At 46.5% G+C, this 144,179-nt stretch overlaps 1 protein-coding gene across 2 annotated transcripts; it reads right to left on the bottom strand.

Moving 5' to 3' along the window:
• Positions 1-42,844: 42,844 nt before the first annotated feature.
• On the bottom strand, positions 42,845-143,752 carry SKI (SKI proto-oncogene). Of its 2 annotated transcripts, XM_059487406.1 has the most exons (8): positions 143,078-143,752; positions 142,047-142,968; positions 54,211-54,336; positions 53,635-53,750; positions 51,912-52,189; positions 51,233-51,534; positions 49,264-49,494; positions 42,845-47,621 (listed from the first exon to the last, which is right to left on the bottom strand). In XM_059487406.1, exons 2-8 carry the CDS (start codon positions 142,956-142,958, stop codon positions 47,433-47,435), a joined length of 2,154 nt encoding a protein of 717 aa, XP_059343389.1. In that variant the 5' UTR covers positions 142,959-142,968; positions 143,078-143,752; the 3' UTR covers positions 42,845-47,432. The 2 variants fall into 2 exon arrangements, with proteins under 2 accessions (XP_059343389.1, XP_059343388.1); XM_059487405.1 differs by having other exon boundaries at positions 142,047-143,752.
• Between the last annotated feature and the right edge of the window lie 427 nt (positions 143,753-144,179).

Here is a 144,179-nt window from a genome sequence, read left to right as displayed (position 1 = left end):
CATTTTTAACACTTACACCAGACAAACTGTTGGATTTCAAATTGGCAAACAGTCTGTTATGACAGTCCTGTGATGGAGCAATTCATAGAAAGAAAACTATCAGGAAAACTCCACCCTAAGCAAGTGGGGCTTCTAATCAAGAGATGGTGCCACTCAAATCTAGATCAGAAAGGAGTCACAGAAATAAAAGCTTCGTTCCACAGTGCAATTTGTGTGGGTAGGAGCAGTGCCAGGGTGGAATCCCAAAGGCGGGGAGGTGATTTAAACCAGAACTGAGCCCTGCTCCCAGTGCCAGCCCTTGCCCAGGTTTGTGGGCTCCTGGCTGATGTGGTTTGGCACTTTGCAACCTCCAGTGCTCTTGAAAAATAGAGAGAATTCAATCATTTCAATCCATTTTTCGATCCATCCTGCATTCTGCAACCCAAAGAACCTCTTTGGGTAGCCTTGAATAGTTGTTTAATTTCAATATCCCCTCACTGGAGAGCCCGTGGCTGCATTCCTGAATCTGTGAGTGATGCATTCTGCAGGGCAAGAATCAGGGCAAGAATCCTGACACCCATTTCTTTCAAGCTTTCCCTTTGCTTAAAATACCTCCAGGTATTTCAGGATTTGGGCTTTTTTTTTTAAAGTTCAGTATTGCCAATCTTATACTAATAAAGGCATAAGCCTGTACTTCAGAATCCTGAGTGGCATAATTATGACTGTAAAAATAGAACACTTTTTCATAAAGGCTGAGGTATTCAGATGACATTCAAGCAGCTGCATCTTCAAGAGAAATAGCACATATTAGGGTGTTGCTAATAAAATTGTGAGTGCTGGCAACACAGTGCTTCATGTAATCACAGTCCTCGGGATTTGTATTCCCTAAAGGAATTCCTTTGGACTGACACATCCCCCTGCATCCAGTGCATCTAAAACAGCCCAGTTTGGCACCTGGAGGCCACCCAGTGATGGTGACACCAGGCTCCAGTTGGGATCTGGCTTTTCCTTTTGTCAGAATTTTGATGTTGCCTTGAGGAAAATCAACTTTTAACCTCCAGAGCACTGGGAGGAACATCCTGGTTCTGGGCCAGGGTTATGGACATGCTGGACTCTATCTCCCATGGGGACAGAAAGGAACCTGACCAATTTCCCCAGAATTAAACAGATTCTGGTGGTGTTCTTCACAGCCCCAGCTTTAAAATAGGAGAGAAAGAACTGCCTTGTATCACAGAAATGTTCAGAAAATTAAAGACTTTGAAGCAGTTTGAGATCTAATCAGAAGTGCTACAAAGTGTCGTTAATTATGGTTAATTTGTTCTCTGGCTGTACGCAATTTTTAGCATGAGGTTCTCTGATACAATGATAATGAGGACTAAACAGGGATCTTAATGTGATTTCTGTGATTGTCGGCCTGAACTTCACTTGCCATCTATTTCCAGCAAAGTGTGCATAAAATTAACCATCACAGCAGAGAATATTCAACGAGACATATTGGAACAAAAGCTTGAACTGATGCTGATAATTGTGGTATTTTCTTAATGAGTGACAGGTGCTCTGGTTGACGTGACGTTCCCACAAATCTCTTTTTCATTCAATAGGTTGATTCACAAAACCGTGCCCTGTTTGTGTAACCAAACAAGTGGGTTAAGAAAAAAGAACCTGGGCTCTACTTTTCTCCTTAAACTTTTTTTTTCCCTCCTGTTGTTGCTGAACAGCAGCAAGACTGCCTGAACTTTAAATCACTTAAATGGCTGTGTTACACCTACAGCTGAATGAATAATTCAGCTCCCAGTCACTGTCTGAATTTGATAGGAAGGAAAGGGGAGGGTCCCCACGGGACTGGATGTGTGAGCAAGGGGGAAGGGGAAGGCTAATTAATTACACATTTGCAGTGGGGAATACTTTAAAAGAATCCACTTAAGTACTGTTTTTTTGTTACATATTGCTGATCACAGCTGAGAGCATAACACCAAGGCAACCATGTTCCTGAAAATTTAACTCTTTGGGGCCTGTCCATGACAGACCAAAATGAAGGGGGAAAGAGCCCAGTCGCAAACCCAGCGTTGTGTTTCATTAGATAAATGCTTCAACTAAGGAATGATTCACCACCTGCTGATGTCACACTCATTTCTGGTGCAATTGCAATGTGAATTTCTTTTTTTCTCCATGTTATTTTCAGAGATTTTTCTCTCTGAAAGCAGTGCTGAGCTGGCTGCCTCTCCCGGGGCGTTGAGGCAACGTGGTAGTATTACCATTGACACCAAGGATGCAAATTATTTTTCTCTTGGCACAAGGAAGATTTTTGCTGCCAAGAGAACGATCTCTAGATTAAGCTTTTTTTAAATACTGTAAACTATTTTGGTAGTAGCAAATTGCTGTGACTTGGTGTACATGATCTCTGAGTATTTTTAAGGCCCCTGTGGCAGAGCTGCAGAGCCTTGCCCTGGACTTGTACGGTCATTTTGGGAAGGAACCCAGGCCCCTTTTATAGCCAGACCATTCCCATTCTCTGCACAACAAACACCAACTGCAGTTGGAATTGATTTATTTCAAATAGCTCTGGAATTATCTCTCTCCAACAAAAAACTGCCAATTCCGAGGCGATGTTTAATGACTGCTTTTGTTTCATATTCCCACATGGGGTTTTATTCTTTGTCGTTTTCTTCTCTAAAAACTGAGCAGACTTTGATCCTCCATCGCTCTGCATCATTAGTGAAGGAACCAGCTTCCTAAAAATCTGCTTTATTCCATTGCAGAGTTGGTCATGGCACTGGATGTGTTTGGGAAGATGATTATTGAATACTGGTGCATTTTGAGACACTCCAATATCCACCTGGGAGGAACAGCTGGAAATTTACTGCCACAGGTCTGCTCCCCTTCCAGCATCCACTGCAGTATCTCCCCTCCACAAGCTGCAGGCTGCTCTCCCTGATCTGTATCAGCTCATTGAGGAATCATTTCCTAAGTTTTGAAATCCTAGAATTTACTACAACTGTCTGTTCCCTACACCTATGGAGATGTGGCAGTTCCCAAATCATTTCCCCTTCTGTCTCCCAGGGTGGACTCAGCAATTTGTAAAATGTTTCAGAGCCCTTTGAGTGAAAAGTTGAAATGTTTTGGTTTAGATCTTCCAGTTCATGTGTAATATTTATTGCAGACATCAGGAAGAAGGAGCAGTGTGGGCCTGGGCCTCAGCAGAGGCTTTAGGAGATGCTGTAACATAAAAGTTTATAAGAATGCACAGAGTAATTTAGTTCTGGATTAAAATATAGCTGGCAGGAGAGATGGGCAATTACCTACTCTTTAATACAGACAGGGAATGCATTCTCCCTCCCAGCTATTATTGTCCATACCTATTATTTCAGAACCACTGGACACGGATGTGCCTCGCTGAGGCACAGCTTCCACAATGAGGTCACCTGCAGCTTGGAAGTACAGCTGTTCCCCTTGCCTTCATTTTTAATTCATGGGCTTGTTGTGGGTGTTAGTTTTTTTTATCTGCTGTTTATTCTGCAAGCCCCTTTTGGGCACATTGATGCCTCCAGCAAGCTTTGTGTGCCAGGGAATTATGGGTCCAGAGATTCTGCAAATCTGCATCCCAGCCAAAGCTTTTGAAAGCTGCTTCTTTTGAATGCCATGCATTCAGCTCACATTCCTTCTTTCCTTTCTGTCTCTCTCTCTCTTTTCCTCTTTTTCCCCTCTCTTCCCTCTCTTTCCCTCCTCTTTCTCTCCCCCTCTCTCTCTTACTCTTCATTTCCCCCTTTTCCCTTTCCTGCACCCTTTTCCCTTTTTCCTTGTCTTTCCTTCTCTTTTCCTCCTGTCCCCTCTCCCTTTCCTTTTCTTTTTCCTCTTTCTCACCCAATGATCCCCCCAGTAAAGATGGGAAACTGCCCTGCACAGTGAGCAACTTGGCTGGGAGGAGGGAGAGGGAGCTTTCCACTCCCTAAAAGCTGAGCCAGAAACCTCTGCACAGGGTGATCAGGACTATTCCCTGCAGCCTGGCTGTGGCCTGATGTCTGCAGGATTCCATGGGCTCTAAATGCCCACTGGAGAAGGTGTTGTGCCATTTCAGCTCCTCCATCCCAGCCCTCTGATGTCTGGCTCGTTGCTCCATCCACAGGGATAACATCCTTCCCTTCCACTCCTTTTTTTCCCCTCACTCCCTATTTTATTTTTAAATATTAAAGCTCTCTGGGTTTCCCCAGTAAATCAGTGTGTGTGTGAAGTGCTGGTTACTTGTAGCTGGAGGCTGTTTTCCCCCTCTGATGGACTGTGAGCATTTTGTCTAAAACCGTCTCTTCTCTCCATCCCTCCTCCCGTCCCTCCTCCCCCGCCAGCCTCAGCGAGCTCAGCTGCACATAATGACATCCAATCTGTTCAGGAAAAGAAAAAAACAGGAGGGGGAGAATATTTCCCTTTGATTTATACAGAAGCTGAGTTGGCAGAGAGCTCAGCTCAGGGGTGGGTGGAAGGGGAACCAAAAAGCAAATTTGTGATGCATGGGCACACTCTCCCCTGGGGTGGTGCCAGCCAGCACAGCAGCCAAAGCCGCCGCAGAAGCTTTGCAGGTTCCGTGTGTGCGCCCAAGGCATCCTCCTTCCCAGCGTATCACCCTCGCCATGCAAACACACCCCCTCAGTCTGGGGTTAATTTAATTTTAAAATGACATTAGAGATAACACAGGCCGGCTCATTAGCACCAGACAAAACACACAGAGCTCTGTGCAAAGCCGGGCTCGGGCTCAGGGAGAGGTCAGCAGCCCCGGGCTTTGCTCATTCCAGCACTCAGCCCTTGAGCCAGGGCAGCTCTCAGGTGAGAAGGACAGGGGGGAAAGGATCATGGAAAAAAGGGAAGGGAATCTTGTGCTGCAGTTCAGGTGCTGGAGTGGGACTGTCTGCAGAAAATCCTACTATCAGGTCAAGGAATTCGTATGGATTTGTGTCACATCACAGAGGATCTTCCCAAGCACTTCATGCCGCATCTTTCATTCACTTAAGGCAACATAAGAGAAGGAATCCAAAGAGGCCCTGGTGCTCCATCTGAATGCTTTGTGAGGGGTTATGAGTGGAAGGGACAGCACGAGGTCCATGCAGGAGGTGTGGGCTGGTTCCACCAAGTCCTGAGCAAGTACAAGAACCTCCCGTGTCCATAACCTGCTCAGCATTCAGTCAGTTCCCCAATGCCTCAGCTCCCGTTTCTGCTGGCACCTGTCCTGGGGACACTCTGTCATCTGCAGTGTCCTGGGGGACCCAAGCCAGTCCCTGCCAGATGGCCTGTGGCCAGAACTGCTGGAAATCCCAATCACTGAGGCAAAGCCCTTCTATTTCACCCCTCACCACAGCCATCCAGTCTCAACACCCATTTGGGTGCTAATTAAAAACCAGGCCCCAAACTCTCCCTTCTACTCTTCTCCAGTTCTTCCCATTTCAGTCTTCAGCTCTCCCCTTCAGTTGCAGGGTGAGAAATTAGTTTCCTACATAGGTCTATGTGTGTGTGCATCTATAAATAAACAGACCAATATTCTGGTAACTGAATTGTACCCTCCCCTTCCCTGCCTCAGAGCATCTTGTTCCCATCTCTCTCCAGCAGAACAGCGAGCCAGAATGAAATGCCTGATTCCTAGTAAGTACTGTCAGCACAGCAGCTGGGGAGAAGAATATCTGAGGGAAATGCACGAGTGCACTGGCATTTATTTATTTCCTGGGGATATTTATATAGCACAGACCTCAGAGCACAAGTGCACTTGATGTTTCTGTCAGAGAAGGAGGGGAAATGAGATTGGAACACCGGCTGCACCGTGCATTTTTTGCTCCCAGAACTGCCAGGGATGGCCCCCAAGGCTCTGAAGGTTACTGCGATTGAGTCCTGCTGTCCGACTGCTGCGAGTGGGAGGCACAGACCCACCAAGGCTGGCACTAGAATGAGATTAACTGCAAGCCTGATTTGACTGTTGTGCCATTTTTTCTCCTCTAGGAGAAGTCCCTGCAAAAGGGTAGTGTCACCATTTGTCAAAAGTACAGTTTTTTCTTCTTTACCAAGGCAGAATTCCTTGGCTTCCGTGGGATATTCGCCTGAGCAAACAGTGAGGGGAGCCTAAATCGGGTTTTAATTGTCCATGACTTGCAGTTTCTGGACTTTCCCAGCTCATTCCTCCCTAATCGCTAAACATCCCCATGCTCCCATTTCCTGTAAACTTTTCAGAGTGTCTCTTTCCACTTCAACTTTCCATGTTCTAAAGAGTCAAGGTCCAGCCCTGAGAGCTGGGTACGTGACAGCAGCACAGACCCCAGTGCCAAACTGCAGCTCCTTTTCCTGAGCATCCGTCTGGCCCTGCGCTCCCAGGGCCAGGGAAACTGCTGCCCTAGACCTGTCTGCAGGAAAGCAGCACCTGTGGGGTCACCTTGGCTCATTCTTGGTGCTCACCAGAGCCAAGGCTGCTCCCAGTGCCAGAGAACTGCCTGCAGCAACATCCTGTGTGTGCCTGGGGGAAGAGGGAGAGGGAGGAAGAGGAAGGGCTGGGTTAGTAGTCATGCAAGATGCTTCCCAACATGCTGCCTTCATCAGAGGGACATGCTGAGTAATTAACAGCCAACAACGCCAGACAGGGGGGATCTTTGTTCCTGTTTGGAGGGTGAGGGCTACGGGAGAAATTAGGAAGCACGGAGATGGGAGCAATTTGGCCTGGTTCCACCAGTGCACACTGCTTTATTAATAGGAGCTGCACATGTTCCTGAGCCCTGGAGCCAGGCAGACACTGCAGGGGCTGGCTCCTGGCTGCTGTCAGGCACTGATTTACCAGGGGCCACTCGCTGCCCTGCCACGAGCATGTGATGGAAGTGAACAAGGAACAACTGTCATGAAGTTGTTCCAAGCAGGAATTTATGTGCTAAGAACTGGTCTTTTAGCGTAGCTTTTTCCTAAAGCTGTTCAGACTTAGAGGAGTTCTAGGCAGATGATTTGTCTGCAGTGTTATTAAAATGCTCAGTATTCCTTCTTCTGTTTAGGAGCTGCCATTGTGGAAAGAACACTTCATATCCTACTTGTCTTCTCTTCACAGCTGACGTGCACTCAATTGTTTCTGTAATTGAGATAATCTGTACTCTGTTCTCATTAGATTATTCCCACCCACAAATATTCTTCATATGTCTTCAACCATGAAATGACCTGCTATAACACCAGCTGTCCCAGTGAGCCCACTGGAACTGGTGCTTGCATGAGTAAGGCTCAGAGCACTTGATCCCAAGCTATTTAGACTTTAGTCACTCATTGCTGTCTGGTCCTACAGGGAGGAGGGATGACTGTGTACAGCACAGCAAGCCAGGAACATTTGATTCACCATCACAGATTCTTTTGCCCATGTCTGCCTATTTGATTTAAAAATATATACATGCCAAGGGGCTTGATATGTCTCTTGTGCCCCATTTAGCATCTGCTGAACGTCCTGGAGCAGCCTGCAGTGTAACACAAGTCACTGGAGGATAGATTTGATAGAGGCAAAAAACAAAGCAATTGATACCCTCAGGCTCCAGAAATCTTCAAACTGATTCTTGCTGACTACAGGCAACAAAGCAATTCATGGCAACGTGCTTGAAAGTTCCTTTTATTTCAAAGCTGCTAAACCCTCCTTGGCACTTAAAGTCACTTTTCATAAGGCAAACCCAGTGAGCTTGCTGGGTTCCCAAGATCTCAGCCCCAGGAAGCCTTTAACAGGAGTCAAAAGAGACATTAAGCACTGGGGAGGAATCAGGGAGACATAAAACAGAAATTAGGGTTTAACATGGGGCCGTGGGGAGCTCAGCAAAGAAAAGGCAATTTCTTCACGTGTTATTTCCCTTCCATGCATTTCCCTTTTGGTCAGACCTTCAGCAGAGCTCTTTCTGCGGAAGTGGCCCACTTTGCCCAATGAATGAAGTGCACTCTGCAGATGGGAGCTGGGGTGTTTGGAAGCGGGTGTTTGGAAAGTGGTAGCCAGATTATTTTATTTTAAGGCTCTATTGCAGCAAAAGGCAGGAAAACAGACAGGGGGAGAGTAGTGAGTGGTTCACTGGCACCGATTGTCTACCACAGCAGGTTCAGCACTTCGATTTGAGTGACTTCTCTCTCCAGATGGTTGGTGGGAGCTGACTACCCAGATCTTTGCATAGCATGCTCCATAATGAAAACGTATGGCATCACTTGCTATCTTTTAAGAGCTTTTTTCTTCAGCCCAAGTATAGCTCAGTGTGTTATGGATCCCTTCTCTGCCTGATGCAGAAAATCGGGTCCCTGTCACCCGCCCAACCAGGGACTGGGAGCTGGGAGTTCCTGTGCTCAAGGCAGGCTCACTCATGCTTTTACAACTGTACAATGCCACGAGGATGAGGAGTATCCTCCTGCCGTGGGGAAATCAGCAGAATGGCCCCACTTTTCCTGATTATGTTGCTACTTTGCATGCTTTTGTCTGACCTAAATATTCAGCATCACTAGTGCTTCATACCACCACACTGAATCTATGGGAGCTGAGAAATTCTAGTAATCTAAAGAAAGTATCTCTGTGTCCTCTCACAAAGCACCAGGGATTTGATAAATGGGCTTATAGAGGCAGCATCTTCAGAAATTCTGGTTTGACATTTCCAGCTATCAAAGGATGGAAACCACTGCCTGGCTTTTCCAGCAGGGCAGGATGATGTTACTTGCCCAACAGTGCCTTCTGATTTTGTCTGAATAAGGCTCAGAACTATCTTCTCCTGAGTTCTGGTGCCCAGAACAAACTACTTCCCTCAATATTGTAAAACAGAGAAAAAAGTCAAATAGGTCTTGATCCAATACAAAATAAAAGCCGTAATTCACTGTAATTTGGGGTCAGATAAAATTATCCCGTACACATCTTTCCATGTATCAGTTCCCAGGAACATTTTGACTGAGATCTTGCCCAAAACACCCAGGTCACTATGCCCTGTCCATGTTCAACACAGAATTATTTCCATAACTTCTATTTCCCAAAGCTCTATAACTCCATTTTCTGGCTATGAAAACCCACAAATCTGCCCTCTTTAATGTGTCCCCAGGGTCTTTGCAGTTGTCTTGTGACCTTGGTTTTTTGGGTTTCTTTTCTCAATGGCATCAGGATTTTGCATCTAAATCACAAGGCAAGCCTGGGTTTGATTGGATTCTTTCTCCTTCCCAGGCAAAACCAAATCCAAGCTCCTCAGCAGCCATTCTTGTGCTCTGGTTAAGCTCTGCTTGTCACACATGATATCTGTGACACACTGGATTCCCTTTGTTTCCTCCAACTTTTGATTTTCCATCTGAGATGTGGAGTGAACGGGGAAACACAATCAGTGGGAAGAATATACAGGAAATGGAAGCCATAAACAAAACTGCCTGCTTGAGTCTCCCTGAGGTCTGGAGTACAGTTGTTGAAACAAAGCTCTGGTGACCCCAAAAGATCTGAAGCGAAACAGAATCCTTTCAAGATGGAAATGTGGGACAAAGATGGCAGAGATGAGTTGGTAATGGCCTCATCTTTTCTTTTGTAGGCTGTATTCCAGATGGAGCTTTAAAATAACAGCAGCATGTTGGGCCCACACAAGGGCAGGGCTCAGAGTTAGGAAACCTTCATCTACTCTGAGACTCATGGTGGGATTTTGTCTTCCTAAACCTGGAAAATTGCCTTTCAAAGATCCAAACAGTCAGGGCTGGAGGCATCTTACCAGAATAATTCAGCTGCCATTTCAGGACTAATAAATACAAGCCTTTATAATCTATTCCTGAGGCACATAAAAAGAAGAAAATAGCTGATGTTAATATCTGAGATGGGCTTCAAAAGAGACACTGTTCTACCTAGTCACAAAAATCAATAATCCTTTGTAAGTGTCCAGATTTCAGCAACCAGAAGCTCCAGCCTTCACCCATTAGCAGGAGGGAAACAGGGAAATGCTGTTATTCTCACAGCAGGGTATAAGAAGGGTATATTACATGTATTTCTCAAAAAGAGATCCTTGGTTTTGAACTTTGGAAAATCTGGATGCTTCTCAGAGATGTCAAAAAGAAAATGTTTCGATTTTGCTTCATGGTGGGGGTCCTAAGACAGCTTGAAAATGTTGGCATCATCACCAAATGCCAAAGTTCACCACACCTAGGTAAATTCAGCTTTTTACTGCAGGGTGGTCAAACACTGGAACCAGATTCTCAGGCAGACTGTGGAGTTTCCATCCTTGGGTGCATCCAAAATCCAACTGGACCTGGTACTCGGCAAAGTCCTGACCCTGCCTGAGCAGGAGATCCCAACCTCAATGACTCTGTGACAAACTCCATCCTTGTTTTGTGTCATTATGAGAATTTCTATGTGACTCAAAAATTCTTCCATTTTAAGAATTTGGGAGCCTTAGCATTAATTTAAGTGGGAGTGAGATCAAATTCCAAGATGTCAGGGTGGCAGAAAGCTCTTTATCTCATAAAGCTCCTGGGCACCTTTTACTGGAATTAACTCTGGGCTTTTTCCCTTCAGATATTCTCCAGCCTTTGCAAAGGAAACTGCAGTAACAAATCAGATTCTGCAGTACAGCATTTTAAGTCCTGAAGCAAAATTCAGCAGTTTTAGAGGGACAGCATAAAAGGGAATGGGGCGGGGGAAGTGGGGTGGGAAGTATTTATAATCCCTTTAATATTTTAAAATTTAATTATATCCAAATTGGGTTAGCGAGACTGACAAGAATACTGCATCTAAAGCATGGAGCCCAGAGGCAGCATTGGAAAATGAGAGGAGAAATTAATAATAAAAAACTCCTATTGCTTCAAGGCAGCAGACTGGAACACTGACATTCCATTACTCCGTCTGTCTGCTGAATTCATTTAGCATCTGTGGCCTAAATAGGCTAGTTTTAAAGAGGCATGCTCCAGTTTTCATGTTGGCAGGGGGTGGGGGTTGTCAGAGGATTTTTCTTCCTTGAAATCCCTCTCAGGAAGGCACACCAGGCTGTGGTTAACAGGGGAGAGCCCCCCTGCCCTCCCAGCAGTTGTGGTTCAGTGATACCTTGGAGGGTTCTGTGAACCCTTCAGGGTGGGGGCTGCAGCACTGGGGGCTCTGCAGGTCCATTTCCCAGGGCAGAGCAGGAGCAGGGATGTCCTGCACGGAATTCCATCCTGGGGTTTCACTCTGTCCCTCACCGAAGTCCAGCCATTTCCAGCAGCTCTGAATTGAAAGGTGTATCAAGGTATTAAAGGAAATATCACAGAATTAACAGGGCAGGTTGGGAAATGTTCTCCTTCTCTGAACTCCCAGCAGTGCCCAGCAGTGCCCAGCAGCCTGTGCTCCCCAGAAGTGCCATTTCTCCCTTGGATGCTCCTTCCAGCTCCATCCCAACCTTTGGGAAGGGCAGAAACAGCCCTGGGGTGGCTGCAGAGCCCAGGGAACCCACCCAGGGAGAGCCCAGGAGGGGCAGAAGGGAATGATTCTCCAATTTACTGCCCAGAAACCTATGAGTGTTTCACTTTTGGGTATTTTCTGAAACATCTGGACACCAGGAGGATAAAAGGTACCACTGTAACCTCCCAGTAAGATCAATTGTTTAAAGCTTTCTGTGTATTTCCAGTCTTTTTGGCTTTCCTCCCAACCTTATAGAAACAGGTCTGTGACTTTCCTTGGAGTAGAATATAATGTATTCTGTGTAGTTCTGGTTTTTGTGTTTCCATTTTATGCAAATAAACTTTTATTCCCTCTCCCCTGATTTATCATCTTCAAGGTCCTTGTGTAAATTATGCAGAAAGGAAAACCATGGGTTTTATGGGAAGTCATGTAGAAGCTGTTAAAATTGGCCTCTTCTCCTCCTCCTCATTGTTCTTTGCTCTCAGTGTGGATTTTATCAAAAGTTTTTATCGAGTTTAATGGAGATTACCCGACAGACAGAGACATGATAAAAAATTTTACGGATGCAGCCGACCCTGAAACACAGCCTTGCTTTTTGATTTCAAGCATGTAGGGTTTTATCCAGCAAGATTCTCCCAGCTACCTGCAAAATCCAAATTTTCTGAAGTGTTGGCTGGTGGAGAATGACTTCCCCCAGGAAGGAAGAGGGAAGGTGAGACCCTCTGCTTTCTTCACATAATGTGCTGGGAGAAAGAGCCCATGAACTGCCCAGGGCTGCTGATTAATGAGAAAATTTAATAATATTTTGGACATTAAAAGAATCTTGCCTATTGTCATCCAGCCATAAGCAACACTGACACAGGCATGCTCCACCAAAACAACTCTTGCCCTAAAAATGTAACCATAAACTCTTGCCCTAAAAATGTAACCACAGTTTTAATCCTTTCACTGGCATTGTTTTTCCCATCACTGAATACCATCATTGTCTCCTTCTGCTTGATTCCACAGTCACTGAAGTCAGAGCCAAATTGCTTTAAGAATGTGTAAATACTGCATTAATCCTTCTTGATATCATTCCAGCCTCCACCTTGGCTGCTCCTAAAAACAGGTACCCTATAAACTTTTTTGCTTTGTCCTGAATTTGTTATTTATGCTTCCAGGAGGGGTAGCTTCTTTTTGTTTTTGCATTTCAACAGAATTGAAAGTAAATACCTGGCTTGCATCTTCGCAAGCACATGTGCTGCAGGGAAATCTAACCACTGGAGAGCTGCTTTTAAAGAGTTGTGTTATTCCTTCTTCCTCCCATTAGGCAGCAGTCCAGCCAAATTTACCTTTGCTTTGACTTAAACATATTTCTTTTCTAGTCTTTTTCTACAGCAACAGTCTGGCCTTAGGCAAATCTCCTGGGAGTCTTGGTTAAAATGCACCTGTGCTACACAGGCAAACAGATATTGCAGAGTTGCTGGTGCTCTCTCTTGGCCAACACTGTAATATTTCACTGGGGCTCTTAGGGGACTCGTCTCCATCACAAAGGAAATGTCCTGTAGTGTTGAAAGAGGACTTAATTTCACTTATCATTATTTCATAGAATGAGAACTGCACGGTTATAAATCACCAGAGAGTTTTCTGCAGTTTTCATTGAATTCTTTCTGCTTTAGGCTCACCACTGTTTCTTCCAACTCACAGCCTTTTCTGCTAAGCTTCCTTCTTTAACTGCTCATTTCTGCCTTTCCTTTTTTCTCTGTAGAAATAAATAAGTCCCAATTAGACACTGCCCAAAGATGCCAGGTTGCTCATCACCCTTTTCCCTTTGTTTATGTATCTTCATGGCAGTGCCTGCCCTGATAACAAACAATTCTGTAATCACATCAAATCTAGCAGGAATAAACCTATCTTTGATGAGCAAATGCAGATTCCTGTTAGAGATGTGTTTATTCATGGCAATCATAAATCTTTGGTTGGTGTGATTTCACTGACTTGTATTTAACTTGCATTTGACAGATTCCATCTCCTTAAGAACTTTCCTTCAGGGAGTAGCTCAGTTCATTTTTCTGAAGAGAAGCAACGACCTCCCCCAGGTTGTTTCTTGACTGAAGTAATTGCTGTGACTCCTCAGGTCCCAGACAACCAACAGATAATTAGTTCCAATTAAGTTCTCTCACAGGTGCTTATGAAATTGCCATTTGGAAGCAGCAGGTTCTCCTGGAAGGTGAACTGAATAGTGGGGAAGGGAGCACCAAAGATCAGAGCCAAAGGAGGATCAGTCCTGCTGTGGTGCTGCTTTTGGCTTTAGCAGGGTATGTACCAACTATGATTTTACTTTTAGACCTGGGGTTGCTCCGTGTGGGTCCTTGCTGGGCTTCTTTCACTCTTTAAAAAGGGGAGGAATAAAAAAAAAAGGCAAGCAAGAAGAAACTTTCAAATGGCCATTGTGTGAGAGCTGTGTTGAGGACACCCAAGGAACTCACAGCACCTGAGCTGTGCCACAGAGGCAGGAGCAGCCCTGGGGGTCACCTGAGCTCTCCCTGCAGAGTTTGTGTGCTTTGGGTCAGTGGGGTTTGACTTTCATGGCCCGTTCTTACTGGTGCAACTTTGGGGATCTTGAAGCTGCTTCTTAGCCAGAGAAGGATCATGTCTTGTACTGTCTGCAGCCTGTTGCTTTATGTGGGAGTCAGGGGGGAGTTGTAGAACTTATATTAAAAGACAAAAAGCATCTGTGAACCTGACATGTGACTAAAAGCACAAAAAGAGCTGCAGATTTTAATTTAATCCCTGTCTCGGTCGTTGTTATTTCTGTTGTCTGCCCTTAGTGGTGGTGTGTGTTGTGCTACTGTTGAATTGTGTGCTAGCACTTTTATTTAACCAAAATGCAGTTGCAGGGTGCAATGGGTGCAGCTCTGTGCCTGTCCCAAGCTCTTGGAGGCTTTGTTGCTCTGAATTCCTGTTCCTGGCCATGCTTTGAGCCAAGACAGTGCTTTTTATTGCAGACTGAAGAAAGTAAGTGTATGTAAAACACCAGTAACGTTAATCTCATCCCCAAATAGTGCCAGCATGGTTCACCTGCTCTGGTAGTGCTGCAGTTTAGACCTCCCCCATATGGTTCTCACCAGCTGGGGAGAGTCTCTGCTCCATTGGCACTAATTAATTATTGACTGAGGGAGCTGCTCCACCTGGGTTGAATCACTGGGTTGGAAGAGAGTTTTAAGTTGGTTGGTTGAGGAGAAAATGCCTTTGAAGAGGCTCTTTGGGTTGGTCATCTTTGAACCTACCAGGTCCCTTTGAGCTCTCTAGCTGCCACAGCGCTTTGGGCTGTGTCCATAAGTGAGCACCTGGAAAGATCAGGAAGTTCTGTATTTCATGGATTCAAGCATTCTTCTGTCTTTTTGTCACCCAAAACCTCCATCAAACTTTCCATGTAACAGTTAGTGACTCATCATGAATATGCATGTCTCAATTTACTGACTTCCTTAAAATCTGAGTGTGCTTGAAACTGTTCCTTCCTTTGGCATGACAAACTTTGCTCAGACAAGGAGAGGCATATTTTGAATAGTGTGCAACACTTTGTTCCAGCTTATATTTTCTACTTGCTATAGCCTGAAAAATGAGAAATTATGTTTAAATAACAGAGAATATTTACTAGTTTCCATCTCTCTATAAATCCAGAAACTTGATTACTGAGTTGAAGTATGTGGGCTTCAGTGGCAGAGGGGGAAAAAAGCATATCACAATCTATTATTAGCCCAGAAGAAAACCACTAGTTTTCCTTTTTTATTCCTATCTTTTTTAGCCCAGGAATTTCTCTTTCTAGTGATACAACTCAAGTCACTTCTCATCCCGACCGTGTGTAGATATTTGGGCCTTCAACCAACCCCTGCAGAATTCTGAGCTTTATTCACAAAATGGCACTGGCCTGAATACAAAGTGCCACACTTTCTGTGGGAGGAAGAAGACAGGAAAAATGTTGTGGCAGGTGGCTTAAAATAAATAAGACTCAAACAAGCTCTGCTTGGAAGTGCTCAGAGCTCGGGAATGCTCCAAGCAGGCCCTGCAAACCTGCTGGGGAGAGCACTCAGGGGAAGGTCACTCACAATTATCGTATGGTTTTGCAATTTTTTTGCCTGGATGTTATTACAACCAACACTGTGCACGTTTACATCCTAGGAGATACATAAACTAACCTCCAAATACCACCCCAAGCCCCTAATTATAAACCCAGATCTAGGGAATGTACCATAGACCTGTACATTAAATATAATGCACCTGAGACCAGGACTTGGCTTTCAAGCTACAGTTTTACTTAAGTTTTTCACTGCCTGGATTATAATTTTAGTAATATGAATAAGAGACTGTGCAGATGCTAACCAGATGCTAATATCCAACTGTAGTTCCACATGTTTCCATGTAATAACTAAGTGTTACTATGGTGATAACAGATTCACTGGAGGTTTGATTTAATAAAGCAGGATTGCATGTTAGTGTCTGTGCAGTTGCCATAGTTTTAGCCAAACAATCGTGCTGCTTCAGACTGAATTGATGGTGTTGCCACTGAGCTGAGTTTCCCTTGTAAATCTGTTTTTCAGGAATAAATTTGCTATGTAAGCAGGTTATGGTATATTGCTTTAATTGATCCCTTTTCCTCCAAATGGCAAAAAAGGATGGTTTTGAATATGAGCACAAAAGTCATTTTGCTTAGAAGTGGGGGTTCTTTTCCTTTCCTTCTTTTTTTTTCTATGCTGCATTTGACTTCAGATTTAAAGATTTTTAAGCCAACTGCCCAAGGCTTGCCAAGGGAGCCAGAGAAGTCAGAATAAGCATTAATCTAAGTTGGCTTTCACATGAGAACACCTGTGTTTGCAAGTGACAGCAAAGGATGTTCAGTTTTATTGCCACCCATCCCAGAAACTGAGCTATAGGGTCTTGAGTGTTATTATTTTAAACTTCTAAAGTGCAGTCTGACAGGTCCTGATGGCCAAGTTGTGCAGTTCCCGGCTCAGCAGGTCTGTGCTGTTGGTTTAACATTCACCAGAACCATGAGCACTTCTGTCCTCACCCTTTGGTTCTGCCTTTCCTGCCTGACCATTCTCAGATCCCTGGGGCTGCTCCCAGCACCGTGACAAGAGAAGACAATGGAGTTTCCACTCTCAGGAAAGCTGGGCCCAAATGGGTCCGTTTCTTCCCTTCTCCACCTGGTGAAAAGCTCTGTGGCTGTTTCTGGTGCAGGATCTTCTTAACCCTCTGTGGTTCCACTTCCTTGCATTCCACAACTCCCTGGCAGGAGGGTGCAGGCTCTGCTCCCAGGAAGAAAGGACAGGACAAGGGGAAACAGCATCAAACTGTGCTAGGGGAGGTTCAGGTTGGACAACAGCAGGGATTTTTCTATGGAAAGGGTGATCAGGCCTTGGCAGGGGCTGCTCAGGGAGGTTTGGAGTGCCCATCTCTTGAAGAGTCCAAGAAAGGGCTGGACGTGGCACTCAGTGCTCTGGGCTGGTGACAAGGTGGTGGTCCATCAAAGCCTGGTCTCAATGATCTTGGAGGTCTTTTCCAACCTCAGTAATTCCATTATTCCATCCATGTGCTCCTTGACCCAGAGAGCAGCGTGTCAGTCAGAGCTGGGGACTCATCTACTTTCTACAAGACCACGAGGAGCTTTTGGCTCCTGTTACGTCTTAATAATAGAAATAATAATAACAATCATTAATAACTCTAATGATAGTGATAACCTTCCAGCTGAACATGTGCAATTTGTATTGCCTCAGCATTATTCCCAGGCAGAGCTTCATTGATATTCAGCGCATCGGCGTGTCTGTCACTGCTCCGTGCACTTTGGGTCTGGAATCCTTAGGGAGCCTCGCAGCTGTCAAATTGACTTCCATCATTTCTTTCGGAGCTGAGAGACAAATTATCCAGCCAGCCATCAGCCTAGCCTTTGCAATCGAACTTGCAATCTCTAAGTGATAAAATGCTGCCTCCCAGGTCAGACAAACAGTCCGGCTGTGAGGGGGGTTGAGCTGGCTGGGAGTGTTGATGCTGTTTGTTGGTGTCCCTTTATTTTTATTTTTATTTTTTTTTTCAGAAGCTGCTATTGGGCTGCCTTTTTTTCTTCTTCTTTTTTTTTTTTTTTTCTTTTTTTTTTTTTTTTTTTTCTTTTCAGTGTCTTTTTGAGAAGTATTCATGGTCTAATGATCCGGCAGGCGCCTGGGTGAGTCACTGACATATGTCGGCTCGGAGTCCCACTGGGACAGACGCTGCTGCTGGGCGCTGCTGACACGGAACCGGGGGACAGGCGTGTTCACGGCTTGGCCTGGCTGTGGGATGGCAAAATTTACCCCGTCAAAAAGCCTGGGGAGGTGAATTCACTGGAAAGGCTTTCACAGCGTTTTATCTGTGTTAACTACGGAGAGGTTTGGGGGAGTTATGTTCTGCATCTCCAGAAGAACCTTCCATCCCCACTTCTGTGCTCAAGTCGTGACTCGAGGGTTTTGCTCAGGGTTTTGCCCTTACCCTGGACACACCGACCCCTCTTTGCCACACCCGCTTGGATCACAGCGGGCAGGGGAGCGGTGCGGGCTCGGGGGGATTGAATAAGGCAAAGTCCGCAGGTGGGCTGCAAAAAAATACCGGGGGATCCACCCCGGCAGCTGCGGGCTGAGGGACGGAGAGCTCCCGACCAGAAGGGGAAAAGTGGGGAGCTCCCAGAGGAGGAGCATCCCTGTGGCCTGGAGAGATGGAGGGCTCCCGGCCAGAGGGATGGAGGGGTAGAGAGCGCCCGGCCGGAGGGATGGAGAGTTCCTGCCTGGAGGGATGGAGAACTCCAGCCAGAGGGAGGGAGCGCTCCCGACGGCGGCTCTTCCCGGGCGGCCCCGCGGGAGGCGGCAGCTGCTGCTCGGCCCCTGCCCCGGCGCGCTCCAGGGCCGTTCCCCTGGACACTCCCGGACCCGCACCATCCCTCTAGCCGCTCTAGGGCCGTTCCCCAGGACACTCCCGGGCCCGCTCCATCCCTCAGGCCGTTCTCCGGAGCTCCCGCCCCGTCTGCGGCCGCGGCGCCCCGGGAGCCCCGAGGGGGCCAGGGCGGGGAGCGGCCGCCAGGGGGCGCCGGCGGGTGCGGGCCCCCTCAGCGCGGCGGGGCCGGGGACGGCGGGCCCGGAATTGCGGCAGCACCGGGCAGCGCTGTGGGGCACGGCATTCCTGCGGGATAGGGAGCGACCCTGCCCCTCTGGCCAGCCCTGTCAGGCAAATCTGCAGTGCTGTGTCCGGCTCTGGGCTCCTCAGCACAGCAGGGACAGGGAGCTCCTGGAGCGGGGCCAGAGAAAGCTGCGGAGCTGAGGAAGGGCCTGGAGCATCTCCGTGCCCGGGAGAGGCTGAGGGAGCTGGGGCTGTTCAGCCTGGGCAGGAGCCTCAGCCCTGGTGTCCCTGAGTGCAGGGAGGGACAGAGCAGGGCCCAGGGCACGGGCAGGGACTGAGCCCACAGAGTTCCACCTGGACATGAGGCAGAACTTCTTCACCAGCACTGGAACAGACTGCCCAGAGAGAGAGTGGAGTGTCCTTCACTGGTTTAATAGTGTTACACTTTTACATGACAAAGAAGGGGTCCCTCATGGTGGCATAACTATAGTGTGTCGCTGGCTGCATGCACTGCCCATGGATGAGGATTTGCCTTTGAGTGATCCAGTTCTCTTTTGTATGATCCCGTTGCCATCATCATCAGCTGTGTTTGTGTGAAGCTGCAAGCAGGATCTGCAGTGTCCTCATAAAGATTTGAAATACAGCCCAATCCTCAAAAACAGCTTAAGTTTGGTCAAACTCACAGAGGTACTTTCAAGTCCTTATTTCATGCTGGTTTTATTGTTTCTTTGCTCATATTGCAGTCAGGATTAATTGTTGTTGTACCTTTTGTGATCCCAGGCTGGTTTGGGTTGGAGGGGACCTTCAAGCTGAACCTGTTCCACCCCTGCCATGGCAGGGACACCTTCCACTGTCCCAGGCTGCTCCAAGCCCTTTCCAACCTGGCCTTGGACACTGCCAGGGATCCAGGGGCAGCCACAGCTCCTCTGGGCACCCTGTGCCAGGGCCCCACCACCCTCACAGCCAGGAATTCCTTGCCAATATCCAATCTAAACCCACTCTTTGTCAATGTGAAGCCATTCCACCTCACCCTGTCACTGCAGGCTCTTGTAAATAGCCCCTCTCTACCTTTCTTCCAGGCCCCTTCAGGTACTGAAAGACCACAATTAGGTCACCCCAAAGCTCCCAGGTTTGGTGATGAAATACTTCACATTTAAAAGTGGCATAAATGTTGTGCAAGTTAAATAACAATCCCCAGCATTTCTTTTTCCTCAGACTGTTCCAAAGTTACCAATTAGCATCAGTATCAGGGTTTTTTATACCATTTCCTTTCAGGTTTTTCACTTTCCTCTTTCTACCACCTCAGCTCTTAATTATGGCTGTCAAACAGAGCACAAGCCAGACATGGCATTTAGCAACCTAATTCTACCATCCTTCTTCTTTTCCATTTCCTTTCCTGTAGCATTCACAAATGCCTGTACCAGTGGGTACCTCTGACATTTCCAAATTGCAATTTGACGGTGTCAGGAAGGTTCATGAATTATTAAAACGTCTCAGCATCATAAAGGTTGGAAAATTACATGTAATTTGACAAAACAAGCGCACGCAGAAAAAGAAAACCCCACCCAGGCATTCCCAAATCAAGAGAGCACCTTTAAAACTTTCCTTTGAATTTGCTTAAAAGGCTCAAATAGTAGGAGAGCTGCATGAGTCATTCTCTCTGTGTCTCTCTCTAGAACAGGAAAGCTCGCAGAGGGTGGAGGCATGTCAGCACAGTGTGGTACACTCTAAAATATCAGCTGAAATGACTAGGCTGGAGAAGTGGGAGGACTGATATTAGTCACAGCCACTGCACAGCTCAGAAGATGAAGGCAGGAGGAATTACCGGACAGGCATCTGCCACTCTGCCCAGCCTTTGAAAACGTCTGTCTGGGCTTCAGATCTCTTCAGCCTTCCTCCAGAGTGCTCCTCTTCTCCTTTCACTGTGACACTCGCTGTCTTGGCCACACAGCAGCTGTGATGGTAGAGAGTGCTTGAGTTCACCCCACAAACTGTAGCAGCAACTGGGATCCTTTTGCTCCAGCCTTGAGTTCCACTGGATGAGCTGCCACCATCCAGCTCCGTGAGCCTCAGTGGGGTGAGGATCTGGGCACTGGGATCACAGGGAGATCTTTGCTGGGCTCTCCTGCCCGGCTGCAGCAGCTCTGTGTCTGCACAGGGCAGTGGTGCATTCCCATTTCCCAGCCCCTGTTCCCTCGCCATTCTGGCACTCACAGCTCTCTGCACTTGGCCTGTCCTGCGCAGAAATCCTGCATTTGTCCTGGTGGCCACAACACACGCTCCAGGAACTGGGATGAACTGGGATGTAAGCACCATGTCAGGCTCTGGGACTGCAGTAGTACCAAATTAATTTGGTTCAAGGAAAGGGGCAGTGTGTGCTCTGGGTCTGTGAGTTCCCCACTTATAATGGAAGAAAGCTTTCCGAACACCAGCATTGTTCTAACATGATGAATATTTGCTTTGGTGTCTGCAGCTGAGGGATTTTGAAGCATTTTACACACTTCAGCTCACCTGTGTGTGCTCATCTTGCTCTCCCGGTGCATCCGAAACCATTGTTTAAACCTACTTTATATGCAGAAAGTTGGGGGACCTGACAAATTCTCCAAGGAGCAGCTGGTGTCAGCCACAGACTGAGCTCAGCTTTCTTCTCCAGTTTGTGCAAAGTTCTTGTCCTGCAAAAAATCCTGAAGCCAAATGAGTAAGAGAAATACAGATCACACAGCATTACCTTGTCCTGGGGGGAGCATAGATACTTCCAAATTTCTATCCAAGGCTGGGCACATCCAATTTTGCCCAACTATTAATTTTTGATAGTTTTTAAGCCCAGGTTAGGTATTGGTTGTGCTGAGCAGGCCTGGGGGACAGTTGGGTTTGAGCCAAGTCACAGCTTGAGGAGCAGGACAGAGCTGGGCTCTGCTTTGTCCAGGTTTTGGTGAAGTGTTTCCTCCTGCTCATTCAGAGATGGGAGGAGGTTTGTACTCAGATGAACTCCTCAAAAAATAGAAAATACAAACACCCCTTTGCTGTGAGACCCTCTGCTCAGCCTGGCAAGGTTTGCAGGATCCAGACCTCTGATGTAGCTGAATTGTTACCAGAAGGTGTTTCATTAAATAGCCCAGATCTTGCCTCTGTTCTGTGCTGGTTTATCTCCCTGCAGTGTATCTGATAATCTTATATATCACATTTAACCAAGCCAAAAATAAAACCTGCAACAGACCTTCCTGATGGTCTGTGACTGTCTGGAGAAGTGATTTCCTCAGCCCTGTGAGCTGGTGTGGATTTGTTCTTACCCAGATTTCAGCCTGTTTGCCACGTGCAAATACTTCCTTAGTGTTTGCTCCTCCAGAAACATTTTAATGTCAGCTATCATACCTTTTTCTTTGAAAGGAAAAAAAAAAGTCACGATCATTTACTCTAATTTTCTGACAAATTCTGAAAGTAATTTTTGGAATTGTACCATTCCTCTGCCTTAATTGGGTGCCTGGAAAGCATCTTAACAGCTGTCAAGAATTCTCAGGTGAGTAAAATACAGTGTGAAAGCTTATGAAAGTTATAAGTGAGCTGTACTAGCTGATGTTATTAAATCATTTCATTGGTTAGAACATCCAGAGTCGTTCACCCTTCCCTCCAGGCTGGCCACTGATTTTTTTATGGCATATATTGAAATCTGCTTCCCAAACCATTATTTTCAGGATGATAAAGGTGATAGCAGCCAAAGAAAAAAGTCCCTCTAGCCTTTCATGGTGAAACTTGTCCTCCTAAATGCATTTGTTTGCTTTTCTGATTTATTTTCTTTTGATCAGAACCATATGACCCTCATGTTTAAAGGAATGCTCTGTGCAGTTTTGAAATCTGCCTGTTATAACATCAATCCTGCAACCTGCGGCGAGAGGAGCTGGCAGAGCATCCTCAGCTCACACTCAACAAATCCATCCCTCTTGGCATGCCAGGCACCTGCAGCACATCAGCACTGTCCTTGGGCCCTGTGCAGAGGGAAAAATCCAGGCTGCAAAGTTACAGATCCTCCCATTTTGTGAGAATGTTTTCATATGTGCAAAATCCTGCACGTGCTTGCTTTCCTGAGCTTTCCCTCTTGGCTTTTGGAGAGGCAGTTTTTGTGCTCAGTTTGAAATGCATTTTCTTCTCCTCTGTACAAAAAAATATTCCCAGCCTCTCCATCCCCTGTGCTGGTGTTCAAGGCAAAACCAAAAGTATTGGATGCTGGGAGAAGTGCAGCATGAGCACAATGTGCTAACAACTCATCCAGGATCCAGCCAGGATCCAGCCACTTCCCAGCCATCCCTGCACAGATCCAGATCAGTGCCTGAGCAGTGAGGTCCTGCAGCTCTGGGAGGAGGCAAGGAGAGCTGAGATGGGGATCCTGTGATCCATGGGCTCTGAATTTTGGGTTCTGAAGCTCTCAGAGCAGGGCAGGGGACAGTCTGTGTTGGGTTTGTCATGGAATGTCAGGGGACAGAGACAAGCAGTTCCTTTCCTGGGGCCCTTTCTTGTCCTTTGAGGCTGCTGGCTTCTGTTGTCTTTCCAAGTAGGAAGCTTTTATGAGTAACAAGTCCTTGGAGCTGCAGAAAGAGTCAGAGAGTGCTGATGCCTGGTTTGTGGCAAACAAGATCCCCTTTTCTGTTGAGTTAAACCTCTGGATTTTGCCAAAATTCCATTTTCTGTGGACCAAAAGAAAGCAAAGCACCATTTTAGCCTTGACCTTGTCCTGTGTGTTCTTGGAAATTCAGCCATCATTTAAGTACCTAAGCTGGGAGTTGAGCTCATTTGGAAAATCTGCCCTAATGTTTGGTAGTGAACTATGAATATGTACCAGCATTTTTTGCAGGGGTTGGTAGTCAGAAGGAACAGCATTGGCACAAAAATTACTGCTTCAGGTTTGAAATTCTTGCCTCTTAATTCTTTCAGGTGGCCATTCATTGCTTATTCAACTGAAGAAACACACCCCTGGCTTGATTTCTGGTTTAAATTGTTCTCATTGAGGAGCTACTTTTGGCTTGCAGGAGTCTGAGATGAGAAAGTGATTCTGTTGATTTTTGTGTGGTTTGTCTCTGACTGCATGTCCTTTGTAAGGCTCTCGTGTAAAGGTAAAGCAAACAAATAATGGGTTAAAAGTGAGTGTGGGGGAATTTTTTTCTTGGAGCAGGTCAGGCAGTGCTGGAGAGGGCTGTGCTGACTGTACTGACATCTCACTGCAGTCACTGACCAGCTACTTCTCTGGAAATGATTCCCAGCAGCTTATTTCATTATCAGACCTAAAATAGGTCACTCTGGGCCTTTGAATTCTGTAGTGAATCTGTTCAGGTGACCTCACAGCAGCATCCTGCAATCTGCCATGGTGGGTTGGAGCAGCAACAATTTCTTCACAGCTTGAACCTGCCACTGCCCTCCCTGGTCCTCCTTTGAAGTAGGTCAAGGCTGTGAACTGCCAAGACTCCGTGGACCCCTGGTTTATTCCACCCTTCCTGCTCAGGATGCAGAGCAGAGCTCTCCTCCTGCCCCCAGAGTGAGCACTGGAGCTCAGGTGCACAGAGCACAGGGAGGGTGGGCTGGGACCTCATCACAAAGGCTCTCCCTGGCCTCCTCCTGCAGCTTGGAGAGGACAATCTGCAAAAACAAACTCTTAAAGGAGTGCTTTCCACCCAGTTGTTTACCAGTGCTTCTTTTCATCCCTGTTCTCTGGCTTTTCTTTGATATTTTCTTGTACTGTCTGTTTGAAGGTGCTGCAAGTTGCATAACCATGTCCAGCTTTTACTTAGGACTGTCTCAGTGTGCACCCTCAGATCCAGGAGAGTCACCTGGGTCTTACTGGAATTCTGTGGCTTTTTAATTTCCTTATCAAATCAGGATTTTCTTTTCCCATCTTTGAGTTGGATTTACAGGTTGGTAAAAAAAAAGTACTGAAGGTTACCACTGTTTTGTTTCATTTTTTAATCATAGCAAGAAAAGGCAAAGTTTCCTGTTAGTACAGGTGTTCTCAAGTTTCACTAGTGACTATTGGATGAGAAACTTAAAGAAAAGCTTGTTTGACTTTGTCACTGATATGGAAGGAAATGTCCCAAGGTACTTGTCAGCTGGTCTTCTTTATTAATTATATTGCACAATTAGGTATTGCAAAAAGGTTTGTCATTAAAGGCATTTCTAAGAAGTGTAGATTAAATTTTCCCTTTTTACTCACTGAGGAAGTTAAGGTCTAGAGAAAGGAATTGTTTATTTAGAGACCCTGGAGAGGAAACTGAGCCCAGGTTCTGTATAATGACCATGCACACAGTGTAACGTGCCCTGAAATACCCACTGCAGTTCAGATCTGCCTGTCCTGCTCTGCATTCCTAAGAGATAAAATACATTCCTAAGAGATAAAACACCTCTTGCTGCTGTCTTTCTTTATCCTTCCTTCTTTCCTGGAGCTGGGATGTGAAAACACAGCAAGGTTTGGTGAGTTCCAGAGCTGCCCCAGAGGTGCTCCATGGTGCCACCACTGAGGGACAGCAGAGCAGCTGCTGCAGGGACCAGCCTGCTGTGCCAACAGGTGGGCACCACTCACAGGTGACACTGGGGCATTCAGCACCACTCACAGGTGACATGGGACCTTGGGCACCACTCACAGGTGACACTGGGACCTTGGGCACCACTCACAGGTGACACTGGGACATTCAGCACCACTCACAGGTGACACTGGGACCTTGGGCACCACTCACAGGTGACATTGGGACCTTCAGCACCACTCACAGGTGACACTGGGGCATTCAGCACCACTCACAGGTGACACTGGGACATTGAGCACCACTCACAGGTGACACTGGGACCTTGGGCACCACTCACAGGTGACACTGGGACATTCAGCACCACTCACAGGTGACACTGGGACATTGAGCACCACTCACAGGTGACACTGGGACATTCAGCACCACTCACAGGTGACATTGGGACCTTCAGCACCACTCACAGGTGACACTGGGGCATTCAGCACCACTCACAGGTGACACTGGGACATTGAGCACCACTCACAGGTGACACTGGGGCATTCAGCACCACTCACAGGTGACACTGGGACATTGAGCACCACTCAGCAAGGGAGGGAGCAGTGCTGGGAATGTGGTGCTGGTGGAGCCAGGATGCAGAAACCTCTTTATCTGCTCTGTGACTCCAGGTCCCCGCCCAGCTTTGAACCTGCTCAGCAGAGGAGCAGTGACGTGTTGCCACAGCAGTATTTACTTGTCCCTGCTGATGTCCTTGTGCAAAACACAAATCTTCAAACAACTCAATGGGCTCAGTGTCCTCTGCAAGGTCCTGCCTCCACAGGGCTGTTACCCAGAGTGGAGACACCAAGGCAGACACTGACAGGGCTCTTGTTGGGCACAGTTTGTCTCCTTTCTTTATCTCCCATGAGCAAACTCAGCAGTGCTGGTCTCCTTGTCACACTGATCCCATCTGTGGGGGTGTTCTCCAAGGTTGAGGGGAGTTGCCTGGGCCTGGTGGCCTCCAAGGCTTCTTCCACCCTTTCCTGATAACTCTGCTGCAGCCTGGTTTTGTTTACTGGTAGAGTTAAATGTGAGAAGGGAATCCCCATCTTCATTCATTCTTTCAACCCACAGATTCTAAAGCATCAGCCTCAAAACACTGGTCAAAAAGCCAACTTCCCTTTGGCTGTAAATCAGGATTGCTGTGGTCAAAGTTAGAAAATGGAATAGGGAGAGGAGGAGGACTTGAGGGGTCTTGCAGCTGTTTGCACATTCTCTCTCAAAGAGAATTTCTTCAATTAGTAGCAAGGATCTTTTGCAGAAAAACTTGGAAGAAATTTGGTTGCACAAATGTTTGGGGTTTTTTCCCCAGGAGCTGCCATCAGTTGCATTACTGCAGGTTATTTTATTCCTCTTTTCTCTGTCTCTCTATGGAACTGCAAAAGTGACAGTGCTTTAAATGGAAAGATTTGCAGCGAGCCATCAGTCACCATGCATGGAGGATAGATCTCCTGGTTTAGTCTTCCTTGGGCTTTCATAAATCAGCATAGCTAAAATATTGGTGGTTGTCTGTAGGAGATTTATGCAGGTGGGAGCTTAGTCAGTCTGTCATTTTTGTGGGGGAAGTGAGAGATGGAACGGGCTGGGGAATGCTGGCTTGCAGGAAGGAAGGATTTATAATGATATTTTGGATATTTAGGGGTTCCACAGAGACAATTAGCAGAAACTCTGTGAGTGTACATGTCTGTGATTTGGGAACAGCCTGTTGTTCCCTGCATCCTTCTCTGATCAGTCAGGTGGGGATGTTGTATGGAAGATTCCTTCTCTTGGATCTGCTCTAGGCTTGGTTTTTATTGCTCTTTCATTTCTTTTAGGTGTGAGGTGTTCTGTGCCTGGGTTCTGCCTGACTTTGGCTGGTGTGTGTGTGTAATTGTGGGTTAAAAAGCTCTTCCAGAGTGCCCCTCATCCCTGACTGCGAGCTCAGGCACCTTGGCTGATGATAGTGACTCTGTGAGTTCTGGGCAAGATGAAAAGGAAGGAGGGACAAGAGAAACATCTTTTTAACAGTGGCAACAAAATCCAGGTCCTGTTTTCAGTAACACTGTCCAGACTGAGTGGAGAGACCCTGATTTCCTCCAGCTGATATCCCAGCACGGTTCCTGTGGGACAGGCATCCCCACGAGCAGGAAGGGTGGGAGAGTGTGAGGGTGCTCCAGACTCTGCAGCTCCTGGTCCCTGTGCAGGCTCAGGCAGAGGCCAGGGCTGGGCTGGGTGAAGGTCATGGCTGTGGTTTCTCTTTCCCCTTTTCACTGGTGGGATCCTGTTCCCGAGGATTAGCTGGCTTGGCCAGAGTTCAGCACACAGTGGGGAGGCTGCAGAGCCCCAAATCTCTGTAAATACATTTTGGAAAGTTTTAAAAAAGTTCTGCTCATCGCACAATACTCAAAAGTTCTCTGGGCTTCTTTCTCCTCTATAGCAGTGGGTTTCTGATTTTCCAAATACTGTTTTTCACCCTCTGATTCCCTGTTTCCCCCCCAGTTTTATTCAGGCTGTAATGTGAGACACCCAGGGAGCAGCAGCCAGCCTGGGAGCCCTGCGTAATTCCAGCAGGGAATTCTGCACAGTCCACAAATCCCAAAGGCCACAAGGGGCAGCTCCACCTACAGACCCTGAAATCAACACACTGACCAGAGGCACCAGGGCCTGCCTGGGGGAAAAATACCCCTGTAGTTTGTTAAATCAAAAAGGAATTATCCACAGCCAATACAGGAAAAAACCTTTGCCAATAATTTTTGGAGGAAAACAAAAATCAGGAAAATATTAATAGTTCTGAAGTTTTGCTGCGCTGTGTCACTGTCTTGTATTTTATTAAATTTCTGTAAAATAATTTCCAGGGATGAGTGTAATATAGAAGGACAGAGATGAGTCTTAAATCAGATTTTTTTGGTGTGTTTTCCATCTTTGCCAAGTTCCTATAAATCTTTGCAGTTGTAGAGACAGCCTAAAAACTGCTAACATTTCCAACTACAGAGCATAACACTGAATAAGGATAGTTGAAAAATTTCTGTCAAAACTGTGTTTAATGGAAAATAGAGTTTTGATAAAATAGCATTTTCACTGAAAATAGCTGCTTTCCATGGAGAATGTTGGTTTTTCACTGCAATATTTTGACAGAAATTTTAAAATCTTGGGCTGAAATATGTACAGCTGTTCAAGTCCGTCTAGTGCCACTCATATTTCTTCACCTCCTCAAATTTGAGGTATTTTGCCAACTCTTTGGTTTTTAACATTGTGATACTTGGGAGGTTTTGTCAAGCCCACCTCAGGATTCCTGCCATAGGACTCTTGGGTTTGTGTTTAAAAAGCTGAGTTTCTGTGGCTTTTGAAGTTAGAGGGGGAAAACCTCAAGAAAATGTGATCCAACAACATCAGGAATTAGAAATCAAAGTAAGCTAATGAAATTTATTTTGTTTCAGGTAATTCCTGAAATTTTTAAACCATTTAAAAATACTTCTATAGAAAATGTATTGCCCAGTCTGCTCCACTGGACCTGGAATCCCTCCTAGGAAATGTTAACTCTAATACTCACTCTGCCATAATAAACCCTCCTTTTTTTTCCCTTTTTTTTTTCTTTTTTTTTCTTTTTTTTATTCTCTTTTCATTTTTTGTTTGCCTGGTTTCTTTGTTCAGATGACAGTGTCCAAGCACAAAACTTTATTCTAAGCGAGCATCTGGAAATCTTAGGCTGTGTCCATGCTAGTAAAACCAAGGATGCCTGGGAATGTTCCCAGGAATGTTCCTCAAGTGTGGAACATGATACTGTACTAGTGAAGTGCTGGAATGCTGCTTGGCAGAATTTTGGCCTGTGCAGGCTGGTATTTGTCTCAGCTGTTCCCAGGTAGGGTTTGGAGCTGGAGACCATTCCCTAGGAGTGGTTTTGATGCAGTCACCCGGATTCAGGGAGCTGAGAGGGTTCCAATCCCAGCATGGGCTGTTCTGTGTCAGCTGCCCTCAATGTTTGGGCCCATTCCTGTGCACATTTCATGTGCTGGTACCAATATCTGCTACTTGAAGTTAAAATCTGCCTAAACCCCTCCCCCTGCTGCCTTTCATGTCACCTTTGCTTCTAAGAGAACGTGAACGTGTATCAGGAGGTTGTTTACATGGTGTTTATTTAAATTATGCTCCAGCAAGTGTCATTGTGGCTGACTCTGTGTCAGTGATTTCCTTTGATCAGTCACAAGTACTGATTTCAAATGGGGTTCACGGGCATGAACTTTATGCAGGAGCATATTTTGAATATGTAAGACACTACTGAACAGTATTAATTGTTTTGTGATGTGCTGGCTAAAAGGAAAGATCAAAGATTTGCTACTCTAGAGCTATGCTCGTACATTGTAGGAAGTTCCTACCACAGTTTCCAGGGCTGATCCACAGAACAAGTGTCCCAGGTTCACCTCTTTGTTTATTTAAAGATCTAGGAAAAGCAGGGTAGTGGCCAGTGTAAAATCTAGTCACATATAAATTGTAAAAATTAAATAGATATGGGCTTAATGTATCAAATCAAAGCATCTTTTTTTGGTATGGGCTTATCAGTAACTAACCCATACTATGGACATTCATTTTACAAGGCTCTGTTTAATTATTACTTTAAGTAGCTAGATTATAGGTAAGATACATTTATATATAGCATGCTATAATAAGATGATGACCATCAATGTTTTGCAAACACATTCTGAAGAATTTGAAATTTGTTTGATTTGTCAGTGTCAATTTAAAATGAGAGCTTCTGTTGGGGTTCTGGGGTGTGAATTTGGGGACTGACTCTGTTGGGTTGTGGCACACACCTAACACACTGTCTCTGGTGTGTTTGGAGCCTGGGATGTGGGGATGTGACTGAGCCATGGAGGAAATCAGTGCTGGGAGCTGCTCTGTGCCAGGAGCCTTTCCTGCAGGGCAAGCTGCTCCCAGATCTTTACAACACCAGGCAGATGTTTCCAGAGGTTTCCATGGTGACTGTCACCCTGATGTGTGAACTGTGACCTCAGTGATCACTAATTGAAATTGGTGAAGAGCTGGGTCTGACCTGTCCCCCGATCCTTGCACACATTGATCCTCACAGATCCTGAATCTTGCACACCCTGATCTTTGCACAGCCCTATTCTGCACACTCCAGTCCTTGCACAGCCTTATTCTGCACACTCCAATTTTTGCACACCCTGATCCTTGCAAACCCTGATTCTGCACACCCTTATTCTGCACACCCCAGTCCTTGCACACCCCAATCCTTGCACATGTCAATCCTCGCAGATCCTGATCCTTGCACCCCCTGATCCATGCACACCCTGATTTTGCACACTCCAATCCTTGCACACCCTGATCCTTGCACACCCTTATTCTGCACACTCCAATCCTCACACACCCCAAATCTTGCACACCCTTATTCTAAACACTCCAATCCTTCCACACCCTTATTCAGCACACCCTGATCCTCACACACACCAAATCTTGCACACCCTGATCCTTCCACACCCTTATTCTGCACACTCTGACCCTTGCACACCCCAATCCTTGCACATGTCAATCCTCGCAGATCCTGATCCTTGCACACCCTGATCCATGCACACCCTGATTTTGCACACTCCAATCCTTGCACACTCCAATCCTTGCATACCCTTATTCTGCACACCCTGATTCTGCACACTGCAATCCTTGCACACCCCAATCCTTGCACACATTGATCCTTGCACACCCTTATTCTGCACACTCCAATCCTTGCACACCCTGATTCTACACACCTCAATCCTTGCACAGCCTGATCCTTGCACATCTCAATCCTCACAGATCCTGAATCTTGCACACCCTGATCTTTGCACACCCTTATTCTGCACACTCTTATCCTCACACATCCCAATCCTTCCACACCCTTATTCTTCACACCCTGATCCTTGCACACCCTTATTCTGCATACCACAATCCTCACACACCCCAAATCTTGCACACCCTTATTCTGCATACCCCGATCCTTACACACCCTTACTCTGCACACTCCAATCCTCACACACTCTTATTCTGCACACCCCAATCTTTGCATACCCTTATTCTGCACACCCTGATTCTGCACACTCCAATCCTTGCACACCCCAATCCTTGCACACCCTTATTCTGCACACTCCAATCCTTGCACGCCCCAATCCTTGCACACCCTTATTCTGCACACTCCAATCCTTGCACACACCGATCCTTGCGCACCCTTATTCTGTACACCCTGACCTTGCACACCCCAATCCTTGCACACTCTGACCTCGCACACCCCAATCCTTGCACACCCTTATTCTGTACACCCTGATCCATGCACACCTTTATTTTGCACACTCCAGTCCTTGCACATCCTCATCCTTGCACACCCTTATTCTGCACACCTCGATCCTTGCACACCCTTATTCAGCATACCCCAATCCTCACACACCCCAAATCTTGCACACCCCGATCCTGGCACACTGCCATGCTCACACTCCTGCTGTTGTGTGCTGGCAGGGCAGAGCCGCAGCCCCCGGGCAGTGGCTCCGGTGCCATTTCCCACAAGGTGCCCCGGGCTCCACGTCAGCCCAGCCCAGCCCGGCTCGGGCTGTCCCCAGCCCAGCTCGGGCACTTCCCTCCTGACTCACAGCCCAAGTGCCAGACTATTACTGCGCCCTGTGTGGGCGCTGCTGGTGAGAGAGAGACGGTGAATCTTGTTTCTTGAATCAGAAGGCTTGATTTATTAATATATGATATAATACATTATAGTTATACTAAAAAGAATATAGAGAGAGGTTTGCAGAGCAGCTAGGCTAGCTAGGAAGAGATAGAAAAGAACCCCCAACAAAGTTGTGGCCAAGGACTCAGTCCCCTGGCTTGAACTGGTGATTGGCTTTTAATTATAAACATAGAAAATGAGCCAATCAAGGTGAATCCTATTGCATTCCACAGCAGCTGATAATAATTGTTTACCTTGTCTTCAGAGGCCTCTGGCCTCCCGAAGACACAGAAATCCAAAAGGAAGGATTTCTGTGGAGAAATGTCTGCGACACCAGACAGCAGCGCTTTGAGCGCTCCCATCCACGAGAGCCCTCCCGAGCCGGATCACCGAGCTCTGAAAGGCCCAACTTCCACAGCACAATCGCTGCAGAACATTTCCCAGACTCACTTGATACCGAGGTTTTGCCTTCTTTGAGATGAAACGCTTATCAGGGTTTACAAGCCTTCCTGGTACATTTTAGCCCTGTGCCGGGGGAATTCCCTGCAGGGGGTGGTGTAAATGTTGAGGAAAGCTGTACTGTAATTGTGAAAGCATGAGAAACCATAGAGGGGTTTTCAAATGAATTTTCAGGTTCATTCACAGCTTGGCTGAAGAGCAGCTGTGGGAAACAAACCTCCTGAGAACTGAAACAGTGCACGGAGTGGAGCTCAGAGCTGCAATTCTTCAGTAAAGCAGGGAATTTAAGCATTTCAGGGCTGGGGAAATGAAACTGGCAGTGCTCTGTTTCACTGGGTGAGAAAACAGCCCATGCCATAGGGTTTGGCCTTCTTACAGTGGTTTTCAAGATATAGGAAGAAAAAAAGAGTTATGAGTTATTTAAATTTCCTTTAGCCCTGGCCTGTATTGAGAGGGGAAATACTTGTGTTTGAAATCTCAGTGCAAATCATCAGTGGCTGAATTTAGGGAGTTATTGAGCATTATTTTTGAAGGCACTGTGTTCCTGTAGCTGTCACTGAGTCAACTGGAGAGGTACACAAGTGTTCATCATACAAAAATGTCTAATTGTTGTCCTGCCCCAAACGGAAAGGCTCATTTTTAGTGCTGGGATCCTCCTTGGAACTGGTATTCCGTCACAGGGGACAATATGAAATATGGAATATGCTTCCCTTATGGATTCTTCCCTTTTGAACCTAAATCTGCAGATTAATTTGTTCCAATGACTCGTGAAGAATGAATGGGGACAGACAGGTCTTTTTTAAAAATGTAATATAGATTTGATTGCCCTTTAAAATCAGTGCCAATACGATCCAAATTTTCAAAGCTCATAAGTGCTTCACATCCTGTGATTTAAATTGGAATGAGACACCTCTACAGCTTTTGAAGGTCTATGGCTTTTATCTTTTAATTGCCACTGTAATGAAGAGGTGGGGTTTTTTCAGGCCTGTCTCTGTGATAACCTCATCTCCTCGTGCCCGCCCTACAAGGCCTCCCCAGCTTTATCTCCAAGGCACTGAGCTCTTTGAATGAGTTTCCATTTGTTCTCAGGCAGATAAGCAGCACCCTTGCAATATCCCCTCGCTGCAGCGTGGCTCTGACGCAGCTGGGGTGGTGAAGTCTTTATCAGATTAGAGCTTATCAGGCTCACAGAGCCGCCTGGACTCTTGTTGTATCTCCAGGGTTACACTGGGGCTGCCCTTGGCTTTTCCATTCAGGAAAGTGCTCAAGCACGTGCTCGAGCAAGCAACCAGTCCCACTCAGTGGCTGTGCACTTCCCTTTGGCTCTGGCTTGAACATTTCCTCAGATTAGAGCTTGGGGCTGGCTGATTTATCACCTAAGAGCAGGATCAGACTGTAATGGTCAGGGAGGAAATAGGTTCTGCTGCATAATTCCATGTGGAAAGCACACACCTGTTGCAGGAGGAGATACTCTCAGCTCTGCTGGTTTCAAGTACTTTTGGAGGATGAAAAATCCTGCTGGTTTGCTGAAGGGAGTGCTGTTGTGCACATGCCCTGTATTGTGAACTCATCCTAAATCAGATTGAATGCAAGAAGATCACTTATGTAATGGATAACTGAAATATGGCAGAAGTGCACAGGATTTGAACTCATGCTGAGGAGAAAGAAATCCACAGAAACCCCAATCAGCAGGCAGGTTGTTGGCAGGACAAGGCAATGTTGGTTTGACAGTAAAGAAATGTTTTATATTTCATAATGTTCTTGTGTCATAGAAGCATTTGAGGTGTCTGAAAATACCAGTATGTTCAGCAGTTTGAGCTCACGACTCTCTGACTCATCCCACTAAAAATGCCAAAGAAATGAAGTTATTCCTTTGTATCCTTCCAGGGTGGACAGGGAACACTCTCAGGTGGTCAAGAAAAGCACCCATCATATCGGGAAACCCAAAATTCAGGGAGTTTAAAGATTGCAGCACCATATCCAGGAACTTTGGCACAATCCTTTATATCCCTACAAACAGGTGGTGAAACTGTAGATAAGGAAAAATCAGGGCTGAGAAATTTGGGTCATACGATAAGGAGGTTTAGTGAACTTTCCTGTATTTATTGTACTTTTGTTACTCCAACCTGTGGTAGGTGTGAGCCTGTCACAGCTCCCTGTTGGGAAGCTTGGCTGCTCCTACCCCGAGGTGTTTGGTTAATCTTTGAACTCTGGGGATCCTTGGCCAGTCCCAGTGGGGCAGCCAAGATAAGAGGCACAGCACAGAGCAGGGGATTACACCCAAGCTCAGTTCATACCCTTTTTGTAAATGATTAGTGGCTGCTTTAGTAAATAATTGTTCACCCCAGCGTGTGCAGTGCCCCAGCCTGTAAAATGTTTATAACACCTGAGAATAGTTTATTGCCTCCATATAAACTGCTTATAAATGGAAAATTAGTGTGGTGTGGGAGCAAGGACACGGGCAGAGAGGGCAGTGTTGGGCCTCTGTTGCTGAGCTCCAGGATCCTCCTGCCACAGCAGGGATGTGAGACCCTGCAGAGAAGGAAAAGTCCCTTTGAGTGTCCCTTAGCTGGAATTGTCAGAGCCCTTTGGGCTCTAATGCACCCAGGATTTATGGGGAGGATGCAGATAAGAAGGAATTATGATGAGTGGCAGCTGGGAGGAAAGGGAAATGCTGCCTGATTCAGGGCTGGAGGGACTGCCTGGCTCTGGGAGATGTTTCCTTCCATCACTGTCAGGGGTTGGCAGAGTCAGGCCCTTCCTTATCTGTGTGTCACAAATCACCTGGGCTGGGGCTGAATCTCATGCTCACCTCCATCCTCCAAATGTAAATAATCCACAGGACACCAAAAGATGAGTGATAAAATCACAAATATCTTTCAGTATAACATGTTTCCCTTTATTTTTTATCTTCCCTTTAAGGATGCTGTTGGCACTGCTTGACTCACCCCGTTCCATCCATTTGGATTGGCTTCTGGTGGGAAGTTTAGCAGCTGTACCTTTGTTTTCTGTCTTCTCTCCCTGCTGCAGAATATGAAATTGCAGATTTTTGTGTGTCAGAGCTTCCTACATGACTCAGCAGCCAGAGAATGCTGCAGTGTCCAAGAGATGGGATCTGCCCTGCTGTCACTGAAGTGCTCCCCTGCCCCACTCCCCAAACCCCCAAGGGAGCTCTGAGGATCCTTTAATGTTCACTTAAATCTGAATTAACCCAATCTCCTGGCATTTGTGTGTGTTTTTCATGGGCCCTTCCCCTTCCACAGGCCCATTAATGAGGCTAAAATAACATAAATGTAACAGAAGCATAAAAATAACACAGGATCTCTCCTCTTGATCCTGGCATCCAAACCAACGGGAACATGTGATGGGATCATGTGAATCCACATTACTTTGGCCCCACAAATGGTTCCCTGAGGTCTGTAAAAAAAAACCTATGGAAAAACATAAACACAAATACCACAAGTGTCATAGAATCACAGGATGGTTTGTGTTGGAAAGGAGATTTAAAGATCACCAAGTCCAAACCCTAAATGTGTTTTCCCCATGTTTTGTGCTCTAATCCAAGAGCTGCAGTGTGGGTTTGAGAGGAGGGAAGGTGAAGGCTCTTTTCTTGATGAGCATCCCAATAGAAAAGTGTGGAAATCTCTGATGTGGGAGGTTGTTCCAGCTGTGACAGTGGAGAGCAAAGCAGAGACTCCTTCCCTGATGGAGAAGTAAAATCTGATTAAACTGAGAATGTGTTTTAGAAAAGGGGAACCAATGGGAAATACTGGGTGAATTCTGTAGGTTTTACCCAGTTCTGACTCACAGGTGATGCTCCAGTTTCTCTCACATGATGCTGAAAGTGCTCATTGATAACTTGAACTACTGAGAGCTGCACGTCTGTTACAGGTGCTGGTTTTCTTGTTTATATATATATAAAATACACAATCATATGTCTAAGACAGTGGGATCTGCAATCAGCCTGAATTAAAAGGGCAGCCTCTCTGGAAAACCTGAAAGTTGGGCCCTGAATTGTGGCAGAGGGTACAAATTCTCAGTTTGTCAGGTTTTTCTGGGTTATTAGCAAGACTGTGCTGTTTTGTTTTTGTTTGGGGTTTTTGTTTGTTTGTTTTCTGTTTTTATTTTTTGTGGGTTTTTTTGAGTGCAGTTTATTTAGCACCTCTGCAAGATTTAACATGATAACTCTGGAGATCTCAGCACACTGAGGTAGAATGTCATAAAGGTGTCTGGTAAACAGATGTTGCAGTCTCTGGGAGCTGCTGGGAAGCTCTGCATCCCTGAATTCATGTGGAAGCAGCTGCAGCTTTGCAAGCTTTAGTTTCCTGAATAAATTCTCTGGACATCTATTCCACTTTGGCAACTGTGGCTGTGGGGAGATAAAGACACAAGGAAAGCCCAGTTGCTGCAGTAGGCTGGACCTTTATCAAACCAGCTGATAACAGAAGGGTGGATTCACTTTCAGGCAGTTGGGTCTTGAAGTTTTGAAAGGGAACCATTAAAGCCCAGCAGACATGAATGGATCAGGAGAGGATTTTGTCAAGATTTGGTTGTGCAAGTATTGAAAAGGTGTTGTGTGCTTTAATGGTGGTGATGTGCATCTCACTGCTGCAAGATCATCACAAGATCACCACAAAATCCTAAGAAATCACAAGGCTTAATAAGAGAATAATTCAGCAGGATTATGAGAGGAAGATGTTTTGTTGTGGCTATTCACTTTCTGGCCTTTAGGTGTTCAGAAAATTTGAGTGGCTGGAGCCCTATTAATTATATTAGATAGCCAAAATTAGCAAAAAGTATTCAGATTATACTTTTAAAAAATGAAACCTGAAATGGGAGTTGTGCCCAAAGTCATGCTGGAGGATTCCAAAATCCAAACCAGGACCTGTGACTTTTGCCTGAGCTCCCCAAACTGTTTTGAGGCTGAAATGAAAAGTGTGCAGGGAGGGAAGAAAAGCCTCCCTGGATGTTCTGTGCTGCCACAGGGCTCAGCAGGGGAAGCTCAGCAGGGATTTCCACCCAGGGCACAACTCCTGCTCCTTGGAGGTGGAACTCAGCCTTCTGCATGCTCTGATCTCAGGGTGGGTTCATTGCTCCCCCGTGGAGCTGGCCATCCATCTTACTTGATGGAGAAATTGCTATGACAAAATGCTAAAAGCTCTTGCTCCAGACTATTTTTAATCTACTGTAGGTGAAAGATCAGAACACATTTTTGGAAGATTTATGTGTGGTACCCTTGTGCTGTGCTGGATGGGATAAATGGGAGTTGACAAAATACAGGACACGAGATTTAAACCCTTGACCTGTGACATTAGGAGTCATCACAACTGCATGTTATCACCTTGGTGTTGTGGAGGGAAAGGCTTTGCTCTGAGGGAATCTCAGAAATGCTCAGCAGAGGTGCAGGGATGTGGTTCCCACTCAGGCTTTCTGCTTTTTTTTGTGATGTTCAGTAGTGAAATCTCCTCTCAGGCCTGGGTGGGTTTCAGTGCAGAATATTTCCCAGCAGTTTTGGTGTTGTCTGTGCACAGTGAGACAAAACCATGTTTGTGCACAGGAACACATCTGTGTTTTGTGGAAAGGGTGAAGCTCCTTAATGACAGCTCAGCTTGTGCAGCCTCAGCAGTTTTGCTGATCCTTTAATAGCCCAGGCTTTCCAACTGCTTCCAGCTCTCTGCTCACTGTGGCCATTGCAGAAACAAGAGCCCTGATAAAGCCAAGAGACTTCAGAAATTCTATTAAACACTGTTTTCACCTCAAATTCACTGAAACCCTGCAGTGACTGTTGGTGATGTTCACCTGCAATGTGTGCTTCCAAAATTCCACCTCCCTGTGAGGGGCACATCTCCAATTAGTCTGGGAATTTGTTCTGCATGTGCAAATCTTTTCTTGGGCAAGGAAGTGGCACATGGAGACTTGGCTGAAGAAAGCAAGCTGTTTAATCTTAAATGGTAATTGTCATCCTCTGGCTAATGATAAGCAATATTATGGCCCGTGTATCAGCTGTAATTAAGCAGTAAGACACAACAAGGTGTATGTTACACAGAGATAACAGTGCTCAAGAGCCAGTGACCTGCAAAGCCCATTATCTGCCAGCTGCACGAGCCAGGCTGAGCACGTGTGGTCCCAAAGCCACTGTCCCCTCTGCCCCTGCCTGCAGGCAGCTTCTGGGGGGCAAAAATGAGAAAGGGCTTTGTGTTGGGTGATTTTTTAACAAAGCTTTTTTATAACAAAGCTTTTTTCCTGAGTAGTTGATTTCTGCATGTTTAATAAATCATGTTTAATAAATGTGAAATATCCTAAGGTGTCACTCCCTGGAGTTCTGGGAAATCAGCCCCATTCAGGCCAGGCCCTGCAGGGCTGTGCTGGCCAGGGAGGGGTGGGCTGTGCAGGGAAGGATTCCCAATTCCAGCACCAAAGCAGCAGCGAGGCATCAACTGCTCCAGGAAAGAATTCCTGATGCTTTCCCGGATGGCAGAGGGAGCTGGAACGTGGGGTTAGATGGACTTTGTTTCACAGTAGGATTGGGTTTTGGTTAAAGGTTGGAGGAGTGAAGTTTGTACTGTTCATACTGAGCACAAAACCTTTCCTGTGGAGCTGCCATTGTCCATTCCTGCACAGGGTGACCAAACTGATGCTGCAGGAGCAGAGAGTGAAAACCAGGGTGGCACAAACACCAAACCAAAGGGGATGAGAGCACCCAAGTCCTGCTTCCCCCAGCACAATCCATGACCTGCTGTTTAATGTAGGGATCCTAGGGGAAAACCAGTGCTGCAGGAGGAAACCCCAGTGTGAGAGAGCTTCCAGTAACTGGGAATGTAGAACAGGATCAGCTTTTCCTTGCTGGGTGCTGTTCTGCTGCTTTCCTGCATTCATTCATTGACCTCAATGAAAGTTTGCAGGGAAAAACCCTTTGATGTTGATCAGATTTTCAGCCTGAGCATCCTGGTCGTGGATCTGCTGCCCCTTGATGCTGGGCTGCTGTGGTTAATTGCACAAAATTAAAATTCAGTGGCTCCGATTGCTGTGTTTTGTTCCTATGTAACAGTCTGTCTCACACTTAGTTATTCATGGCTTTTCTCCCCCCAGACATACAAATTAGAAAGTCACTGGGATCTTGATAAACAAAGTGCTGACAATTTAGTCTGGGCAGAGGGAGAAAAGCAGCAATAAACCGAGGTGAGAAGTGTCTGATCCAATGTCTTTAGCCAGTAATTGCAGGACAGAGTATGTCTGCATGGATTTCCTAAGTTTGAGGTGATGTTACCCATTCAATTGGGTGGATTCTGATTTAGCCAAATAATAATTTGCAAGATCTTTAGAAAGATTGGAGCAGGGTGGACATCTCAGGCTACCTGGGAAGCAGAGATCAGTTCTGAAGGTCAGGATGGCACTGAGCCCATCTGGACCCTGATTTCAGTGGATGTCCTGGTATTACTGTATTAAAAATACAAATACATAAAGTTAGGCTTAATATAAGAGCAGAGAGACAAGGCAGAGGCCAGAGGCAGCTGTCTGCTCCTCAGAGCCCCTCTCCTGGGTGCGAGTGTTTCTGATTACAGCTGTGCACTGTAAATGCCTGCTCCATGTCTGGGGATAATCCATTCAGAGCAATTACAAGGCATCCGTCACCAGCAGGACCCGAGCCACAGGCTGCTTATCTGGGAAAATTGATGGAAGGGAAGGAGGGAGCGAGGGGAGGAAATCAATGCCTTCCCCAGTGTTATCTGCCAAATTGAATTAAGCAGCACGGGATCCCTGCACGGGAGCTGTGTGTGGTGTGCTCAGAGCTGGGCAGGGATGGTGCCAGCTGCCCTGGGCATCCCAAGGAGATCAGAACTTCCCATGCAGAACTCCAAGCCCACAGCAGCAGGTCCTTGTGCCTGTTCACACTCCTGATGCACAATCCCATCCTGAGTTCTTGTTTTGGTGGAGCCAAAGTCCCATCCCAGATTTTCCATGCAGAGCGTTGGAGGGAAAGCAGCAGGGCTGACATCAGCAAAGATGCAGTAATTGCAGGCCTAGGAAACCTCTACTGCTGGAAAATGCTGCGTGTGTTGAATCCCTTGGCACTGCAGTGTAATCCTGAGCTGGGAGCTGCTGCCAGGCACAGGGGCTGCAGTTTGGGGCAGAGGGTTTGTGGGGAGTTTAACATGCCAGGAAATGGAACATGGAAGGTTTGGTGCCGGGCCTTCCTCTGCTGCTCCACTCACCTTGTGGGATGGAAAGGTAACAGAGGGAGATTGGACTTGTCAGTGTCTGACTGGTCACTTAACTCTGCAAAGCAGTGCTGGAAATGCAGGAGCTGGATTCAGGAATTGTCCTGCAGCTGGCAGTGCCAGGAGGTGTTTGGGGGGTTCTTCCTGCTGGGACCAGGAGCAGCAGGAGTGGGGCTGCAGGGAGGCACAGCAGGGCACGGGCACTGGGGATGCTGCTCAGGGAATCCATCACTGCTGCCTGAAGTGTTTCACTCGTGGGCTGTGTTCATGCTCTCTTCATGCTCTCTTCATGCTCTCTTCATGCACCTTGCCCACATAAAGGGAAGGGTTTAATGACCTTTTCTGACAACCACACTATAAAGGAATTTGTTGTTCCAGGGCTGGACCTGAGCACATGCAGCAACCCAAAACATTGTATTATAAACAGGGTTTATAAAGGGCTCTTTGTAAACTTCCTTCCCAAGATCATGGTCACTCAAGTTTATGGTGTTTACAGAAATGAGATTTTGGAGCAAATCTGACCTTTGAAGCAGTGAAACATCATTTTCTTTTGACCTGTGCAGGTGTCCTCTTGTTCCTTGGAGTCTTCCTCAGCTGCATAGGGATGGGAGGTGGAAGGGCCACAGGACTGGGATGGCTGGGCCAGGGTGGCTCCGGGGCAGTTTTAGAAGGATAAAATCCTCAAGGTTCCAGGCTGAGCTGACTCAACAGAAACAAATACAAAGGTAAATCCAAAACGATGAGCCAGAAACCCCACAGATGCTGTGCAGAACAATTGGGCTCAACCAGTCCAGCCCAGAGAGCTGGGGAAACTTTTTCCCTCCCAAATAAAAGTGTGTGGGAATTTGCATTGCAGTCAGGTAATACTTAAAGTGCACATAAGCCATCTCATAAAAATTCCAGTGCTGTGTACGTCACACAGCTGGCTCTTATTAGAGCTGTGCTCTTCTCCTGACAGTGCCTGGGAGCTCAGATCTCCATTAACTCTGCCATTCCTGGGCTGCTGCTGCTTCCCAGATTCCTGTCATTTCCCCCACGCTGGATCCCTTCCCTGCAGGATGTGTTTCTTTCATGGCTTTTCAGCAATTGAAGGTGGGAGCACTTAAAAACTCTGCTTTGGATCCCTTGAGCAGTAATGAGGAATTTCCTCCTTTCTCCCCAAAATCCCTCAGGCCTCCCCCTGCTCTGTGTGTGTTGAGCTTCCCTGAGCTCCATCTGCCAGCCTGGGATCAGGGGGCTGCTCACAGGACACTGGGGAGCACTGGGGAGCTCTGTTCATCCCCATTTGTGGGATTTTGTGGCTGTTCCTTTCAGCTGTGCCCCACGCAAGGTTTGGATTTGCCACATGCACCCCATGTTTGGGTTTTTAGTGGAGTTTTCTGATGGCTGGGTAACACAAGCTCTTGAGTAAATCATGAAAAGTTTTTACTCCAGGCCTCAGGAAATTGGATTTTTATTTCTATTTCTATTTCTTTCAGCTACTTTGAGCTTGAGTCAGTTCAGCTCTCTTGGTTATTGAGCAGGTTCAGGTCTCATTCCTAATGTGACTCATTCCTAATGTGTCTCATTCCTAGTGTGTCTCATTCCCAGAAAACTGAAGTTATTTTGCCAGCAGAACCAGAAATTTCAAACCCAGTTACTTACCCCTTACCCAGAAACACAAGACAGCTTGACTGGGCTTTACCAATCTGTGTTGTTGCACTCAGAGGTCCTTGGAGACAGAAAATAGAATTTTTCAGCCTCTGGTACCAAGCCTTATCAAGCCAGATCTAGTTGGCTGTTTAGTTTGGAACAGGAATGCCCTGCCAGGTCTCTCTGGGAAGGAACAGCAGCAGGAATGTTATCTGAACTTTTCATTTCAGGAGCCCGAGCCCCAGTCAGGCTGTGCAGGTGGGAGGACAGGGATGTGTTGGGATGTGGGGCACAGGATCCCTCCCCAAGGATGTGCAGCTGCACTTGGGACACAAACCCACCCTTGGAAAGCTGGGTGACTCTCAAATAAGAAGAGATTTATTTTTTTAAGCTCTTTGCTCATTCTCCAGCTTTTCCACTGCTTTGCAAAGGCATTTCAGAAATGTCCCAGAGCTGTGGAAATTCTGCAGCCACTTCTCAGAAAACCATGAGAGAATTATTCTGACACATGTTTCCATCTCCTGCTTTTTGCATTTTCCCCTCTTGTGTTTCTTTTTCTTTGACCTAGAACAAACTTCTCCATGCTTACAATTCTCACTATTCCAAAGAAATTTCACTGGAGTGTTGGATTTTCCCCACGCAGTGGAATGCTGTGATCCCAGTTAAATTCCAGTCTCCTTCCAGCAGTGTCCATGCTAAATGTTTTTATTATTTATTTATTATTTAAATGATTATATATTATTATTTATTAGCAATGTTTTGTGCTAAATGATGCCTCAGGGAGGGTCCTTCTCCTGGGCCCTCAGGAAATCAGGGACCAGGTGCTGTGGGGAGCAGCACCTCAGCAAAGCACAGAGAACTCCAAAAACATCCCAGAGCTCTTTATTTTTTTCTGGACAAACAATTTTATTTTCGGTAATGCGTCTATACACTGTACATTCAGTCACTGTGGTATATAAGCATAGCTATTTTCATACATAATCTCATAAAGTCCTTTATTTTACAATATTATCTGCATCAGGGGGAGGGGATGTGGAAAAGGGGGTGGAAAAGGACTATCAAGGTACACAGCGAAATAGATAAATATGCCAAGCTTTTTTCTTATTTTTTTTTTAAATCAGGCATTTATAAACAAGAAAGCATACATTACTTACATAAAAATAGTTCTAGAATAGTAGAGTAAGTCATAATATTGTCATTAGCAGCAGCATAGGAGAGACCGGGATAACAAAAATGTGCTGAAATGCTATTGGCTATTATAAATGTAAAGATTTATTTTTCTTCAATTGAAAAAATGTCATTTCTGTGAGTTCTTTCAATTAAAAAAAAAAAAAAAAAACAAAACAAAAAAACCAAAACAACAACCAAGCCAACAAAAAAACTTCTCTCTAAAACACATGGACTGCTGAGAGGGCAGAATGGAACAAAAACCAACCTTTTGGTAATAAAATACTTTACAGTGAAAATAAGGACAAATAAAATGCAAATGATGGAGAAAAGGTTATAACCCACATTGAAAACTTGCAAAAAGATTTTGTTTTGTTTTTTTCCTAACAGACAGCAAAGGTTCTTCTCAGTTAAAAACACAACTCATAAAACAAGACAACTACCAGGTAAGAAAGAGTTTTGAAAAAGTAAACACCATATACACTTATAATACAACAGTGTAAAATGAAAAAAAGTATTTACAAGTTGAATTTACTTTTAATGTTTTTTTTACATTGGCTAGTTCTGTTTGAAAAGCAGAATATTATGTATAGAGTTAGCTGCTCCATAGATATGAATGTTATTGCTGTTGTTTTTTTTTTTTCCCTTCGTTAAGTCTTCGTTCAGTAATAGAAACAAGGAGTAATTAAACTGAATATACAAGTAGTAATATATTTGTAGGTACAGGGAGAGTCAACAGCCTGTATGAAACACCTCTTCTCCCTTGGAACTTCTTAAAGGAAACTAAAGCACAGAGGATGGGGGGATGGAGGGGCAGCCCCTGTCCCTGGGGATGCAGCAGGGAGTGGGGGCTGCAGGAAGGAGGGAAGGAAGGAGGGAAGGAATTCCATGGACCAGGCTCTCCCAGCTTTACTGAGGTGTTGCAGGCACAGGAGTGACCCCAGAGCTCCGAGCACCTTCACGGGGGGGCTGCTCTGCAGAGCCCCCTGGTGAGAATCGGCCCCTGGGGCTGGGACAGGCCCTGCTGATGGCTCTGGATTCCACATCCATCCCTCGCTCTGCAGGGACAACTCACCCGCTCTGCAGAGGGAGCTCTGATTGTTAAACACGGCCAGAAATGCCCAGTGCTCAAAGGCAGCCCTGCCAGCCCCTCCTGGGCAGCGGCTGCTGCTGGACAATGTTTGTTCCTGCTCTTCTTGCACCTTGTTTCTCGTCATGATTTTAAATATTAATTGATAGAAATGGCTTTTCACTCCCAAGGAGCAAATCCTGGGGAGTTTTGGGGTGGGTTCACTGCAGGTATGGCCCTGCATGGAGTGCTGGAGTGGGGCAGAGCAAAGCCCCACTGTAATTCTGCTTTGGAGTCTGTGCTGCCCTGGGACCCTTCACCTGTGCAGCACAGTGAGGCTGCTTGGTGCTGATTGAACATTTTACTGTTCTGCTTCTTTCCTGCAGATTTCCTCCTTCAGAAGTGTGGGAGCCTCATGCCCAGTGAGTGACTGCATTTCCCTGGACACAAATGAAAAATCACGTTGTGCTCAGGTGAGTGGCTTTTCCTGGCAGACAACAGCTGGACATGGACATGTTGCTATTTTTTGGGGTTTATAAAGGGAGTGAAACCATCACAGATCAGGGGGAAAAACCCAAACAAGCAAAATTTCCAAAGCCAGGCTTCCATGAGCCGCCACAGGAGCGGGGTCTGTTCTCTGTGTGGGTCCCAACACGGCAGTAAAGCAGAGCACAAGAGACTTGAAATGCACAAAAATGATCAGCTACAGCTACAGTTGTTTAGTTTCCCTTGAAGAAATAAGTGGATAATACAGATCTGGAAATCATAAGGCTGAGAACATTTTTCTGCATACTGCATAACAAAAGAACCCCTTTACATAAGACAGTAATAATGCCCATTAATGACTATATGGCAGAGTTTAATCCATGCATATGATTTAATAATCGCAGAAAAAAACATACAAAGAAAATAAAACCCCACATTAAAAAAAAAAAAAAAACCAAAACAAAAACAAAACCTGCTCAAGCATAATCAAAATTCCTTTTGCATTGCACTTTAGAAGGAGAGCTGCACCTAGAGCCAGTCTCCAGTATCCCAAACACACAAGGGCCAACCCCTGTATCCACAGACAGGTTCAGGTCATTGACTTGGTGTGACTGTTTCTTGCTCCCAACAGTTTTACATTGTCCCAGAAATTCCACTCCTTTCATATTTCTTCTTTTTTGTACCTAAAACATATATATGAACTTCTTTGTTAATGCTCACAGTTACTATAATGGTTACTATAATGGTTTCAAGCAAACAGCTCTTGTTTAAAAAAAAAAAAATCTCTCTAATGTACTCTAAGTAAATACCATAATTTTAGGATTGGAAGCCGCTTTCTGTCTACTGGGAAATAATTTTGAAGCTTACATAGTTTGCATTAATGTCCAAAAGCAAATAAAGATTACTGGAAATATGTTTCTTCTTTTAGAATAATTCTGGGTATGATGATGCATAGGGGGTTCTCCTTTTTTTCCTTTTTTTAATTTTATTTTATTATTATTCTTTAAGGTAAAAAAAGTGTCAGCATTGCCTAGAGAAGATGCTGAGAGGAAAAATGAGCTGGAAGGCACATCTGCAGCCCCAGATCACATTTTCAGTTGCTTGAGCGTGTCAGAGGTGAGTGTTTATGGGTGAAAATTAATTTTCTCCTGATCAGTAAAGCACCAGCTTTATTTGTTAAGCACTTTTGGGAGCATCTCTGCTGCTCCCCAGCTTGGTTCATACACAGCCACAAAACCAGGTTCTATCTGAACCAGCAGCACAGGGGGAATTCCTGCTCTGGGGACTCTGGACCTGCTGGATCCTCCTTTGCTTGCAGGGACGCTGATGGGAGGCGTCAGTGGTGGCAGATTGGGTTCATGGTTTGCACAGCTGTTAGGGCAGAATCTCAAATGCTTGACATATACATCTTAGAAACAGGGAATAAAATGCAGAGTAAGATTCTGACAAAGTGCAGGTTTTAAAAAAAAAAAAAAATATATATATAAAAAAACCTCAGCACCACCCCCAAGGTAGTGATGGTTTGCTGCATTGTATCCCGGGGCCGCGGCTTGGATCCCAAAATTAAAGTAATTTCTCTTTTTAAAAACAAAAAAAGTTTTTTAAAAAAAGATGTAGGCTTATTCACAGCAGCAAAAATGTTGGTTTTCTGTTCTGTAGTATCCGACACTGCAACGTTGGACTCTCCTTGGGCACAGAAATCCTGACTGACAGTTCGGAATGGAAGCAGGGAAATACTGAATTCATGGTAAGATGGTGCAACAAGATGAGTTTTCCAGAAAACTGAAAGCTGAAGATTTCAGAATGACTTCAACACACAGATGTCTCTGCTTTGTTCCTCTACCAACTGATCATCCATTTCCTTCCTTTCTTCTTTCTCTCTTTCTTTTCCCAAGGCTGACGTGCTCCTGGGTGAAGTCTCTGAACACAGAGGGGTCTGTGGGGCTGGGCTGGGGCTCTCAACCCAAGCCCTTCTGCTCCCCTCATCCCCTGCACACTCCTGCAGCTTCCCTTCTTCCTGTGTCCAGGGCAGGAAATGGACATCGTTCATTCTAAGGAAAAAAATCAACTTGGAAAAGCACTCTGAACTTCTCCTACGCCCACGTGACGGGATGGGACCGCGATGGCTTCTGAGATGGCTGGAAAACTGCTCCTGACATGGATGGCATCATCACCAAGAGGGGCTTCTGCACAAAGAATCCCAAAGCCTATAAAGTCATTAAAAATTGTGCATCGAAGGTTTTTTATTTTTTGTCTTTTTTTTTTTGTTTTGCTTTTAAAGGTTCATTATAAAAATCTTGTTAATTTTTTTTTTAATACCAAGTCTGTGTAATGAATTCTTTTAAATAGCTTATAAGAAAAGTCAGTTTGTTTTTAAATTCCAAAATGTTCCAACAGGCAGGAGAACACAAAGCCACTGCCGTGCTCACCTTGGACTCCGGGTTCAGCTGGACCACACTGCTTTGCTTAGAGTTTGCCAGTAGAAAATTTGCTGTGGACTTAAAAGTATTTTTGTTTACAAACACTTTGTGTTTTCTAGGCACAGTAAGATGTTGTGCTATATGGATTGGGAAAAAAAGAGGCGGAATTCAGTGCTTCTGTTCTAGAGAGTAACAACATTTGCCTTCCAACTACTGAGAATCCATATTCCTAAAGTGTGTGCCAGGACACCACTACTCACACGTGCACTCCCAGTCCCACTCTCTCCCTCCCTGTGCTGGGGGATGAGGGGTCAGTTCTCCATGGGGCTCGAGGTGCTCTCACTGCTGGGCTGGCTGCTGGCTTTGGGCCACAGCTGTTCCTGAAGTTCCTTGACCACCTTCTCCAGGTGCTCGCGCGCCTCCCGCTCGTGCAGGAGGTCGGCACGGAGCTGCTCCCGGTCGGCCTCGGCGTGCTGCAGCTTCACCTGCAGGTCCTCGATCTGTGGGACAGACAGACAGACAGGGCTGTGGGACACACACCTTGCACCGGGCAGGGGAGCAAACAATGTCTACTCCACACATAGGATTATCAAGATAGAGGTAAGGAAGGAATTCCCTGTTCCCTTTTTCCATATACTGCCGCAGTACAGTGCCTGCTTAGCTTTGAAACCTAAACATTTCCACTGACTCCAGCTCCAGAAAGGAAGGTGAAAACCAGAAGAGTTAAGAAACACTTCAAGAATTCTTTAGTGCAGCAGAACCTGGTCACTTCTTCAAGCATGGCTGTTGTTTCTTTAGGCAGTGACAGCAGCTCAGCAAAGCAAACCCCAGGTGCTGGCACAGGGGATTCACTTTCAGCTCTTTTACAACAATTGTTAATGGAAGTGACCAGAAAGGGCCTTGGCTGCTGATGGGCCAGGCCTCCCCAGCTATGGATTAAAGCCCTGCAGTGTCCCCACTCTGCTCCCAGCAGCACCTGCAGCTGCCCTTGGCCTCCCTGACCTCCCTATTTGGTACTTTCTGACAAAAAAGGCAGAGAAAACCCCCAGGACCGGAAGGTGCAAGTACCAGAAACAGCACCCAGTGAGAAAGGAAATGCCAGCAGTCAGCAAAGATTGCCATTTAACAGGGAAGGGAAACCTCCCATGTTTTGGGCTAAAATGCAGGTAAACCTCCCCCATCCATCTTTGGATTTCAGTATCAAGGTAAGAAAAGGGAAAGTATAAACCACAGCTCCTCAATGGGCATTAAGCATCTAATACTTTAGGCCCAGAGGCATTTCCACCCTGGCCTGATGCTGTTTCTGTCAGCCTGAGCCTGTCTAGAGAACTGCGGTTTCCTCAAAAATAATTTGTGACCAACTTCCTCTTACACCCCAAGCTGTAGCTACAAGGGTGTGTAAAGCTTTATTTTAAAATTTCTCAGGACTTAAGAACTTGACAGCCCTGAGCCCCCAGGCCAGCCCAGGCCGTGTTCAGCTGCCCTGGTGCTGCTCCCCAGGGCCCTGGGGGAACGCCCAGCGCAGCAGCCCCAGGGAGGCTCTGTTTAGTCTGGACACCCCTTATCAGTGAGACATCCTGTGATGCTGAGAGGAAGCCCCACATCATTTCCTGCTCCTGGCCAGACGTGTCTCAGCGGGAGCAGGCGGCCACTCCCCTTCCCCTTATCAGAGCCCTGGAGATTGTGAGCTTGGCTTCTGCTCTTCCCTCGTCCCTTAAAGCCACCACGCCAGGGACCTGCAGCTCCCACCTCCAGGAGCACCTGTGTCTCACCACAGCCTGCTCCAGTACTCCTGGAACTCCCTCTGCCGTGAGCTTTTCAGGGCTGAGTTAAACTATGTAAAGTATTTGAAGTACATATAAATATACACAAATTAAAGTTTGTTAAACAGAAGCTTTTGAGGACTATGAGGGAGCTAAAGGGGCACCTCTGTGGCAGGTGCATGGGATGAGGTTAAATTCAGGCTCCATTTTTTGCCCTCCTGCCCTCTGTTATGCCTGTCCCAGCTCAGGAGCAGGGTGGGTGCAGCAGGGGGGAGCTGAGGAGCTGCCCCAGCCCTGCAGGGGACAGGAGGAGGGAGCTGAGGAGCTGCCCCAGGCAGGGGAGGGAGCCCAGGAGCTGCCCCAGCCCTCAGGGCCTCACCTGTGCTGAGTACTTGGCCCGGAGCCGGCCGGCCTCGCAGCCCTTGTCGCACACGCGGATCTGCCGCGCCTGCTCCAGCTCCCGCTTCAGCCGGATCCGCGACTCGTTCGCCTCCTTCATCTTCTTCTCGTTCTCGGCCCGCAGGCGCTCGATCTCCTTCCGCAGGTTGCGCTTGGCCTCCGTCGCTTCCCTCAGCTTCTCCTTCTTGGCCACTCTGAGGAACTCCAGCTCCTGGACACAGAGGCAGGTGAGCAGTGAGCGTGAGGGAAGCCATCCGAGCCACGTTCCCACCTCCTGCTGCCTGTGACCGAGGCAGCCCAGGGCTAAACCCCGCTCTGAACTCTGCACGAGCCCTTCTCCTTTAAATCCTGTGCAGTTCCTGCACTCCAGCTACCCTGAAGCCCAGGATAACAAAAAGCTCAGCGCTACAGCCCCATTTTGCTTTGTCAAGCAGAATAGCTGCGACCATCTGGGCCTGAATAAAGATGAACTGCAGTTGGAGAGAGCTCCAGCACCAGCTCCACGTTCCAAAGCACCCGACTGCAGTGCCTGGGCTGGAGCTGAAGGCTCTGAAGATGCACAACGTGGAAAGTGCAGTTCTGAGTGTCCTTTGTGTATGGAAATGCTCAACAGGACATCAGAAATCAGCTCCATTTTATCAAGCTCCCCTCAAAAATCCACTCAAGGGAAGGACAGAACACAAACTGTGTCTTTCCTAGCTCTGGGGTGCTGTAAGTGACTGGGGGTGAGCCCCAAGACTCCTCACAACCAGCTCATGGATTGTTCTGTCACAAAAGCTGGAAAACTCTAGGCTAAAACCTGAAGCTGAATGGGAACCATATTTTGCTCTGGGAACTGCCACTCCCCCTGTCCAGGCTGGAAGCTGCTGCCTTGGAATCTCAGACCCATGAGGGAACCATTAATTTCATGGATAATGATAAGGAACCTTCAAGGAACAAAGGAAGAAACCCCTAAGTTGTTACAATACATGTTCACAGCAAGCACAGAGATGTGGCTCACATTTCCTAAAGGGTTAAATCAGAAACTAAAGATCTATTTTTTCCCCCAGAAGCAGCATTTCCTCCCTGCCCGAGTCAAACCCTCCAGCCCTGCTTGCTGTGAAGTTGCACTGCAGGGTCATGGGAAATTCACTCTTTTGACAATCTCACTTCCCAGCCAGGCTGGAAGTTAGCTTGGCCATGCCTCTGGAAATACACACAGAGCCCCTGGAAGTACACACACACACACATTATGCATAAATGTTTACTTTGAAATACATAAAACACAGATTTTGCTCAGGGTAACTAAAAAAGAGAGCATCACTGCAGGTTTTGTGTCCCTTATTTACTCCATCCCATGGATTCCAGCTCCAGCTTGGGAACAGCTCCACACCAAGGATTCAAAGAGGACACACAAATCTAAGCTGGCTCCCCCTTCTTTTCTCTGCACTCTTTTTACCCCAGCTCAAATAAAAGGCAGTTCCCCCATCACTGAGCTCAGCCCTGCCTGACCATGGACACACTGATGGATCCAGGAATTCCAGAAATAAGGAGCTGCTTCCCTGCCTGAAGCTCAGCAGTGGGATGCCTGACAAAGCCCTTACTTCAGCTGTGGCCGTGTCCCAGGAACACCCTCCCTCACAGAGCCTTTAAAACTCCAGCTAAAGCCTCCAGAAATGTTTCCTGTTCAGTGAAATGAAAACAAAATAAACTCTGCTGGACTAGAAGATTTTTTCAGTAATGAAAAGATGTTGATTTTGGTAACCATGGATTTATAACCCAAGGAAAAACAGGTGGCAAGCTTAAAAACATCAGACTGGTTCCTGTGCTTTGGATTCCCGGTTGGATTTACAAACAGAGCCCCAGCAAAGGCTGTTGCTATTTGGGAAGAATGAGGCAATTCCTTTTTCAGAGCTGCCTGCTGGGCTGTACCTGGCAGGGCAGGGCAGGGCAGGGCAGGGCAGCCTCACCTGGTGCAGGCTGCGCTTGGCCTGCAGGGCCGCGTTCAGCTTCTCCTCCTGCTTCACCCTCATCTTCACCACCTCGTGCAGGAACTTCTCTTTGGCTTCTTTGGTGTCCAGGCCACTGTCCAGGGCCTGCCTGAGGTGCTCCAGCTCAGCCTCCAGCCCGCTGCTGTGGGGGTCAGGGTGTGCAGCCACCTCGTAGGAGCTGTTCACGGGGGCTGGGGGCTGCATCCCAGGGGAGCTCATGTCCTTGGCAGAGCTGGAGGAGGTGAAGGATGGGGAGGAGAGCGAGGATAAGGAGGAGGTGACTGGAAAAAAGGAACATTGAAAATTAATTTTAAAATGTCAATAATTAAGACATAATTATATACAGCTCGTATATATATTATACAGCTCCAAATGTGCTGAGGCCCTTTTGTACAGAGACACTTGATAATCAATTTTAAATAGGAAAGGAAATTAAAAACCTGCTCATTTTATACTTTGATACTTGAAAAATGATGAAAATGCAAACTTGACTTAAGGGACTGACTTCAATTTGTTTGAACTGCGACTGCACAACTCACATCACAAAGGTACCATGGAGGCACTGGGCTCCCACAATTCCATTTAAGCCCCACAGAAACTGCACAGGAACCCCTGCAAAAACCCAACCCAAATAAAGGCAGCCACAAGTGTCACTTACACTCTTCCCTGGTTTCTACTTCAATCTCTGCTTCTGACTCCTTGTCCTCCTCGGGGGCCGTGCTGGCCGCGGTGCTGGCGGCACTGGCAGCGGCCTCGGGGCCAGCCGAGTGCTCGGGGCCGTGTTTCCTCTTCCTGGGCTGCCCCGAGCCCGGCCCCTCGCTGCCCCGGGACACCACCGTGGCACAGGGGGGGTTGCTCACCATCTTCTGCTGGGCTGGAGGGGCCAGCGCCACGTTGGGCGCCACGGCGCTCTCAAAGCTCTTGTAGGAGTAAAAGCTGCGTTGGGGGAGGCAGGAGGAGGAGAAAAGGGTCACAGTCCTGGCTTTGGGAGCTTCCCAATCCAGAGTTACACTGCAAACACCCACAGTGAATCCCACTGATTTCCACCAGCTGAGAACCTGCCCATGGCACTGTTCAGTGTTTTAGTCCCTCATTAAACCCAGGGATTAAACCCCACATATCCTAAGAGCACCAAGGAGATGAGACCTCCCAGAGCCTAAAAGCCCTAAAGCTGCTTCCTCTGCTCCTCATGGTGCTGTTGTTTCAACCAACTGCACAGCTGGACTTTCATCTATCCATAAATGTTCTGTAAACTCAAACCAGCACTTCCTTAAGGAAAACCATGGAGTGGAAAAGCATCTTCTTGTGCCTCTGATTCTGACACACACCTGAGTGTTCATGTGTAAAACCACAGGTACAACAACCAACAAACCTTTGGTTAAACCTTGGTGTTAAACGGGAGCATTAACATGGCATCAAATACAGGGAATTTTGCAAAAAGCAAAGCAAAGACTTTGCAACTTCAATTTAGCACCTACAACATGATGTGGTATCAGTTAAAATTTCTCCTGGAGCTGTTGTAGATGGGCTTTATCCAATACTGAAATCAGCCAGGTTTCTCACAGGGATACCAAGGACACTTCCACCAATTCTCTCCCTACCTAGTTTAAAAATTAGGATATGCTGATAGGCTTTTCCCCTTTTATTTTCCTTTTTTTAAACCACAGCTTCTAAGAAACTTATTCATAAGGGCAGCACAATATGTTCTCCATAATATTCCCTAAAAACACCTGGTCACTTAAGTCAAACTTTCCAAAGAAATCATCACCCTCAGGCAGAAACCTGGCTCGGAGCTTTTCAGACTGCCCAGCTCCATTCTGGCACAGGGATGTTGAACTGCCCTGACACTTTGTGCTCTCAGTGTGACACCAAGGTCCCACCTGCTGGGGGTGACTCACTCAGGGCTGCTGCTGGCCTCGGTGTCTGGACAGATCTGACAGGCTGAGGAGCCAGAAACCCCCAGGGCCAGGGCACACAGAGGGGATGGGGAAACCTCTGAGGAGCCAGGAACCCCAGGGCACACAGAGGGGATGGGGAAATCTCTGCTGCCCTTTGGCCTCCCTGGCACGGTGGGGAGGGAGAGGCTGGAGCTGGGCTGGGACAGGAGCTGGTACCAGGGACAGGGGCCTGGCAGTGCCTGCACCTCCCTGACACTGCCCAGGACCTTCAGTGACTGCACCCCAAGTGTCCACCCCATCTCAGCAGCCTCCACCTGACACTTCCATGGCAGGTGCCACCTTTAAACCCTTCACACACAAACCAGCGATGCTTTTTGTGTTTCCTTTCTGCAAACAAAACCCTGCAGCTGCAAACGCCCTGAGTGAGCACGGGGACAAAGCCAGGGGCAGCTGGCACCCCCTGTGCTGTCCCTGTGTCCTTACCTGTCCCGGATGAGGGCGGGCAGGTGGCTGGAGAGCTCCTTCTCGCTGGCTGACACCGCGGGGGACCAGGGCCGGAAGGCGGAGAGGCGCTGCCGCGGGTGCACGCAGCCGATGCTCTGGGGACAGACACGACATCAGTGACCCCAAAAACCTCTGAGAGCATCAACCCCCCAGAGGGGACCTGGGGCTGCCCAGGGTACCCTCAGTCATCCCCACAGCTGCTCCCCACTGGCCAACGACCTCCTTGCTCAGGGGTTCTGCTGGCCAACGAGCTCCGTGCAGTTTGGAGGGATCACAAAGAGCTACAAACAAATCCTGAGCCTTGCAGGGTTCCTGTACCTCAAAGGCACAAGGGAATTCCTGACTTCCCTGGCACAATCCAGGTCAATGAGCACTGGAGGGTGACAAGGAATCTGGGGGGACTGTGTAGCTCAATGCTGACTAGGGAAAGGATGGAAATGTTACTAATTTAGAAACCCTGGGCATGTTCTTTCCCTCATTTTCTCCTCTGGTCTCAGAAGAGTGATGCTTTGTGCCAATTTGATCTCTCTTGATGACAAAATATTCAACAATCACCTTATTAGATGAACTGGATAAGGACCGTAACCAACTGGACTGTTTTTCCTTCTCAGAAGAAGCTGGAGATTGGGAAGCAGAGTCATCTATTTTGGGCTTTTTGGAAGCAGGGGGATCTGAAGAGACCTGAAACAAAAGCAGGAAAAATCAAAGTCAGATTCCTCATTTTGCAATCAGCTTAGAAACAAGTTATAAAGCAAAAGCAAATTTTGTTATTTAGAAGGAAGAAACTCTTTTAGTTTCTTTAGTTTAGAAGGGTGTTTTTCTTCTTTTCTCAAATGCAAGGCCAAACAAAGGAGCGCAAACAAGGGGCAGACACAGACTGTGACATAACACACTTCACTCCTCCATGGGAGACACTGGGATCAGGTGTGCATGGCACAGCAGAGATGGGCAGTGATCAAAGGGAGACACTGCTCCAGGCTGAGGAGAAATATCAGCCTTTTATGATTTTTGCATGCAGAAAGGTAAGTTTAATGTGGTTGCTGAACTGGAAAGATTATTTTAAATGAGAACAGAACAGACTTTGTTATTCTGTTTGCAGTGGTTGTTATGCCGATGACTTCACTACCCCACAGCTGCAGTGGATTCTGGGGGTGCTGCCAAGAGCTGCTTTGCCTTTTCCACAAGTGGCTCAGCTTGGCCCATAAATCATCCTCAAGCATAAGAAAGCCCTTTGGCAAGCAAAATCCCTTTCCTTCAACACTGTGAAGGAATAAAATTCCTATAGTCCCAGCGTGGCTTGCAAAAAAATTGGTAACTACTGGTTTAACTGGTGCACTGGGGATACCAGCTTGAAGGGCTGCCAGTACAAACACCTCTCACAGCAGGGAGGGAGAAGGTTCTGGACCTTGTGCTGCATCACGACCAGAAACAATAAAAGAAACATCCCAGCCCTGTTTCTATTCCTTTTTGTGACTTTTTGCAGTTCTCCACCTTTCCCCGTTCCCACTAAGCCTGGCTCCCAGAAGGGTGGCACAGCCACCCTGCAGTCATTAATAATTGCTCATATTTGCATTTATTTGTCTCATCACTGTGATTTTTGTGGGCAAACAAGTGTTGATCCAGGTGTGTCTGGGGTGGCAATAACCTGGGAGCCTGAAATGCTACAGCCCAGTGACAGGAAGGACCTCATTTGCCAATGTCCTGTGCTCTGAAAATCAGTCCCCTCAAGGCACCTTCAGCTGGGAACTCAGAGAGTGCTCCTCCAGCTGCTGCTGAACCCTGAGCACTGTGATTTAAATTATTTACCTGAAAAACACCTGCAGAATTGTCCCAGTGCCCTTCTCAGGGCTCCCTCCCCAAGAGCTCTCTGACTGCACCCCATCAGTGCCCAGATCGGGAGGGAGTGACACCCTCAGCCCATGCAGAGCCTGCTGATCCCACGGGAGCAGGGCAGGGCCCTGTGCAGCCCCTGCCAGCCCATCTGGCATTGCCCTGTGTGCCCTGCCAGCCCGGAGTGCCCAGCAGCGTCACCCCCAGGCCTGCAGGGCTCAGCACAGCATTCCCTGGCACGGGGAGCCTGGGGCAGCTTTCCATGCACAGCAGATGAGGGAGGATGACATGGGAGGGCTGTGGGGGTGTGTGTGCAACCCCCAGGACAAAATTAGCCCCTGCCAGTGCCAAATTCCAGCTCCATGGGATTTGCAGCAGATTCTCTGGGCACAGCTTCAGGCTTCCCCAGGGCTGCCCAGCCAGGGCACGGGCCCTCCCCTCACACCCAGCTAGGAAAGGGCATTCCTGGGCCCTTCTCTAGAAAACACAGCACAAAGCACTGGGAGAGATTTGGTTTTGCTGGGGAGATGCTGCCTGTGCAGAGTCAGTGACTGCATGGGAAAGGCATTTGGCAGGGCCTGCTGATCCCAGCCCATCCACCGGGGACGCGGAGCCGTGTGGGGAGGGGACTCGGCCTGCAGGCTGGGGAGGAAGGGGGGCTTGGAATGGAAAAGGCAACAGGTGGCAAGACTCAGCGTGGAACCCGTCCCTCCCTCCCCCCGTCCGTCCGTCTGTCCGTCCGTCCTGAACATTCTGTCCAGGCAGGAGCAGGACAGGCCCCAGGCTGGGCCCAGAGCAGCCCCCCAGCACCCCCAGCTCTGGGAATGGGGAGCAGGGACAGCCCTAGACAGGCTGGGGAGATGGTACAGCAGAACGATCCCGTTTGCATTTTTTAAGGAATTCTCTCAATCTCTCTCCACTGTCCCCCTTCTTTCACCTTCAGGGCTGACCCCAGGACAGGAGGGGCTGAGCACCCCTGGGAAATGCTGCCCAAATTCCATGTCCAGAAGCTGATCTGGAAACATGGGGTGCACTGGAAACAAGCAGCAAAGGAGGGGTGCACACAGGGAAACCAGGGCTGTGCTCCCCCGCAGGAGGTGCTGGGGTTTTCCTGCCCTGGAATCATCTCCCACCCCAGCACTCCTGGGAGCCCAGAGCTGGAGCAGCACCCCAGGCACTCAGGGTGCTGTGAGCGAGGTTTGGAGCTGCTGTGCTCACTGCTCCAACCCCTGCCCCACCTGCATTCCACGGATCATTCCATGTTTGAGGCAGAATTGCCTCTTGGCAGATGCTTTAAAAAACCCACCTTGGATTTAGGTTTCACTTTAACAAGGTAAAAATGCACCAATTCCAGCAGTTTCTACTACAGGGAGAGACTCAGATGTGGAACAAGGCAGACACTGAGCACCAAATCTGCTCTCCCTGTGACTCAGCCATTACATCCCACTGCAGGACACATTCCAGGCACCAAATACCCCACTCTGACACTTCCAGCCCAGCCACAGCAGCCAACAAACCTTGGGACTGCTTCAAATGGGGATGGTTTGATTTCATTTCTTCCTCTGTGCCAAATAATGAAACACACACCAAGTTGCAAAAGAAATACTGAAAATCTGATCTAGCTTTTTTGCCATCTTCATAAACGATTTATGGAACACTCAAAAAAAACCTCCAAAAAACTGAAATAAATATTTCCTTATTTCCTATTCATTTTTATTTCCATTGGAGGCAATTTAATAATCTGCTGTCAAATGGGCTTTGTGCTGGACACAGCCACTTGTTAATAAACATTTTCTCCAATCCACAGACAGAACAAACTTCAGGATACAAAGTGGGCCCAGAAATGCTTACATGAAACATCTACTTAAGCTTTGGGACTGTTGGTTTCTGAAGAAAATTTTAGGGGAAAAATAGATACAGAAAGATTTACACAGTCACTAAAAAAAGCTTTCAGAGGTGCATTCCAAAGGGAAATTTGGGCCTGTGAACTTTGCCAGCCATTTTAAGGCAAACCGAAATGAGGCGGCTCAGCTTGGCCTGCAGCCAGCCAGGGCCACATTTGACATGTCAGATCAAATTTTCTACTTCAATTAAATATTACAGTAACAAACCATGAGACCAGTGGAAAGAATTTTTGACCCTCTCCTTCTCAGGAAGACAAACCTTCCCTGGAGCTCAGCACCAGGAGCAGAACCAGCAGCTGCAGGTCAGGCACCTCAACAACACCTTTTGCTACAAATGCAATGGAAAATGAACCCAGAAATAATCTTATATTTGAAGATGTGGGAGTGCTCACAGGTATGATTCTGGGTGTCCTAGTGTCTACCAAAATACATTTCCTGAATAATTCACTTTTATTTCCCCTGCTGTATCCCAGTGTCACACATCTGGACTGAGCAAAGGCTTTTGCTCCCTCCTCATCCTTTGCTACTCTGCCCCAAACCCACAACATGTGGTACTGAGAACTGGGCTGCTTTTGCCTTGTTAAGGATGAAAACATCAACAAATGGAAAACACTTAGGAGGCCTCCATACCTCTGAAGTTTTAGCTGGGAAATGTACCTGCAACAATCAGCCCATGCTCCAAATCCTGCCCTACCCTGTGCTGATAAAACCTCCCCAAATTGGGTCTGAGCTGGGCAATAAATCCCAAATCCTGGTTAAAGACAGAGATGTGGTAAAGCAGGGCAGTGGCACAGGTTTGTCTGAGCTGGTCGCCCTCCCCAGCCAGGTGTGGCTGCACTTTGCGCTGCTTCCACTGGGGAATCCATCCCTTGGCTCATCCCCTCCTTCAGAACAGGGCTGGGAAATGTGGGCCCTGAATTTCATTTATTCCTTTAAAAATAAAAGATTTCATGTCCCCAAAGCTACTGAGCTATCCCAACCCAGAGAAATCTGCAAAATTAATTGGCAAAATACTGCAAGGCTGCAGAATTCCATTTCGTATCCTTAAGGCAGGTGGAAATCAGAAACAATTGCACTGCAAAACCCAGCTGGAAAGGCAGGGACAAGCAGAGAAAATACAAAAATGTGCTGTGAATGTGCAGCGTCCTCTCCCTGTGCCGTTGTCACCCGGGCTCAGACAGCCACAGCCCAGCCCGGGTGGAGCTTCCTGTCCCTGCCTGGGCACGGAGGCTCGGCCGCGCTCTCAGCGGGGCAGAACCGCCCGCGCTGGGCTGTGAACCCCGAGAGAGCCCGGCAGGCCCTGCGGGGGGAACGCGCCACACAGCCCGGGGTGAAACACAGCACAGCAGCCCTGGGCCAACAGGGGGGGAACAGGCCACACTCCCCGGGGTGAAACACAGCACAGCAGCCCTGGGCCAACAGGGGGGGAACAGGCCACACAGCCCGGGGTGAAACACAGCACAGCAGCCCTGAGCACACAGGGGGGAACAGGCCCGACAGCCGGGGTGAAACACAGCACAGCAGCCCTGGGCACACAGGGGGGAACAGGCCACACAGCCCGGGGTGAAACACAGCACAGCAGCCCTGAGCACACAGGGGGGAACAGGCCACACAGCCCGGGGTGAAACACAGCACAGCAGCCCTGAGCCAGCGGGGAGCCCCCAGCAGCACAGGTCTGGATTTTGAGGCGCTCTGAACTCCAGAAAACATCTGAGCAAGCAGTGTCTGAGCCTGTTCCTGCTCCACAAAGGGCACGGTGAGAAATGCAAGTGGAAGTGAGAAAGAGAATTTCCAGGGTCTGTTCTGGGTGGCTTTCCTGGGTCACTTGGTGAGCACAGAGCAGTCACAGCCAGCTGAGCAGCAGACACAGGATGGGAACACCACTGACCCATTTTGAAAGGCTGCCATGACATTTATCTCCTGCTTTTCCTTGGAACAGAAGGATGCAGAGTTTTATTTTAAGCCCAGGGAAGTGCTGGCTCTGAGTGGCCACTCCTCCTCCCAGGACACGTTTTTCAGGCTCCTGCTGGCACAGGGATTAAGAAGTTCCCCAGTTGTGTAAATGGCATTTCAGAAGGAATGTTCCTTGACCAGTGACAAGGATTCAAATCTGCTTCTGGAGGTTACTGAGACCACAATTCCCACACCTGGGAGCTGAACTTGGAATTTTCCACGTGCTGCTCTCACAAATCACAGCCCTGAGTCTCCCTAAGAGCCACATGAGAAGGGAGAGGGCTCTGACAGATTCTTTCAAATTTCCAGTTAAACTCAAATTTTAAAATGCCCACTGGAGGTTCTGCCATGTGGGAAAAGGGCCCTTTATCCACATCCTTTAAGCCTCCAGGAGCACGTTGCCCATGGCCAGAACACTTCTTGCTAAAGCCTCTTTGTGACGTGCTCCAGAAGTGATTAATAAGGTATTAGAGCTCTTTGTAAGGACTGCACTTTCACGTGGATTAGAGGAATAAATATATTCAGGTACAGATTGAAAGCTGCGGAGGGTTGTCTCCATAATAAAAAAAGCTAAAAATAAAGCTGTGCCACGGAGCTCTAAGAAGATTTACTGCTTGTCTACTGGAGATATTTAAAAGAGAAAAAACCTACCACACTGCAGTGTCAGTTCCAGGGAGCGTATGGAGCATTTGTTTTATTTTTCTTTCTTTTTTTTTTTTTACAATTTTGGTTTCATTGGGCAGGAATCCAGACTTTTTTCCATCTTCCCTTTTTTTGCTGCTCTGGTGGAAGCACAAGGACTCCTTTTCCCCTGTCATTTTGGGACGTGTGATTATGGCAAGTATTTGCTTTCTATTCCTGCCTTGCCAGCACACCCAGGGTGTCCCCCAGGGGTGACCTGGGGGGAATCTGCACCAACCAAAGCTGCCAGGCACAGGGGGGAAGGAGCTGTGCAAAAATCCCCCCTGCTCTCCCTGTCCCAGGGTTCTGTGTCCTCCCTGGCTCTGCACAGGGCTGATTTTCCATGCAAACACCTCCCCAGCTGGGCTGGAAGAACTGGATAGGAGAGGAGATGGTTTGGTCATGCTGGCAGCATTGGGAGGTTCACCTAAAAAAACCTGGGAACTGAGTTTTTCTCACACCTGTGCAAAAATCTTTAATTTCTATGGAAACATCTCCAGAATTTACCACAGCACAAGTGAAAAGGGACTGGGCTGTTTTATTTCAGACAGTTTACAGCAAAGTCCTGCAAGTACCCTTTGATGAATTCATTGTGTAAAGGCAAATTTAAATTATTTTCTAGAACACTCTACATAGCCCCTGGCATAAGTCATCATCCATTTTCAAAGCTTCTTGGCTAGCACAAAAGAAAGGAAAAAACCCTTTTCTCTCCTGTCTCAACATTTCTTTCCTTTTATTCCTTTAGCACAAAAATTAGGCCAGATGACATCTGCTGATTGAACACAAGGCATTGCTAGCAGGCTGTGCTCCAGCAAACCCTGCAAGCACCTCCCAGGCACACCCAGAGCCACAAACTTCAGCCTCAGATGAGGCAGAAAAGGCAAATCCCTCCTAATCCTCACCCCCTGCTGAAGCTGCTGGGATTCTTTGGGCCACTGCAATTTAGGAACTTTTCCCCCAAGTTCCATGAGGCTTGGACATGATGAAGATTCTACCTGGAAACCTGCACTGATAAAAAATGCTCAGCCAGCTCACCTGGCTGTTTAACCCCTGATCTCTACAATTACGCTTTTAATTTATTGTTCTCCTGCTACATCCATCTTTGATATAAATATGGATCTATAAATCAACTCTTCAAATCTTCTACTAATAATGACTTCTTAATAGCCATTCTCTTGGTCCTAAAATTCTATAGTAGTTGCTCACAAAATCAGTATTTCCCATTCAGAGTGATTCTGATTCCTGCAGAAATCCCAGAGAACACAGAGCACAACCCCATCGTGGGGTGAGACCCTCAGCCCAGATGGGAACGCTGAAATAAGCCAGAATAAAAAGGAAAAGCCATGTGAGAATGTGGCTACCTCAGTGTTAATAAATCCCTCCAATGAAGCACCCCTGATTTGTTGATTTTTCTGGTTAAAATCCCTCTGCAAAGAGCTGATCGTTTGTTACACGATGTCCTTGCCTTTTCCCTCTTGGCCAATGCACCTGGAAGCCTTTTCCACTGGCTAAGAGGCTGTTTTGCCTTTCCAGTGGAAACTAAAAGTTACAGCTTGAAAAGAATTCCCTGCCCTGTGGTTGGAATCAGAACAAAACAGCTGAAATCGCCTTGCCCAGGGCAGGGCAGGGGGCTGAGCTCAGGGCAGGGCCCCTTTTCCTCTGGTGCTTTTTGGCAGCAGCTCCAGGGGTACCCTGACAGGAGCAGGGGAAGCAGAGTGACCAAGGGAGGGGAATGTGGCCAGGGACCTGTGCCGCACACACAGGGAGGGCTGGCCCACAAAACATTTCTGGAACTGGGAAAGAACCAAGTGATGCCATCAGGGTCAGCAAGGAAAATCAGAATTTCCCTCTGTGCCAAAACTGTGAGTTTGTGGGCTCACAGTGCTGGGAATTAAAAAGCCCTTTGTGAACAGAATTTTCTCCCCACATTTTCTCTGCCATGCAAGCAGGCTCTGTTGCTGTTACTGACTCAGGTTCCAGCTCCATCTGCTCCTGGGTTGTGGGGACAAGTCCACTCTGCCAGCCAGAACCTCAGTTTGGTCTCCAGTGTTACATAAAAGGAGCAGCATTCCCCTTGTGACTTCCACTAACTCCAGCACAGTTTAGGAAGCCAAGAGAGGAGAGAGGGAGCTCTAAAACTGATAAAACTGATGGGGTTTTGATGCTTCTCTTCTCTATGGTACTTCTTGATACTTCTCAAACTTCTCTGTGGTACCTGGGGATGGAGCTGCCAAGCTGATTTGGGTGTCCCCAAGTCCCCTGGGGCACAGAATCTGCCCTGCAGAGCCACCAGCACCCAACCCTTTTAATTCTGGGAGGAAAAGCAAACAGCACAGAGAAAACCAAGTCAGTGCCCAGCCTTGAACAATTGTCCCAGTCCAGCTGGAGAATTCACTGTCAGCCCTCACCCTAACGTGGCATTGGTGCCAGGCTGGCTCTCCTGGGCTGGCACACGTGTGTGAGTGTGTGACACTGCTGCTGAGGGCAGGGCCAGCGCCCTGCCAGCCTAAGCTGGGACAGGAGCCTGAGAACATCCCCAGGAATGACCTCAGAGGCTGAGGAGCCACTGGAGCACAGCAAGCACAGCGCCCCTGCCTGCCCTGGGCACACTCACCTGCAGTATTTACATTATTTCCTGCATCCCACTGCAGGAAAATCCATTTTAGCATTTTAGCAGCACATCTGGGTCATTTTTTGGTCATACAGAATAAAAACTGTGCAAAACAATTGGGATTCTCAGGCTGCACAAAGGCAGCACTGCCCTACATTTATTTTTCACTGAATTTCATTTATTTGAGATGACCACAGGGAAAGCTCAGAGCATTCTGTGTGCAATGACAGGACACAGAGCCAGGCTCTGCTCTGCAGCCCCAGCACAGTGAGGTGTAGGGAAACACCTGCAATTACCTCCAACACCTTCACAAGTCACTGTAACATCACCACAGATTCTGAATTTTCTGCTCCACCCAGCGCCCAATGCAGTTTTTAAACCCAAGCCTGCTTTACATAAATATCAGTGAAAGTCAATACATAGGCCATGGATTAATAGTCACAAATCCTATTAAGGTTACAAGGCAGAGCCATGGAAAACCCCCAGTCCCAGTGGGAAAAGAAACAGAGCAAGCCCTCAGATCCCAAAACCTCACACCTTGAGTCCTTCTATCAGAAGATGACTCAAGAAGAGGAGCAACCATACAGTTATAGATATTTTAGGTAATTAAGATAACTATTTTTAAGTTATAGGTATTTCAGCCAATGCCTTTAAGCTCCTGAGCAAATTTAATATCCTCCAAAGGAACTCAATTTTCAGTCAAGCCCTGCAAGAACACGCTGAGCAACTTCTCCACACTCACAAGAGAGGGAAAACCTAAATTCTCTGCTTTCAGAATGTTTTGAGAGCTGCAGACAGGCAGATGCTTCCCTGAGCAGCAGACAAGCTCGGTGCTCTGCAGTTCCAGGAAAGGCACAAGCAGCTCATCCACTTTAAGGCACATTTATTACTCCTGAACCTCCCAGAGCTCCCAGGATAAAGGCAGACAACCAATTACAGTCTTAGACTTCCAAAGCTCATTTTGCTGCCTTTAGAAATAAGCATCACATGCTCCTTCCACCAGACATGGAGTTAAGGAGGGTTAGGGGTGGTTTAAGAGGGGAGGAAGGAGGAGGAGGAGGAGGATGAATGAAGGAGAGGAGAGAACCCTTGAGTTTGCTCTTTGAGTTTGCTCTTTTTGCCAAAGCAGCTCTGCTGTGTCAGGAAGGGTTTGCTTTGGAGGAACCTTCCATGTTCCAGTGAGTGATTTGTCTAATCAGAATTAATTTCAGCCACAACACTGGGGTGATGCACTCAGAAAAGGATTTTTATCCTTTGGTCACCTTGAGAAAAGAGAAACACTTCCAACAGTCACCAAAAATTTAAAATAACTGAGCTAAACCACCTGGTAGGACTGCTGGGGTGTCCTGTGCAGGACCAGCAGTTGGACTTGGATGATTTTTTTGGGTCCCTTCCAGCTCAGGATATTCTGTAAAAATATTATCCCTACACTGGGATGTTCAACGTGAACCCCATCACTGCAGAAGAAGCCTTTAGCACATTGTCTTGTCCAATAAACAGAATTTTGACAAAAAGCCCACCCGTTTCTCTCCTTTTTCCCAACATAAACTCACCTTTTGACCACAGGTAAGAGGAAATGCCCCATGTGTGTGAATATGGAGAGAGAAAGACACAACATTTCAAAAAACCTACTTTGTGTAACATCAGATGAGGCAGCAAAAGATAATTTGAAGGGAGAAATGGAAGGGGAATAGGATGGGCAGGAGGGGAAATCTGGGACACTCCAAGAAGGCTCTGAGTTCTTGTATAACAGGAGAGATTTGGAGCCTTTAGGGGAGAACTGGCTGAGCAATGCTGAGAGCAGCGTGACTGCTCAGCCACATGGGTTGTGTCTGCTACAACTCTATTAATAGGAGAGCAGAGAGGGAGGTTTCACTGTGCACATCCCCCAACAAAACCCCTCCTTTCCCTCCCCACTGCATCCCCCTGATGGCCACAGTGACAACGTGGGGCTCAGAATGCCCAGAGCCCCCAAAGGGCTCCAGTGCCCCCCAAACCAAACCCACCCACTGAGGGCCCCCAAGGCACTGCCGGGCCCCAGCTCATCCTCACCAAGCACTCAAAGCTCTGTTTGCCTCTAGTCAGAATTAACAGGCTTTAAACACAGATTTTTAGGGCTGAAGTGCAGAATTTAGGCCTGGCTTGGTGGGTGTACAAGTGCTGTTTGTGGTGCCCCAGCAATAAACACGGCCCCTCCCCACTTGGCTCTCACTTCTCACTTTGCTGCTACAATGCAAGTTCTATTCCACATCCCCCTTCTGTGTGTGCCACGGGCCTGACCCCCATAAAGATGGTCAAATAAATATCTGGTGACCTCACAAGTATGAAAATAAGCTTATTTGAAAGAAAAAGTATATCTTCAGGGGGTTTGGCAGTAACTTTCAATTATTTTTAATTGCCTGGAAAATTAAAGTAAGAAAATAGTGTGGTATAAATGTTAGGGCACATTATTAAGCAGTTTTCATAATATCTTAGCCATAAGCTTAAGAGACAAAAAGGGTTTTTTTAAGCCTAGGTCATCTGTTCAATATGAATGGCCTGTCTGTTCCCAGACTTCCTCAAGGGGTAACTGAACTGAAATATTCCATGATAGAAACCAGATTCAGTGTGACCTGGTAGGCAGAGAGAACTCCCCAGAACCTTCAAGCTTTGGGTTTAATTACAAACCACCACAGAGCCTGGACTGCAGCCCGAGAGCAGGAACACAAAGAAAGGGGTGAGGGAAAGTTTGGAGCTCTAAATGCCAACATCCTTCCCCACTTTCCTCTGCTTAAACCATGGGGTGAACTTTGATTATTGTCAACACAACCAACTTCCAAACTGCACAGTAAGCAAGATTTCCAAAATATCAATCCAAAGCCTTTCTTTCTGTGTTTCTGCTCATGGAATTCTGCTCTCACAACACTGACACTGCATCAAACCCAGCATGGGGACCAACACACAGCTGAACTCCAGGCCTCATATTTGATTTTCTTCTTGTGTCTGATACTTGGAAGCCTCAAATCAATTTGGGTTGAACTTTTCCAAGGCAGCCTCTGATGCAGTGACTGATACACACAAGGCTTTAAGAAATATTAGAGGTTAAAACCATGGTGAGCAGCCAGACCTTACACAGCAGAGGTTTGTGCTGTCCATCCCCTGGGCAGAGCACAACTGTGATGTGTTTTGCCCACAGGGTGATATAAACTGGCAGTAGAGCCTGACCTGAAAGTCTCAGGTCAAGGCAAAGCCTGACTCAGCCCCTGAGTGCACGAGAGCATTGCTGTCACATCAGGGGAGCTGCACAGTGTCACTGCTCTGGGACACTGAGGGTTCACAGCTCTGCACTTCAGGGCTGTTTTCATCCATCCAGCACACAAAGAATGATAAATAAATAACAAATCAGGGAAGGAGGTGGTGTGTATCCATCTAGAACAGGGACAGGAAATGTCTGTCTGATGCCAGGAGCTGAAGGGAGGGTGGATCATGCACAGAAGGGACTCAGTAACCATAGGCTGAGTTTGCAGGAAATTGTGGTAAAATGGGTGAAGGGCTCAGATCTGTCGGGTGACAACAGAAATGTCAGAGATCTGCAGTCAGGCACAAAGTGCCTTGCCCCTGGGAGGAAGAACAGAACTCTGAGCCATTTCCAGAGTTCAGATTTGGCACAAGGTCCTGCAGGACATTGGGTACTCCTGGGCCACTCCATCTGTGTGCGCCACACATTCCACAGAGACAGGGATGAACACCAGGGAGATGTCTGTGTGGAAAAATGCCCTGACATCCTCCCAAAAGGACCAGCAAAACCTCCATGCCAGTGTCACTCATCATGCCAGCACAATCAGTCACATCCCAGTGAAGAATCCAACAACAATGCAGTCCTGGGAGATGGGTAATCCCAAGGTTTGCTTTGATCTCTGGAGTTCCCCATAAGGATAATTTAACCATTCTTACACTGCCACAGCTTTCCTTGCTTTAAAGAAGCACAAAACTCCAAGAATAAAGTGCTGTAAGGATTTCACACAGCTGCAAATCACCATTCACTGAGGGGTCTCCTTCACAGAAACACCAAAGGAAAAAGGTGCACAAGTCAAGAGTCAAACATGAAAGAAAAATCTGAAATTAGACTGATCCCCTGGTTCCCTTGTGCAACCCAACAGAAAAGGAGAGCCTGGACAGACAAATTAAAGGATGTTACTGTTAGATCAGGAGTGAGATGTTCCAACCAAACATTTGTATTTAATTCACTGCCTGCTTTCCCATGACACTGTGCCAACAGCCCCTAAACATTTACCTGCCTCACACTACAGATCTCTCTGTCCCATTTTTCTGAGATTGAGTATTCAAAAACCCCAAGCAGGTTAACCTGAAGGTTTAACAGAATATACCTGTGCCAGGTGAAGCCTGGGGGCTGCAAGGACAGAGCAAGGAAGGATCTCACAGCTCCCTTTCCCAGAGGGACAAAGTGTGACCTGAAAATCCCTTTTCTCTCCATGCATGGAGGAGGTGAGGAACCCCACAGACCAAGGAGAAGGGGACAAGATGGGTTTGATGGAGGGATGACTCCAGCCAGGGTGGATTTTTGTCTCCCCAAGGAAAAACCCAACAACCTGCTGGTACAAACCCAGTGTCTGTAGCCTGAAGCACAGGGAAGCTGACATTTCACCTAAACACAAGTGAGACTGAGAAAATCAAAGCTCACCTCAAGGAGAGTTTTGCCAGCCACTAAAGGAAACAAAAACTATCACCTTTAGGTAGATATAAACCTAATTTAAGTGGTGCAAGAACCAAAAGCTTCAAAGGCCTCAAACACATTAAGGCAAAAATCCTTTGCAACCATCAAAGCTGTTCATACACAGCTTGAGAATTATTGTCCAAGAAATTCAGGCAGGTTCCTCCAAGCAGGAGAAGAAAACTTCTGCTTAGGAGGGAAAAGAACTGAAACATCGAATTGAATTCTCTCTGACAAAAATCACAATCCTGCTCTCAACAAGGCCAAGTTCAGGCAACTTCCCTAAGAAACAGGCTGAGCTCTACAGCAACAACAACTGCACATGGAACAGGGATGGGGCTGAAGCAGCAAAGCTCAGGGGAAGGGAGAGAACAAGCCCTGAAACACCAAACAGAATCCCAAACCCTCATTAAGGAGGACAGATGAATCTGTGGCAGGGGAGGTGATCATTGCTCTCTGGGGCTGGGAGGAAGGAGCTGCAGATAATGCAGGGCTCAGCTGCTCAGGGCAGCAGCTGCCCCCAAATGCCCATTGCAGGGAAGGAGCCAGGAGGTCACGGGAGTCACGATTATTTGGAATGAACAGGGGGAACAATAGCTTGGGGCCCTGTGTCTTCTTGCCTTTCTCGTGCCTTTTGTGAGCTGCTGCCTTCCCAGAATAGCTGGCTGCACTCAGGGCAGCTCAGGGGCTGCCTCTGGACAGGCCTTTTCTCCCCTGCAGCTCCACAATTTAAAAGGAAAAGTGACACCTCCATCCCCCCCATTTGTGTGCCTGGCTCCCCAGCACTGACCAGGGAGACAGGGGGAGCTTTCAGCTTTAGCAAGGGGTGGAAAAAAGCTCAAAACAGACTCAATCCCATGAAATTTGTTTTGTCTGACCCCTCTCCTCAGCTGAATTTCTCTCCCAGGACAAAGCTAATGCCATACTGCAGGACACTGGGGCAAACCTGTCAGAATCTCAGATTTTCCTGGGATTTGATTGATTGATTTCCAGATTTTCCTGAGCCAGGAATGCTGCTCCAGAGGGGAGTGCAGACACTGTTGTTTGACACAGAGCTTGTAGCACCCAGAGGGCTAAAACAGGGTCTGTTAACAGGTCACAGAGAGAAAAAAAATGGCCAAAGAATTGGTTTGCCAAGATTTGTGGCCACCATAGTAGATAAAACATGATTCGTGTACTGACCTTGGGCAAGGCATTGAACCCTGATCCACAGGGCTGCTGTGCCCCAGCAATGCTGCAAACCTGATCCCATTGCAGAAGAGCTTTAAAATGGCAATTCTTCCGCAATGGTGGAGTCCAACTGATCAGGTTTAGTAGAGCTGAGGTGAGAGTGTAAACAAGGACTTCTCTGCTTCCTTGGAATTTCAGATAAAGGCATGGACAGAAGAGACTGACTTTTCTCAGGCTCCCATATCCTGACTGCTACTTTGTGTGAGTTTGGAGAGAAACAGACCTTGATTTTCACTCTAGGATGGAACTGTTGTGGTCCTGCTGGCTCAAAACATCAGGTGAAACATAAAGCATTTAATTTTAGATTAGCAGTGTTAGACATTCCTTGTCTGCACCAGTAAGGATGGACACAGAACCTGCTGAAAGCTGCACTGTGAGAAATAACAGGGTAAATCTGAGATCAGAGAAAACACATTTCTTGTTTTAAGTGGTGTTTCCCCCCTTTTTTTCTCCACACAACTTTAATATTGATCCACAGGCTAAGGATTGTGGTAGGGTGCCACCGGAATTGTTTAATGGGATACTTCTTGTGTTATAATCTTGGTAAAGAAACCCACATGTGGATTTGAATAACATCTTGAAAGGAGATTGAGAGGAATAAGGTGGCAGACAGATTGAAAGAAGATTAAAACTCATTTGATCCCCAACTCCCCAGCAAAGCACAGTGAGTGAGGTTTGTTTCCTCCCTGTCCATCCTACTCACACCTGATCCCAGCACTGCTAAGAGGCAGAAGGCACAAGAATAAAAACCCAGCCAATTGCAGGTTTTCTTTCTGGGCCAGGTTTGATGTGTTGCACAGGAGAGGAAGGCACAGGGGAGTTTGGACATCCCCAGGAGCAGCCTGGAAAGCAGTGCCAGTGATTCACCACCCCACAGACTCTTGGTGACACCTAAAACTTCCATTGTTTTCCAAATGATGTTTGGCTTGGTTTTCTGAACTGCTGCTGCTGTCAGGTTCAACAGGAGACATGTTTCTCTAAGCTGATTTCTCTGTGGCTGAGGATTTAATCAGATCAAAGTAGTGATTAAAACATGGACTATAACCACAAGCCTTAAAGGGAGAGCTCCAACACTGAGCTCCAAGTGAGTTCTCCCCCTTTAAAATCCAAGAAGCAGCAATATCTATCTCTGGCAAATGTATGCTTTTTAAAAATCCTGGATTTCTGCTCCTTCTGGGTCACCTTTCCTCTCGATAGGGTGTGAAGCTCCTGGCAAGAAGCAAGAAATGAAGAAATGCAAATGAATTAAGGGCTGCAGTTAATGTGAATGCATTAACACCACCAAGGCACCCTGGAAGGTGGATTTGCTGACACTCCCTTCACTCCAACACATCCACTGTAAACTTCCAGCACAGCTCCCTCAGACCCTGTCAGTGCTCCTGACATTCTTTCCTACAGTTTTCCACTTGCTGCTTTGTGGCTCTGTGGTTCCTTTCATCCATCCAAAGACAGCACGATAGCATGTTGGGAGTGGTGAGAAATAGGATTATAAAAAATGTAAATGGAGCAGCATTTCCACAGCTCTACGCAGAGTAAACCAGAGCAACCCAAACATTAAGGCCAAAAACACCTTTTTAGTGACAATTAGTTCAGAAATGAGGCCTAATTTTACATCATGACCTGCATGAAGAGCCAAGGAGCTGTGCCACCAGATCCAGGAGCCCCATCCCAGCTCCTCCTGCACAACAAAAACAGGCCAAGTGACTCACTCAGCAGCTGAGCATGAGGGCTGCTGCTTCTGGCTCCTGCTCCTGTTCCCCACCAGGCTGGATGGGAATTGTTCCCAAAGGTGCAGCACAAGGAGCTGAACTCTGTGGCAGCTCTGCTCCAGGGATATCCTGAATTGCTGGAGAAGTGCACGTTCCATTGGGAGTCAATATTTATTTGTTACACCAACTTGGCAGCTCAGCCCTCTCCTCACTTCCATCACTGTGACACCTTTGAGATACCAGCTCCTGGTATGTGGGATAACATCTTCTTCCAAGCTATTCTTGACACTCTACTCCTACTCCTCTTCTATGTGTTTAACCATTTTGAAGCTGATTTGGGTCATGACTAATAGAATTAGATACTAAAATCATGTGCTGTCAGCAGCAGACATTGTAGAGCCAGCAGGACCCACGTGGAATGCAAGTTGAGGCAGCTTCAGATGGTGAGAAAACACAGTTTGTGCTTCTTTCTCCTTTTTAATTAGAATTAAAGCTGGACAAAAATCCCATCAAAAACCCTAAAACTCAACCTCACTCCTTTGGAGCCAATTTCTTTAATTTGCATATCAGTCTAAACCCAAAACAAGGGGAGATAAAATCCTCAAGCAGTGCTGGGAGTGAGGACACAGAACAAATAAATACCAACAGCCCAAAGCAGACACATGTGCTTTAAATCTGGGGTCACAGACTTGGGGTTTGTGCAAAACTCACTGGTTCTACCCACTTTAATGCCCTTCTCATGGATATTTCCAATAACTCTTCACTGTTTTTCCATAAAAAATATTGAAATCCTTTGTGGCATGTGAAGAATTATCTGTCCATCAGCTTTAGGGCAGGACTGAGAGTTACACAGGCCTGAAGCAGCACTGGGTTTTATTCCTGGCTCTGCCACTGACATTATTTAAATGGCTTTAGGTAAATAAAATGTAAACAATAAATATAAACAGCATCCCAGTTTCTGAAGGAGTTTGGTGTTTTCCAGCAGAAGGCACTACAGAAACACTACAAATCCCAAAGAACCTCCTTTTCCTAATTCTTTAATAGGGTTAAACACCATTAATTCCAGCTGGGAAACAATTCAAGGTGCAGCTCATGAGTTTTGTCCTGTACATGTTGAACATTCAGTTTTCAAACCTGGCTGCACTTTGCCAGTAGCTGCAGAGAACTGTTGCAGGACCAGTTGTGGAAACCTCCAACAACTCAAAAGGGCTCAGTTCATCTTTCTAAATACAAGCATGGAGTTCAACAGAAAAGAAGATTTAAGTTAATCTATGATGAAATCCTCCAAAACTGGACATTCCACAAGGGTTGCTCTTTTTTTGCAAAAAGAAGTGAATTCCCTGTGAATTGCTGCTCATTATGTTCTCCATCACTGAGTTCAAACCCAAGCTCTGATATGTAAAATAGGATTATTTAGAACTGGGTTCCCCACAGGTACCCTGTGCTTACAGACATTTACATGGGGCTGTCCAGATTCCCTTGCAGGCATCAGAAAGGCACTTTTGGACAATAATTCACCCTGGAGGAGATGCTTTAAAACCTGCAGTTAGCTTAGACGCCTAGGCTGGAGCCAACCAACAACTTAGTCCTGGGTTTATCCAGGTTCATGGACAACACTCTGCACAGAGAAATGAATGTCTAAATATCCACAAAGACTTCTCAAAACCCCTGCAACAACACTGGTCCCTCTGTGAAGGGGCAATATTTAAGGATCTTTTCTCCCAGCTCCCTCACGTCAGCTGACTGAGATCTGTTAACATCTTAGACAACACTTTTATGCCTCATGCATAAGTCAGATTTATTTTTGTGGTGTTTTCTCCTCCACATGAAACAACAAGCCTAAAGAATTATTTTAATGAATGGCTTTCTTTTAATGATTACATTTTTCAGCAGAACAAAAGTGATCTGGTCCAAGGTACATTTGTCCCCATATACAGAAAACCTAGGGTAGGAAGAAGAAAGTGAAAGGCAACTCCCTTCTTGTGGGCAAAGATGTTTTACTTGCAAATGCCTGGAACTGCACCCAAAAAGCAGATTACAAATACAGCAAGTTATCCCTGTGTAAAGGTGGCTGAGCCATCATGCTCAGGTTACATTGTTGGGAAGGTTTTTACCACTCCAACCACACTCCTGAATCACTGGACTGTGATTTTACCCTTTCTGATGGGTTTATTGACACATCATTAATTCTGGAGCACTACAAAGATTCAGATTTGCAGAGGTGCAAAACAAAAATAGCAGGAACACAACCTGGGTGAGGCCTTGGCTGTGTCACCTGTCCAGGTCTCACATTAACCCCTCCTCAGGATTCCAGCATCACATTTGGATTTCAATAAAAATGTCCCAAATGCCCAAACAGAGCCTGTACAGAACTGTGGGTTCATTCCAGCCCAAGTGCACTGTCAGTAATATTCAATATTACTGAATTGAAATGTTCATTAGAAATTGGATAAAAATCCAGGTTTTACCAGTCCAAGCTCACAGAGATGAGTCTTTGGTTAAGGAATGCACAAGTGCAATGCTATCACTGAAATACCACAGATATTCTGCCATGTTTTGAAGCTTTTATTAAAATATCAGAGATATTCTGCCATGTTTTGAAGCAGAAATATGTGATCAGTATTTAAACATCCACATCTCTGACACTGGGCTTGACTTGAAGCTTGTGGGAAATGTAAAGTTTGGATGCCACCCTAAAATCATGTGAGATTTAAGAATCAGTGGAAGAGAGCTGCATCTAGAAGAAAAATCCTCAAAAGTTATGCCCATAGTAAACACTGAATGTCCAATAATAACAGCAGCAATAGAAGGGATCACCTGGAATTATGCACAGATTCCTGTAGGTACAGTCCAGGTGACCTCAACAGTCAGAACAAAAGGTCCCAAAATTGTGTGTAATGCACTGAGGTGGAATTTTGTGTAATACACAGGTGGAATTTTTCCATGTAGAATATCAAATAATTCCAGGAATGCAGTGGCAACCAAAACTCTTCAGTGTAAATTATCACCCCAAAAGCATCTCAGCTTCCCCTGAAAATGGCTTTGAGCAGTTTGGTACTTTGTGTTTACCAAAACAAATTCATGGAAACACCACACCTTTGCCAATATTTTGTAAATCTGTAATTTTAATTCTAGATTGGCCAGGAAGTTCTGTAAGGAAAATAAAAATGCACTATAATAAATTGCCATTTTCACTGCTCCCACTGCACTGACACAGATGTTGGTGTTTCCTGTGTGCTCAGGGAAAATCAGTAATCCCATTTTCAGGCTGGATTCTCCCTGAGCACGACACACATTTCCATGGGCACAGGTTCTGTCCCCATCCCTCAGGCAGGGATCTCTGTGCCTGAATTGTCCCCTCAGTGCCCCAGCCCTGGGCTCCAGGGGATGATTTCCCACTCCCATATGGATTTCAGCTCAGGAGAGGCACTGAACTCCCTGCTCCACAAGGAACAGCCACTCTCCACTCTCCCTATAAAACAAATGCTCCAGGAGCGCCATGAAATCCCTCAGAGGAAATCCATTCCCAAGGCTCCTGTGCTGGGAATGGACAGCCAGCCCAGAGGGAAATCCAGCATCTCCCAGCTCTGTGCTGGACCAAATGAGCATTTCAGCCTGTGCCAGGAGCCCCAGGAGCTGCAGGGATGAGGGCAGGTGTCTGAGGAAACACAGAAACCACCAAGTCCCCGGGGAGGATGGACGGGAGAGGAGGAGGGGAATGATTGTGGTTGAGAAAAGGGAAGGGGTTGGTCGAGAGAAATGCTATAAAAGCACCATGACGACAGAGCAGGGTGATGGAAAGGTCAGTCCCTTTCAATAATGCTCTTTTTTTCCTTGTCCAAATGAAATACTTGGCCACGTCCACCGGCAGAGTTCAGCTGGAGGTAAATGACCAGACAGGGGGGCCATAAAGTGTCTGGAGATGCTGCTGGCCTGGGGGGCTGCCCTGCCCTGCCCTGCCCGCCCTTCCAGCCACGCAATTTCCACAGCAGAAAGCACCAAAAGTGACCAAACAAAAGGTGCTCCTGTGCAATGGCAGCTCAGGGCTGGGCCGAGCTCCAGGGAGGGAAGGGCTGAGCCGGAGCTGTCCTGAAGGAGGATTCAGGAGTGAGCACGAAGGGATTCTCAATAATGAGCCAGTGATTAATCCTGATAGACATGGAATTGCTTTTCAGCTGCTACTGGTAGGTGGTCAAATTATACCTTTCCATCACATTTCCCACTATACTGCACATCTCAGTACATTTTCTCATGAAGCACTGGAAGGATTCAGAACAATTAAACCTAACTACTGAGTAATTCCCACTCCTCTTCCCCCCCCCCTAATATGAAATCATTCTTTCTAGTGCTTTAGGAAAATAAATGTAAGCTCTAGAGCTGCAAGTCAGTATTAATGTACCAAAATGCTGCATTGTAACAGGAGATGCAACACAAAGATTTACTGTTTCTCAGAGCTGCTGCTGGAGCCAGCTGAACGGTCATTTAAACTTTGCAGCTATGCATGACAGGTGGAAAAGCTTTCAGGGAAAAAAAAAATAAATTATGGTATAGTGACTGGTTCTGATATTATACAAATGAGAGCATTTCCTGCCTATCACAGCCTTCCTTTAGGCTGGGGTTTTTTTTCACTGTTATTTATTCACTGACAACTGATTTATTTCCTAATTTATTTCCTAAGAGCACAGGAGTGGTGGCACATAAGCAAATATGTCAGGGAGCAAATATACAGCCCAGACATATATTCCTGTAAGGCCAGGGCAGCTCTGCATTCAGTGATTCAGCTTCCCCTTCACCACTATTTATGTATTTACAGGAGCTGAAAGTCTTTTATCAAAGTAGCTCCTGTGAGGCAAACCCAAAGCCCATTTTACCTGCAGTAATATGTTTGCTTTTAAAAAAGGGGAGGGGGCACAACACTGGCATCACTTCCTACCTCCACTGAGAAAGTTGGTTTCTATTTTATTTGTCATTAGTTTTTCTCCTTTGGAATAATAAACTGAAGTAGTTCCTCCTGTTCCAAGTTGAATTTTAATATGCATGACCTGAGCAGCTATAAAGAATACGCAGAAAGTCTTTTTTTTCTCCTAAAACTTCAGCTCATCCTTGGTAAATTCTGTCTCATTCCTGTCCCCAGTGATATCAGCTCTTTGTCATGGTCACTGGTGAAAGGGAGGGACCTAAAGGGATGCTTGATCCAGGACTCTGCTGGCATTAAAGATCAGTAATACAGAAAGATTTCCGTTTTCCACCAAGAATTAGATCAAATTCTCAACAAAAATTAATCACAGAGCATTGTCGTTATTCTGCTTGGAAAATTTATTTACTAGGAATGAGTAAATAATTTAAAAAAGGAAATGTTTTATCTGAACATTAGGTTGCATGGCAATGCCTGCAGTTCCTAGGTTTACAACCTGTTCTTGTGCTCTTATAAGTTTTGTCATTAAAATGCTTTAGGAAATGGCTGACAGCTCTGCTCCCTTTATTTTCCAGGCACTATCACAGGGTGCATTTTCATATATATATTTTCCATCAATACAATTTTATACTCCAGTTACAACCTGAGCAGGAGGAGCAGTGCAGCCAAACAGGTATTTAAAGAACAGCATTAAAATGGGATGTTTGGATGTGCCAAGCAGCAAAAAGGAGGGGGGGAGAGGCAGGGACTGAGCAGAAGAGCACAGGCAGTAATTATAACAATACCTTGTGCCTTGCTGAGTGTTCCATAGCATGACTCATTAGATCCTAACAATGCCTGCGAGATAGGAAGTGTCATTATCACTGCTTAATAAGGGAAACTGAGGTAGGGAAAAAAGAGAACGTTCTTGTCCAAGGTCACGGAGCAAACAGCCCCAGAAGGAGCAGGATCCCATTTTCCAACCCCCAGCCCTGGGCTTCCCCCCGGGGCAGGGACCTGAAGAATCCCTGATCCCTCCCTGCAGCATCCTCCCCTTCCCAGCTTCATGAAGAGATCACCAGAATGGAAAAGAATTTGAGCTGTTAAATTACATAAGTGTGTAGTCACCACCTAGCAATGGAGAAAAAAGGGCTGGATATTTTCAGTTACAACTAGATTTTCTAAGCAGATGGCCAGAAGAACTGACGTCACTCACATTCCAAATTACAGAGCTGCTTGAAAGCTGCTCCAGCGTTAAGGATGCACCAGGCCTGCCTTCTAAGTCAGATTTCAGTTCTCCAAACCCTTTCTGCACAGAGATCAGGAGGGGTTTTGGTATCATTTTTGCTGTGCTGTTGAAAATCTGCTCCTTGTGGGACACACCTGTCCCAGCTCCCTCAGGGATGCTCACATCTCCTTTTCCTGCAGTGAGGCCCCAGCTCAGGCTCAGCTTTCAACACTCATCAGGGTCCTCAAAAATCCTGAACTTGGGAAGTTTTTAACTTTCACTGAAAACTTCACAGAAGGAACAGTCCTCTAATGCTGGCTGCTCGAATTTAATTCACCTCATCTGCTGGATTTTGGCTCCAGATGAAAATCTCAGCAAACACAGGAGCCCTGGCAGGGCAACAAGATGAGGAAAAAAGGAAGCAGGAAGTACAGACCTGTCTGTTCTGAAATTTTAAATTTCATCTCAACACAGAACCAACTGAAATACTTCAGGCTTGCTCTACTTTTTGCTGCTTTTCCCCTCTCTCTTTTCTTTATAAATTGAAGAGCAAAAAGTCAGTGGGAAGCCAGGAGGAGCCTTGCAGCTCAGGGAAGGCTGGATCTGATTCCAGGGTAAGAACAGTAAAGTAAAAGTCTGAACAAGTTCCAAAACCCCATCAATCACTGGCTGGACATTTTCCCACCTTCAATGAAATGAAATACATAAGGGGCCTACAAAACAGTTTTAACCCAAGCCAGTTCAGAGTTCTGGGAGACCAACAGAGAAAATCAGAAATGTGGAAATCCCCAGTTTGCTGATTTTTTACTAGAGCATCTCAAGAATCAGAAAAGTGACATTATGCATGTTAAACACCATTCCTCCTGAGGGCTGGCAGTGCCTCAGGACAGCTGGCCACATTTCCATGGAATGCTGACACTGACAGGCTCCATGCAGAGGTACCAGTTCAATTCTGACTTCAGCAGCAGCTCACCACAGCGAGAGGGCAAATTCTGGGTACTGAACAGCCCTGGATATGAATCACAGAATGATGGAATCATTTAGGGTGGAAATCAGAGTCCAGGCTGTGCCCAGTGCCCACCTTGTCACACAGAGCCATGCCCAGGATTTCCTTGGGCACTCCAAACCTCCCTGGGCAGTTCCAAGGCCTGACCCCCCTTTCCATGGGGAAATTCCCATTCCCTCTCCTCCTGTCCCTGTTCTCTGGAGCACAGCCTGACCTGGGGCTGTCCCCTCATGTCAGGGAATTGTAGAGAGTCACAAGGTCCCCCCTGAGCCTCCTCCAGTCTGAGCCCCTTTCCCTGACACCTGCAGAACCATCACAATATTACCAGGAAAATTCCATCTAAGTGCTGCTCAGGACTCAAACACAAACCAACGCATTCACACTGAAAATAACTCTGAAAACTTGAGTTCCCTCAGCCTCTCCTGGGGCTCCAGCCCCTCAGTGTGAGGGTCCCAGCACAGGGGACAGGGTTTAAACCCAGCCATGAATTTCTCAGCTCCCTGCAGCATTGAAAGGCACCCAGGGGGAGCCTGTCATTACCACATCTTTGCCAAGTGTCGCCAGAGCCAGGGACAGAATTGCAAAGCGCTGTCACTATTTGCAGACAGGAAAGAGCTCTTTCCAGCAGCTATTAGCCTTAAAGGCTTGGGAGAGGAATGTCAGGAAAAGTAATCTGGTGCAAAGCACAGCATTTCCAAGGTGACAAAGCAAGAAGAAAACAAGTTCTAGGATGTCTAGCAAGAAGGGATTTTTAAAAATCACCCCCTGTGCAAGGTAGGCCTGTGTATGGTTGTGTCTGGGAGCTGGCATCAAACTCTGCCAAGTTTCCATGCAAAATAAAACCTTTTATTTCCTCTAATTTCTTTCTCCTCTCTCCCCATGCAAAAGATTCCTGGTTTGGCCCAGAATGATGAATTGAAGGAAGAAAACATCAGGTAAAGCAACAAGAAAAGGGAAGGGAACTCAAGGAACTTTTCAAAAGTGGACGTGCCACTGCTCACACTTTGGGGGAAAAACAAAATAAAGGAGAATAGGGAATTAAATATTTCAGAGGTACAATACCAGCCCCCAGTTAGGACATCACAACTCACCCCAAGCCTTGCTCACACTGCAAGTTACTCACAAGGAGACAGGAGAAATCCCATCCTGCTGGTTTGGGACCGCTGGGGAAGCCCCTGTCGTGACTTCCTGACCAAACCACAATTTGCAAAGTGAAGTTACCCACAGTATGAGACAAAAACCCCAATTTCAGTACCCAGTCTCTCCTCTTCCACAGGACCTGCCTGCTGTAAAATGCTCCTGAAACAAAGGAATGCCCCAGCTATGGGAATTTTGGTAAATCCATACAAGAAGAGATTAATGTCACCATGGTCACTAAGGTGGGCCATTAACCCAACCAGAGGAACTTTGAGAAGGCAGCTCTGATACTCCAGTGAAGATTTGTCTTATCTACTTCACCCCCAGGAAAGAACAAAATGCACCAGTGAGGGGGCAAACCTCATTTGTACAGCTTGTCTTCAAAATGGTTTCATGATTTTGTTCAATGGAGTTTTACCTAAAACCAGATCAATTCATGGAACAGTTCACAAAGTGGGAAAAACCAGCAGCTGTCAGTTCCCAAAATCCACAACAGCATTGCTAACACTGGGATTATTGGCTACTACTGCCCAGAAATGGGGACACACACTCCCATCACCAGGGACCCACAGCCCTGAGCTGCAAATCTTGGAATTTTTGGCTCTAATGTTTAGTCCTGAAAAAAACAGGTCTCATTTCTGGTCACTCTTGATGTTCCCTGCTTACCTTGGCTCTGAGCCCCCCAGGTTCCAAGAGAAAATATAAAATATAGAATATACAACTGCCCTTGTGCTCCAGCCACCAGAGCTGAGTGACACCTGCAGAACCAGCAATCACAACCACAAAATTGCCAGGAAAATTCCATCTAAGTGCTGCTCAGGACTAAAACATAAACCAAACTAATGCATTCATACTGAAAATAACTTGGAAAACATGCAAGCACTGACCAGCTGTGGGGAGGAAAGCACAGACACACACACACACACAGACACACAGACACATTCCCAGTCTTCCCAAAAACTCCCCAGGTCCCACAGCCGGCTGTGGAAAAATGCAGTAAGTGACAAACCAAGCCACCAACTTTATGTATTTCAAATGTTACTTAATAAATGGCCTCCATCGGGTGGTCTGCAGGATTTCAAATTAATATTCTTGGGAATAAGGAAAATGAACACTTTCTGAATAAAGTCACAGTGTCTAAGGGAGAAGTTCAAGACTAAAAAAGACAAAGTACTTTTTGCTCACCTCCCCCAGAGTAAATGAGTGCACACTCCAGACACCAACAACTCCATGGCAAGAACACCTGATGCCACACACATCTAAATTTACTGCCTGTGTTAAAAAGCAATACTTAAATCACTTTATAAATACTTTTCATCAGTGAAAACCAGCTATTAATTGCAAACCTAATGTACTGTAGGCCAGGACACCTCTATAAACTCAAGAACTCTCCAAGGAACATCCTGGGATTAAATAATAGTCTTATAGTCATTAAAGGCTCTTGCTTTCTCCACACATTGGGTTTTCTTGCACTAACTGGTGTTTTATTACACATCAATTGTCCCAGACAATTGATTATCTATCATGATCAGGGGAGGTGAGGAAAGGTTGTTTGACTACAGCTATTAAAGATCCATCAGATTTGTTAAAAAGGGAACAATTACTCTATTGCTTTTCTAGTTTCTCTTCATCTCCCTCAGTTACAAGAACATTCATTTTTATCAGGGATCACAGCATCTCCTGCACTCACTCCAGTCACTAAGGTGTGCTGGGATGAATTCTCCAAAAAGAAACATCCTGCTTTGGGACCTGTCATAAATGTTAACTTACAATCAATACCTTAATTCCAGAGAAAACACACTACCAATAATGTAAGGTTTATTGTTTTAAAAGACAAACCACCCCTGGTATTTATCAGTCACTAAGGTGTGCTGGGATGAATTCTCCAAAAAAAAAACTCCAGCTTTGGGACCTGTCATAAATGTTAACTTACAATCAATTACTTGATTGTAAGTACCTTAAGTATCTTGATTTTAAGTATCCCACCTTAGTTACAATGAAAACACACTACCAATAATGTAAAGTTTATTGTTTTAAAAGACAAACCACCCCTGGTATTTATCAGTCACTAAGGTGTGCTGGGATGAATTCTCCAAAAAGAAACATCCAGCTTTGGGACTTGTCATAAATGTTTACTTACAATCAATACCTTAATTACAGAGAAAACACACTATCAATAATGTAAAGTTTATTATTTTAAAAGACAAACCACCCCTGGTATTTATCAGACAATAAAGACTCAATGAGAAACTGCAGCCACTGCACTGGGAGGGATCTCCCAGAACTGGAATGGCCCTGGAGCCCAGGCTGGCACAGACTGGGGGTGCTGGGTGCTCTGCCACATCATCTTTGCCAGGTAATTCCAGATGCTGGAATCAGACACAGCAGTGGAGGGATTGACTACAGGCATCTCCAGAAAAGGGAAATGATTCTGTGTGAGCAGAACAGCCCTTTTCTATCCCTTGATTCCCAAGGCAGGGGATCATGGCCAGCAGTGCCAGGGAACCATGGCCAGCACTGCCAGGGAATTGTGACCAGTCAGGGAACCATGGCCATCAGTGCCAGGGAACCATGGCTAGCAATGCCAGGGAACCATGGCCATCAGTGCCAGGGAACCATGGCCAGCAATGCCAGGGAACCATGGCCATCAGTGCCAGGGAACCATGGCCAGCAGTGCCAGGGAACCATGGCTAGCAATGCCAGGGAACCATGGCCATCACTGCCAGGGAACCATGGCTAGCACTGCCAGGGAACCATGGCCAGCACTGCCAGGGAACCATGGCCAGCACTGCCAGGGAACCATGGCCAGCACTGCCAGGGAACCATGGCCAGCAATGCCAGGGAACCATGGCCAGCAATGCCAGGGAACCATGGCCAGCACTGCCAGGGGAACAGGACCAGCCAGGGGATCATGGCCAGCAATGCCCTTTGCCATCTGCACACAAAGAGGAGTGAATGCGATGGAGCAGGGCCAGGACAGAACCTGGAGCAGGCTTGGGCACATCATCTCCCAGGTTTTAGCCAACACAACCCATTCCTCTGTAAATCATGTGCGGTCTGGGGAGCAGAGTCCTTGAAAGAGTGACTGTTCCAGACACACAGACAAAATAAACAGCCCCACAACCCAAACAGCCAGCACAATTAGACTAAATTGTTGATCATTCCAACAGCCCGAAAAGAATAGATGATGAAGAAACATCTGTGTAAATTAAAAGGATACTTGGAGCCAGAGGGGGCTCACTTGAGATTCCAGGATGCACTATAAACATCCCAGCAGAGCCCCAGAGCGCTGCTCACCCCACACAGCTGGGACCAGTTAGGTTCTGTCAATGGTTTCCCGTCTCCTTTCACAATTACAGTAAGGTAGCAAATGCCTTTAGTCTAAACAAGCTTTGGGAGAAGCAAATGTTTTTGCCCCAGTTCAATGTGAGCAGCTGGAAGGAAGGAGTGCACAGCTCACGTGGAACTGAGAGAGGGCAAAGTAGATATTATTATTTTTACGACATAGCTGAGGTGCTTTGGAATTCATCCTTAAAACAACCAGCAGCCAAAAAGCCCAAACTCCAAAAACTCAGATTCTCCCTCACTTCTGTCCCAAATAGGAATAATTTTATTTCACAAATTACAGCACAGGTATTTTGTGAAATAAAGTTATTCCTGGTTATTCTCCCAGTCTGTGGCAGGCCCTTTGCAGAAGCTGAGGGACTGGCACATGCCATCTTTGCTGCAGGAGTTTACCCCTGAAACCCCTACACTGCTCTATTTAGAACACTTCCCTGCTCTCATTCCTATTCTGATTTCAAGCACACTGAAAGGCTGTGCTGGGTGAAGGGAGTTGGTGTGGATTACATTTATATCCATATATTTAGTATTATGATAAAACAATCAGGTTGCACAACAGCCACCTCGACTCTGCTACACCTACTCATTACCTTTGTCCTCCTCTCAACACTCTCATTCATTTGCTTCATTTTCTGCTAAATTAGATTTCAAGAAGGAAGTCAGTGCCTCTCGATGCATTTACAGAGCATGAAGCACAGAAGGTCATGACTCTGGTTTCCAGCCTCTACTACAGCAGGAATAATAATGAATCTGCTGGTGGTGTTACAGTGAAATGGAGCCTGTAATCACAGCGTGAGATCAGAGAGGGACGTACTACTATTAGCATAGAGAGAAACAAAAGTCAACAAATGAATGCCAAGATGATGTCAATTGGAATCAGTCCACATTTGCACAACTGTCGTAGAAAATAAAACCTGAATAATTCAGACCATTCCCTTGCACAGATTACTGTCCTTAGCCACAAATACTCAGAAATGGGAGAAGATTCATTATATATACAATTCTTTCAATTGTCATCCAGCTTGACATAAATCTGGAATAATTCCAAATTGTTGTTGGGAAGAAAAACTTTAAAAATCTTTAATATTACCAGATGAAATTCCTAAAAGTACCAAATTAATGCAGGAGGGAGACATTTCTTCTCTGGGGTCTTTACAGAATGAAGCTTAAACTGAATGAGAAACTGCTTTAACTTAAGCTAAAATTCCAGATAGTTTTTTGGGGTTTTTTCCCTTTCTGAGGTCAAAACTGTCTATTTAACAAGGTCCCTTTGTTCATTATATATGCACATGCAGTTTACAAACTGAGTCAAGAGAGACATTTTGTGCCATTTCTGATAACAGCTCCTCAGACTCAAACACCTCTTTAGCACTCGATCTATGAGTCAACACTCCAACAACTGACTCTGAACTGCTGAGTTTTTCCTATGGCAACCACCATACTCACTTAAATGAAAACATTCTGAAAAAAAAAAGAAGAGAGGGGATGGGGTTAGATCCTTGCCAGCACAGTTTCTTCTGTGATCAAATTAAAAGCAAACCATAGTGGTTATTAGATGTGAACAGTTGTCTGCAGGTTGTTCTTCAGGTCATGCAGACGAGCATGGAGAGAGAGGAGAAGGAAGACAGCAGGCTGAGAAAGGCCAAAATCTGACTTAATTTATGTTCTCTATAATCTGTTCTTTTTTCCTACCAGCGGTGGCTCAGAATGCTGATGCATGTGCCTTTTGAAAGTTAACATTTAACAGAGATTTCAGGTCTACCGAATTCCAAGAAATAAAAATAAACTCTTGCCCTGCTTCAGCTGCCAGCTGAGGCCAATGTTTGCTGAGGGGAATGCTCAGAACCACAGAGATTTGCAGGTGGAGGAGTTCCAGGAGCCTCCCAGGCTGTGCCCCCCTGCCCCACAAACCATTTCTGAGCAGGCAAATTGAACCCACTGCTGCTTTTCCCTTCCTTATCAAACTGTTCCAGCTACAGTGGAGTTTGTACAAATGTCATATTCACTGTGCTCACACACAGGGGTGCATTGAGCAGCCTCTGGACTCTGTTTGGGTCCCACCTCAGCTCCAAACATCCCACCACACCTTCCCCCACCAGTCCAGGACTGCTGCAATGAGGAGGATTTAAACAGAAATGCCTCTTCCTGCAGCCCAGGCTGCAATTAAAGATGTTTGGAACTGCCTTTCCTGTGGTCAGTGTCTGAACTGTCAAAATAAAAGGGGAAATGTGGTTAAGTGTTCCAGGCTTTGTTCTGAAACCAACTATTATATGGAGGAGCTGCACATTTCCCAGGATCTTCCCAGTGCTGCTCACAGTGACACTGCTCAGAAATGTCAGCACATCCTGCAGGCCACCCAAGGTTCTAAATGACATGTGTGGGCCCCTCAAACAACACCAACAATAAAATCCCAGGTGAGCTCATCCACTTTTTTCTTAGCACAGAACTCCCTCCCACTGCCAGGCAGGTGAGGATCCCCTCCCTGGCTGTGGCTGTGCCTTGTCCTGGGCTTTCACCTTCTTTTCCCAGGTAAAAATACATTCAACATTCAAAAAAATACACAACATTCAACAAGCAGGTCCAACAATGTTTGGAAATAAAATTACCTTTCTTTAGTGAAAAGGAACAGACACACTGGGCTGCTTGGAGCAAATATACATTTATCTTATCACTAATGTGCAAAATTCTGATGGATTCTTTATTTTTTTAAAAAAAGAATCTTCTCTCTGTAAAGGCAACAGAGCGTGCTTTTTGAATATTTCTGAGAATATGATCTACCTGTAAAAGCAATTATACTGAGCCCTAAGGTGCAAATAATTATGCCCATAGAGTATAGGAGTTGTTCCTTGATTGTCTTGATTTTGAATATAAAACAGGGAAGTAAGAAGAGCCTCAAATGTGACAGACTTTTATGAGCATCTGAAAGTTTACACAAACCAGAGCTGGGGATTTCTTTTAGAGGCAAAGATACCAAAGTTTTATGAGTCAGCATTTCTGAGAGATGTACCTTAAAGTCTTAAAGGAGAGAATATTCCCTGTAATGAGGAACAACTGAATAGGCAACCGTGAGAAACTGCACTGAGGGGTTTTTCACTTCAGCTATAGATGCCTGTATATGTCCTGTGACTGTTTCTGAAGCCAATAAAACCAAAACTCAGGGGGAAAAAAACCCACAGAAATTCTGTCTGGTTTGTGCACAAAACCATAAATTGCTCCCAGCTTCCCTGGAAGCAGCTCCAAGCCTGGTCAAGCTTCCAACCCTCAACCACCTCAGCCCAAGCCTGAATTATTATAATGACACCTGGAGACCCCAGGATTTCCTTCTAGCCTGAGGTTTGGGAGCCTGCAGACACAACCAGGTCTCCTTTAGGGCTCTTTTGATGAGTGAAATGAGGTTGGGGGTCTCTCCTTTAGGGATGCAGCAACACAAAGCTACAAAGCCATCCAAACCAATTCCAGGCATCATCCCAAACACAGCTCTGAAGAGATTTCAGAGTGGCCACGTGTCAGGAGGCCAGGGATGAGTGTGGGGCAGGTGATTCCTCATTGCTGGGCTGTGCTTCCCCTGCAGCCCAGCACACATCACACCTTGCTGCTTTACAGAACCTCCAACAACTCCCTGCAGTCAGGGTTCTCAGAGATGGAGAGGAGATGAAAAACTCCCTCACTGCCATTAGCAGCAAAGGGTGCAGGGGCTTTTATCTGGTGCCAGAGGTGGCTGCTGAGCCACTTGAAAACTCACCTACAGAAATGGAACCATGGTGTGGATGGGAAGGGAGCAGTTTAAACTACTCCTAGAAAACCAGTTTGAAACTACTCCTAAAAAACCAGTTTGAAACTACTCCTAAAAAAGCAGAGCTTTGTCGAGACTGCCTGAAAAAGCTGAGAAAGGCCAGGGAGGGTTTGAAGCACGTGCATGAAACACTCACTCCATGAACCCAGAATTCTGCAGAAATCACCTCTGTGCTGGTGAACCCCAATGTGTTTCCCATCCCAGCTGGGTTCAGCCACTGACTGAATTCACTTCATGGTCAGGATTCCTCCCTGCTGGAAACAGCCCTCAGTTAAAGACACACAGATTTCAGGCTGCAAAACCCACCCCTCACAACTCAAAAATGGGGAGTGAGTAGTGAAATCAAGATTCTACTTTCAGAGCACAAGAGGATCACATTTCTTCTCCACCCCACACTCCCCTCACCGCCCTCCCTCCACTTCCTTCTTCTCCTTTTTTAATACTCTTCCAGGTCTGGCAGCCCATATGTTTTTTTTCCCTCCATAGAAACCGACATAACAGCGAGTTTGAGCCAGGCTCCAGCTCCACAAACACAGCCTGGCCCAGGGCAGACTCAAGAGAAACACAGAGACATGGAAAGAAATGTCCAGGATACCCTCAGGCTGCCAAGCACATCTGATCCTTCAAGGTATTGCTCAGGATGAAGGCACAGTCCGTCTGTCCAGTGAGGTCTGTCCAGGAAGGCAGCACAACCACCTCCCCCAGCATCTATCAAATAATGACAGTGTGAAACAGCACCCATCACATAATGGATCAAGCAGAGAGAAGGAATAATGTGCCCAGAATGGCACTGGAGGAGCAGCAGTTTGTCACAGCAGGGTTCAGTATCACCCCACACCTCGCTGGTGTGGGACTCTGCAGACACCCAAATGCACACAAATTAAACAGGTTTATAACTGACCTTCTGCAGCTGGGGAAACACACATAGAGGGCACAATAATCTGCCACAAAAAGCAAATACAAGAACAAACCCCAGTTTTTCTGCAATTCAGATCTGAGCCCTAATCCGTCCTGCAGGAGCAGAACTGCTCAATTGTGTGTCCAAGGCCACGTGTGCCCATCAGACAACTCTCAATTATCTAAGCCAAAGGAATTTATGCTTGCAAGACCAGGAGACTGTTCCCAATGTTAAAGTGAAGTTTTAAATGAGAAAATACCTTGCTGGACACTGTTTTGCTCCTTTAGTGCATTTTCATAAAGATCTTAGTACAAAAAACTGAAGCAAAGAGAGAGCGACAAAGTAATAAATGGAAGAAATTATTTATCACAATTTAGGGATTTCTGCAGTATTTCTGTTGCTTTTCAACACAAGAAGCTTCAAACCTTTAAATAAAAAGGTTTAAAAAACACCAAAGTGAACTCCCAGCCCTGCTATATTACAATTATTCTGCTGCAATGTTAGGTAAGAACAGCACAGCTCAGTATGGAAATGCCAAGTGAAAACAATTCCTGCAATCAGCAGGGGCAGGCTCCAAGCTCCCTCGCTGCTCCTTCCCTCCCAATCTGCAGGAAACACCAGCCCAGCCCACCCTGGGCACTCAGTGACCTCCCCTGTGCCTCTGCAAAGCAGAAAGGGACAACAGGGCCTGGGAGCAGGGAGATAAAGGAACCCAGAATTGTCAGAGGGGAGAGGGAAAAGAGCAGAGCCTGCTCACAGTGCGGACACCCACTCTCCCCAAGGCTGTGGAAACAGGGAAATGCAGTGACTCTGGCCTTTGTGGGCAAATGGGGATTCACCCCTGGAAAGGATGAAGCTCCAACGCTCCCTCCCCTCTCCTCTCTCCAAGTACAGAGACAGGAGGCTGCAGAGCATCTCCAGAGAAGCTGGCACTGCACTACACCCATCTGCTCCTCTGAGCTGCCAGGGAAAGAATAAACTTATCAGCAACTGCAGGTTTGGGGGGAAAAGCCCTGGGCCAGCAGCTGGGCTGTGTGGGTGCTGCACACCCTGCCTGTGACCCCACCAGAATCCCACAATCATGGGCTGGGCTTGGAAAAGACCTTCCAGATCCAGAGCCCAGGCCTGTGGCACACTCTGAGCACACAATGTGTGACCCTGGCAGCATCAGAGCCCTCCTGGGCACAGAGATGATGCTCAGGCAGGTGAGTGATTCACCTTCCCTGCTGGTGGTGACCTGAAACGCTGAGCAGGGCATTCAGAGCACACTCAAACACAGAGAATTCACACACTGGACATTCTGCTCTCCCCCACTTCCTCCAGACATCCTGCTCCCTCTGTGCTCCCCTGTTAACCTGAACAAACGCAGAGAGAAGAAGAATCAAACAACTGCTGTGTTTCAGTGAAGTCATGTTGGAGATTCCCATCAATGTGGAGCCATGTGACTTCCAGAAATGCAGCTTTGATTTACCCCAGCTCAAGAGAGACTGGGATCAATCCAGCTGAGCTCTGCTGCACCTTCCCCAGAGGATGCTCCCAGCTCAGGGGAGCTCTGCTCTGCCCCCCACCATCCTGCTGCCCTTTCCTCTCCTGCTGCAGCTCCTCCTGACCCTGGCACATCACGCATTTGGTTCCAGGCCAGGACACGACTGCACTGCAATAAACAACTTTTCTTAGAATTCTATTCCCAACCCCCCCTCCCCATCCTGTGTGTGTTGTCTGAGGCTGTGGTTCAAAACACCGAGACAGAATTATTGCAACCCATCTTTTTTACACACTGTGCAGACTGTCTCCTCAGCATGATGCATTTTTAATAGGTTTTCTAAATGCAGACAACCAGGCTGCTAATAACAATCTGCTTTTTTCCCCCCCTTTTTCTTTCCTCCTCCTTTTATATATTATTTTCACAAGGTAAAACTGCTGCAGAGCTTTGATGTCTCACTGCACCTTACTCAAAGAAACAGAGTTTATATGGCAAACAATTGCAAAATCCACAGCACCCGAGCTGTTAAAGCTGTAACAGGCACCACTGGAATGATCCTGGTGCTTGCCTGCCACTTCTGTCAGGTCCACCACAAGTTCTACTCTCACAGGCCACAAAAAGAATATTGTTTGAACATGAGTCGAACAAAAGATTTCAGGATGCTGGGCACCAAACCAAGCAGAGAGATAAACTCCAAATTTAGCCTGCCACAGGCAAAGCCCATCTCCTGCAACACTTCAGACAACTCTGGGAGAACTCCTCCTCCTCGTTGGACCGAGATGAAGAGAAGAAATGCTGTTGTCTGGCTGGAACACCTTTCATCTCCTGTCCTATCTCCATCTCCACTTTGCAGCTGCCCCCTCTGCGTCCTTGGCACCTCATGAATTGCCAGGCCACCCCTGCAGGATCCATCCCCAGCTCTGGAAAAGGGCTGAGCCTGCATTGCAGGCTGTTGCTACAGCCCATGCCCCAGGTGTGACAGGAGAGTTACTGAACAACAACAACAACACCGAGGAGGAGATGAGAGCAGGAGGTTCTGGCTCTGCACGTGTGTGGCTGGATGGATAAAAGATAATAAAAGATGATAAAAGATGGAGAGGCAGGCAGGCACTCCTTGCTATGAAAGAAAAAGGCATCACCCCGCTCAAGCCTTCCTAAAGCCCACTGCACTTTCAACCTTTAGAAGTAAAGCTGCAATTTAGCTTCATTTTTGCTGAAAAAAATACGTATATAAATAAAAACCAGGAGCACTGATGTCACTAACTTCTTTTCCCCCTGCTTTTCCAAAAACGGAACTTTAAAAATGGGCCAAAATTCAGGAGAAAAGGCTCTACTGTCTCCAGAGCTAAAATGTACCAGTTTGACTTGGCAGCTGAACAACTTTCCACTGATTTGATGCTTTCCCCCTCCTCGAATTCTCCCATCCAAATGCAGCTGGAAATGTCGTTAGAGAAAAGAAGAGGCATTTCCTGTGCGGTTCCCCCTTCCCCCACCACATTCTTGGCACAAAAGGCAAGGGAAAAGCTAGAGAGACAAAGTGTGCATAAGAGGGAGAAGAGAGAGGCAGTGTGCAGGGATTTCTGGCTGCTCCCCAGAAAACGTACAACAGGAATTGCAGGGCTCAAAAAGAGACAATTTACCCCCTTTCTGCAAGGCTCTGGAGCCCTTGGTTCAGTATGGAATGGTGGTCAGAGACAGGAGCATGGCACTGCAGCCTGGCCAGGACACGTTCCAGATCCTGCAGAGTCCCTGGAGGAGAGATCCTGACACTTCCCACAGCCAGCCACACACAGCTTGGTTATTTACACCTCAAATCCAGCTGCATTCAAATCCTTCAGTGCTCCAGAAGTGGAAGGAATAATGGGGGAGAGGGACTGAGGACAGAAGATGAGATGGGGACAACAGAGAAAAGGTTTCTTTTAATGCTTTGGTCTTTGGCCACATCTGACTTTTTTAACAGCACACTCTGAAAAAGGCACCAAGCAAGGCTTTGCACAGGACAAGTTTCCAGCACCTCTGTTTTTCAGAGCGTGTGTGTTCAGCACTTTGTGAAAATTAAATCCCTCCAAGGTATCCAAATCCAAGCCCTGGAAGGGGCTGGCATTTCTAAAAGCAGAGCCCCAAAGGTCTGCAGGACCTGGCTGCTGCCCAGTCATTTTGCACTGTGGTGCCCTGCAGAAAGCAGCCATTGTCCCAGCCCAGAACCCCCAGTGCCACTCCCAAAGTGCTGTAACATTCAGGGTTCTTTGTGAAAATGATCCCACAGCAACAGTCGTGAGCTGGGTACTGCAATCTGACTTCCCCTGGTTTCACTTAGTCACTCTGCTCCAGAATGGATCAAAGCCTCCACAAAGGTTGAGTCAATTTAAACATTCAGTTTGCTTCTTGAGCTGTGAATTAAATGCATTCTTTGGTGGCTGGGTAGGGATGAGTGACTCAGTCTGTATAAACATTAACTGACTCTAAAGCTAATGGAAAAAAGAAATATGGAAAGGAGAAAAACAGAATCATACGTAACTTCTTGTTTCAGCTGGCAGCAAACCCAGATTCAGTGGGTGCACAGCAGCTCGTGAGGACTCTGTACCATCCAGTCTGGTTTTTCTAGGGCACAAACACACCCCTACCTTTAGGATTCTTTAAGTCTCAGTCCGAAATTCACATCCGTGCAGGGGAAGGGAACACATAAAGGGTGTGGCCTAATGACTTCCTTCTTTGTTCTGCAATCAAACAGCACCAGGCTATCTCTGCCCTCGCTTCCTCCTTGGCAGACGGAAGAATTCTCAGCTCAGTAAGACCTTGCACTCTCTCCAAAAACTTCCAATGGATCCCATTCTTTCAGCAGGGACCCCGCAGAAGTTTTTACAGACCTGTGACAAGAGCACAGCGTGGCGAGCGCATGCATTTACAAGCAATTCCTATTCCAAAGAGTTTAAACCCAAAGAAAAGGAAAAGAAAGGCCCCTTTTTGCAGATCTGGATTAACACGATTTAGATCATACTTACAGAGGATTTATGTGGCAAAGGAATTAAATTTACATATCCTTAGTCTCAGCTTCCACTGGAGCTGGCTGCGAGACTCCTCACTACGCTATTCCACGGAGCACATGGAGCTTGAGATGCTCAGCACTGCCTGGCTCCTCTGAGCAGCCAGAGATGTTCTACCTGAAATCTGAAGGAGAGGCAGAGAAGCAGATGCAGTGTTGACTGTGCAGACACCTCTGCAAACACAGCTCTGAGGGCACTGACCTTCCCTTATCAGCCCCGCTGATAAGGCGCACTTGGCACCGGCGCTGCTCTGCTGCCTGACTGCCAGATGATTTAGGGGCAGCTCCTGCTGCTCTGCTACTGCATTTCACTCTCACCTCTGTGCTCTGTGACAGGGCCAGAGGTGGGCCTGGGCACATCAGCTTCACTGGGAAACAGCTGGGAATGTTCCCATTTGTGCGCCTGGAGGCTGGGGATGGACTGAACTGCACTAAACTCTCTTTACTGCAGCATAAAGCAGCCTCAAGCTAAACCAAAATGCCCTGGAAGAACAGATTTTATAGAAATGGTTTCTGTAATGGTGCAAGTTCTGTTTCAGCCCCAGCACAGGTGTAATGATGCATGGTGTGTGTGTGTGTGTGTTTGCAGCCTCCCTAGCACGTCTACAGCCAGGAACTGTGAGACAGAGCAGGACTGAGGCTGTTCTCAAGTTCTAATTGACCAAAAAAAGACAGCTCACCTTGGAATGTCTGCTATGGACACTGCCTGTGGATGCCCACTTCTCCACACGTGCAGACATGTGAGCCCCCACATCCATCACTGTCCAACTATTTAAACTCTTTTAAAATCCATTAAGAGCTGAGGGGTGAGAGGCAAAAGCTATAAGCCAGATCACTGAGGGAGAGCTAAACAAGGGTCATCCTGGTCTCTTCCTTCCTCTGCTGAATCCAACAGTGTCCCAAACACTGAAAACTGGGCACTGGACAGAAGAACAGTGCACATATTCCTCCATGTAAGCAGTGAAAGCTCAGCCAGCTCTGCTTCCTGCACTTGCTGACCTCTCATGTAGGCAGCAGTTAAAGAAAACTCAAAGGCTCCCGCAGAAAAAAAGACAATTTCATATATTGCTCCAATATTAAAGTAACCATTACAGTCTTATGCTTAGGAATGTTCCAGAACCAAGGCAAAAGCAATTAATTCTCATTCAAGTGAGGTGGTTTTCTTATCTCCTCCCTCCACAGACTCTCCCCACTGCTGCACAAGGGCCCTACAGTAACAGGAGTGTTCAGCTACAGTTTGCTGTTTTTCTAGAAAAGGAAGTGAAAGTGCACTAACATAGAAAGAACCTTAAATTAATGCTGCAGATCAGCAAGAGCCACCTCACAGTGCCTGGGAGTGTCTCGTGGCCCCAGATTATCCAGCACACTCTGCAGACAGTCTGGACACCTCCTAAGCCCCTTGGTTCCTCCGGATGTCCTTCTCCTCCCTCTTCCTGCCTGCTCAGAGGGAGGGAGAAGCTGTCCATGCACTGACCCCCAAGCCAGGTGCTGAAATGAAATCCCCAGCTCCACTGCACAGCAAAAGCAAAACCTTAGGATGGAAAAAGGCTTCCCAGAGCTATTTGAGAAGCATCTCCTAACACGTGTCAGTGAAATTCTGGGCTTCAGGAACTCAGAATAGTTCAGACCTGAGTATTTTCAGCAGCAGAAAATGGATGGAGAACACTTCAGAATGTGCTGTAAGACTGTAAGCAACTGCAGGCCTCACTAAGAATGGGAAAGCTCGCTGACTTTACAGCACAACACTGATAGGAATCCTGGCTTTACCAAGAACTGCTCTGATCCATCCCAGCTCTGCCTGTAACTCAGGGCCCACCTCATACAAAAGTGCTCATTTCAAGTGCTCTGAGCCCCTAACTCCAGCTTGCTGTCCAGGGAACACATGTAATAGAGAGACAGAGACACAAGAAGGGTTTCAAGCAGTGCTCAGCTCTGCAGACAGATCCCCACAGGTTTGTGTGTCACCACCACCTTTTCCTTCCGAAGCTGCTCGTCTTCACCACGGCTACCAGTGTGGTTAGATTGAGTTAAGAATCCGTGGTTAAATACCTGTGGTCATAGTAAGTGAGTGAAAAAAGGTGGTTGAGCTCCGTAGGGGTGGAGTGAACACGGCCAAGGTGGAATGAAATCTGTTACGTATCAGCTTCTCAAAGCTCCTCTCCATGAGCAACCACGCTCACTTTGTTCTGGGAAAAACGAGGCAAAACACCCTCCTTTTTACTGGCAAATCTCAGTGGTGGCAACCAGATGTGTTGGGATTTACCAAGCAGTGACATCCACATGCAAATAAACACTTCAATTTTGTCAGGATGTTTATCCCTGGTGTGTGGCTCCATCACTGCCAGCTACACTTGGATCCTCCCAGCTGTTATCACCACTATCTTAGCTCCAAACCTGAAAGGTGGGAACTCCAGAAGCACCAGGAGCAGTGGATGGTGCAGAAGTGCAGAGGTTTTTTGGCCCAGGTTGCCAAGAAGCTGTGCTGTGTCCCCAGGGATGGTGAGGCTCACACAAAGCAGCCCAGCTTCTCCCTGAGCTGCTCTTTCCAAGTCCCTTTTGTTTCCCCACAACACTTTGCACACTCACTGTCTGTCTCCGCTTCCTCCTGCCTACCCTGCGGTCGGAGTGGGAAGCCAAGGGACTAAGGCCAATTAAATGTGGGAGCAGGTGGCAGCCAGGTGGAATCATGGGAAGGAGAGCAGAAATTTCCTCTATTCGCGAGGATCTGCTCTCTCTGCACTGAGATCATACTTACAAAACAGGTGCTGCTGCACCATATGTCTCAGAGAAAATCACACTAAGCAAATTCTATCTTGTAACAGAAGAATATTTTTTTTTTTCCCTTTTGGATCCCTCAGGTATCAGAACCCTCTGGGGAGACTCTGGGGTGCTTACACAAAAAGTGCCAAGAGCAAAATGTGTACTGGTGAATCTTGCAGTTGAATTTACATGCAACAAAATTTAGTCTATTACTCCTTTTTTTGTATAAAAGCTAAAAAGAACTTGGACACCGTTGAAGCATCTTCTCAACACAGCATGGAGGCACAGAAGTCTGCTGGTTTTGACCACTTCTTATTCATTCCCTTTAGCAAATGAGTAGAAAAGCGATCCAAAAAACCTCTCAGACATAATGATGTTACCCTTTATTAGGAAGCCATTAAAGAATTATTGGGGTTGTCAGAAAGGCCTGACAGGAACACTTAAGTCATCAGCCTGCTGTCCTCTCTTTCACCCCTATTCTTGGCCCTTCCTTTGGAGATGAGTATCTTGCACAAACAAAATTACCTTTGATTGCAACAGTTGAACTTCTGAGAGCAGGGAAAAGCAGCTTGCTGACTGCAGGGAGTGGGGCTGCCCCAGACAAACACGGCAGAAGGAACAAGAAAAACAAGTTTTAATTAAAGCCACTTCTAGATTATCAATTTTCCCTTTTGTACCGTGAAGTTTGAACACACACACGCCTGAAGAGTGTGATACCAGTGACACGTTACACAAGGCGATTCGGGCACTGGGAACAAGGTGGCAACGTGTGAACAGCAGGATCCTGCAAAGTGCTGAACATCCCCAGCTCCAAGAGGCTGCACCACGCAGCTCCAGCAGGAATATCCCTTCTGACACCTCTGCTGACACGGGTCATACTCGTCCCTCCAGAAAAGCTCATTATTTGACTTAGTGCTGCTGACAGGAGGTGGCACAGCCACAGCCACGGGTGGCTCCTGTGTCCCCTGCCCCGGGGATTTCCACATCCCAGTATCCCAGAACCAGGGATTCTTAACCAGAATTTACCAGCCCAACTTTTTGCATCAAATGTTCTAAGTTTAATTGATGTAATCTGAGAGAAGAATTTGGGGTTATTTTTAGCCAGTGGTTGCTGCTGCTTTTTATGTATATACACTAAGGAGACAGCCATTACCAGGATCGTTTTACATTATGTTCATGCATTACTGGATGTAGGAACATTTTTATAGGTCCATACACACACACTCTCCCTACATTTTAAGTACATGTTTTTTACATATATGTCAAAGGATAATTCTATGTGCAAGGAGTGTATCATCCTGCCACTACACAAAACAACTCCCTTTAAACCAATCAGTTACATCAATCTTTAGAGTCTTAAAATTTGTCATACCATCAGAGACAGAAATTAATCTGTAGCATTGTAAAAAAGGAGAAAGCACAATGAATCGAAATTTGCAATTCATGGGCTCAGTGGGTTTTTTTGGGGGGGGGAAGGGGGAGGAGGCTGACAAGGGAAGCTGATGGATTTGGCTTTTAAAGCCGAGGGACCAGCACCCCCTCCCCAGCTCCCTGCCGTTACCCCCCCCAGCCCTTTTTCCAAGTGCACAGCGCCTGTAAAAATTCCTGCGCGCTATTTGCAGGCAAGGTCACTGCGAAAGGGCATGGCTGGGAGCCAGGGTGTTTTTCAGCTGAGCTGCAGGGAGGGGAGGGGAGGCTCAGGAACTCAATTAGAAGTTTCTCCAGTCTAGCCAGGAGGCTGGAGCCCAGACTGCGGCTGTTCCGCCCCGCGCCCGCCCGCCCCGGCTGCCGCCGCTGACGCATCCCGCAGGCATCCCTGGAGGAGCCGGGGCAGCCTGGGGAGCCCGGGCTCTGCATCCCTGGGGGAGCCGGGGCAGCCTGGGGAGCCCGGGCTCTGCATCCCGGCCTCTGCATCCCTGGAGGAGCCGGGGCAGCCTGGGGAGCCCGGCCTCTGCATCCCGGCCTCTGCGGCCCTGGGGGAGCCGGAGCAGCCTGGAGAGCCCGGCCTCTGCATCCCGGGAAGAGCCGGGGCAGCCTGGGCTTCCTGCCGGCCTCTGCGGCCCTGGGGGAGCCGGGGCAACGTGGGCTCTGCATCCCGGGCTCTGCAGCCCTGGAGGAGCCTGAGGTCCCAGCCGGCCTCTGCATCCCTGGAGGAGCTTGGGTTCCCTGCCGGCCTCCATAGCCCTGGAGGAGCCGGGGCAGCCTGGGCTCTGCCCTGGAGGAGCCTGGGTACCCTGCCAGCCCCCGCTCCTTTATCCCTGGCTGTTTCCCTCACGCCATCCCTTGGGGGATGTGCCCCGGCCTGTCCCAGCGTTCGGCTCCGTTCTGCAGAGCCGCCTGCCCGGCCCGGCCCGCACCCAGCGCTGCTTTGTCACCCTCCGTCACCTTTCGTCACCCTTTGTCACCCCGGGAGGCGCGGGGCAGCCCCAGCCAGCAGCTCATTAATTCTCCGTGGCCTGATTTGTCTCGAGGCGGAGGAGGGCAGGGCCGGGGAACGCACACGGGATATTTGAAATACTGTCGAATGTCACCCAAGGGGAACCTTTGCCCTAAAATTGTCACACAATTTCCCCGGCTGGGACTGTGTCCAAGGCAAATCCATTCAGCAGCACCGCATGACTTCCTCCCGTGCCTGCAGGACAGGCAGCCCTGAGCAGGGGCTTAAAGCAGCACCTGCATGGCTGAGCTGCTGCTCTCCTCCACTGCGGGCTGTGCAGGTGCCAGGGCTCCTCCCCGAACACACCCGCGGCTCCTTGCGGGTTTCTGACCCCAATTCTCAGCCCAGGAACGAGCAGCAAAGGCTGCCAGACAGACAGCAAGGGTTCAGCACTAAAATCTGCCCCAATAGTGCCTGGGAACTGAGTACTAACAATGCATCCCATAGATGCAGTGCTGGACACTTTTAAAAATATGAGAAGGTTACTCACACTAAATATATAAATCCTCCTCCCCCCATGTTGGTTTTCTAGTTAATTGGAATGAATTTGGCACATCACCTGGGAAGTGAAACTGCATCTTTAACCATCTATGCAGTATTTCATACAGACCCTTTGAATGCATATCCATACACAGACATTCACATCCTCCCAAGTATTCACTTCCCTTGTTGAGTTTAAAACTTCAGAACAAGAGGGTTAATGAACCAGCAGGACCTTTCTCTCTTGCCTGAAAACTGGGCAGCACTTCCATAATTCCATAATTGCACAAGGAATCCTCTGCTAGCAGGCACACGTGATAGCCCAGGAAATTTGCTCTCCAGTGCAAGGGGGGTTTTTGTGGTTCCCATCTCCAGGAGCCTCGTGTTGCTCCCCTGAAGCCAATGCACACCAGCCTGTCTGAAATTAGAATCCCTTTTTTAAGGTCATGTCACCTCAGATTTTTTGATAGAGGCTGAGCAGTGCCTGCCTGAGAATAAATCCAGCCAGTCCTCAGAGGCGTTGTTGCATGTCAACTGGAGGAAGTGATTAAAAATTAATGCAAGAGAGGAGATAGAGAAACCTGAAAGGGTGTGCCCGTAAAACACACTTTCAATCTGTCTCATCAGCAAAAAGAGGAAAGAAATCAGATTCTTATAATACCAGACTCTAGGGAAGTGGTTGGGGCATGAACTCCGTGTTCCTGCACGGATTCACCCTCAACAATTAAGGAGAAGAAACCCCACGTTGCCACAGAGCTGTTTCTGTCCTGCTGGCCGGGTGGGGATGCTGGGAGGAGGGGAAGGCAGCGTGGGGTGTGGAGGTGCAGCTGTGGGTGGCAATTACACTGCTGGGATGTGCAATCTCACCCTGCTGGAACAGATGGCAGTGAGCTGGCCTTGGACCATTCGCTGCTCTGCCTATTGGTTTGGGTTTTCTCCTTTATTATCCTTGTTGTTTAAGGTCCTCGTGAAACAGCCTTGAAGGGATACAGAACCTGTTTCTCGAGGCTTGTCTGTGTTTGGGCACAAAAAACACACACATGCAGAGCAGGAAAAGGAAAGACAAACTTAACAGCTTTTCAGGAGGTGGAGTTCAGAAGCAGTTTTGGTGTTTTACACTATCTTCATGCACAAGCCTGTGTCTGAAATATTTTGTTTGGCTGGTAAGGAAGATCTGAGGAATCAGCAAAAGAGCAGAACCTTCCCTGTCCACTAAAGAAATGTTTCTCCTCCAACTGGAAATGCACTGAGTTCCCCCAGCACAGCAATCCTGTTTGGAACTTGCATGGCTATTTGGATTGTACTAATTTAATTAGCAGATATAATTTCTACTTAGATGTCTGGCTAACAGCAGGATTCAGTCTTATTCTCCTAAATAGACTGAACAGTTAATTTGGAAAAAAGCTAATTTTTGTTTAGAAAAAAATGAGGGAGGAGAAGGTATCCAGTTCATGGGATTAGCAGCAATATTCACAATTAACTCATGAGGCTTCCCAAAAGCTGGGGCTGCTCCTCCTTCCCAACCTCCTCCCTTTCCCGACCCAGCTAAAAATCCCAGTCATTTCATTAACAAGTTCAGACTCCTGTGCTCCTCACTGCAGGGTCTTAACCTGTGACCTTTGCCATTTCCAAGCCCTCCTGACGCCCCCATGCACCAGCATCCACCCCTGGGACCTGCAGGTTTTACTGCTCCCTCTCCAGCACTGGCAGGAGAATCAGAGATGGAAATGAAGCTGAAGGAGGGACAATAATAAATGCAGGGCTTTTCTATTATGCCACAGGCTGTGTGTTGGGACAAGAATTCCTGGCTGTGGATACCAGCAAGGGCTGGAAATCCCTGGAAGAAGGCAAACATGGGGAACTGGAGCAGGAGCTTCATCCCAAAGCTACACCCCAGCTCTGAAGTTACTGAAATAAATAAATTTCAGGAATTCAACAGGGGAAAAACCTTAGAAAACCCCTCAGGAAAGAACGAGGAGGTTCCTCACAACCCTGCCAGTGACCCCTGTGAGAGTATTGCTGGTGCAAAATCCCACCCCAAACAGCAGCACACGTCACTTGGAGGGGGAAAAAATCAACACAGAAATGGTCCCCTCATCATTTCTTCTCCTGAGCATAGAGAACACACGACTTTTCTTAATTATTCCTGATGTTCATTGTAGGTTGCATCATTTTGGAACACCGACGGTATCATTTTTAAAACTCTGGTTGCCATGGCAGCACAGAATGTGGCTCTTAAATGTACTCTGCTTGCACATTCCTCTGATGAGAGGCTGCTTTTCTTTCCTTTTTTTTTTTAAAGAAAAAAAAAGCATCTCCACTGAGAAACATGATATAATGACAAAAAAAAAACAAAACCTAGAGAACAAGCATAGGAAGAAAATGGTGGCTTCAAAAAATAAGGGGGAGGGGGAGAGAAAGTGGGCTGAAAAATACAGCCAAAAGGACACTTTTCTTTCAAAGGCAGAATGTAAGCAGAGCATTTTGGGTTCTCTCAGAAGGTCGTAAATTCAGACAAACCCAGTCACTTCCTTGGTGACAGCATTTACAGCTCTGTATTCAGCCTTTGTTTCCCTCTGGAAGGTCCTCCCGGGCCGATTACTCAGAGCCAGAACTTTAAACCTTGAGCAACCTTTGAAGAAGTGGTGGCGGCTGATAAGGGCCAGCCAGGCAGACACTCCCTCACCTCCCCGTGTCCCTCTCCAAGCCCAGGTGGCTGCAGCAGCTCCAAAGGGCACAGGAAGAGCCAAAGAGCCTCTTGGAACACCAGCAATCCCAGGGGGACACAGGAATGGCAATCCCAGGGGGACACAGGAATGGCAATCCCAGGGGGACACAGGAATGGCAATCCCAGTGGGACACAGGAATCCCAGGGGGACACAGGAATGGCAATCCCAGTGGGACACAGGAATCCCAGCAATCCCAGTGGGAAACAGGAATCCCAGCAATCCCAGTGGGAAACAGGAATGGCAGCAATCCCAATGGGACACAGGAATGGCAGCAATCCCAGTGGGACACAGGAATGGCAGCAATCCCAGTGGGACACAGGAATGGCAATCCCAGTGGGACACAGGAATCCCAGGGGGACACAGGAATCCCAGTGGGACACAGGAATGGCAATCCCAGGGGGACACAGGAATCTCAGCAATCCTAGTAGGACACAGGAATGGCAATCCCAGGGGGACACAGGAATGGCAATCCCAGGGGGACACAGGAATCCCAGTGGGACACAGGAATGGCAATCCCAGTGGGACACAGGAATGGCAATCCCAGTGGGACACAGGAATCCCAGTGGGACACAGGAATGGCAATCCCAGGGGGACACAGGAATGGCAATCCCAGTGGGACACAGGAATGGCAATCCCAGTGGGACACACACAGGAATTACAATCCCATTGGGACACAGGAATCCCAGCAATCCCATTGGGACACAGGAATGGCAGCAATCCCAGTGGGACACAGGAATGGCAATCCCAGTGGGACACAGCAATCCCGGCAATCCCAGTGGGACACACACAGGAATTACAATCCCAGTGGGACACAGGAATCCCAGCGATCCCACTGGGACACAGAAGGCTTTTCTCAAATGTGTAATTCATCCTGGGAATAGTGAATCCTTAACCCCACCACCAAGTCTGGCACTGAAAAGAAGCTGGCACTCCCAATAATGATCTGTTAATAATGACTTTCCCAAGGCTCTGCCATCCCAGCCCTGCACACTTTGGAGGTCCCATTTAGAGTCCTGTGGGTGTTTTTTCTGCTATTGTCTCTATTTCAAATTTCCTTTCCTTAGCAATCTCCTAAGCAAGAGCCTCTGCACACATTAGCAGGACCCTATTTGAAAAGGAATGGCGGAACAGGGCATTTTTTGCCCCTCACAGCACTGTGTCCTTCAGCACAAATGGCTGGGTTTGAAACTTGGTTTAAATAAGAACTCAGCCTCATCAGTGATCCCCCAGCCTCAGTCATTAAAAACATGGGTTGCACCTCTTCTGTGGGAGCTGCTTCACTCCTACCTTCCAAAAAGAGCCCAAAAAGAAAAAAAAAAAAAAAAAAAAGCCAGTGAGACTTGCTTTTTGAAGTGCTCCTTCCCTTCTGGCTTCCACCAGCAGCGAGAGTGAAAATTTAAATTAAAATCAATTTCTCCAAATGTTCAGTGCAGTCTAGTTTTGGCACAAGCTCTCAAGCCGTTTTATCCTTCCCTAACAAGCAGCCTATCAAAAAAGATAACCCTCTAAGTGCTTCATATAAGTCTATAAGCAGCATTTATCTCCATTTTTGCAGGCAGGTTAACAGAGACAAGGATTTCAAGCCCATCACTTAGCAGCAAAAATAGAAACCAACTCCCTGACCTTCACACCCATGCCCAGTTCTTAATACCCCCATTCACCCTGATTGTAAGAAAATTAATGATGTCCTAGGTCAGAAAATCAGCTGGAATGATGTAAAAAGGGAAAATATTGAGGAAATGAGAGTGAGGATGACACAGCAACCTCCTGGTTTTAGTAATGTCACAAATTGTTGCTCCAGATAGGATGAGCAAATATGAGTTTGTTCTGCCTGTGGGAGTGGTTTAAGATTTTGGAAACAAATTATGATTTTACATCCCTTCATTTCTGGAGGAGCAAGAGAGAAGGTGAATGCACATCAGGTGCTAAAATCAAGATAAAGAGATCTAATTGTCACCAGCTGCCCAGTCATTGCTTGGGCAGTCAATGCAAATTCACAATCAGCTTTTGCCAAAGAATGCAAATTCCTGGATTTAAAGTTTATGTGCTTTTTTCCCCTTGCAGATTTTCCAGCAGCTGCTAAGTCCACATTTCAAATACCCTCAAGCTGACCATTATCATCAAGATGCAGGTATGATCCAACACTAATCTCGTCCTACTTCTGTTTATAATCACAAACTATTTTTGTGTGTTCTAGAATCAACCCAAAGAGGTTTAACTTCCCATAAAGTACCTAAGATTAAACACATGAACAGGACTGATTGCCACAGAACCAAAGTAAGAAAATAAGATTCACACAAATCTGCTCACTCCCATCTTTTCCTACATGGGCAACTACTTCTGAACTTCACTGTGGAATTAGGAGGGAACCATAACAATCCCAAAAAGGAAAGGACATTGAGATGCAAACTAAGTAACAGGCCTCTACTGATGAAAAATTTGACCTGGAGTCATGTCTATGCCAGATTTCACCATTTTGAAAGTGAAACCTTTGGGAATGCCAGCACAGCTGCAGTGGGTGTCTCTCCTCCCCCTGTTCCCTGCTTGCACACTAACAGGTAACTCTGAATTTGCTGTTCTAGAGCTGCACAATGCAGTCCCTGAGAGCTCCCAATGACACCCAGGAATGGACATGGGCTTGGGGGATCATGGGCAGTCAGAGCAATGGGTTTGGGATTAAAAACACCAAATGAACCCACAAACACCAACTCCCCTGTGAGAGGACTCCGTTTCCATGAGACTGAACCACTTCAGACCAAGACTTTCTCTTTTCCTTCTTTCCCACTCGAGCTCCGTGTGCCTCACAGCCCAGGAGTCACAGAATGCACCTTCCCTGCCCTGCTCTCAGGTGCAATAGCCTGCTTGCTGCATTTGGACAGGGTGAAGAGGAGGAGTGGAGTCCTGGCTGGGCCTGACAGCTGATGCTGCTTTTATGGGGGAGATTAACAGTAAACTGGATTGTGCCCCGAGTTCAGAGTTCAGCCTTATCTCCAGAATCCTTCCCCTCTTTACACATTCCAAGGGTTCTTACAACTTCAAGTCACTCAAGCATGCAATATTAACCCCTAAACAAGCTCTCACTGAATTGCCTGAAGGAAAAGTGGGTTTATAAATTTTTTTTGACAATGTATTTTTAACTGCTCCAGTTTGCAGAAACAAAACAACTTTCAATTCCTTCTAAACAATCCATATGTCCGTTCTTGTGTCCGTGCCATCAATGCAAATCATCCTGCTTTCAAGTTGTGTACAAATACAGAGCAGGCTCTTGTCACTGCACACACCAGAAAAAAAGCAAATATTCTTGTAACCAGTTCCACAGCCAACAGGAACACCTCCCTGTGACCCTGCCTTTTTCAGATTCCCTCTGGAAATGCAGCTGGGAATGAGATGTGTCCCACAATTCAAACAGTGACAGGCAGATCTGGTGTGATGTAAATGTTGCAGGATCATTATTTCCTGGGACACAATGGCATTCCTGCTTTCTGCAGTTCAGAAATTGCTCTGGCCTGATAACCAAGCCAATGGAAGCTGGCAGGATTTGGGGTTGGTTTTAGGACACATCTACCAATGCACATTGCGGGGTTGGGTTTTCTTCCTCCACTCCTCAGTTTTCTCTGGGATCATGTACTGAACTTCCCAGCAGTGGGAACCTCTATTGTGTTTTTATTACCTCTGATTTCTACCATAACACAAATAAACTGTGACTAAAAATACAGGCAGTGATTGAATAACACTTTGTGGAACGCTCTATGACAAACCTGCAAACCAACACAAGCCTCACTGCTTCCCAGAACCTGAACCCTTTGGAGGTGGTTTTGGTTTGGACAACCAAAAACAAACACTCACTTCCTCACTTTCAATATTTTGTGACAAAAAGGGAAAAGTTCAATAGAAGCCAAGGTGCTGAACTTTGATTGTGAACAACTCCTTGCACTGAAACACCACCAAGCTGCAGCTGGGAACTTCCAGGACAGGTCCAGCTTGGGCTTCAGGAGAAAAGTCAAGAGCTGACAAAATTCAGGTTGATCTTATTTTAACTGGGGGGGGAAAGGGAAAATGCATATTTCAAATACTTCTGAATTAATGTCTTGAAAATGTAATTTAAGCTTGCAGCAACCAAAGCTTCACCTGGCAAACCCCAGCAAAGGAAATGGGTGCCAAAGCCAAACCCAAACACTCCACAGTGCCCCTGCACTGCCACAGCCTGAGCCTCTCCCCAGAGCACCTCAGCAAAGCCTCCAGCCCAACACCACTGCAAAGCCCAGCCCCACTGCAAAACAAACCCAGGGCTCCCAGTCAAGACAACTGAGGCTTCCCTGGAAGCATGAGGACACAAAAATTAAGACCTTAAGTGCATTATAATCCCTCTTCTTTTCTATGCAGATCCTTATCTTAATTAAACGCATCTTCATTTTTTTACCTGTTCACAGCCTTCATTTTTAATGAGCAAATGGCTCTTTTTGGGCCTTGTATTGCTTAATTTTAAGGAAAAAAACTCAAAAATACAACACTATACTAAAACATTAGCCTGTTTGTAAAGCAGCATAGGAAATGGAAAGCCCTGTTTCTATATTTTGACTGTGTTCTGTTACTTAGGCTACCCCACAAAGGCCCAGCTCTCCTGCAGACCTCTCTGGGGCTTTCTCTGGAGGCGCCTGTGATGGATTAGGAGAGATCCCAGTGAATGATGAAAGCTGATCTGCAGCTGGGGAACGTGCACTCCTCTAACAGTCCACCTGGGCAAAGCAATCAGGGCTCTTGGATATTTCTCCAAAGATACATTCAAATTCTGTGATATGGAACAGCAGCTCTGCTGTGCTTTTGCACAAAAACGCCCCATTACTGCCTGTTATCAACAAAGCTCTCGAGAAATCCATTTGGAAAATATTTTCCTATAGCATTCACAAGGAAATTAAAATGTAATTTAATGACAATGAGTATGAATGGTAAGATAAATGACTTCTAACAAGAAGGAATAATACATTGCTCTGGTGTTCAAGTGTTTTAATGATAATTTGTCCACTTTTTGTTTGTTTCTTTTAAATAAATAAGGGGAGAGAGAGAACTAAACTACTACTAAATAATAAATTCCCAAAGCACAAGGAATCCTTTGGGAAACAACAGAAGATATGTAACAGAATTCCAGAACAGAACTGTAGGAACAAAACACATCTTCCTGTCAGAAAACAAGATTTTTTATCCAGGAAAATTTCTCCAAACCCATCACCACAATTTAATTACAAGACACAAAATGTGTGTTACTTACCCAACTCCACCAGATTAAAAAAGGGGGGGGGAGGAGTGTGATTCTTCCTCCTTCTCCCCAAACCTGTTCTCTTCTCCTCAGAATTTAGGTGGGGTTTTTGGGGGGATTTTTTTTTTTTGTGCCTGCTGTCATAGCAAGTCACATTTTCCAGAATTATGTTTCACATTTTCAAGAGAAAAAAAAAAAAACTCCTAAGGGCCCTCAAAATGGTTTATGAGTGTACTGGGCACCAGTAAACTGCAGCCTCCAAGTCCTTCAGTGGGAAAAGGGTTCCTGCTGTTAGGAAAGAGAGGCCAAAATGAGGCACAGCTGTTTCTCCCTTATTTCCAGCCCTGCTCGTTTTCCTCCATTCAGGCTGTTATTCCAGACAGCTGGGAAGACTTGCAATTGCTTTGGGTTTTGAAGTTTATGTCTTGTTTTAAAATTAAGGTGAACACTCATCTTCTCTTAAAGAATAAAATTGTTTCAAACCTTGATAGCCATTTCTAGAACTTTCAGTTGAGCTTGTGAGAAAGAGAAGGAATGACTGCTTCCCCTAAAAAAAACATCAAGAGCCATAATAAAAGAGACAACAGCCCTGACCTGGACTGATGATGGGACTGAAATGGGACTCCTGAGAAGCCAAGGGAAGGTAATAAACACTCACAGCCACAAGAGCTCTGACCTTTGGGGCCTTGGATCCACATGGAGCTGCTGGACACGGCTGTGCCAGGGGAGCACACCTGGAAAATGCAGGAGCAGCTCCTCACCCTTTGCAAAGCTTTGGAGGCACCTGGGAAATGCAGGAGCAGCTCCTCACCCTTTGCAAAGCCTTTGGAGGATCCTGGGAAATGCAGGGACAGCTCCTCACCCTTTGCAAAGCTTTGGAGCACACCTGGGAAATGCAGGAGCAGCTCCTCACCCTTTGCAAAGCTTTGGAGGATCCTGGGGCTGGACCCAGAACAAGGGAGGCAGGAAAAGAACAGCTCTGGATAACCTACTGTTATCTTAATAAATTACACACAATTTAAACATCAGGTTGGATGCCAAGGGGCAGCACACACTGAATAAACAGATGATTTAACAAGAGGGAGAACTTCAGGCTCGAGTCAATGATGCCCTAATGACCAGAGTGGATGCTGTGGATTATTTCTGCTCCTGCAGCATCACCTGCACTCCTGCTGCCCTGCATCCCCAGCCCACAGCAGCAGCAGCAGCAGCTCTGGCAGCCGGGTGTGAGCAGGCAGATGGTCCCTGATGGTCCCTGCAGCAATCAGGGAGGAATGGTTTCCTCCTGACCACTTTCACACTCGCTCTCAAGTGACAGGCACTGAATCCTGCCATAAATCACTCACGCCTGCTCCATCCACCCACCCACCCAGCACACAGCTCGGGGATGTGTCAGCCTGTTTCCTCCAGAGCCTCCCTCCCAGGCTCCTCTGTGGGGAGGAATCGTGTGTCCTGTGCTTCCCAACGTGCTTTAATAAACGTTCAGACCAGCCTTTCATGCTCAGCAGATGATTGATAGCAATTAGTTGGCACTGACAAGGATATTGCTTGATGTGACAGACCAACAAAACACACCAATTTGTGCCAAGAAAATGTGTTCAAAAAAGGTGGTACATCTATAGCTCTAACAGGGCTCCTGCACTCAAAAATTAAATATAATGAGTATGTTCAGTATAAATAAGGGAAAGTGGCACCTCAGTGCATGACTATGGATTTATTAAGCTGTACAAGTTCTGTACAGGACAGGCAGGGTGGTTTGGGTTTTTTTTAAATCATCACTGTAGTAAGAGCATCAAGGCAAAATTCAGTTTTATGTTACCAACACTACTTCATTACCTCAGTTTTATCTCTGCACCTACCAGCACTTTCAGCTAGGCCAAGTCATTCAAGTTAAGTGATTTTATATGCCAATAGTGTTGTTAAATAGCAGGCAGGAAAAGACACAGTTCAATTGTCATGCGTGTCAGGAGTCTGGCACACACTCCCTTGGAGATTTAAACTTCTCTTTAAAGGAGAGCAATTAAACTGTTCATGAGGAAAGGAGCACCAACATCATTCCTGCACTGAAGAGCTGCACCCGTTTCTAACTAAACTGGTGTCAACAGCAACAGACTCGTATCTTTTTGCGTGTTGTACTTAAAATTAAGATGTTCCTAACTGACAAATCTAAACAAAAAGACCATTCTTATCAGAGCTGTTTGCACACATTCCAAGTACAGCTGCTCTGACTTAGCTGCAGGAGATGAAATTCACCCATTAGGTTAAATATTATGCAGATTTTCCATGTGGACGCAGCATGTAGTGGATCCCAGATGTGTAAAATCTTAGGGCATCATTCTACAAACTGCTCACCACTTTGTGGAGGCAGAAACCGTCGAGGATTGTCACATTTATTTGAAAGAGCACGTTTAATTTCTAAGGAAGAGCCGTGTCCCTGCTGTGGATGCAGGAAAGGGCACTGGAAGGGGACGAGGCACCTGCAGCCCCTCTTTGCTTGTTCATCAACAGCATTTTAAACCAAATTAAAGCCAGACAATCCATGCCAGGGCAGGATATAAACTTGCACACACTCTGTGAGAGCTCCCAGCTCTCCCCCTGGACAGGGGGGCAAGGAAGGAAAGTTCCCAGTTTGAGGACATGCAGAATTGGAGGACAGGAAGGAACCACTTGGCCAACAACGTGTGTTGTGACTGGACATCCCCCAGACTGGGGCAGGTTTCTGTGGTTTCCTGCAGACAGTTGTGACTGACACAACCAAAAAAACCTCCCTCTTCCTCTTCCTGTCTCATGACCTTTAGTGCCACTTGTTCAGGTTTGCTGTGTGTAACCATTGCTGAAGCACATTCTGAGTTGGAAAGGCAAAAAAAGAAAAAAAAACCCATTCTTAACTCAGAAGTGTCAGGTCTTGAAAAATGCTGGGGAAGTTTTCCTAATCTACCACAAGTACCAACTGTTCTAACTCTTGCAGGATTAAGAGAAAAATAATTTTGTAGCATTTATTTCCAGCTTTCTACTACTAGACACCTCCCCAGTATGTCTAGATGAACATGCCTTGAGTGTGAGAAGTTTCACAGACACTTATTTACCTAAATTTCACTCAGCCAAACTTCTGGATTTACAGTTACACTTTTAGACTCCAGTTCTGGGAAGCATTGCTAGTCAGGTCAGATCAGTATTCTAATGTGAAGCATCTTTAAAGCACATGGTAAATCTTAATCATTTTAAGTCCCTAAGTGAATTATCCTAAGCAACTTCTAAAATTATGTCCTGAGAATTGGGATTTCAAAGTAAGCATTTCTAATCTTCCATGCATCATTAGAAACCCTCAGGCCCTCAAAACCAACCCTGCCATGCTCCCCTTGGCTACAATCTGGTTTGGTTTAATTCCCCACTTTTGGAATCCGGGCCCACCTGGAGTACTAGCTTAGCCTAGGTAGTGATATTTTAATTTCCATGTCATTATAGCCAGGCAAAAATGGTGGTACTAGCTTAGTCTAGGTAGTGATATTTTAATTTCCATGTCATTACAGCCAAAATGGTGGCTGCAATTTCTTTCTTAGCAATCCACTGTGACTGTGACAAGGCAAGGCTGTGGGGATGGCAGCAACAATTGGAGATTCCAAAGGGAAATTGGAATTTCAGACAAAGCTCAGAGCCATCACCTCCTCCTCTGGTGACGCTCAGCCCCTGGAACTCGAGCACTGGGAGTGAAGCTGGGAGTAGATTTTCATGGCATTCCAAGCTCCTCAGCAGGACACTATATTGAGCATAAACTGGCTGTTTTAATAAAAATTGCTTGGCAACAGGGGTTTGTATAATACAAACATTTCTACATAAAAACCCAAGGTAGCTTTCTCATGTGATTACAGCCGGGCCTGCAGTAATGCAGACCAGATGTGCCTCTTGCATTCCAGCATATTTGTTAATCTGGAGGTTCTGTGCTGTGTGGGAGGAAAAAACAGTTTATAGAATGATTCATATTAACCAGGTATGGCTGTTTTAAAACGCTCTTTACTATTCAGAAACAGAAATTAATCAGCTTCTCTTCTTTAGAAAAAAGAGATGGGTCTTTTATCATCCATCACTTTAAAAACATTCCATGTTCACAGCTGAACCTTCCTTGTATTTAATTCTTGCTGCTGCTTTCAGACACTGCTCTCTGACTTGTGCTGGAGTTGTTTGAACACCTTGAGCCCCTCCTGCCCTGCCCTGGATGGAGCTGGCAGCCCAGCAGTGCCTCCTGCTCTGTTCCAGTATGAAACCACCGTGGCATTCGGGCAATGCACAGAGTGCCTCTGGCAGATGTTACTCCTGTCACATCTGGGCAGCTGCAACTTTCACCCTGCCACAGGGATGGCCACAGAGCTCAGTGGGAGGAGCTGGGACTGTACACAGCGTGCAAGTCAGCAAAGAGGAAGCCTTATATAGTTATTGCAAGTTTTACTTTTCTTTGGTGTAATTCAGAGAAGTATCAGATCTGCTGAATCACTGAGGTGTTTACCCCCTTCATGTCATGTGCTCCTGGGTCTGCACTGCCCAGAACTGCTCCACAGACACCTCATCCCTTTGAGAAAGGTTTCATGCCATGTTCTGAACAGCAAACCCCAAAATCTTCGTGTTCATGTTTTCCTCCAAGGTCTGCTGCTGCAGCAGAACAACTTTTATAAGCTACTAATTGTGTTCAGGAAGAAAAAAAAAAAGAAAAAATAAGAAAAAAAAAGGGAGAGTAACCAGCCAGCCTGCCCTTGCCAGCTCATTGTTTGGGAGCTGCCTGCCCGCTCCATCTGAGCACAGCCTGGCAGAGTTGAGGTTGTTTGATTCCTGCATTCCCTGACAAAGTTGAGGCTGTTTAATTCCTGTATTCCCTGACCAAGTCGAGCTGTGTTTAATTCCTGTACTCCTTGACACAGGTGAAGCTGTGTTTAATTCCTGTATTCCCTGACACAGCTGAAGCCATGTTTAATTCCTGTATTCCCTGACCAAGTCGAGGCTGAGTTTAACTCCAGTATTCCCTGACACAGTTCAGACTGTGTTTAACTCCAATATTCCCTGACACACTATAGGCTGTGTTTAACTCCAGTATTCCCTGACATAGCTGAAGCCATGTTTAATTCCTGTATTCCCTGACACACTTTAGGCTGTGTTTAACTCCAGTATTCCCTGACATAGCTGAAGCCATGTTTAATTCCTGTATTCCCTGACACAGTTCAGGCTGTGTTTAACTCCAGCATTCCCTGACCCAGCTGAGGCTGAGTTTGCCTCCTGCCCTGCCCAGCCTCCTCCCAGCACCAGGAGAAAGGGCTAGGAGGGGCTCAGGGACAGGCCATTTTACAGCCTCTCGGCATTCCAGCCCGCTGCCTAATTCCCATCTTTGGAAGAAAAAAGAAGGGGGAGAGGACAGGCTGAACTTTTGACCTGCAGCGCAGACACCCAACCAGAACAGAGCAGAGCCATAAAGGTGTCTGTGCAGGCCCGGCAGCTCACGACAATCGTCTGCAGCTTGTTTCCTCACCATCCTCCTCAGAAAAATGTTGATTACTCATTTTATGATTGCCAGATGGTGGACTCTACTGAGAGCCTTCTTCATCCCCGTGACTGCCTGACCCCACATAAAACTGGAAGGGGCCAAGCCTTTCCCTAGCATCCCACACAGAGGATGCCGAGACCTCCAAACCTTAAAGAAGCCGACCCCATTTGTACCAACGTTGTTTCCAATTCTGTGTAAGGAATTCACACCCGGGTTTAGAGCCAGCAGCAGGTCAGCCATTCCTAAAACATTACACTGCACCAAAGTGCACAGGAGGGCAACACCAGAAGGGGATTTAAACCTCGTACCCAAGGGGTAGAGGTGGTTTTAGGGATGAGCATTTCACAACCATTTCTCTTGACTGCTGTGCAATGAGTGAATACAATCACACACAAGGAAAGCAGAAATTCTATTTTAACATTACTGGCTTGTTAAAATATCACACAAATATCCCAACACCTATTCCAGAATGGCCTGTGTGCATACACTGCTCCAAATCAAAGACATTTTATGCCATAGTGCCCAGGGAGTTTGCAGACAGAGCTATGGAATACAGTCAACATTTATTACAGACCAGAATCCCAGGCAAGGAGCTGCTGTGGAAGACTGACCTCTTATTTTTTTGCCCATTGTCCTCAGTTTCCCCAGATGGACAAGATCTGGATTTCCAACATCCCCTGCTTGGGCCAAGACTGAGCAACACCACAGAGCCCAGAGCAGGGAGGGAACATTTCTACTTCATTCCCATTCCATTCAGTTCCCATTTCTGCTTCAACTGCAGGCAGCTCTCTCCCGTTTGTCCTTAACTGTCCAGATTCTTTTCCCCGAATCCTTTTTCCCTCTTGCTCTACCCCATTACCAGAACCATCCAACTTATGAATGCACTACAAAGACCCTTTTCATCTCTCCCAAGTGGACACCAAAGAAACCAGAAAACCTCCCACCAAAACCTAAAATAAATCTCATGGATTCATCTTCCAAAGAAGTAGGAATTGCCACTGGGGAGGCAGTGGATCCACCCAAGACTCCATGGCAGCAAATCTGGTTATTGATACACCCCAACCACGTTCCTCTGGCCATTTCCTCACCTCAGCAGTGTCTGCTTTAAGGGCTGGTGTAAACCACCTTCTTTTACATTCAGCTGCAAAGATTTTTATTGCTAAAATAATCTGGACACCAAAGGTTCTTCTCATGGGATTATGAGGCTAAAGGCACTCCTGTCCCCAGTGAACCTGCACTGGGCTCTCTGCTGTCCCACTGCAAATGCCACGAGGGCCATACAAGCAAATATGCTTTAGGATCCCATCCTCCCAGGCTGAGTGTGCACACCCACCTGCTGATCCCGAGGCACTCAAATGCCAGGCACTGCTTGCCTGTAACTTCCCTTTTCCAGTACTCAATCAGAATTAGCTTCTCACTGGAGACAGCACTGGCAAAATGGAGAGCTGACAAACTCAGGGGAGGGAAGTCCCTTAAGGCTCTTAAACACAACTTCCCAAACCAGCAAAACCCTTAAGCCACCCATGACTGGTGGGAATATACACTGGGAAAAGCATCTCTGCATGCTCAGCTTAGTCCCCTTCTTTCAGTTGTCCACTGTTGCCCACTTTCCAAGTCAGGGCAATAGGCTAGGATGGTCACTCTCACACAACACAGCTGATAAAGCATTTTTTCCCGATAAAGCATTCTTTTCCTTCTAACTCCAGCCCTCAAGCAGTTCACACTCAGAGCTGAGTCGCTTGGCTTTATTCTGTTTTCATTCCCTCCTCCCATTCCTCCCTCTGCCATTTTAACTGCTAAAACCCTAAAGTTCACAACCTCACTGTCCTAGGATTCCCCTCAGATATGGCATCCTCCCCCACATCAGTGATAAATAAGATTTACAGGGATGGTGACTGCATCATCCTCTAATCTCCCCCCGACATACCAACAAGCCATAAAGTTTAGTGTGAGCCCCTTTCTGGGCTTGTTTACAATTCAATCCCACTTCAGCTTCTGTCTTGAATAGCTATCACGAAGGTCACTTGGACCTAATTGCTCTGGGTGCCTCCTAATGACCACAAATAGCACCTTTTTAATGAGCAGAGAAGGGGGAGAAAGAAAGAAAGAAAGAAAGTGAAAAAGAAAAGAATTCAGCCTTTCAAACCCAGAGAAAGCCTCAACTCTGTGCTTCTCAATTACAAACAACTTTAACTTCTGCTGAACTTTACTAGAATATGCACATGCAGGAACTCAAAAGGTATCTTAATTTTTATCACCTAGATTTAATTAGGGGATTGATTCTCCTCTCACATAGTTCAGTTGGATTTTATTGCTCCCTCTTCTCCCTTAGGTGTTGTCTTTAGTGTGGTTCAGAGCAGGATCTCACCACAGCAGCACGGAATCACCAGTACTGGAGGGAAGCCACAGTCACACATGCAAAATGAGGACTTCAGGTTGTTTCAGGGAGAATTTCTTATTTACATGTGGAATGTTCAGGCTCAGTCACCACTTAAGTACTATTTTTCTTGTGCAGATTCATCCTGCTCTGATAAAATTTTCTGAAAAGACACAAACCTAGAAGAATTTGCAATGCTCATTATTTTTCTTTTCCCTGTGATCCTCTGTGACTCCTTCTAAACAACAAGGCCAAATGCTTGCAGGGATCCTCAGGTAACCCATCACAGAGCAAAACCCAACCCAGAGAGGTGCAGTCTATGTTACACCAGACAACTTCAAACACATTTGATACAACAGAATTAAAAATGTAAATAACTCACTAATCAGGCCCAAAAATAATTAATATAATGGTCAGTGTAGTCCAGTATTCCACAATGAACAGAACCTAAAAATATGAGCACAGTTTCCCAACTGTCCCACTTGGGGCTGAATTTACTTCATCTCTGATTTTAGAAGTACACATTGTTCTGGAAGGGAGAATTTCTTTGGGAAGTTCAGCTTCATCCTTGTTGACTCTTCCCCCTTCCCTACTTCCAGATCAATAGAAGGGTTTCTAATTCTGTTCCCAAGATGGATTTTCCTTACTCAGTCCTGTGACAAAGGATAAATTATTTTGGCCATACTGAGTCCCCTACACCAAACTGAGAAGTAAATTCTTTGCACACCTTTTTTTCTGCCATTTTTGGTTTAGGATTTTGTATTCTGTTTTTCCTTTCATGTAACATCTGGTCAGCAGAAGGGCTGATCCATCCTTCTTCTTTACTGCATGCATGTAACTCACATCCCAACACTAAATACAGACCACATGAATCCTTCCAGCACTGCCAGAGAGGCTGATACTCTTAAAATTCTTACAAAAATGCAGGAAGTTATTTACTGAATTTAACATGCACTTCGCCTATAAATGAGTTAACACCAGGGGGAAAAAAAGAGAGTTTTTTTATTAATTAACTCAGGGCTGGGAAACATTTTGAGAAAGGGGAATGTTGAATGTGGATACCTTTTACAGTGGCACCTGAATACAACTGGAAGTCTTAAAAAATTAGGAATTTACCCATATAACCCTTATTTTTCTTTAGCAAAGGGACAAATCATCCCAAAAGCAGCCCAAGCCAGAAGGGACATGAGCCAGTCCAACTATGGACAGCAGAACCAGAGGAAAGGGACACGAATTCAGGGCTCACTATAAAGCAAGATATGTAAAGTTTGAGTTTATTTACAGTCAATTCTTGTTCCCATGAAGAAGTTTAGGTAAATAGTTCAGTATCTCCTTCAGCATCTTCTCTATACAGTAACATCTCACTTTTCACTGAATTCAGTGCTGGTTTGGACAGCATGTTTCTGCAGAAAGCTCTCCCAACATGCACTGCCATCCAGAAACTTTTCCCACAGAAAATTGGAATACAGTTTAGGGGAAAACCAGAGCTAAACAAGATTTCCATTTTACAAGGCAGCATTTTATGGGAAGGACACTGAGATGTGTCAATCTGGTGCTGTGCAATCCCCCCCCCCCCGTTATTTACACTCCTCAGAAACTCTACTTTGAATTCAGCTCAGGGCGTTTTGACTTTCATCCAAACTTTCATCTTTCCAGCACTGAGGTTGGTTTCTGGATTTTCTACTTCTTCAAAGAGGCACCATGTTACCAAACAGGATCCTGCTTAGTTTTTTTCTGTGTACGAAGGGCAACAATAAATGTTTCCAAGAGCTCACCAGGCCAAAGGCAGCACGGGGATTTTCTCCATTGGGCAGCTCCCAGTGTCCCCTCAGTTAATCCCAGGCTAGATGGGATCCCTGGGAGCTGCCAGGACATCATCCTCATGGACCACACGGCTGCAATTGTGACACCCAGCTTTTATCCAGGTCTGGAGACACAACAGGGAGGTCAGAACATCCCCACTGGAGGCAAAGGCTGCGTGCCAGGAGGAAAAGCTCATCAGGTCATCAGGACACAGCAGAGCCTGGGCAGGAGGGTTCTAACTGCAGGTCCACCAGGAAACTTCTTGTGTGGCCACAGACAAGCCATGGGGTGCTCTCTATCTCAGCTCACTCCTCGAGGAGCGGATAAAATAAAACTCTTTGTCACGGGGTCACACAATGGCTGTTTAACATGTGTAAATGTTCCAACAGTCTCCAGCAAACCGAGCAGGGAAGGAAAGCAGGGAAGGAAAGCACTGCTGGGGGTGCTGCTGGAAGTGGGTCCCGTGTCACTGGGGCAGCCATCTGAAGGCTGAGCACACCCAGGTCTCTTTAAATGCAAAAGCAGAGCGCTGCGAAAGGACTGTGTTCCTAATCACGCCTCCTGTCACAGCCCCGGCTTCCATTTGCCCTGAAATCCCAGCGCAGCGGCTCCGTGTGCATGTGCCAAAGAGCACGGCCGGCCTCTCCTGCTGAAAAAAGACTCGAACAAATCCTTCCAGACAGCATTAGAGAGGAGAGGACAGCAGAGGAGACACTACTGGATCAAAACAGGCACCTGGAGTGACCTCTGTGCCTCGGAGACAGTTACATAAGGGCGAGTGGGAGCCGCCAGGAACGCGGCACAGGAGGGGCTCCTGCAGCTGATCCCAGGCAGGCGCTGCCCCAGCACCCCTGCAGGGCAGGGACTCTGTCCTCGGCACCAACACATCACCCACAGGGCACTCTGTCCCCAAGAACACCACAAATGTAAGAAGGGACACATTGGATGGAAAAGTGAAGCCTCTCCTGTATGAGAGCTGAGTTACACCTGGAGGAAATACAGCCTGGTGGGTGCTCAGACACATCCCAGGGTCCCTCAGCTGAGGGGTGAGAAGCCCCCAGGCAGAACAGAAATACCTGCAGCGTGTTTGTTCCTGCTCCTTTGTGCAAGGACAGTGTGTAAGAAGTGTTGGAGGGGCTGAGGGACACGCTCCAGTTCTGTGGCTCATTAAGCATATGCTTCTGACTCAGGCATTTGGAAAACTGTGTGCCAGGATCAAAATAAACCCAGGGGGGAAAAAAAATTAAAAAGTAACACCTTTTGAACTCATCTATGCAAGGAGAAGTGAACAGGCTGAACCAAGATTTACCAGGAGTTTTGGTTTATTCATTTCATTTTCTGAGTATCTCCACAGTCTTAATGGGGAGTGGCAAAGGGCATCCTGAAGATCTTAAACACTCTTTATCCTGTAGAGACCCAAAATAGCATCTTGTGATGTACTTGTGAAATTCTAAAGAAGTCACACAAAAGCCCAGAAGCCACAGGCAGGGGAAAATGGAGCACAGCAACACAACTTATGATTGCAGGACCACAGGAACACACAGCAGAGGAGGAGAGAGACAAATTCACTCTCTGAGTCGTGAATGGGAGCCTGGGAACAGCAGGTCTGGGAGAACTTTAAAAGAGACTTCTAAAGAAGGGGCAGGGGCTTTCCCAGCACTGACCTGGCACCAGTAAATCACTGACTTTGCTGCCTTTTCACCACCACTAACACTGCCCTGCTCCAGAGCCTCCACAGCTCTCATCAGCATCTCACTGTAATTGCAAGCTGCTCCCAGAAGATACCCGGGCACAGATCAAAGAGTGCTGAACACTTCTAAAGGCTTTAGCCAGGGACCTGTGCTGTGGATAATTTAATTAACAGTTCAGCATCCAACACATGACTGCAGCCAACTCTGATACTGCAAGTCTTCAGCCCCTTGGAGAACAACCCAGGAATATTCCAGGACAGAGAATGCATCTCCTCCTGCCTGCTGAGGCCAATAAATGCAACATCTCTGAGATTCCTCTCTTTGTTCTTCTTCTTACTCCTGAAGTGTTTCCTTTATTACATGAAGGAGATGTTTTCTCCCCAGAGATGTCCCTCAAAGGACCAAAATCCAGGCTGCCCCACTGCCCATCCAGGCTCTGTGATGTTAAATTAATGCTTGGTGTTACTCAGGAGGGCCCTGAACCATGGTTTAGAGCCCCAGGGCACTTTCAGAGATGTTCTAAGAGTCATTGCTGAACCAAGCCTGCTTACAGGAATGCACCACGAGCTGTTTCTCAATCTTTTCAAGTAGAGTTCACTAGAACCCGCTGACCTCCGCCCTTGAAGAGGAAAAAATGAACCAACGAGAAAGAGGGAGAGGAGAGGTTCCTTCTTGTAAAGGAGGAATCCTTCCTTCCTTCTTCCTATTTCTGTAAAAACAGAAGTGGCTCTTTCAGTCTGCATGCAGGTAGCTCTGCTTTTGCTCAGTTCAAATGGGAAACGGAGAGACAAACCATGTGAAGAACTTCCATGGCTCCAGTGGAAAGCCACCTATCAAGCTCCTTCAACCATCCTTAGGTGAACTCAATGGATTTTGGTTCATTTGAAGCAAGATATGAAGAACAGGAGGTTGCAGAATTTCATGTTTTCTCTCAGGAGAGCAGCACAAGGTGGTGTGACTGAGGAACAGGGAGTAGTAAAAAGTTACCTTGTCTTCTCCATGAAAACATGAACCCAACGCTCCCAGTTTCTCCATAGTCACACAGATTTTCCAGAGGCTCAGTAGAGCTCACGATTTCCAATCTTGTACAGCAAGTGAGAGATGAAACAGAACAGATTTTTCTTCAAAGCAACTACTAATGTGAAATTACTTTCATCATATCAAATTTTGGCATCAAGTGTAAAGAGAGATCTAAAACCTCAACTCCATCGATGTGCACAAATAGGAGATGGGAGCTTTGTTTCCACTATCATTTTACCCAAACAGATGATGCCTTACCCCATCCCAGCCACTGCAAAGCACAAGGCAGTGCTGTGAATGGAGGAGGAAAGTCTTGATGGACCTTGCTCCTTGCTCTGTGCATCCCTTCACATCAGCAGAAACAAAAGTGGCAGAAAGGACAAATTTGGGCAATCACCGCTTACCAGCTGCGTGGCACATCGAGAAATGAAAGTTTCCAAAGAGGTGCTTGTACCTTTCAATACTGGCGATTTTAGAATGTGCACATCTGGGACTTTTTGGAAAGGAGCTCAACACTGGGCACGTCCAGCTGCACACACCAACTCACTGGGGCTGCTGGAGCTCAGAGCAAAGGGCAGAGTGTGCCCTGGTCCTGTGGTGCCCATCCAGCCCTGGTGCAGTGGCACAGCCTCTCCTCTGTGCCCTGTTTCCTCAGTCCCACACAAAGCACAAGTGACATCTCTCTGGCACGAGCTGGCTGCCAGCATGCCCATCAGAGCTCGCACTGAACTCTGTGATACATGTGAATATGGATTTCAGAGTCACTATTGTTTTCCCCTCCCTGGAAAGGGAAGGGATTCCCCATCCCCCAGCGCTGTGCAGCCCTCTCCACCTCATTTCCATCTGGCTGACGCTGCACTAACGCTGGAGCTCCAGCTGGATCCCACAGCATTGTCTTGAACATTGTGTTCCAGCCAGGCTGAGCCCGAGGAGCCTCCAGCACAAATCCCAGGGTTTGATAGGCACGCTGGGCCTGCCTGGCAGCCCGTGCCCTGTGCTGGGAGCAGGGCTGGCTCCTGGAGCAGGCACAGCCTGGGAGCACGGCTGCCCATGGAACAGGGCCAGTTGTTGTGCTCCGGGGGTTTTGTTTGGGTTTCCAGACACTGCCTCTTTTCACAGCACGCAGACAAACGGGGAGAGTCTCCCTAATGAGAGGGGGTTTGCTCCTAGAGCCTTCCCACACTCACCCAGTGCTTCACAACAGTGATTTCAGAGCAGGGTTCTTTGGAATAGCTGAGCCCACAGCACTCAGGTCACACACAGCTCCCTACATTTGCATTTTCCCTCTCCCCCAGTGAAATACAGGAGAGCCTCAGGCCACAGCAGAAGCCAAACCCCAGCTCCCAGCTCAGTCACCAAACCCCGGCTCCCAGCTCAGTCACCAAACCCCAGCTCCCAGCTCAGTCACCAAACCCCAGCTCCCAGCACAGACACCAAACCCCGGCTCCCAGCACAGACACCAAACCCCAGCTCAGTCACCAAACCCCAGCTCCCAGCACAGACACCAAACCCCAGCTCCCAGCACAGACACCAAACCCCAGCTCAGTCACCAAACCCCAGCTCCCAGCTCAGTCACCAAACCCTGGCTCCCAGCTCAGTCACCAAACCCCAGCTCAGTCACCAAACCCCAGCTCCCAGCACAGACACCAAACCTGGGCTGAAGCAGTAGCTGGCATTTCACAGGGCACGTGGTTTCCCTCAGTACTTTAGGCAGCAAACTCAGCACCTTCCAAGAGTTAACAGGACTGGGCTGCTTAATACTTTACCCTCATCAAACATGGTGAGAGGCCTCCCATGGAAACTCCTATGACCCAGTTAAATACAGTGACCCAATTCTGTTATGACAGGAATGAAGCCCTTCTAATTTTCTCAAACAAGAACCATTTCAACTAAACAAATCCAATCCAGTCAAATCAGCACTCGCACAGAACAGAAATCTGCAAAATTCCTTTTTTATTGCCGTGGACTCACCCTTTCACAGGCCATTCGTGTCAGTACATCTTCAAGCATTTTACAAATTAAGAAAGCACATTTAATATAAAGTAATTGCCCACATTTAAATTCCCCTCTTGCTTTCAGAGGTAAGAATTCCAACCTCAAACCAGGAGACCTTTCCAGTAAGCATCTGCACTGTTCCACTGGTGCTTTCCAGGCAATACTACTCCTAATAAATGTACAAACTATTTCTCACTTACACCCAACTCCCTTTGTCAGCTGAGTAGAAGGGAATGCACAGGTGCCCTGAAATGAGTGTAAGCAAATTGGAAAGTATCTCTGGTACATCCCAAAAAGATCATCTGTGAAAGCTGCCTGACCTTTGCACAGCAGAGCCAGGTGCTGAGTGTCACAGATGTCCCCAGTGTGACAAGGTGAAGTCAGCCACAAGCACGGGGAGGAAGTGCCAATCAGTGCACTCGTGTTTCAAACCACGAAACAAAGTATTTCTTCATGGGAACCTTTTTTGCTACTGTGGAAGGTTCTGATTTACATCGGTCCTCTACCTGACACCTACTGATAATGTAATTTTAAAATGATAAAAATAAAAATTTTCAAACCTATTATTTTCAAACTATTAACAAGTCAGGATGGAAGGAGGGGGAGGACAAAGGAACAGGTCACAGCAAATTTTTTAACCTTCCAACAGTCCCAAAACACCTGGCTGTTTAGTAGAGGCCACCCCAATGTGCTCACACAGCCCCTCCAGGATCAGAGGTGTGTCAGGGGTAGAAAAACCATGGCAAACAACAAAACCTCCCAAACCTTGAAATGAACAGAATCCAGCCAGCAATTCCTGCCTCTAGTGAAAATCAACCAGACTTTGTATGTAGCACCCAGCTTGCAATCTGGGAAAGGTTTGTTCTGTCCTCTATTAACAAAACCCAACATTTAACAAAACGTTTGAATTTCATTCCATCTTCTGCCACTGAAAGTAACTTTTCTTACTCCAAACAATAACCTGAATATGGGGTCAAAACTGCACATAATGATTTAGATTGTTTTCTACTTCACAAACAGTTGACCCTACATGTTCATTCACTAGCAGGTAAAGTATTTTCATTTTAACCAACAATACAGAATTTTAGAAGAACACACATATACTTATAAAAGCTGCATCTGCAAGTGTGAACCCCACAAAAGTGAGCTGTGTGTGCTCTCAGCCAGCACAGAAATCCACCCATGGAAGGACTGGGGAGTCTTCTGGGGGAAAACTGGCCACCAAATGTGTTACTAGTGAATAAACCCAATTAATTTATCACAGACCTCCCCTAAAATGTGTGAAAATCCACTGCATCTCTTGAACCATTCAGCTTGACAGAACTTGTGAAGAGTGGACTGTAGCACTCCAGAAATTTCTTCCAGACTGCTAAGAACAACAGCAATGCTTGGCTGACTCTACAGCCTTTCATGTTTCTTTGTGTCACACATTCACTTTTTAATTCTTTATCTCCATGTGCAGTGAACACCATGGGCTTCCAGAGATGAGTGTTAATGCCCTGGCCAAAAGCAGAACCCAAAGATGTCAGCAGAGGAGGAGCCCAGTGCTCCATTCAGATCAGAGCTTTGACAGGTTTCTCTTTGACCTAAACCTGCCTTGCCAACACAGCAGACTGAGGCTGAGATTGCTGGCTCTGAGCAGGGACAGATGTTATCTGAGAGCTGTCATTACACCACTGAGTCACATCACCTGAGAAGACCTCTGGACTGCAGGGCTGGGATGTTATTACAAAGCACTTGGTACTCAGGTCTGTCTGCCTTTCAACAGCTGCAACCCAAACATGAAGTCCTGTGGCAACACCATCAAAAATTTTTCCTTCCTTTTTTTTCTTTTTCATAGACAGCACAAGAGAAACGGAACAAAACACTGGCAGAGCTCAAGAATAACATCCATAAAATCTTCAAAATGATTTCACAAGTTCTTCATGTGACATCTGGGAACACACATTTATGATAAAGTGAGCAGGGTTTGGCTGTATGGGCAGCAGCAGCCCTACACAAGGCCGTGTTCCTGAGTTCTGCCTAAGAACATTCTCCTCCCCATCCCAGATCTGTGATGATCTCCCTCACAGCGCTCCTGCCCTTTTCCCACTCTGCCCAAAAGATCCAATGGGATGAGGATCACGTCTCTCCTTTACAAACTGGAAACCCTCCCAGCCCTGAGCACCCTTTCAGAGCAGCTGCAGTGCAGAATTGATGAAAAGAGGAAGTTTTCCTTGACACCAGGGGAGTGACACCCTGGAGACGGCGCTTGTGCAACCTCCTCATGGGGCTGTGCTCTTGATTCCCCTGTCAAAGCTCAGTTGTCAGGAATCAAAAATAAAACTACAGCACAATGTTTCACCATTATTTCTCCTCCCTCAGCAGTATGAGTTCCATCGTAGGATCTCATAAAAAGCTCTGCAGAAAAATAGTACAGACTTAGTTTGACAGGAGCCTTCCTAGGCCCCATCCCTAAAATGTCACCAGAAGGACTGCATATTCACAATAAATACCTTTTTCTTTTAACACAGTGCTAATTAGAGGAAAAATTGTTTGGCACTTTCTCTTCTGAGTACGTCACCAGCTTCTGAGGACAACACTCCCTGTCTCTGCCACTGCCTAAATTCAGAGCAACCACAAGCCTGTAATGAGTAACGTGTGAAGGCCAAGGTGAGGTAACGTCTTGGCACCTTTCATACATATTCATCAAGAAACAACAACTCTCAGCACTAACACACTCCTGTCTATATGTAAAACGCTTCACAAAATTCCTCTTAAGAGCCTTGTTGGGCAGGGAGGTAAATATTGTTAGTCCTGCTCACAGAGAGGTGAGGTGACTTGCTAGGGAAGTAACTTGCCCAAGGTCACCCAGTTAAGTGGTGTCAGGAGCTGGGACTATAAAAACCTGCTCTTGCCTCAATGCTCTGCCCTACCCACTGAGGCAGCATTACCTCCCTGCACCTATGGTAATAACAATAACACCACCCATGAACAAGTTATACCTAGCAAACACCAAGTAATTCCAGAGGAGGGATGAATGAACTCCTATGTAGTTAATTCCAGGAGCTGATCCAGTTCAGGCCTGCCCATGAACAGAGGGAAATTCTTTCACATACACAGAAAGAAGAAAGAAAGACAAAGAAGAAAGACAGAAGTGAAGTGCTCCACATCAAGTGAAGGGTTTGTAATCCCTGAGCAGGAGCTAAACCAGACTGACTGCCCCAAGGACAGAGCTGCCTCAACAGGGACACAGTTTTTACAGTGCAGAAATGTCTCTCTAACCTGACTTACCCTGCTCAGCCTCCAAGGTGTGCTTGTGGCTTTAAATATTTTCTTGTTGCTGCTTTGAAGGCAAGAACAGACACGATCTCCCAGGCACCCACTGCTCCGCACCGGGGGGGGGGGGGGAGGAGGAGGAGGTGAATACTGTAGCTAGCTGAGAACTGTCAGATTGTGTTTGCCATCAAGGAATGCCATTTCCCAATGCCTGAGTTTAACTCTGGAATGAGATGCACGCTGCTGCTGACCCCTGTGCTGCCACTCCATAGACTCCCTTATCTCATCAGCCCCTGAGCATCCCATGGTCACTCCTCCGCGCTCGTGTTCCCAAACCGTCAATCTCCCCGCAGTGACTCACAAGGTTCTGAACCCACCATTCGCCTCTGAGTCTCACTATTTTTTCATACAAGTCCTTCTGGTTTAGATTGAGAGGCGTCTTATTCTTCTTAAATGTTAAAAACGAAATTAAAAAGAATCACTGAAAGCAATATGCCCTCAGCACAACAGCCTCCCTGAGAGCTCTGCATACTTCAAAGAAAAACACAAGAATCTAATTCTGCTCTCCAGTCAGAGTGCTGCAAATTAGGAATAATTCTGCTGAAGTCAATCAAGCCACAATCATTATAACAACCACTGCGAGCAGAAGTGAAGCAGGGCCTGCCTGTGGGCACATTTCAGGAGGGAAAATGGATTAGAAAATACATGGCAAGGGTGTAATAAAGTTTAGGTCAGCTTAAAAGACTCTCGATGAACTCCCCTTCTCACCCACTGAAACCAAGAATTCTCTTTGCCCACATTCTAATCCTCATTATTACACAGTGCCAGCACCACCTGTGCATTACTAACACACCTCTGAGAAGGTGGGGTGCTTGGAGATGGTTGCCAACCAAAATTCCAACACAGGCTTTGTTTGTCATCCCCACGTGGCACGGATCTATCACCCACCAAGGATGGCTTCAGTTCTTTACCTTCTGTCACCTCCCAATTTGGATTATCCCACATTAAACCCAGGGCTCACTTAAGGCAGTGTTTTTCAAACTGGTGGAGTTCAGCCATTGGTAATGGAACTGTTTTAATGCCTTCTCATCCAATCCTACTGCAAAGAGGAGGAGGAGAAGAATGGAATACAGGCAGCTCTCCCCAAAACAATAATTTTGATATTCCTTAAGCTCCTGAGTAACCTGCCCAAAGTGGAAGGAGTTACAAACCCAGCTTGCCTATTTTCCAGGGAGCCCAGAACCAAACCCAAACATGCACATCCATACATGATTGGATTTGCTGGTTTAATCAGCAAGTACCAGTGACTCAATTAGCCTCTTAGCAGTGCCTAAATGGCACTAATTCAGCCCCTGGCTGCTGCAGCACACAGCTCCCAGGCTGTCCCTTTGGATTTAGCACTAACAGCACGGCTATTCTTCTCCTGACAGCACCAGGGGCCCAGACAGTCTCCTGCTCTCTCTCTTTTCCTCTATTCTGCCAACCACACAGAAAGAAAAGACCCCAGGGCTGACTGTGTGTGAGCGTTGAGTAGGAGGAAAAAGGAAGAGGGAGACACTATTTCTATTCATTTTACAGCTTCATCCATCAAAAGCCTTTCTAAAAAAATTGTAAAATGCATTTCCAGAAGCTCCTGGTTTAGAGCAAGAGCCTAATAAGGTGTTAAGACATTGACCCAAGCTCTAGCAGCCATATCTACTACACAAAAGTTCAATAGATTACAGATTACTTACAGAAGCACTGTTTGATTCTAACCCACACTCCCACCATTGTTCATCTGTTATTTATCTTTTTGGGGTTTAGGATAAAGGATAAACCATGAACACACCCCACTTTTAAGTGAAACTCTAACACCTTTGGCAATCCCAAACAGCAACACACAACCCCAAAGTGCTTTTGCTGGGCACTCAACAGCACATTTGTTCAGTTAATTTTTGTGACTCTCCCTTATATAACAACTAATTTTCAGGCAGATTGATTCCCTGGTGAGTTGTTGCACATTGTGCAGCCATAAAAGCACCAGTGACAGTCAAAGAAGGTGACAGGAACAGTAGGCTGGTGTTAGGGGAGAAGCCAAAAGGAGTTTTGGCAGCAGCTAAGTATATGTCAAATTAAAGTGACCAAGCAACTACAGCTTCAAAAGTATTGAGTCAGTATGAACAAAATGTGCTGTCAAAACACAACATGTCAGAACTGAGCCCATCAGATCTAGTTTACTTGATGACTATACATAAAATTACAGGTCAGGAGAAACATAGGAGATCTCAGAGGAGGAAAAAAAAAAAACCTTTGCTAATCAACCTTCAGTGTGGAAAGCAACCTTACCCAGAAAAAAGGAGAAAACGATACCTGAGCTCTTCTCTCTCTTCTTCATAATTCTCCTCATAACTTAAAAATGAAGTCTCATTAAAAATGGTCAAAGGTGAACTCACTCTTGGTTTGAGAGCCACATTTGCAAAAGAGGGAATATTGCTTTAAATCCCTCCCAGCAGCTTCCCAGCTGACAACAACTTGGCATCCAAAGGCTAGGTAGGAACTTGGCAAACATACAGCATTTCTACAACAATATTTGCAACATAAAATGAAACAAACAAATAAAAAAGAATATCCCTTTCAAGTACTAGACAGTAAACAGGCCTTGCACTCCCACTCCCCTTTCCTTATTAATATTCAACAGTTTAAAATAAAGATGTACCAAAAAACCACCAGGGAATCCAGGGAATTCATTAAGCCTTCAGTATTTCAGTTCACCAGCCTCTGATTTCCAGTCAGCTGAAACTGGAAAGTCATTACTTCAGCTGCAGCCCAGGTCAGAGGAAAGACTAATCTGAGCCTGACAAAGCTGCCAGATTCCAGGTTCAGGATGAATGCAGGGTGCTTGGGGAATTATAAGGGAGAATAAGTAGAATGCAGTATCTTAATTAAGGAAAAACAAACAACCTGTGCCAACAAACAAGGACATGGGCTGGGGCAGCGTAAATCAGTGCTACTGAGCAGGAGCCACTGAGTGAAACCTGCACAGAAACCTCTGAGCCTCCTATCCCTGCGTGTTTAGGTCAGCTTGATACTGGAGAGATGCTCAAAGTGTGAATCCCACAGATCCTTCACCCCTGCCAGCCCAAACCCAGGTGGGTACCCAGCTATTGCCCCAAGGCCAGCCCAGCTCTCACCACACCACCCCCTGCACAAAAGCCAACATCATCTTTCCTGCACTGAGGACAGGAAATTGTTGCCAGTGAGGGGAACTCCATGGGAAGTGTGCAGAGACAATATCCTGCTTGGTGCATCCCCACAGCTTCTCAAAATGGTCCCAGATTTGCTGCTGAATCCCCTGCCCAGAAATCCCCTCCCAGCTCAGCCCCCAGCTGCTCCCAGCAGTCCCCATCCAGCAGGAACTGCTGCTCCTCCTGCCACTCTGGCTTTATAAAAACACTGCAGCCAGACAAGCAGATCTTTGGAGGGTTTTTCTTTTCTGGGTTTGGGTTTTTTGTTTTTGTAGGTAAACTCCAAAAGTGGCACAGAGATTATAAACTGCAGCCTGGTATTTGGGGAAAGCCTTTCCCTCAGTGCTGCAGTGAGGAGGGCAGGCAGAGGTTCTACCAAAACCAAGAGAGATCACAATCAAATAAATGGAACTGTTCAAAAACATTCTCTTGAGTAGGTGATGTTACTGCAGATTATGGACATTTTGTCTTCCCTCGTCAGAAAAGCTGGCTTGCTAATTTATGGGCAGAGTGGGAAAAGCAGAGGGATACAGACAGACACAGAATACTTAAAACAGGCCTCAGAATGGAGACAAAGCTCCCCTTTCACCTCCTGCTGCTATTTACCATCTGGGATCCTGAAAAGGGGGTGATGGGTAGTTTTGTGATAGGTTTGGCAAGGGGCAGGACATTTAGGATTTTCTGTGTGTAACGAGGTCATGTGTCAGCGCCTTTGCAGCACATGGGAACACCATCCAAAGGAAGGTTCAACAAAGGGGTTGCCCTGGCTGAACTGGAAAGAAATTTCTTTAAAAATATCCTGGCACCAATGCAGGGTCTTACTAAGATTAGTAATAATAATAAATTTGCAGAAAATGCCTCCAGAATGTAGCTTGGGAAAGCACAGGAAAAAATCAAGGAATGAACAGATGCAATTAAAAGTGAGTATTTTATATTATTCTATTTTTAGAAGTGGTATGAAATTTCAAAGCAAAATGAAAACTCCGAATCACAGCATTTACACCTCTGTTTGCAAATCATATAGGTTGGGTCACTCCATGTTTTTTGGTAACTTTTGCTTTCTTGAGCCCCTTATGCTGTGCTTAGGAAGACCTGAACAGGCCAATCTGAAATGTGCTGCAAGTCTGTGGAGAGGGAGAAGTGCTTTGTATGACAGGATCCTCTGACATTTCCACTAATATTGGGGGTTGGGGTGGTGGAGATAACTCAGGATTCAGTCTCTGCTTGTAAGAAGTGAAGTGGTTTCATTCCTTCTTTTTGATGGCTTTGTTTCACAGAACAATTTACAAAGAGCAGTTACATGAAATGAGGACTCCTGTCTCCATAAAGAGAATTATTAATAGGGTGAATTTCCCATCATAGGGTGCTACAGTAAATCTTTAAACAGAATCCTTTAACCCAAGGACCTGAAAGTAACATGAGCACCCCAGCCTTTTGCCCAGACTGGATGTCTGCTGAGTGAAGTGATTCTAACAACCCTCCTACTGCAGACAATTCAATCTGTGCACTGAATTATTTAAAATCTGTTCTCTCCACGATGCCCAGATGTGAGAATTAGTCACTAGAACTAATGCAGCACTTTCCTACCCATGAGTCTCAAACTCCTGCTTGGTAGAAACCCCATTTTCAAGTCTGAAAGTTCTAAACCCAGGATGTCACTACTACAACACAGAGTTAAAGGCAGCTTGTGCATTGAGGAAAACAAAATTTCACAAGGTACTGATGAGGAATTATAAAGCCTCTTTTCCCAGCCTGGCACTTGAAGGAGGAGTCAGAACTCTTCATTTCTCAGTCTCAAGGTTGTTGATTGTTTCTTATCTATAAAATTCTTTCTCCTGTCCTGCCAAGGTCCATTCAGCAGGACAGACAGAGGCACTCTGGTGTTATCTTTTATACTAAAAACTATGTGTACAATATTTACAATTACTTTCCAATACCCATCACCTGTGAGCTTCTACTCTAAACCAATCCAAAAGTGCCAACACCACAGCAGAAGATGGAGGCCAGGAAAAAGAAGAAGAAAGGCTGGACATGCCCAGATTCCTCCATCTTGCCCCCTGAACCCCCATTCTAAAAACCCCAAAATTGACTTTTTCACCCTGTGATAACTTCACTATTATTCCACCTAAACTGTTGTGGCTTGTTCTTCATAGAAGGTTGGTAATTTGCTCCATGGGTCATAACAAACCCACAGGTGTTTTGGGCTCTGTGTCAGGGCTTCTGAGCAGGGACCTGCACATCCCCCAGCCAGCCTCACCCACCCAGGTACTCCACAGGAATATCTGTGAAATAAAATAGATGGAATATATGCGAAATAAAACCTCACCAGGCCTGATGTCAGCACAAAAACCTTGTTTGTATCAGTACTGAGTGACCTGCAGCACTGCAGCCCCTGACCCAGCCACAGCCTGGGCTCTGCAGGGCTGCAGAAAAGCACCTTGGCCAGGCAGAACATGGAATAAAAGCCACCCTTCAACAGAATCATGACAACCACATGAGGCTGCTACTGATACTACTGGAATGGTGTCACCTAGCTGCAAAAAAACCAACCAATGAATGGCTTTTCACTCCAAAATTCCTGAGGATTTTCTGTATGTGTTGTTCTGCTCTGAGACAATAACCATAGTTCTGCTTTGTCCCCTCAGGTTTGAAAAGAGCTGCAGAAGGAGGGGGACACATGCACACAAAGGTTAAAGGCACTGGACAATGCTCAGGATTGGAAAATATTAAAATATTACCAAAAAAAATAAAATAAATAAATAAATATAATCACAGTTTTGATAGTTCTGTGGGAAAAAAAAAAAACCTTAGCAAATTTGCAACAAAACTGTTAAGTAATTAAGGCAAGACACTTCACACATGAACTTAAACTGCTAATTAAATCCCCCCTGCTTAATTGACTAGATTTGCATATCATTCAGTGAGGAATGGGAATGGCTTGGGCATTACACAAGCACTTCCTTGTACAGGAAGGCAGCTCAGTAACATAAACTAAGTTATAAGACAAAGACAATGCCAGTTCTGAATGAAATAGAAATTTTCAGGAGAGATTTTCAACATGGTTTTGTGAGGAACATGAGGACAGAACTCACTGCAATCAGTTACTACTCCTGTAGTGATATTCAGAAGTACAGCAAATGTTTTAGATCTGTTCCATTTCCCCCTATTGAACCCATCATCACTGTCTGCTCATCTATACAAAAAATGAGTTTGCCTCCAAGAGAATCCATTTCTACTTGGAAAACCCCAATTCCTTCATTTCAACAACCACAGGAGAAAAAATATCAATGTCTGTCCCTCTCCACCACTAAACTCTGTGTGAATTTAAGGAAGGTCTGAGCAAACTTCCAGACTGGAGCAACAAGGAAACACTTTGACTCTTTAAGATCAATCACAGCCAGGGAAAATGTGTAATTATCGGTCATACGACCCAAAGTGTGCAGGATGAACCCAGTCTGGCAGAATCCCTGCTCCAAGGAGGTCAGATGATGTTTTTCACAGTGGGTAAAGACTCAGAGTCAGGAACACAACTTCCCCACATGGTAAAAAACAGTTCTAGGAGTTCCTTTCAATAATCTGCTTTCCAAGTGACAGCTCTTACACCTGGAGAATCAGGGCCATTCCAGCCTCCAAAAGAAGAGTATGGATCATAACATCTCACCACGTTGTGTGGAAGTTGGTGTCACATCAGCTGATTGCACATTCCATTCACAGATATTGATAAGAATTTTTTTTTGCCTCAGCTTGTATCTTAAAATAAATAAAATAAATTCTTTATCTCATTTTTTAAAAGCTTCTGTAAGTCTTTGAAACATTAATATTCTCCCTAAAAAGCCAGCAGCTGCTCTGCCAGTCTGTGACATGGATGGTTTTGTTCAAAGGTTTTCATGTGGGGTTTTTTCAGTTCAGTGTGCTTTGCATATGAAACAGGACATTTCCCCACCCTCCACCCCCATTCCCTCCTAATCCAGAAGGGACCTCACTTCCTCCCTCTCGAACAAGCAGCGCATTCAGCAAAAGGGAAATCCCGAGATGCACCCGGGCACAGAGCCTGGAGAAAAAACCCAAACCAACAAACCCAACAACAAACACACCACCACGCTCCCCAAAAAAAAGATAAAAAAAGAAAAAGAAGAGCTACCAAGTGTGTCCAAAGCAGCAGGAAGAGGAGCAACAGAGCTGGTAATTATGAATTTACTTCTGCAAACTGCTCCTTTGGGACATGGCTCTGCCCTGCTGGTCTTTAGCGAATCTTTCAGGGCTGCAATTCTGCTTTGGCCCTGCAGTGACCCAGCCCAGAGCTGCAGTTCCCTCTGCCCAAGCTGGAATCACAGCCTGGAGAAGCCTTTCCATGATGGCTGAGAGTGAATTTGGATCAATCCAATTGGTACTTTGTTGTGATAATCTAAGGTAAATTTGTTTCTGGCTTTAAAAATGAAACAAAAACCCAGCAATCTTTTCTTAGTTAAGGAATTGGTTTGAGCAGGACCTGCGTGTCTCCACATTTCTCCTCCCTGAGATTTGTGACATCACAATTGTCTGCAGCAGTTAATTCTGATGTCACAGAAGATTCAGATTTTGGCTGAGGGAGCAAAAAAGTTTAAAAGCGAGGGGGATCTAATTAATAAGAGATTTTTTTTCAAGGGAAAAAACCTACAAAAAATACAGCAATTTCAATGTAAGGGTGTCACATCTGCCAAGATGGGATCCAGCTGCTCTTTTACAAGCACATGAATAAGCATCCCTCTTAGAAACAAAGGGATATATGGAGTTATGTGTGACTCTACTGAAATCAAATGATGTTATAATACGAGAAAACTGCACCAATAAATTAGTCCAGCTAACAAGGGCAAATTTGATAAAATTTTTTACAAACCTCAATTATAAATTTGCATGTAAATCTGTAAGAGCAGAATTCAAATAGACATCTGAAAGGAAAAGCTCCAGTGAAATTTTCACTTGTAACATCTCAGCAGAATGTGGCCCTCAAATCATTGCCAGTGAGGAAAACCTGGGCACACTTGGGAGTGATTTTTACATTTTCATAAATTTGAATAAGTGCAGTGACCTCAGTGGAGTCAAACCAGAGAGGATGGAGTGAGGCACTGGGGCAGGGGGGAATCTATGGCAGGGCCTGGGGCAGGGAAGCTCCAATTTCTTCCCTTTCAGACCCTTTCAGGGTTTCCCTGACAGCACTGATATCACACAGGTTATCCTGGCTGCATCTCAGAAAAAGAACTGAGGAAAGACCCTCAAGGTCTGGACCAAAGGGACATTCAGAATTTTCTCTTTTCTCTCACAAGTGTGAGTGCATGGACCAACAGTGCAGGGATGGCACAGCAGCCTGGGCTGCTCACACAATTCCCAGAGATTTGTGAGGAACATGAGGACAGAACTCACTGCACTACTCAGTGCAGAACTGAGTCACAGAACTCAGCCACTACTCCTGTAGTGATATTCAGAAGTACAGCAAACGTTTTAGATCTGTTCCATTTCCCCCTATTGAACCCATCATCACTGTCTGCTCATCTATACAAAAAATGAGTTTGCCTCCAAGAGAATCCATTTCTATTTGGAAAACCCCAATTCCTTCATTTCAACAACCACAGGAGAAAAAATATCAATGTCTGTCCCTCTCCACCACTAAACTCTGTGAATTTATGGAAGGTTTGAGCAAACTTCCAGACTGCAGCAACAAGGAAACACTTTGACTCTTTAAGATCAATCACAGCCAGGGAAAATGTGTAATTATCTGTCATTCCCATCATTCCCAAAGGACCCAAATAAAATAACCCAAAATAAGGGAAACAGAGAGTGCTGTGATTGTCTGGTAGCAGCTCTGTCCCATGTTTGTGACTCAGTTGGTGATTTAAGAGTGCAGAGCCCTCTGAGAATTAGAAAAAACCGAGGCAGTTGAGCAGCTCAGCATGGAAATCCAGGTGGAACAATAATCCCCAGGAGGATGGTGGTGGAAAGGTGGTGGAAAGGTGAGCCCAGAGCCCCCAGCTCCTCCGAGTGCCCCTGAGGAGGAGCAGGGACTGAGATGTGCAACATTCTCCATCCCCAACTGCTCAAGCCCAACTAAAGGCAAGCCTGACGATCTCTACAAATGCAAATGGCCCAAATGCCAAGACTAACATTTCTAAAACCTAATTCAACTCTTTCATTTCTTAGCTGCAGGCCCTTTGCTGCCACTCCTTTTTTCCACCCAAACAAAAGACTAAAGGGATGACTCAAAGCAACTTGAATTTCAAGCTAAAGCCACAAAGCACTGAATGCCTCATCTTTAACATTAAACAGGTGTGCAGATGATATTCTTTCAAGCCCCATCACAGCTAGGTTAATTGCTCAAAAACTGCAAAAAGACCAAATTTACTTAAAAGACACAATAATAAGTTAATGCTATAAATAATGCAGCAAGTCATACAACAAATACATGTAAATAGTAGTTAAGGCACTGACAACTCCCTCTACCTCTTCTTCCCCTCAAAATAAATCAGTTATACTCTAAATAACTGATTTAGTTTCATTTTGTAATCAAAAATTTATATAATAAAAGTATAAAACTACACAATAATAAAAATATAATTTAATTTTTTCCTTCAGAACTCAGTAGTCCCCTACATAATACCTTTGCTCTAGAATCAACAGGGCAAGAGAATGATCAATGAATCCATTATAAAAAAAGATTTTCATAGAAATGTTTTTAGAAATTAAGGTTTTTGCACAAGAGCACCTAATTTGCAGGCTGTGAGGGCCAAGGCCTTTGAGTAGTAGCTCTGCATATTCACTGATAGTAAAATAGAGCACTTTACGCCACTTCTATCACTGTTTGCCACTGCAAAGGGCCCAAAGGTTATTTGGCTCCACTGGTTTTACAAAAAACTACACTGTTGTGGCAAAAAAGGGCAAAAAGCCAAATAAAACGAAATCTTTGGCTGTTTAAGGACAAGGACTCATTGCATGCCATGTTTCTTATTAGTGACTGAATGGGCACAAAGAAATATCAATGATGGACCTGATGCTGCAGTCTGGGCTGCTCTCAGGTTGATTTACTTCTCCCAGCAGCTCTGCACCATCTAAACACAGTTATTTCAAAGGAGTATTTCTAAATTATACCAGCACAGGTGAGATAATTCACTGAATAAACTGGAACTGCCAGTGGGGAGTTAAAAATGGCAATTTTTTGGGTTTTTTTTTTTTTGATGACACTGTTATCTTTCAACTTAGATGAGTTTTCCAATTGTGGAATGATGGTGCTTCAGAAAAGCCTGTTTAACATATAATTCTTACTAACAAAAGTGTAAGTCTGAAATTCATTACATCAGTGATGGTTACTGAAATCAAACCATATTTTATCCTTAATATTGTGTAATTTTTGCCTTTTTTAGCCCACTACTCTGTGTAAAAGCTATAAAACTTATTTTACTGCTATGAACAGGTAAACCTGAACAATCTTGAAAATTTTGTAGGGTGAAAAAATACAGAACCTAGAAAAATTGAATACTTAGTTTTTTAATTACTTAACGTAATTCACCGCTTCTAATTGGTACTATTACAACCTCTGTGTGGGTAAGCAGCAGGATGCCTGTGCAACTTGTATTTTTTATTACTCAGCAGAATGAATGTTGTGACCCTGGAAACAGCAGCTCCCAGCACCAGGAGGGCAGCACTGCAGAAGTCACAGGGAGGGACAGAAAGTGCCTCTCCCAAAGGCACTGGAGCTGCAGGAGCAGCTCTGCTGGCCTGGGCACCCTCTGGCAGGGTACAGGTGCCACAAGAGCCTCACACAGAAACTCACACTGATCAAGGAGCTGTTTCCCTCTCTTCAAGTTCAATAAATGCTCTTGACTGCAGTGATTTCTTCTCCTGGGACCAAACCTTGATTTTGCTCAAGGGCAGCAGGAACTTCCTCACTAAATGGTCAGGGCACACCAAGAGCAGCATTACACAGCGTTCAGGTGAGATCAGGGGCTGGACTCAGGATCTCAGAGGTTTTTTCCAGGCTCAGTGATTGTGTGAGTCTGAAATCCAACAAGTGAAAGCAAACACTGCAGCAGACATGCATCAGGAATGCTGCAGAGCCCAGAACATCCCACACCACATGAGAGATCTACCTGGAAATCAGCACCTGGAACACAGGTAATGTGAGAAGTGGAGGGGGTAAAGGGCTTCATAAAAATGCAGGATGTGACAGTGAAAAGATATGAAATGGTTTTTCTTCCAAGCCCAACAGATGTTGTTCAATTAAGGATGCAAATAAATCACCCTCTGCATTGCGAGTCAGAAAACACACACATAAAAGCTTTCTAAATACATTTCAGTTTAAACTTGCATAATTCTCCCAGTGGAGAAATCATCTTCAACTTATGTAATCCTTAGAAAGAGACATTATTACATACAATTCTGCGCCACTAAGAAACAAGGAAGGCATATCTAGAAAAGAGGAGCACCCACACACCATTAATGATATGGGTGTGGAGGGAACAGGGGAAGAGCTGGAGCAGGGCTGCAGAGCTCTGCTCTGGTGTTTGCACAGAGCCTGAGCGAGGGAGCTCCAGGGGCTGCTCCCCTCTCGCAGCCAGAACTGTCTGTTATACTTAATCCAGACTTCCGAACACTTGATATCCTGTCTGCTATTTCAATGCCCTTACTCAATGCTTCAGACAGACATTACACAAACTGGCTGGTGAAAAGGGTTGAGAAACCAAGAAGCAATCCAAGTCAATGACCTTATTCTATAAAACGATACCAGTGAGTGAACAGCGGGCGAGGAACAAAGCACAGGGTACCACAGCCCCTGAATCCATCACTGCAGTCCTCCCCAGGAAAAGAAAAGCACCAGCCTCTACCTTATCTTGTGGATATTGCTGCTGTCTTTTAACCCTTAAAGGCTGAGCAGCCCTTGTGCTTCCAGTGGCGCTGATTCTCATACCAAAACACAAACAGCTTCCATTTTTTTTAAAGAAAAAACTACAGAAACCCAAACATACAAGTCCCATTTTCTACAAAGCATGTGCAAAGGTAACTGTACATAAATCAATAAACAACAAAGCCAGAGCCCAGGTTATTGATTAGCTCCTTTGCTGTTTACCTCCAGCTTACAGAATGATGCTGCAATTTTTACACACACACACAGAATCTCCAGCCTCGTGCACGTTTTCCCTGACACTTTAAACAGGACTGTTAGAACAAGGCTGCCTGAGTTGGGATGGCAGGACCTGCCTTATTTCCCAGAACATATGTCTGTGCAGCTTATCAGGCTGTGTTAATATGCATCCAGTGCTTGGAGAAGCCTAATTTTACAGGATAGCAACCAAGCCATAGATGGAGGCGATGATAACAGCTCCACACATGGGAATTCCCATTGGCTCCCACAAGAGCTCTGTCCATCACACACTGACAGGATCAGAGCTCAAATTAGTATCAGTGTTTTCATCACCTCATCCAACCAAAAGTCAAAGCAAAATCGTTATCTCAGTGCAGAGGGGCCAGCCTCTATCAGGCAGCAGGATTCCCCACAGCCAAGGAAAGCTGCACACTCAATCCCTGCTCCTGATGTGACTCCGAGGCCAAGCTCGTGGTCCTTGAATTTGCACCTGCAGAAAAGGCTGCTCCTTATGCTAACCTTAGATATATTTCTTCATTAATAAAAAATAAAATAAAAAACAATAACTGACAAATCCTAAATACAGGAAGAGAAGATCTCTATGGTAGATCTCTAGCACAACCTTAAAACCAGATCTTGCATGTAGTGACCAACAGGACAGGACTCTTTCAGTCTGAAGCCAGCTCCCAGTTGCCCCATTCAGGAAATTCACCAGGATCAGAGCACCAAATGTCTTCTACATCAAATCCTCATTAATGAGCAAAATGAAAACACTGCAATAGCAGAACTACAGGATCTCAGCACAGTCCTGTAAAATCCAGCTAAACTTAGTGCAGCCACTGTGCCTGAGCACTGGGACATTCTGGTTCAGATCTGCCCCTGCTCTCTGCCAGCCAACACACAGGAAGGAGCCTGATACACACGAGTCTGCTGTGGTTTGTGGGTGAACTGGTTCCAATTACTGTGGGCTGATTTCTTGAGTGGGAGCTGCAGAACCGGCCCCAAAGCCCCAAACCTTCAGATTAACCTGCTCTGTTCCAGAAGATCCAGAGCAGGTGATTTCAGGGATGATCTGAGTCTGATTCTCTATGCTGACAATGAAATTTAAGGCATACAAGAATGCACAGGGTGTAAAGAAGAAGGGAAGGGACCACTGAACATTTTTTCTGAAATTATTTTCCAAGAATATACACTGCTTGTATTAGAGACAGAGTGGAATAGCATTAAAAAATTGGTGCTGATTCATTAATACATAATACACATTACCCATATACACAAAACATACACAAAGTAGATATTATCTGATAAAATGTATCATTAACACACACGCTCTAATAGACAGATTTCAAACAAAAACATGCAATATTTCTACATTTTAAAGTAAAGCTTCCTGTATGTGAAGATCAATTTGAATTAAGTGCTCTATGGCCACTCAGCTAAAACAGATCAGCAGCCTAGTAATTGAGGGATTCTATCAATAAATTCTCAACAATCCAGTATAAGTCATTTTTGTCTACTTTTTTCCCAAGATCCCCTATTGGATTTGGTGTAACTCTTCCATGACGGTTCCCTCTTAAACAAGAATTAGAGTCAAGTCCAAAGTGTGCTTTAAAATTAAACCAAAACAACCAAACCAAGCCAAACATGAAAAACATAATCTGTGCCTTAGTACTGCACACATGGAGACACAGCTCCTCATGTGATGGCAAAGCAGCCTGGCCAGCTGAGCCAGCGATGTGAGTTCAATCCCCAGTAAGAGCCAGCCCTTCACTGGGGCCACTCAAACCCTTCACTTGTGTGAAATCAGGAGATGAACACAGAGTGAGTTTTGGTCAGACTGGACACTGCAGATAGCCAGAGGCCGTGGCTGTGCCCTGGAGGCCCTGCCCTGGCAGAGCTGGTGCCTGGGGTGCAGATAAGCAAGGAGAGGCTGCAGCCCTGCTGCGCTGCCCGGACACGCTGGGAGCAGCCTGGCGCAGACGCCTCCAGATGCTTTTACAACACCGATGCAAAGGCGCCTCTCAGCAAGTGCAAACACACCCTGCCGGGTCAGGCAGCCCCAGCCAGCGATAACCAGGCTCTCAGCCTGCCAGGGACCAGGTGTCAGGCTCCCAGCACATCCAAAAATGAAGCCGTGTTTACACGCATCTTCAAAGCGTGCTACTGTTTGGGCAGGACACACGCCCAAGCCTGAAACCACAGAAATGGAGAGGCAAGTGAGACAGCCCAGACAATGGAGGGAGAGGCAGAGGTTTAAATATTTTTTCAAAAGCAGAGATTGCATATAATTCCCACCCTAATTCAAGAGAACTGACTTGAGGAACTTAGGAACTCTTCTGGAGCAAGAGAGAGCCGTGGTTGACTCAACACCATGAGATCACTGGCAGCAAACTCTTTGTCCAACACACATGCACGTACCTGCTGCTTTGTTCTCAATCTACAACATCTGTAAAACTGTTTGCATGCCTGGGAAGAAACTGCTGATGTTTGCTAAACACCGTCCTCTCCCTGGGTACACGGGATTTCATTCAAGCTGGTGTCACTTTTGAAGTTCAACTTTTAAGCTGTGAAAGACTTCTGAACTAAACTACTGCCCTAAGACAGCAATGTTTTTGTTATAGAGACTTCTAAATTTTTACACACGACTTCAACATTCCATGGGCAAACAACTGAACTCCCAGTTGTCAGGACAAAATTTTGCAACAGTATTTTTCCCATCAGTTTCTACCAAGAGGAATAAAGCCATCCTGCAGTCTGAACATCACAACTCAGAATCGCTCTGCTGCACCCACCACAGGACATACCCACTAACAAATAAAGGTTCCTACTGCCAGAAGGCAGAACTGTAGGATAAGACACAAATTCCAGCTCCACTCCTGCAGCCTTTCAGGTGGCCATAAAGCACAGCACAGCAAGCCCTGGGCAGCACCTAAAAGCCCACGTCCTCCCTCCACCCGCGGCTGCCCCGCTCGCAGCAATTTGGGTTCTTTGATTCTGCTGCACACTTGACCTGGCTAAACCTTCCTCCAGCTGAGCGAGCTGCATGTTGTGGCAGCGCTGGGTTGGGAGGCATTGTGAAATAAAGTGGGAGGCCTCATGTGCTCATTTGTGTGTCAGTACCCAGAATGCTGCTCCTGGCTTCCAGCTACTTCATAGAAGTGCTGCTGGGACTCGAACCGTGGGAACACGGCAGCGCTGGGTGTGTGGGTGTGCTCACACGCGTGCAAGGACAGCTCTGCCTCTCCTGGGCCCTGCTCACAGCCAGTCCTGCCCAGGGTGCACGTCTGGCACACGGGTGGGGAATCTCAAAGTGCCCTCAAACGTTGCTCGGTTCAGTATTGGAGAAAAAGGGTTCAAAATAGACAGAGCTGAACCCACCCCGCTCTTCTGGAAATAGCAACCAACGAAGCCTTCAGGGCTGCGTCTGAACTCATTCTGTGTGAGTGCAGCATCCTGATGTGAGGCAAGCAGGGAGCTGGCTGTCACACAGAGTGACTGGAGAGCAGTGCCACAGACAGACCGAGGCCACCTCGGTCCCACAGGAGAGCACGCACCAGGGGCTGAGCCCAAGAAAAGGCTTTGGCACTCATGCTGGATTTCTAGGACCCTGTTTTGCAACCCCATCAGGTTATTCACATTTTGAATTTCTAGAAATACCCCAGAATTTCTCTTGGTTGTGCTCCACAGCAGTAATGGTGGATGAGATGAGACAGGCAGGGAAACAGGACACCCACCCAAGTAAAAGCTGTGCTGGTGCAGAGAAAGCGAAGCACAACAAACCCTGCATGGGAAGGTGGAACACCCAGAGAAGGACACAAAGTCAGTAAAATGGAGAAGTTACACAGCTCGAGAGAAGAAAGAGCTTTGGGAAGTGGCATCAAGGTGACAGACCCTATGGGAGGTCAGTTACTCATCCAAGCATGAACAAGAGGATATAAAAACCAAAATTTTAGAACAGTGTAAGGAATGTGACTGAGGCCTTTTTGGTCTCTGCTCTAGTGGGGAGCCCCAGCTGTCACAACTCCCTCCAGCTTTTGGTTAGGACCCTTTGCTGACTTCACACAGGTCTGGACAAAGGGTTCCTCTGCAAGTGGCAAGACAATGCAACAGGAGTCTTGTTCAACCAACAGGCCTGACAGAGAGAGGAGATCTCAGCATCCACACATCCATCTCCTACAGAAGGATGGATATCACTACAGATACTTGATGTAGAGAGAAATATGCACTGGGAATGAAATATCTAGGAAAAGCTACGCCTTTAGCACGGCTTTAAAATCACACCAAGGAAAAAAAATGAAAAGGAAAGAAAAAAAGAGAGAAAAAAAGGCAGTTCTGCCACTATGCTGAATCTGCACCAGGGGCTTGTGCCAACCCAGCTCCTCCATTTAAGTCAGACCCTTAAAAGGCAGAGCTGTGCTGGCAGAAATCTCCAGACCTCATCACAGAAACCTCATGGAGACACATGAAAAGGTCAAAACACTCACTGCTGCCTAAACAGCCATAAAATTGGTCATATGCATCCCATGCTACCAACATACTACCAGAGCCCCAGGGGAAACACACCACACAAAGCAATGTGTGTGTACACACACACAGAAATAAATAAATTGAGAAACTGCGAAAAAGGTCACTCCTGAAAGCAGAAAACCCAATATCTGACACAGCAGCTTATGGCACATGAACACCTCTGTATGAAACAGAACAAAGCAAAGCTGAGATCTACATCAAAAAGGAAGCCCACCACAAAGACACATGTGCTTCACCCTTTCATCCCCAGACAGCCAGAGCCCCACAGACACACAAAACCCACACAGGATCTGACACACACGGAATGGGACCATCCTGTCACTTCCTCACCAGGCATCTAAACTTTACTCCAATGTTACTTGCCCCTGGCCACAGCCTACCAATCTTAGAGCCTGATTAAATCTCTCCGTAATTATCCACACACACTGCTACAACACAAATGACCTTAGCATATGATATCCGTTGGCTGAGCCCAATGGAAAAAGACTTCAGGAAAAGGAAGGATAAGAGTACAGAACTCTGCCAGCACCGTCAGGGTCTCCTCAGGACTGCACTGCTTTAACCCAAGAGTCCTGAAGGCCTTGGAACTTAATATGAGGTAAAACATTCTGTTTTCCCTACTCCATAGTCTGAGCACACACCATTCTTCCCCACCTCACTCCTTGCCACCTTCCAAATGAATTTATACAGGAGACTTTAGCATTTCATGATGGATTTCTGGCAAAATTTTCCAGAAAATAGATGGCCACCATTTCCTCACACAATTTTTGGCATTCACTATTAGGTATCTTCAATTCACTTTGCATTCCAGGCAGATTTCGGGGGGTGAGGGAAGTGTTTCTCATGTTCTGAACTAGGACCTATGAAAGGGTCCCCAAAAAAACCGAGGCGCAGCCAAGGTTTAGTAACCTTTGCTTGTTCTCCTTCTGCAGCCTCGCCTGAGGTGTTGGATAAAGGATGCAGCTGAAGAGAACACTGAAAAAGCCTTGCAAGAAAAGGAAAGCACTTCTCTACTAACACTCATTTTAAACTCTTGAAATGACCAACTCAGGGGAACAGGACCTTTCTACAACAACAACGTGGAGATTTCTTCATTTTACTTCCCAAACGAAGCATGCCCTAGAAAATTCAATTCCTTTCCTAGCATGAAAATGTCTCCAGTTTGAGAGCCATATTCTCCTCTCACATCCATGTAGATCTACCCCACCATTCCATCTCGGCACATGACTGACGGAGAATAGACAAGCCATTAAAAACACATCCACCTCCAACCACGGGGATAATGTGCCTCATTACAGCCCAGCTTTGTCACAGCGTCCTGACACGCCGGGGAGGAAGAGGAGGGGTGAGGACAAGGACTGAGCCGGGGGCCAGGAGAGAAACTGGAAGAGTCAGACTCGGCTCCTTAATCCAGAAGTGTGCAGCCCGGTCAGATGGGCTGCTAGGCCTCCTATACTGGTTGTGGAATTATTGTACTGTTTGCATAGCATATTTTTTAAAAAATCTGGGGTTTGCTTGGATATTTTTGTAGCACGTTTTTTATAAATAAAAAAAAGATAGAGTACAACTCTATCTTAGTCAGAGTGTGTGTCTACCCCTTTAAACAGGAATTTGGTAAGTTAAATCAAAATTTTCACAGTGACCTTTAAACATCTTCTCTTTTCCAGGCTTGTGCATTGCCCTTGCACTCCAGACACAAACCCCCAAAGTTTGGCAATCTCTGACAGCGAGGCAGAGCCCGAATAACAAACCTGCAGGGGAGAACTCGGGATCGGGAGTTTGTTTTGCCCTCGCACCGGGGGAAGGAGCAGGAAGCACAATTGCTCATCCCCAGCCAGTGGCACCAGGGCAGGAGCCAGACAGACGTGCCGGTGTCTGTGAGTCCCCACGGCCTTGCGGCACCGCTGCCCATGGAGCAGGACCGCTGCCAGATGCCAAGGCAGCTCCCACCCACACACCAGGGATTCTGGGATCTAAAGGCAGCTCAGACTGAAAGAAAAACAAGTGGCACCTAAAAAAAAAAAAATGTGCTTGAGCTGTCTGGCTCAGCACGGCACGGAACACCTCAAGGAGCTGCTGCAGCTGGCCCTAGACAGAGTCATTTGCTGGATGTATACATAATCCAATATACAAAAGCCTGTCTGCTGGGGAAATTTAGGCTCCGCAGGGATACTTTAAAAGCAGGAACTTCTCCATTCACGTTCTGAACACTTCATCTATAAATCAGTAACCTGCACTACCGGCACAATTTTTTTTTCTTAACAGGCACATTTTATTTCCATACAAGCATCGAGAGCACTCAGCCCGCACGTCCATCCCTGGCCACACTCCATCGACCAGAAAAGTGCACGGACTTGTGTCTGGAGCCATCGGTACCTGTTCCCTTTTTCTGCCTTCTTCCTTGCCTCGACCCCAGAGTGAAGAAGCCCTTACAGACCCGAAATCAGGCACTGCCAGATAAAGTCTGGGGCAGCGTGATGGGCTTCAAAGATCAAGGTCCACACATAGTAAAATATACAAATACACGTACGTAATTTAAACAAACTCCAACCACCGCGGTCAGAACACAAGCAGAGAAACAGAGGTGCCATCTCGAGCACTGCTCCTCCACACACGCGGGGAGAATGGAGAACACGATTAAAATTGCAAAATGACTCCAAGGAAAAGCAGCTGGTAACAATTTGGGTATAACGATGAACGTTACCGAAATTCCCCCCGCCCCCTTTAAAATTACAGGCACCACTTACCCGGGGGGCTTTCCTCTTGTATTTGTTGTTATAGTCAAATTTTTCTTTCATTTCATCTAAGAGCTGGCCCAGTCTAGCTTTCTCCTCTTTCCCAGTATAATCCTGGCTGAGGAGGATATAGGATCTCCAGTTTGCAGAGTCAAAGCCCCAGTGGCAAGTCCTGTTTTCCAGCGATTTGTGAGAGTGGACCACAAATTTGTGAGGTGGGTACATGAGCCTGCAGTCCAAGCACTGGATGCAGGCTGCGCTGGGGTTACTGTAAAGCTCTGGCACCAGGAGTCCCTTACACTTCCCAAAGCACTCATGATACACCTTGAAGCTCTTCTCCGTGAGCTCCAGCTCAATTGTGCTAGAGAATTCCTTCTTGCAGTGGGGAGGATAGGTGCCACCATAAAGCAAGGCGTTACAAAGCCTCTCAGCATCAGTTTTCGTGATGAGCCCGCAGGAAGGAGCGGAGAAGGGCAGGATGCCCATGACTTTGAGGATTTCCAGCTGGTCAGCAGTGCATCTGGAGCAGTAAATATGTAGCTCATCACACACCGAATTAATCTGCTGCAGGGAGAAGTCCCTGAGCACCGAGTTCAGGATCTGGGGCAAGCAAAGCCGCTTCTCTCCGCCCACCACGAAGCAGGAGATGGTTTCCCCTTCCAGGATGGTCTCGCACCTCTCCGTGGATCTGTCCGAGGGCATGAAGAAGGGACCAGGCATGACCGGAGGAGGCTGGATCGGGGGCAGATGAAGTACAGGTTCCGCTGGGTCTTTGCCATTGTCTTTCTTGTACATCTCCTGTGCCCATCGTGCTGAGAAAGCAGCAGGGCCACCCAGGGAGCTCATAGAGCTCAGATGAAACTGTTCCAAGGTCTTCTGCAGTCCTGGATGAGGCTGGAAGCTGCTTCTACTTACAGTCTCCATTTTTTAGTTTCTATTCCCAAAACAAACAGCAAAAATCCCCAATTATCTTCCACCCTGGTGCAAATCCACTTAAGGGATTTTTTTAAAGGAAAAAATATTAACAAAATAAAACAACCCACCCTTGTGTTTTTCCTCCTTCTCACTCAGCAATCCACTAACGGAGAGGAAATAAATCCTTTTGTATGCGTGTCTCTCTCTTCTTTCTTTCCTCTTGCTTCGCGTTACAATTTCAATCCCTCCAAGTCTCCAAGCTGCCCCGATGGAGCACAGAATCACGGCAAAAAGAGGTCTTCATCCGAGCACTCACCCCCTCAGCCAACCCCCAGGCAAACCAATCCCTCCTCCCACACCTCCAACACACACACACACACACACTCACTCACACACACACACACACATACACACACACACACACCACCCACAGAAACACAAAAAGTCTGTGCCACGCTCCGAGCACCCGGGGCTCAAATATGTTCTGGCGGCTGCTGCTTCTCTGCAGTGATCCCCCTTCTGTCCATATCCACCGAGGGAAGGCGCGGGGGAGGAAAGTAAAAAGCAGGAGGAGGCAGCACGCTCGCTCTGTGGAAGGAACAACGCAGGAGAAAAGGCCCAGATCTCCGGCAGAGCCAAAGCGGCGCGGGGGCTCCGCACGGGCAAAGAGCGGCTCCGCTGCCCCTCGAGCTCCCTCTGCTCGGCCTGGGAGGGCTCCTCGGCTCGCGGTTCGCCTTCCTTCCCTTATTTCTGCCGGTGCTCTCGTTGTGCCGTGGGGAGCCGCGGTGAGAGCGCGCACATCCTCCCAGCTCCTCTTTCCAGCAGTGACTGAGAGTGCCTGAGAGCTGAGCTAATGCAGGCGGGCTCAGCCTCCCGCCCTCCGCCTCCCCCCCTCTGTTTGTTGGTGTCTGCCTCAGTCATTGAATCCCGGCCAAGAATGTGACCAACTCCCCGGGCCGGGCTCTTCCAGGAACAGCGCCCGCCTCCCCCTTCGCGCTGCGCCCAGACCGGCCGGGATGTGTCGGGATCAGCCGGGCCGAGCTGAGCCGAGCCGGTCCAACCGAGCCCGGCCGCGCCGAGCACAACCGAGCTGATCCAAGCCCAGCCGCGCCGAGCCGAACCGAGCTGGGATGTGCCGAGTCCAGCCGAGCCGAACCGAACCGAGCCGAGCTGTGCTGAGTGGTGCCGAACCGAGCCAAGCCGAACCGTGCCGAGCTCAGCCGAGCCGAA

Source organism: Ammospiza nelsoni, chromosome 22, assembly GCF_027579445.1.
Source record: "Ammospiza nelsoni isolate bAmmNel1 chromosome 22, bAmmNel1.pri, whole genome shotgun sequence".
Classification (NCBI taxonomy): domain Eukaryota; kingdom Metazoa; phylum Chordata; class Aves; order Passeriformes; family Passerellidae; genus Ammospiza; species Ammospiza nelsoni.
The sequence above is the reverse complement of the archived record's forward strand: the minus strand, read 5'-3'. Positions and strand labels throughout refer to the sequence as shown.

Bases quoted from the DNA above. Each gene is read 5' to 3' on its own strand.
- SKI (XM_059487405.1), bottom strand. From the start codon at position 142,958: ATGGAGACTGTAAGTAGAAGCAGCTTCCAGCCTCATCCAGGACTGCAG. The intron at 52,190-53,634 runs GTAAGGACACAG...CCCCCAACGCAG, and splicing joins CCCGCCCTCATCCGGGACAG to CTTTTACTCCTACAAGAGCT. The intron at 47,622-49,263 runs GTGAGGCCCTGA...TCTGTCCCACAG, and splicing joins GGGCCAAGTACTCAGCACAG to ATCGAGGACCTGCAGGTGAA.